Below are 116,031 nucleotides of genomic sequence, written 5' to 3'. Positions count from 1 at the left end.
TACAGCGGCTGGGTCACGGCCCGCACCCCCGGCATGTGCCCCGCAGGTCCCCGCCGCGGAGTCATCAGGAGTGCGGGAAGGAAAGGGTGTCCTGGGCTTGGAGAGAGGCTGGGGGGATGGGGGTGTCTCTGCCTTCCTGTTTCCTTCTAGATCTAAGCCTAAAGCGTGAACCTGCAGCTGCTTTGGTATTTAAAAGCCGATGCTTGAAACCTCGTATTGCACGGGAAAAGTCAGAATCTTAATTTTACAGTTTGGGTTTTTTCTCATTTTAAGAAATAATCTGTCACTGCTTGTGGCTGAGCTGTTGGCAGGATCGTTTGTGAACCTGCACAAATGGTTACTGCTGCAGCACATTATGTTTGTAAACCTCTGGCACTGTATTTTACATTTTTATTAACACAGATTGTCAGTAATGAGGGTGGTGAGACACTAGTACAGGTTGCCCAGAGAAGCTGCGGATGCCTCATCCCTGCAAGTGTTGAAGGCCACGTTGGATGGAGCTCTGAGTGTGATCTAATAGGTCTCCCTGCCCATGGGAGAGGGGGTTGGAACTAGATCTTTAAGGTCCCTCGCAACACAACCCTTTCTATTATTCTATGATTAAAACATGACCACTGTACTTTCTCTCCTTCACATTCCTTTTCCAGTTAACTGCAAATATTAAAGAATTACTTTACAATAACTGAATTATCAGGCTGCAAAACCTCACTCTTCTAGATTAAAGACCTCAGTCACTGTGGATTAAATCACACCTAAATTTCAGGAAATTTCCCTCTAAGTAGAGAATTTTGATTAGGGATAAAGACCTGAGCTTCACTTTCCCAACCTCTGCTTATTGTTACACACGTTGTGTACCAACTCTTTGAAAGGTACCAATGCTGCAGTGCGCTACTTAGCACAGCCAGCAGCAATTATTAGCTGGGAATTGGAAGGCAGCCATGTGGACTGCTTTCAAGTTGCCAGTGGGATCACTTAATGGTCAAAATTCTGAATTCAGCTGCAGTTAAGTGAACACTGTGTGATCTGTGTTCTTTACAATTTCTGTGTGAAGCAACAATTTCATTTCCATACATAGAATAGCAAGCAAGCACTTTGAGGGTATTACTTGTCTGATACAAAAATAAAACTGTCAAAAGAAGATGGACATCCACATAATAATGTATTAAAAATTAATGAGAACTTAAGGAGAAATTACTTTAAATGCTCTTGCAGGATAAGAATAGCTCAGAGATTTCCCCTGCCCCCAAAACTATCCTGAAGACATGAAAGTATTGAAAGTTTAAATGCTTGGAAGTGAGTGAGTGAAGTGAGATGGTGAATATTTCTTCCCTTTGCAGATACTTGAATAGTAATTTCAATTATTGGTTTTGGGTTGTTTTTTTGGTTTTTTGTTTTTTGCATTTAGTCTTGGGTTTTGGGCAGGCTGATTTGAGACATAATTTAGAAGAGAACCAAGCAAGTTGCTGACCTTTGAGGTCCTTTTGAGCTTGAGAGTTAGCAAAAGAGTAAAGCAGTTGAGGATCCAGTGTCATGCATGCGTGGCTCTGTTACTTACATCCTGAGAAAAGCTTGTCTTGGACCCCACCAACAGTACTTCTTCAGAGCCATGGGCTTTGGAACCACATCCAAGATGGTCCAACACCTGTTCAATCAAAATGGGATCGCTTCTGCTTTTTAAGCAGCTTTTCCAACACACAGAGCTGGTGGCAGATAATTAACAATGAATCTCTGAGAAATGGCTTCAGAGAAGCAAAAGGGGGATGGATGAGATGAGAGATAACTTATTCAGGATGACAGAATAAAACAAAGCACTTTGTAATATATATTGTAATAAATGCATCATCTACTGAAAGCAGGAGCATCCTTCTTTCCCAATATGACATTGGACATGGCAGTCCCTGACATCCTGAGGCACAGCTTCTACCTGAAAACTAGACAGTCTTTGGCAACAGCTAAGAATAAGTTTATTTCATTAAGAAAGTCCTACAGTAATGTACTGGCTATTTTCACAACCAGTATTTGAACAGGATTTGGATGATCTGAGGATCTTCTGAAGTGTCCTGTGAAGCAATAGTTTTAAAATGCTGGTGTCTAGAGAGGTACATAAAACCAGGGAGGATGGGAATCTCTTGATTATGAGACAAAAACCAGAGTGCTGTGAGAAGTTATATACCTTTTTATTTATTCTCTGATAAAGTCCAGAAAAGATAGGACTGTCTTACTCAACTGCTTGAAGGTACTTAAGGTTACTAGACTGAAGAAAAATAGCTTTAAAAAATAAGGATGTATTTGAAAGGAAAGAACAGAAAGAAAATGAGGTTTCTGGCCTTATATCACCCTTAGCACACACTCTGAAATGACTGTGTTTGTGTTATTTATGATGATATGTATCTTTCTTAAATTTCAGTACTAGTAGCACAAGGCAGTCTGCCATTCAGATTATGTTGGAGCATCAGTCATACCCAGAATAAACTGCAGAGATTCTGAGCATCCATGAAATACAGTATAGACAGCATAGGGAACAGTCACAGGGAAAACTCTGCTTTTCCTTCTTGCCTTTGTCACTGACTGCCGTCCCAGCTCTAGTCATGTCCTTTAATTTCACACAACTTCATCTTTTTCATCCATCAAACAGACATACAAGTTTTATTCTGGATGTCACTGAGGTGCTCAAGGAAGGCAATTCCTCCTGTGCATAAAATGAATGATGGCAGGGAAGAGGCAGCTGTGGTGCTCTGGGCCTCCTGCCTGGCTGGCCCTCTGCAGAGGGTACCGAACCCTCATAGGGGACTGGCAACACTTGAACAAACTTGGCAGACTGTGAGTGTGCAATGCTCTAGGATAGGCTCCAGGGCTCGCAGGTGCATGATTGCAGCTGATGCACATATGGGCTGCCACAAAACCAGGCTGTCCATGCTCCCTCCCTGACCCCTGTTGGACTTTCTGTAGTGAATGGCTTTAACTAGCTAAACTAATTGAAAACTTTAATTTATTAATGTATTTTTGACTAAGTTAGTTCCTTAGTCATATTGTGATTGCTGGAATTTGACTATTATTCTACAGGTGCACAGTCCAATCATTTCCATGTTTCCAGTTTTGATTCTTTAACTTGTATGTTTATAAGTGTCTCAAAAACCCTGATCAGTGAGCTGATTCAATTCCCGAGACAGAGTTGCTGAAACTGTCAGATGATCCTGAGTTTGAACATATCAGAGACAGCAGTGGGTGCAGAGAAATAATGTTTAGGGTGCTAGGGAAATAATACACATTAGTGAATATAACACTGGAAATTCAAACTGTTGGCTAATACCTCTAGGAAAAAATAACTAAAACATACTTCTTTCAGGGGACAAAAAAGAAAAAAAAGCACCTCACAGAGATTAATCAACAGCTGCTGTTTTCAACCCTATATTTTCTGCATCTCCAAAAGTATTCCACTGCAGCTTTAGCCTCCTGTAGACCAGATGACAGTAGGCATCAGTACATTTATTTTTCTTTGTGGCATGTCCCCTTGAAGCCATCTGCCAATGCAGAGATCCATAGCCCCTGGGCTGAAGACCACTGAGCACTCTGACAGCAGGGAAGGGATTTTGCTTAGGAAAAGAAGCCACAAGTCTTCAGAGTCACCATATTGAAAAGACTTTATCTCCCACCTACACCGAGCAAAGGAGAGATGTAGTGACACATTGGGTCAGTGCCCAGTGGCAGCCCTAAGCCCTCAGCACGCTGCTCCAGGCACTGGCTCACTCTTGAAAGAGCTCTCAAGATCCAAAATACCCCACTGCTCAGTCTGTCGGGCTTTCCATATAGTGTAGGATTATATTTCCTGCATTGGGTAGACAAATCCCCATCACATATCAATATATCATATTGATTTCAGACTACTTCAATATTTGAAAAATGTAGATGTAGTGGAGAAAAGACAAGAACAACGGGAATTATTAAGGGTTTAAAGCTGACTTGTGAGCTCACACTGCAGTGCTGTGATATATGTGTAGCTCGGCTGAAAGGAACAACTGAAGTGAAGCACAAAATAGCTGCCTACAAGAAGCTGTGTGTTAAATACAAAGAAGATGATGTATTTATTGCATTAAAAAGGTGACTCACTAAACACAGCATGAGAGGTTTGGTTTTTTGCTTTCTTAAAAAAGGGAAGGTTAGATTAAGTACTAAGCTTACTAAGCAAATCAGATTGATCTGAAAGTTTTTTTACTGTGAATAGCACACCAAGGACCAAACTAGAGGCATTTTAGAAATAGTATAAGAGAAATAATTTAATATGTGATGGAGTTACTTTGTGATGTTAACTTCCACAGATGATGGAGTAATTCTGTGATGATGGAGTTACTTTGTGATGTTAACTCTTACTCAACAACAAGAAAGATTAGGCAACCAAGTAAGATACCCTCTGCCTTTTAAGCACAGGTAATGACTTTTTTCTCCATAAGAAATCCCCTACAAGAGGGGATTTTTAAAAGATGCTTTGAAAGGCTCTTCTGCAAGGTTTTTTCCTGTCAGACACCCTCCCAGATATTTTGCTGTTGGAATGGAGCCATGTTTGCTTCTCACTCACAGAAAGTCCACTTCAGGTTTGGCAGAGATGAGAGGGCCCAAAGGGAAATCACAGTAGCTCACACGCAGATCGCAAATCCTGGCAGCATGCCTCCATTGAAACAGGACTGCAAAGATCCCTCCTGCCAGACAGATCAGATCCTGGGAATCTGTAAAAACAGTTCTTAAGCTTAGATCTTTTGAATAGATTCAAACACAAGGTGCATTTTGGTTTGAAAGGGTCACAGAAGTGTAGTAGTCAAGGTCTTCCACACCGAGAACTGCTGAGTTTCAGAAACTGCCTGAGCATTCTCAGCTTCATCTCCAAGTAATTTAATCTTCATTGTCTTTCTCCTGTAATGGCTGGATTGCAAAAGCTAGTTAATGTTTATGGGTCCATATGTTTTTGTCTTCCTGCCTGTTCCTAGCAAAGTAACAAAACTATTACAACCTCTAATTAATTCCAGAGCTTTCATTCATTATCTCTGATTAAATTAATGCCTGTGCAATAAAGAAGATATAAGGAGATATAATACACTGTCAGGAGCAAGTGTAATTAATTTATAGTCAACACTGTAAAAACACATTAGAAATCTTGACTCACAGTTTTATGCAATAATATTTCCTGGCTTTTTCCCTGTCAATAGCTTTGTAATGTGCATTTTTATATTTCAAGTACCAGCAATAGAACAGCAATATCCAAAATGATTATGTGGCTGATTCCACTTCTTATTTTACTTCCAGCATCACTTCCTCACTTCCAGTTTTAAAACCCACTTCTGCAATTTAGCCCTGTCAAAGCTCTTCTGGGAACCACACAAATACTGTGACACTGGAAAGGTCATCACATTTCAAGATGTTTAACAAATATTTCCTATGAAAACAGCCTCTCTCAGGACATGTGATTAAAGTAATACATACATGTGGTTTAAGGCAGTAAACTCCAGCTTTTTTTTTGTCTCACTAGAATTCTAGTTCTCCAAAACACTGGATGAGAAAAACAATCCCTTAGCCCTTTACTCACAGATAGCAGATCCCTGCAGAGCACACAGGTGATAGAGAGGAAACCAAGGCAGGGGCTTCAATGGCCACTGTTTCTCCAGGGGACAGCAGGGGAGTGAGGCCTTGTCTTGCCCTGCCCACTACTTGACACCCTCTCCCACCAGTGCTTAATGATGTGTCTGGCCAGAGCCCAGTCACACCAGCTTTCCTCCCCTGCTTCAGAAGGTGCAGAAAACCCTCTGTTCAGCACAGTGATGGTGACCCCAGGAAGCTGGGAGGAGATGATGTAGATTACTTCATATATGATGGAAAGAAGAAGGTATTTATCAGGTTACTGCCCAGGATACCCTCCCTGCATATCCTCATTTTCATTCTCAAGATATAGTTATGGGTAGACCCAATCCTCTCAGGATTTTTATATACTACCCAGTTTGACATTGAGATAAGACACTAGAATTATTCTGGTACAAAAGAAGAGTAATGGCCAGCCCTATATAAGAAACTGCATTCCAAGAATACAATTCATTTCTGGCTTGGCATAAGTCGCTGCAGTGTAGTGGGAATGGAAATGTTGGCCTCCTAAAATGCATTTCTGCTCTTTAGGGAGAATGAATCAAGCAGCCAGTGATTTTTCGACCTTTTGGTAGATAATAGAGCAAATTAGCAGAGCCAGGAACAAAGGAGGCAGAATCAAAAGCAAAGGTGCAAAGGCTCCATAACTTCTGACAAGGTGAAAAGCCCAGGGCAGAGAGGACAACACTTCCTGAATGGAGGTTGCAACATGCCCCTTTTCTAATTGCACTTTTCTGTAGAGAAGTGGTGTTTCAACAGCAATAGCAAATTTCCTTGATAGGAAAAAGGTATTGCTGCCCTAACATGCTACCAAAAATGCGGCTGCTGGCATCCACTTGTGCCAAGCAGTCTCAAAGAAAGCCTGAAGTGGAATGGCCAGTGTTAGCTTCTGTTAGCAATAGCTTTCTTGGGCACTGTTTCCTGATCCAAAATTCCCATACTAATTCATCTTCTAAGATCAAAAGTCTTCAGGAGTTCAGCAGTACTTCAGTGATTTGGAGAATAAAAAAATCCCAAACCTAAACCACCTCCAAAAGTATTGTTTATAGTGCCCCATCTTGCTTCTGCATGGAGGTGGGCAGTGGTTTTTCTACCATAGCTGTCTTTTGCTGGATCTGGGTACAATTTGCCTTAGTTAAAAGTATGGCCAAGGAAACTGGAAGAATTTCCATTTTTCTTGGCTGCACTTGGAACCAGAGGTTCTTGTTGTTTTAACAATTTCCTTTAGGTGCTTACCCTGATCTTCCTTTGATCCCCTGGAATATCAACTTGTGTGGACAGTAAGGCCTTTTAAAATCATGAATTTATGGTGCCTTTTTCTCAGTCAGAGATGCCTCACGAGAGCTGCATAACAAAAACACATGAAAGCATATTATGTCCCTTGAAGTCATAATGGTCTCTGTCCTGCCTGTATGCCACAAGGTCTGACACCGTACTCCATGGGATTTGTCGTAACCCTGTGCACAACTGGGACCCTACAACTAGTTTGAAGCTACATAAAGCTCTACTGTTTTCCATTTTTTGTGAATCCTGTCTGCCTGTCTGGCAGCTGCAGACAGTTGGCACCTTCCACCAAGGGTGGAAGCACCACATTATCACCCAAGTGGCGTCAGGGTGAGCATGCTGGGACTGCTGGTGCTGCCTGTGCTGGGCATGGTGGCACAGCAGAAGGTGTAGGGAGGAACCACCACTTCTGCTCACCTTCTGAGGATTTCAAAATACCTGTGGGGAGCTTCAGCTGCAGAAGTGGCAAAACTGTGTCGCAGCACAGGCCTGGTTGTGGCAGAAGTGTCACAGATTTGCTACAAGTTTTAAAATGTCTATGCAAGTGCCTTTGAGGCACCCTTTAACATATTTTTCTGGCAACCTTTTCCTCTTTTTTATGCACTGGGGATCCCTAAAGAAGCATTTCTGTTGTGATTCTTACATTTTCCCACATTGACACTCAAAGCTATGCTGAGCTGAGCTTGGTATATCACTGATATTGCTGGGTAGGAATTGTACTGCACATGCCTAGGACTGGGTTTGAACTTACTGTCTTCCATCAGCACTGCATTTCTGCTTCTACCTGACTGCTATATTCTGTGTGAAAGCTCCGTGATCTCCTTTTGTTTTGCCTGCTGGCTAATTTAAATGTGACATCTGCCATTCTAACAGAATTTGGAGGCTTTTTCACTACCTATATTTTTGCAGGTAGGCTAACAAGATGTTAGTCTTTGCATGGCCACAGAACAATTCTAATTTGGAATGCATGATTCCAAAGAAAATAACTACAACTCTCTTTCCCCTTATTATTATACTACTAGGTTTTTTTCTTCTCTAGACTACCAAATCACATGGTTTCTGATGAAGTCCTGTTGTTTCTTCACTCAGTGAAGCTGGTGACTACATACACATTCATGCTTTCTATTCCTTTCAGGGATAAAATATTCATCACACACTTACAGAAATGCACCCAAACCATCTGCCTAGTCTTTATGGGAGATGTAGAAAGATTTGAAAACATGCTCTGCTTCCTTTCCCATTTGCACAGAGGAATGGATCTTCTTGAACTCATTTTTTTTTTAAACCTTTGTTTACTTTGCTCTTTCTCTAAGTGTCTTAGGCCAGCAAAGTCTTTGTTCCCATTCTTGTTATGGTGCAATTAAAAAAAAAAGTTTTTGCATATCTCTTTCTCTCATAAGCCAGTTTCTCTTTACATACCTTGGGAGAACCCAAAAGGCCTACAGAGCCTGAATTTTCAAAAGTTATTGCTGCTTTTGAGTGTGCATGTTTAGACCTAGCTTTGCAGAAGTAAATTGCATATAATCGACATTGATGGCAACTGTGAAATCAATCCCTTCAGAGGTTTGGTGCTGAGCATCAAGAAGGGCTCTTAAAAGGAGTCTCTGCTTTTGAAAACTTTGGACTTGAGCCAGAGCTTTCATCTCCTTATCTGTGAAAATGGAATATGGCTTAAATACCTGTCCAACAGCTCATGAAGGTTCATTAATGTTTATAAACCCCTTGGAATTGAAAAGCACTGATAACTACTGTTTATTAATTCCTGTTGTCTTGCGCCTTCACATTCCTTTCACATGTCAAAGAAGAGGATTTAGCAGCCAGCAAAATCAACAAAACCTGTAACAGCCTCTGCTCTCCTGCCCCTCCCTTACTATAATAGTCTCCCTGTACCCTCTCTCCGTGTCCCCATGGTTGCCTTTACATCTTCAGTCCCCTCTTCCTGCAATGCTTCCTGTTTCCCCTCCTTCCAGCGTGGTTCAGATTCTCTCCCAAAGCCTCCCTGCTGGGGCCAGCTGGTCTGACACAGCTGCAAAACGTCCAAGAAGTGAGAGCAGGAAAATTGGTTAGAGTTGAGAGACTGGGCAGCAAAAATGAGGGCAGACTCCATGGCAGAGCCCTTCCCCCCTGCCAGGTCTCCAGCTGATGGAGATTTTACAGCTCCATCTCTTCCAGGCTTCTATCCCTCTCTCTCCTTTGGTTGAAAATAGCCACAGGTTTGAGAGTTACTGGGGAAGGGGAGATTGGTACAAGACTGTGCAAATACAGAGTGGTTTCTTATTTTGTTGATCAAGTAGACGTTTGAAATGCTCTCAATATTCAGATCATAAATAAACCACACTGAGCAAACTCAATTTTTCCAGTTGTAACCATTTATGTAAGCACACTATTGACATTTCTCCATGCTTGTTTTTACAAGGTTATACTCACCTTGGTAGGTGTATGAGAGTTGCTCCATTCATGGTACAGATTAACTCTTCTGAAGGACACAGTGGCTTGTCTCCAAAGTGTCTATGTTGTCCAGCAACAAGACTCAGGATCTCAACAAAACAGCATTTTCTGAAGTATTGCCCTGCTACCAGACTATCTTAAAGTAGCTCTCAGTCCATCTGCCTTGTGCCAATGGGACATAGAGTTTGCTCTGACCTGGCACAGCCTGTGGAAGCTGCAGCAACTGCTTCTGGCCAGATGAAGGATGTTGTAAACTGAGGAGCATGCTCTAGGGCATGTCATCTTCTAAAGACAAAAACCATACCTACAAAAATGCAGAATGTGTACATCCATACAGGTACTTTGTATACCTACAAGGCAAAACCAGTGAGCTAGTGGAGAAACTGAAATCAAGGTAGTAGTGTTATTGCTTTGTCCTTTTCTCACTGCAAAGCAGCCCTGGGACCTGGGAAACGATGCTTTGCTTTCAGTTCTGCTACACATTTACAGCTCTGTTAAGTTATACTTCTACCCATTTCTTGCTGTAAGATTTACCCTGGCTTACATATGTGGGTGTGGATATCCAGAATAACCAAACATGCCCAAAGGCACACATTTAATTCACAGTTCCAGATGCAAGGAGGAGTTCTGAGAGGGTGGCTAGAAGTTCAAATTATCACCAGCATGAAGTACCTAAGGAAATGTTTTACCATGTGCTGTAGAAAGACGTGTTTGTTTTTCCTCAACTCCAGCTCACAGACATTCCTAGTCCATTATTAAACTACTAAAAATAAAATACTTCTGATTCAGCTTTTTCTCTCCTGTCCTCTCCAGCTGCTGCCCAGGCATGGATCCTGCACCATTGAAAGAGCTGTTCCTGTTTTGGACTGTGATGTTATTTCAGAAGGATGCACACAGGAGGCTCTGACCATGAAGGGCATTTCAGCAGTGGTCTTTTTTAACCCTTACTTGACAGTGATGGGTTCTGGCAAAGAAATGATGCTGCTTATGTTGCTGAATGTTGACAGCTGTTGTTTACCTCAGGCCTTGCCAGTTGAGGTTTCTAGTGCTGCAGGGTTGTGAAACTGCATCAAGATCTAGAGTAGGGGTGATAAGCAGCAGCTACAGAGTTATTGCATAGGGATCTCTGCCCCCATGAAGCCCTCTGAAGACCTTGCTTTGACCCAAAACTGCTGTAATAAACCAGAGACAGGACCTGGTGCACCAACAGGTCACCACTGCTAACCAGGAGGTGGCTGTGACAGGCTTAGGTAACCATTTTTTTGTTGATTAGACAACTTCTAATGCTGTGATAGGAAGAAGTTTGTGCTGATGCCAAACCACAGGCTCCAGTAGCTAATACATTTGAAATAGTAGCTGGCTGAGGGAGAGTGCACTTTTCCAACTACACTGACTGCTTGTGTCTGTCCTTGGTGTGATCTCTACAAGAAATGCAGGAACAACTGGCATTCAGGGACACAGATCTGCAGATGGTGGCTGATCACAGGCAAACATTTATGACACAAGCATGGGATGCATAGAGCATGAAACAAGGATCCTGAAGAAATCTAGGGTTTCCCCTTTGGAGAAAGGACTCAGGTTATTTCTGACAGTATTATTTACAAATAGAAAGACTCTACCCATTATTACTTTATTTGACCACCTCATCATCTTCTTCTATCCTGGCACATAAAGTTATATGCTGAAGACGGATCACCAGACAGGAAAAGAAGGTTTAATGATATATTAAATATTTGCAAAATTATTTCAGTTGCTGAAGGCAAAATTGCTCAGCCTTCAAACTTGTTTGGACGTCTGTGTATTCTAGGCCATTTGTGTTAACAGCACTCTGCACCTTCACACCTTCTGTGAGGGCATCAATTAAGAATATCAATTTTTCAAGATAGGCAGGGACAGCAAGAGAAATCAAGGATGCCACAAGGATGTCACACCTGTGTCTTCCCACCTCTGAAATACTGCTAAGTACCTCTACCTCTGCACTACAGGTGGCAGGTTTGTGTGCACCACACACTTCGTGAGTGTGACAGGAAGATCTTCATGCTGTAAGTAGTTCTTGACTCTTCTTTCTTTCCCATGAACTCTAAGTCCAACTGCATGTTAAAAAATTTGGACTTGTGGCCAAAATCAGTAAACACCTGCAGGAGAACAGAAACCTTTATCTCCTCTCTTCCCCACCACCCCCCCACCCACCCACTCTAACAGATTCTTGCTTTGTCATCTTATCTAAGAAGACTGTAATTTTTTTTTTTTGGTGAAGTGGAAACAGGAGAATGTTCTTATTTACTTTGCTCAACAGAATACAGTCACTGTTTTTTTTAACTTTATCTCATCTTTATCCATTAACCTGTTCTGAATCCCTTGCAGACTCCAGACTCAGGTACTTCAGATTTAAGCTTGAAAGAATTTGGCAAACAAGTAGCTGGGGTTTTGTGAGGAAGGGTAGGACAAATGAAGTAAAGGCATGTCACCAATAGTGTTTTAAATGTATTTTTACAGGATTGACTTGCTGGAATTCCCTAACAGAAGAAGTTACTTCCCAGACCTATAACAAGAGACCTTATCCCTGTTTAAATGTTATCTGCTGACCAGCATATTAGTGAATAGGGAGGAACTTAAGGAAGCTTGGTCTCTTAAATGATCTTACGAATTTCTCCATTAAAATAAATCTCAAGCATCACAGTAAAGATGTTAGGAAGGCATTAGTAGATGTCAGACTAAGTTGGAGAAGCTGTCTGAAAACCAAAACTGCTTTTTGTGTCCCCTTCTCTAGCAAAGGCTTTGCATTTCTTTTTCACCATGTTCCTTGAGCCACCACTGAGAAGCTCCCCAGAATATGACCTTAACATTCAGCCCCTTTGGAGTATAAAGAAGATCCTAAAGTGCGCTCTGCCCTCTGCATCCCACAAGTCCCACAACCCCATTCCTTCCCTTCCTTTCCCCTTTGCCACCATATCTCTTTCCCCACCCCTGAAATATTGCCAAGTACCAAGGAGAGCCTCTCCAGAAGTACCTCTGAACTCCCACCCCAGTGACTCCTGTTCTTCTACCTTCAGGGGACAATGGGCATCATGTGGTGTTACAGCTATGCCTAAGGTGACAGCCCTTTGCTGCCCACCACTGAATTCAGCCAGAACTGACTTCGCCCATGATGGAACTGATAAGATCTCTCTCTCCTCTGGCCCACCCACTGATTTTCATAAAACTCGTGTGCATTTAACACTTTTGAAAGAATTTTGCATTTCTTTCAGATCTGGCTGGAAGAAATTAATGGTCAGAAGTTGATGGGGGGAGGGAAGGGGGGAAGGGGGCCAATTTGATAGACAGACAAATAGACAATGTGATTGCATCAGTCTCATTTCCTTAGGAAACTGGGCTAAAAATAAAAGGGTTTATTTCCCCCTGAGAATAAAGAAGAATGTCTCTTACATCTTTACAAAACATTTGTTTCTATGTATACTTATAAATAGTCAGGATGAGAAAGGAAGTTTGCACTGGATTTTGAGCAAAGAATTAAAAGGAAGAGCAGGAGGTGTGTGAGTTGCACAATCTGGGATTCTTTTAGGCAAATGAGAGAAAAGCAATGAATGCAGGACCTTGTACACCAATGCCACATTACCCAAGAGTACACATCTCTGCCCTGCAAACCAACTGCCCATTGGGCAATTTTTCAGAGCCCCACAGAATGCATGCAGTTTTACTGCATCAGTGATGGATGATGTGCTTTAGGTCAAACCCTTGGTGCACTTTATGGTCAGCAGACTCTCTCAGGTTTAAGTGAACAACAAGAAAATTGGTATATTTGTTCAGATTTATGGTCTAGAAATTCCTGTCTGATGGTGACCAAGACAAGTTACAACAGAGAAAATAATCCCCAAAAAGGTTTCATCCATCATTAAGAGATTGTGTAAGATGAAGAAGCACTTATGCACCTTCTAAATTTCTCCTTTCCTGAATTTACTCTAGGTATTTTGTTATCTTTGAAAATGTCATAGGCCTCCTTACAACCATGCTCTCTGTGACAGTCTGTAGTAGTAAATTATTTATACACATGCTGTATATGAAATGCTTTTTGTTTGTAAGATTTGAATTTATTACCTTTCAGTTTCACTGAACTGGCAGCACCAGGGACTTGGGCTTTTATAGTCATGCTTAATAGACAGGGAACAAAGTAGTTCCACATCCTCTAGAAACTTCTGATTGTTGCAAGACACAAGTGCCAACAAGCAGGAGCCACAGGAGACTTCCCACAGGGCAGGTGGGCAGAAAGAAGCAGTTGTATTCTACAACCCCTTTGGTTTTGCACTACGCATTAGATTTTGCTATCACTGCCTATGCATGGAAGCCCCTTCTTCCTGAGACATACCAGAATTTCCATTGAAGGGACACTGCACAGTCCCAGAAATTGCTGTACTGAGGACTGTCACTAGAGGCAGTCCTCATCCTGGAGAATTTAAGTTTAAAATATGAAAAATCAGCACATTCTGGGGAAAAGGGATGCAACACACCCTGGAAGATTAGAAAAGGAGCAAGTATCTTGCCTGCAGGTATGACTGGGGCTCTGACCAGGAGTTAAACCTCAGCTTGGTGTCAAACTTGATCTTGCTTCTGCAGGGGATGGCATTGATCTCCTAACTTAGAGGTCAAAAATGAGATGTCTGAGGTCATTCTATAATCCCTCCACCATCAGCCAAGAGAATTTGCTTCTTCTGGAGACTGTTCATGTGACTTATCTTAAATAAAAGGTAAGAGTAATTTCTTCTGTTTTCAACTATATGCATAAGAGATTTCTTCTCTGACTGGTTTAATATCCATGGCCCACTCTACTGCTTTTAGCAGACTTACTAATATCACCACCTATGCAAGGTACACTAAGATGGTTTTCCTGCTCATTTATTTTTCTACTTAGAATAGTCTCTGGTATGGGCACAAATAGAGCTTAACTTACATTTCAACAACAAAACATGTATATGCCTGTCTTAGGTACCTTATTTGATAAACAGTTTTGAATTTTTAGGTAACCTCTGAAAATCGTGTATCATAATTTCAGTCTAAGGTGCATCCTGGGAATTACTAATAATTCAAAAAGCATCTCAGACTTCAAAATCACTTACATATTCTCATAAATTTTGCTCCTGATCTTACTTGCATCATCTTCTTGAAAGAAAACCACAGGACTGAAAAAGCATTTGAACAAAATGATAATGAAAGCAGCTGATTTTTCTTAAGCTTGATAGCAAAACCCCTGTTTAATTATATGCAATTGCAATGAGGTCTGAGTCATGACTTGTCAGATGATCCTCTTATTTGATGTGGCTACAAACTAAAAGATATACATTGGGAAGGCAAGCAAACTGAAGACCTCACAAAAGCATAGGCCTTCCTTGTTTCCCTAGTCCTTTGCTTTTCTCTCTTTCTTTATCTGTTACTTTATGTTCAACCAACCCACAGAGCAGAAGCTGTATTTCCTGAAATTGTGACAGTGTCATGCACATTTATGGTGCTGTGCAGATGATTGACGGGCAAAGAATATGAAGGATGCTATGAAAAGATAAAAGGGTAATGTGTAATGATATAGACTTGACCTGTATTCATTTTTGGTACTCTCTGAAGAAAACATGCCACAGTACTGGAAAATGAAGGTATTTACATATAACACTAGGAAAACATATTGTCAGTAGAGCCTGGCAATATGTTGCTGCTGTTAGTTTTATGTCCAAGTAGCCACACACACAGGCTGGCCAGGACAGTATATGGCTGCTTCACATCTTGCTTGTCAACCTTTCAGAAACCTCTCCTGGAAACAAAACTCTTCATATTATTTAGCTACTGAGTTATTCATCAAAAGGCAGCTGCTATCTTATGCTGATGTGTATGTTTGCTGATGGCATTTTTCTTTTAGTGTTTCTTAGTTCACCAAGTGAGCGTGAAAACTGTCTATAGGGTACCCTTGGGCAGTTCAGTCCAGAGCTAACTCATTGCGTTCTCTGGCAGCACTCACTGGATGTGGATCATTGATATCTTCACTGTGATCAGAACAGATAAGCAAAGCTGTGTCTGGATACTGAAATGTGGTTTTCCCTTTTATTTTCTTGTACCAAGTATTATGGCATGAGAAAATAAAACTATTAGTAGTATTATTACTTTTTTAAAAATACTGAAAATTACCTATTTCCAATGTGGATGATTGCCAAAAAGATTGCAGGAGAGGGAGAAAAGAGGGTCAGGAAATAGAGAATGTGACCTTTTTTTAGTAGAGACATATTGCATTGCATTTGCCTTGTCTTTGAATCACATTAAATATACACACTGTTAAAAGGCTATTGAAATGTTCAAATGTCAGTGTTTCAAATGAAAATCAATAGCATGCTATTAGGCTCATTATATTGCTGTTATGCATCATTAAAACACATTTAAAAGCTTTCAGCATAAACCAGGAGATGGGATGAATAACGAGACACTTTGAGAATGTGCAACATACTTAAAAGGAAATAAAAGGCAAAAGAGAAACTTTGTAGGCACTGGGATAAAAAGCCCTTGAAAGACCGCACTGGGTGTTAGAAACATAGGTGAACATGAGAAAATGAATGACATGGAACTGAGGATACAGGCAAATGTGTGAAGCTGTGCCACTGAAAGTATATTACCATATGAACGTATGTATATGAGACTAAGAGAGATTCCTTACTAAATTTTAAAATTTTCTTTCTAAAGGGAAAGACTGGGAAGAAGTGACTCTCCCAATGGCTGGGAATTTAAGTGGGCAAGAGGGGCAACAGATTTCTAGTCCCTTCACACATGTATTTTTATGCTTTCACACCTGATTGCTATAGTGCACGCTTGCCTTTTTTTCTGGAGAAGGACTACAATACAGACCACCCACCATCCTGGATGTCACACTCCATTAAATCCATCCCTGCTTTTTCTCCCTTCCTCTTGTGGTGAATCTTTAATGCCCGTAAACAAAGCAAAATAACTTCAGCCAAAGGAGATAAACACTCCCCTCTACTCCTAATAGTCATAGTCTGGGCTGGAGTTTAAACCCCTGTAGGGAGATGAAAAAACCTGAATCTCCCACTTCCTGGACAAGAGCTTTCTAATCAGTTCAGAATTATTGAATATTCTTTCAGAAGGTGGATTTCAAATTTGTAGCTTAAACATAAAGCACTTCCTCCTGCAATTTTATCTGCGTAAGTAAAGATTCTACTGAAATTGATTTTGGATGAAAACAGAACCATAAGGCATAAATCAAATCATGGAGTCAGGGAACGGAAATAGTTCCATTTGTATCAGATATGCAATTGCATAGCTCAAATTAAAAATGCTGAGTGCTCAAATTAAAGTTCACAGTGAAGACTTCCCAAGCAATGCTCAAACTGAATGTTTCTACACAAAACATATGTTTATATATTTTCAAATTACAAATAGATTTTTTTAAAAATCCTGTCTGAAAAAAAGAGCAAGAAAAAAAGGACCAATGAGAATATTATTTTGCTTCAAACAGTTTTTGGAGGAAAAAGTGTTTCTCAGTGATCAGGAAAGGGTTTCCTTGTCAGAAGAAGTCTATCCAAAGACACATATGCAAATAGCCATACTGTATGCTGCTTTTATGTGCCCATATGTCCCTGTTGGAGTTTCACCATGAATCTAATTGGGCCAAAGCTCTGTCTCTTCTGGGAGCATCTAACACTCAAAGAATCAAGAGAGTAGACTAACATTAATTTACAGGTGTGATCACGAGTGGCTTAAAATGAAGAGACACCACTAAAACTTGCAGTAGTTAAAGAATTCAGCAATGACCATGTTTATTTCTAAGTCATTCAGTATTCAGCACTTATGAAGCCATTCATGCAATGATATTTTTGGTGTTTCTTAAGTGCTTTTCAAGCTGTATCCAAGATACCTTGGCAGCTTAGAGAGCTGACTAACAAGTGAAGATGTGTTCTCATACAGTTACTCAGGAAGACTTTTAGGCATTGTTAGCATGCCAATATTGTTGATTAGTCCAGGAATAACAAAATCTGTTTCTGTATTGGTGGTCTTGTCTTGTATTTTGAATTTAAAAGATGAACTAGGAAGAAAACATTTAACTGTTGCTAGAAAGATACACATAAAGAGATGTACACAAAATGCATATTCTCCTTCCTTTCTCTGATATGCTGCTATTTAAAATACACTGCAGACAGGATGGGTCACTTTAACTACTATGGAAAGGAATTTGTGTACAAGAGACAATTCTCATGAGAATAAACAGAACAATCTGGAAGCGCTTTAATTCACCCTTTGACTTTTAAGGTGTGATTTAATTCCTTCCTACTGTGTCTTTCCCAAATGAACTGTGGGGATAAAAGATAGGCTGTTGGGAGTTGTTTCCTGAGTATTCAGCCTCTTTGCTAGAAGAAACTAAAATACTGACTGGATAGTTCTTTAATACTTTTATTGCTCCTTCCAAATGTTGTCTTTTTCTATCTATCCTTGATTAGGATTTTTTATAGTACCTGCAATGTGGTCTGTGTTTCTTATGTGTCATCTAAAATACAATAGTAAACAATATAAAATACAATAGTAAATAATATCATAAATTTTAAGAAGGAAAGAAAACTCCTACAGTTAAATTGCATAGCCTTGCCCTTAGCTCATGAAATCAAATCTGACTGTTCTCCTTTGGTTGTGAATCTAATTTTCCAGTAACAATTACAATTCATCAAAAGCTGATGTTCTTTTAAATACTATATCAATTGCATTCTAACAGCCAACTCATTTTGTAAAGGTTTATTTGTATTTGTAAAGGGTAACCTGCCAAACTAGATTGCCAGTGTCACTTTGAGTCTGGGACCTCTGTGTCTGGGCTAATATGTATTAGCATGTTTGAGCCAACAGAACAGGGCTACACAAGGGGGCTGAGAATCAGACATTTAAGTGCAGCCCCAATCTCTTTATTCCTCTTTAGGAACTCAAAGCATGATTTTTATTGAGGTTCTTCCTTAAAGTCAAACATGAAAAATGACAGGTGTATTTTATGCTTGTATTGACCATTTAATAGCTATTCCATAGACCATCTAAAAGAAATGGAATATGCTCAGCCTGCACCCAGAGGCGTTGTTCTGCAAAGGAAGAAAACTGAAGTCTTCCTTTTATACCATGAGACTGTGCTGCACTGAGGCATCTTCTGCAGAATTGACCCCCCTGGCCCACCAAGGCAGCTGGGATCCCAACCTTCCTCCCTGAGTGTAATGCAATCCATTTCAGATCTGGCCAAAAATTCCTTTTATTTGAGTCTGCACTAGTACCACACACTCTCGCTTCTTCATTACACAAGTTTTGAGACCAAGAATGTCCAACACACCCATGTGTACACACAAAATACAGTGCCCTGTGCAGTCACAGAAACAGTATTTTGCTTACTACACTTCCTGTCCCAAGAGCATTTTACCCTCATCTGTTTTTTTTTGGTTTTTTTTGTTTTTTTGGATTAAGGTTTTCCCTACCCTGAAATGGTAATCTGTTTTAAAATCTTTGTGACTTCAAAATTCCCTTTGTAAACTGATGCTTGTGCCTATCGCATTTCCTATTAAGTATTCCATCTTCTGAATTGTTAGCTTTCCTGTTCTGACGAAACCTTTTCTTTTGCATTGAATGCTTCCATATGGCTGCATTAGTGAGCACATATGAGTAATACAATTTTTTTGCTATCTCAGTCATCAGGGAAACTTTTTATTTCTCTGAACTCCATTTCTGCAGTTGTGCATCCATTATTCCAGTAAGCACAATATCAAAGAGTGAATTATGATTCTGAAGTCTATAGGAAAAGAAGAAGCAGCTTTCTCTTTCTAAACATGTTTCTTCTTTTAGCTCTGCTGTCTTCAGCAGAGTTTGTTATTAGGAACAGGCTGTACAAAAAAGACCACCTGGACAAAAGCATCAAAGGTTTGTTTGGGTGCTAGTCCACCCAGCAAGCCATCCCTCAATATAAGGCACAATTTTAGATGTGATCATTTCTATCCATAAACTTCATGCCAAAAATGAACAAATGCAACTTTTGTCAGAACACCAGAAACAGAAAACCTGCTGGTTGGTCTGAGGCCTGTGCTTTCCCAAGTTTTCCATCTAGCTCTACCACACACATACATAGTTTACTTCCTCAGCTATTTGCAATGCTTTCATCTTATTCCTAAATCTTACAATCAAAGTAATTGTTCCAGTTGTTAGTAAACTCTAAATTGGCCTAAACTTCCAAATAATGCTTTGTTTTCTTGAATACCCTGGCCAGGTCAGGGAGGTCACTGGCATCCTCTTTCATCTGCTTTACTCTTCTAGCAGCATATGCTGCAAGCAGACTTCTCGCTGTGATCCAGTCCGCTGCTAACTGCTCTATCAGCAAGGCTTTCAGATCTTGCCTTGCCTGGCTGTAGACCTTGTTTTCCTCACAGACCCATCCTTTTTTAACAGCTCTGTATGTACATGAATCCTTTACACCTCTGGGATCTGGGTTTCTTTCCCATCAGAAATGTGAAACAGAGAACACCTCCATTACTTGGTCTATATGCAGAACACAAGTCTTCAGTTTATATTACTTTAGAAAATGAATCCCATCTCTTACACATGTATTGCTGTCTGGAAAGCCAAGATCCTTAGGGCTGGGTGACTTGGGAGGAGTACTATACTAGAAGAATCAGTGCCTGCTCTCAGGACTTCCTAAGGTCTTCTCCTCTCAGCACATTCCACAGAAAGCCCTTCCTCCAGGCCATGACCTCAGCACTTCTTCTGGTTAAGCCAGTGACTTGCTGTCCCATGAGATGTACTTCTACAGGATAAGTCAATGAAACAGAAAATCATATTTCATAGGGATGTGCTTCAATCCCCGACTCCCAGACACACATTACTGCAGCTCACCACCCTCCAGCTCTGCTGAGAGCCCCACCAGCAAAGTGGATATTCTCAACTGCACTGGACCATGGAAGATATGGATGAACATAAGTCCTGCAGAATTAATTAGATAGAAAGGATTTCTGAGATCATTGAATCCAACCTGTGACTGCACGCCACCTTGTCAATTACACTGTGGCACCAAGGGCCATATCCAGTCTATCCTTAAATACTTCCAAGGATAGTGACTCTGCCACCTCCCTGGGCAGCCCATTCCAATGTCTAATCACCCTTATTGTGAAGAAATACCTAATGTCCAACCTAAACCTCCCCTGGTGCATCCTGAGGCTGCGTCCTCGCGTCCTGTCGCTCGTTACCTGAGAACAGTCTGGCCCCCACTGGGATACAACCTCCTTTCAGGCGGTTGTAGAGAGTGTTAAAATCCCCGCTGAGCCTCCTTTTCTCCAGGTTCAACAACCCCAGCAGCCTCAGATGTTCCTCATAGAACCTGAGCTCCAGGCGCTTCCGCGGTGTATGCAATGGGCCCAATCCGCGGTGCAACTGCTGCGCCGTTAAACGGCACGGCCACGAGGTGTTCCTCGGCCACGAGAACACCCCCGGCCCCACAGCCGGGAGGCGGCGCGGGAGGCGGCACGGGGGCCCCGCCACGGCCCCGCCGCGGCCGGGAGCAGCCTCGGCCCGGGAGGCGCAGGCTCCCGGCGCGGCGCCGCCGCCATCGCGCTGCCCCCGCCGCCATCGCGCTCCCCCCGCCGCCATCGCGCTGCCCCCGCCGCCATCGCGCTCCCCCCGCCGCCATCGCGCTCCCCCCGCCGCCATCGCGCTGCCCCCGCCGCCATCGCGCTGCCCCCGCCGCCATCGCGCTGCCCCCGCCCGGCACGGGGGCGGCGCAGCGAGCGCCGCGCGCCGCCGGGCGCCCCCTGCCGGCCCCCGCGGGCGCGCGCGCGCGCAGCCGCTGCCCGGACCAATGGCGCGCCCCCGTCGCGCGGCCCGGACCAATCCCGGCCCTCCCGGCCGCGCGCGCGCCGCCCCGCAGGCCGGGCCGGAAGGCCGCCGGCGCCTTTCGCGGCAGCGCCGTAAAGCGCGGCCGGCGGGGAGCGCCGGGGCCGGAGCGGCGGCGGTCGCGGTCGGATGCCCGGGGGCGGGGGCAGCCCGGCGCCCGGCACGCAGGGGGCAGCGGAGGCGGGCGAGGCGGCGGCGGGCGGCAGGATGAGCCTGTCGCCGAAGGAGCTGTCGAGCCTGCTGAGCATCGTGTCGGAGGAGGCGGGCGGCAGCACCTTCGAGGGGCTCTCCAGCGCCTTCCACCACTACTTCGGGAAGGCCGAGCACTTCCGGCTGGGCTCCGTGCTCGTCCTGCTGCTGCAGCAGCCCGACCTGCTGCCCAGCCCCGCGCAGCGCCTCACCGCGCTCTACCTCCTCTGGGAGATGTACCGCACCGAGCCCCTCGCCGCCAACCCCTTCGCCGCCGTCTTCGCCCACCTCCTCAACCCCGCGCCCGAGCGCGGCGGCGACGAGGCGGAGCGCACCCCGCTCTCAGGTGCGTCCCGGCGCGGCGGGGAGCGGGGCAGGCGGGCGGCGCTGGAGCCCTCCTGGAGAAAGCGGTGCGAATTCCGTACGGCCAGCGTGTCTGGGATTGGTGTCAGCCAGGCCGCTTGCTTGGACCTCATAGCGCTCTACAACTGCCTGAGGGGGCTGGGGCTGTTACGCGTGGAGAGCAGGAGGCTCGGTCACTTCTCGCTCTCTGCAACCGCCTGAAAGGAGGCTGTAGCCAGGTGGGGCTCGGCCTCTTCTCCCGAGCAACCAGCGACAGGACAAGAGGACATGGTGTAAAGCTGAGCCACGGCAGGTTTAGGTTGGATATGGGAGTTCTTCACAGAAAGGGTGATTAGACATTGGAATGATCTGTCCAGGGAGGTGGTGCAGTCACCGTCCTTGGAGGTCTTTAAGGAAAGACTGGACGTGGCACTCAGTGCCCCGGTGTAATTGACATGGCAGTGTTCAGTCATAGGTCAGACTCGATGATCTCGGAGGTCTTCTCCAACCTAATTGATTCTGTGTTAACGTGGAATTTTGGGGAGAAAGCAGTCACAAAAAGCTGGTGGTGACAGGAGGCTTCTGACAGCCTTAAAGCTGTGAAACAAAACTATTAGAGAGAAATACATGAGACTGAAACACTTTTTTCCTCTTCAATAAACATGACACTACCAGTGTCGAGTAAATCAGTTTCTAAAAAAAATAACCTGTTGGAGAGACTACAGAGAGGACCACCAAGTTGCTTAGAGGGCTGGAACACCTGAACAGGCTACCAGAGGAGCTGTGGATGCCCCATCCCTGCAAGTGTTCAAGGCCAGGCTGGATGGAGCTTGGAGCAACCTGGCCTAGGGATGGGTGTCCCTGCCCATGGCAGAGGGTGGGAACTAGATAGTCCTTAAGGGCCTTTCCAACCCAGGCCATTCTCTGATTCTGTGAATTGCAATGTCAGGTCATACTAAATAGCTCAATTTTTGTCTGCATTGGAAATTGTGTGAATGAACTAGCACGAGTGACTTAGCATCAGCTGTGGCTGTCATGATGTGTAATACTGATCACGTAGTGCTGTATTTTGCATTAAAACAGTTCTCTGTGTGTCACACCGACTCTCCAGCTGCACCTACCTTGCCATAAATAACAGATCCGTTTGTCTTAGTTTTGCTTGTTATACAGGAAGAGCATGGAAACTTAATGCTCCTACATTAAAAACCATGGATTATTTTTCACTGTGTCTCCACAGGCTTCTTACCTCCCATAACTCCTCCAGAAAAATTCTTTCTTTCACAACTGATGTTGGCCCCTCCTAGAGAGCTGTTCAAGAAGACTCCTCGGCAGATTGCTGCGATGGATGTGGGGAACATGGCCCAGTCAGTGGACATCAGTGGGCTGCAGCTGGCATTAGCAGGTAAGGAAGGTTTGTGCCTGCGGTGCTCTTAGGAATGGAAGCTCTCATTGGAACATGACTGTGGGCTACCTGAGAAACACCTGTTTGTCCTGAATATGAAAAAGTTTGAACTGTGCTTTAGGGTCTTCAAGCCTGTGTTGAAGCACTTAGAGAAACTTCAGGCAGAGATTACATCCTAACACTTTTATCCTCCTTAACAAGTAGTTTTTTTAAGCATATATGTAATTGCCTTAAATACAAGAATATTTTGCAAGTATAGCAAGATTTTAATCTAAAGCTATGAGGAGGTTTCTTTAGGGATGAGTTTTTTGGGTTGGGGGGGATGTTTCTGGTGGTTTTTTTTCATTTGTTTGCTTTGTTTTAGTTATTTTTGTGGGTTTTTTTTTTTCATCCCTTTTCACCCTCTGCAGTATTGCTTTTATGAGAGAACAAGCATAACTGTCATGCTACTATTACATACCAGTACTTCAGCTGTACCTGGAAAATTGACTATTAGAATTATATCTTTGGTTTATTGCAAAGTTAGACCTTGCAGTGTTAGCTCAAGAGTTGGAATCCAGTTTTACTAGATTGAAAAGAAAAGCAATGTGATGCTTATCCTTTGACAGGAGAACAGGAGGAGGGACATGACTGTTCATGTCACATCTGGAGTGAAGATGAAATATTATATATTGTTGGGAACAAGGAACCAGTTTAAACACACAAAAAAAAATCCTTTTTTCCTCGGTATGTTGCAGTAGACCTGCTTGCTTGAAAACTGACCATTCCAGTTCTGTATCTGTACAATGTGATTTATTGCTCTGGATGGGCACCATTTATATCCATTTATATTTTCTGTGTCCTGCACTTTTATCTTGGTGTTGTCACTCTTTTTCTGTGGACTCTGATACTGGCTGGTAAAGTTGTGGTATTATTCACAGTCTACAAATGTCTTATGAGGTTCTTCTTAACTGCTATTTCCAGACTGGGATAATTTGAGAACGCAAATTGAACACCTTAACAAGCCATTGTGAGACAAAGTTTTCTGGTCCTTCTTGTGTTCATCCTGTCTGTATTTTGTAGAATACAAATTAGCAAATTAAAATTTTACTCAGGTAACTTGTCATTTTTAGTGCAAGGCATATGTGATGCCTTAAGAAACCTCAAGGTGCTTTTATTTGTTTTCCCCTTGATACTGTATTTGCCTTCTGAATAGTTTGTTCTCATTAAAGGTGAAATAATAGAATCAAAGAATGGGTTGGGTTGGAAAAGACCATAAAAATCATCCACTTCCTCCTTCACCCACTGTGAGCATGAACACCTTCCAATAGACCAGGTTGCTCAAAGCCCCATCCAGCCTGGACTTGGATATTTCCATGGATGGGGATCCACAGCTTCTCTGGGCAACCTCAAAACTGTGGTTTGGTGAATGTGTGCTCTAGGCCACATACTTTACTTTAAAATAGAAGATAATGATGGCTGAAAGTAGAATACAAAGTCATTAATGGCTTGTATAAAATTTATATCATTGTTTACATAATCCAGTAAATGTGCACAGTTGCTTACAAGCAGTTGTAGAAGTTATGTAACAAAACCAGCTGCATCTGAAAAAGCTCTGTGCTGTCTTTCTCAGACTTCTTGCTGTAGGTCCCCAGAATAACTATCTGCTTTCTAAACACTTTCTTAGAAGATAAATCTTTTACTTGTTTTAAAATGATGATGCTTCTTCTGTTGGTTGTGTTTTGGAAAGTCTATGATTTTTTCCAGTGGTCTTCATTTACACATTTTCCAAGTGATAATACAATATATGTTTAATATATTATAATATAAAATATAATATAAATATAAAATATATTTCCTAATATACATTTCTCCAAATGATTCAATATATAGGATGAAGCTGGTGCAGGATGATGACACCAAGATGCAAAGTTTGAGGTGTTTTGTTTACACCCTTTCCCCAGGATGTACAGAATGTCACAGCTATAACACTTGGTAGCTTTTCAGAAGTATGGTCCTTGAGATGAGTTCAGGGCTGTTCAGAGCAGGATGATTTTGACTTGCTTTAGCACATAACTGCAAAATCAAATGAAATAATTTAGAAAGCATTTCATTTTTTTTCTATCAGTTTATCTTTCCCAATCGTTTTTTTTATAAAGAAAATGAAAACACCCTCTGAATCTGAGCTCACTGTGGCAGTTTATTTAGTTTATTTGCAACTCTAAGGTGTATTTTCTATTTTTGATTTTCTTTTTTGGTTTTAAGGTTTTCCACCACCACCCCTCAAAAAAAAAAAAATAGAATGCTGGAATCGAGCATCTTGGGCATGTATTAACACTTGTTCTGTTTTCTCTTCCCTTTGGTCTGCAGAGAGCCAATTCAAACTTTGGTTCTGCCCTACAATATGTTTTTGTTCATCTGGTGTGCTACCCTATAAAAAAAAAAAAATTGTCCTAGCTGCAGGGATGGGTTTCCTGGCAAAGTGTTCCTCAGTGTTTGTCTGCTAACCTTTATTTGATGGGGGAGTAACTGACCTGATGAAAGTAAAGCTTTTAATACATGGTCAAGCTCTCTCTAATAATCAAAGAAAGTTTGTTTTTCCCTGTAAAAATAAAATAATAAGCTCTATAAAGGAACCTAAGGATTTGTTTTCAGTATAGTTTTGTAAAATTTAAATGTCTTAGTTGAAGATGCTGTATTAGTTTCTGTTTAATCACCGTGTTATAATTCTTCTGCTTACCTGAAGCTGTTGATGCAGCCCTTTTTCTTGAAGCAGTGAGGTTGAACTTCTGAGCTTCAGTGCATATAACTGAGGGCTCGGGCAGGCTTCTCAAATCAGTGAAGTGAAATATCACTAATTATCTTATCTTACATCACTAGTAATTTCAGATTATGAAGCTGCAAACAAACCCATGACTTACTGACTGATGGATTTAAGTTCTAGACTATAAATGAAAAGATAGAAAAAGGACACCCAATGCCTCTCCCCTACTCTTATATTTCTTCTGTTAAATCAACCCTTCTGTTCAGGGGCTAAATGAAAATACTCATGAGATGAAGTTTGAAATAGTTGCTTAAGTAGAAAATACGTTTCATAAACCAGCTCATTTGGACTTTGCCTTTAAAATATTTTTTTTTAAGTAGCTGAAAAGTATTGTAGTTGTTACCTTTAATAGAAAAATATTCCCTGCTGTGGTGCTTCAGTGAGCATATATGCACATGTTTGCATTATCTGAAATAGTTGGATAAAGTTGGACAGAAAGCCAAAAAAATTAACGACTTTGTTCACATGATGCTCTTACCACTCACAGTTTTGGGCATCTCTTGCCGATTTTTTTGGAATAATATGAAATAGTTTGTGTGTGTGGGCAGCTGGGAAGGGTCAACACGATTGCACAAAAAGGAGAAAGCACACTTTGCTTAGAAGTGTTAGGGTACACAAAATATGACAGCACTCACTCAATTAGCCAGGAAATGGAGTGGTGTTTAGTTTCATCTGGAACTTTTTCAAAGGATTTCTTGTGTGGTACCAGCAATTTTGGACTTCAGATAGCTTAAGGCATAATCTGCTGCTTAGTGTTCTCAGTTAACAGGGTGGGGAGAGGAATGTTAAGTGGTATTCTGTAGAGGGGATTTTTCTGCTTTTTGTCCTTTGGAGTTTTCTTTGCCAAAGCAATGGAAAACAGGATTTCTGAAAATCGTGTGGAGAACACAGAAGATCAGCCATGAAGTCTCCAGATACAGAAGAGCAATAGATTATTGACAGAAGGGCACATAAAAATCTGATAAAGAAAGCAATGTGTCCCACATTTTCCTTTTTGGCCAATTTGTTCAAAGTCTTCAGCTGTATATACACTAACCTCAATGTTATTTTTCTGTAACTTGTTTATGTTCTGTAATTTGGCCTCTAAAGGGATGATTTTAGCTCCTTTCAGGTTTGCTTTAATGATGATGTCTGTAGAATCAGGTAACTATTAAAGCTTCATTGTTTACCACTAAAGCACTGATTCTGGCTTGACAGTGAAGGTACAGGGAGCTCAAGCAATGCCACAGAAATGTGTAGGGTAAATTTGAATAGCTGACTTTAGGTCTAGTATGACCATTATCGTCTGTAAATGGATCAGCGTAGATCTTTCACTTTTCTTCTCTTAGAAATGATTACAAAACTAGATACAGCATAGGAACTCTTTGAGTAGCAGCATGGGAACCTACTAATGTGCTGCTTTTAGATGTAGATTACATCAGTTACGTGCCTTTTCTAAGGCCAAGACTACGTTTCAGATTAACATCTATTTCTTCTTTATTCTTGCTGCATACCCTCTGTCCTTGCCTGTCAGCTGGCACTCAGACTGCTGACTGCCTGATCTACTAAATTTCATCTTGATATTATCTATTGGGGTTTTTTTAAAGCCAGTTCTTTTCTAAAGCTTCTTGTTTCTCACTACTTTTAGTATTCCAGGCATCTCTGTTCCAATTTTATGGTTTAATATTCTTCTTTCAGAACGTCAGTCCGAGTTGCCAACACAGAGCAAGGCCAGCTTCCCCAGCATTCTCAGCGATCCTGACCCAGATTCTTCCAACTCTGGTTTTGACAGCTCTGTTGCTTCCCAGATCACAGAAGCATTAGTGAGTGGACTAAAGCCTCCTATAGAAAGTATGTGCATTTTCACATCTTTGTTTCTGTAACTCCCTACATACTGTGTTATTTTACTTCAGATAAAATGTAATGGAATTCAGAAATATTTTCAAGGCATGAAATGGAAATTAAGGTGAATGGAAGTGCAAAACTGCATCAGGCTGTTTCTAGATCAGATTCTAGTGTTCACATTTACAGACTTCTAGAAATCTGGAGTCTATGTTCAAGCCATTCCCCATGTCATCTGTTGAACAACAGATACTAGTCCCTGCACTGAGATCTGCATTGGCTGGTAACACCTCCCAGGGAAGCAGTTACTGTGGAGGGGAAAAAGACCACAGGATCAGTAACTCCGTGATCTGAATCAAGAGGACAAACAGGCGGATGTAACGGTATCACTAAAAATCAGAAGTAGATGTTTCTCTGGGAGGCAAATACGATTGTAATGCTGTTCTCAGTGTTATAATAGCTTAAAGAAATAGGGGCTTTTGGGGTGTCTTCTGTTTTTTACTGATATAGAACTGAATACCCAAAGCTTAAGAAAACATTTCCAATTGTTGTCTTTTTAGGTCACTTTCGACCAGAGTTTATTCGACCACCGCCTCCACTCCATATATGTGAGGATGAATTGGCATGGCTAAATCCAATCGAGCCAGATCACACAATTCAGTGGGATAAGTCAATGTGTGTTAAGAACAGTACTGGAGTTGAGATAAAAAGAATAATGGCAAAGGCTTTTAAAAGTCCTTTGACATCACCACAGCAAACACAGGTAAGGATGATGCACTTTCCTGTCTAAAATGATTCTCTAAGAAGCTATTAACTGCTGTGTTTTAGAAAAGTTTGAGCGCTTTAATTGATCTGTGTTTGGATTCAGGAAACTTTTAAATTGTAAAAATCCAAAAATTTTGACTTGGGTTTTTCTGAATAAGGAAGATAATGTACGTACCATTGACTTGATGTAATTACAGTTGATCAGGAGTAGCACCGACATTTTTCTGCGTGGAAAAATCATTGTATAACTAAATTGCTTATGTTTCTGTGAAAGTTTTTGATAAATAATTACTGCAGAAATATCAACAACATTTTCCCCACCTCAATTTGATAGTATTACCCCTGATTTCAGTGGGCTTTTTTCATCATTATTATACTGGTACTATAAAATAAACTTTATTTGCACTACTCTTTCTGCCAAGTGAACTTGAAATTGAGATTTCCTTCTACTGGACAAGAAACTAAAGGAGGCTGAAACTTTTTTTCTTTTTTTTAATAAAAAAATTCATAATGGAATTTTTTTAACTCCCTTCTTTGTCAGCCACTGATGAGACTCCTAAATGCATTAGTAAAGGTTTTATGGACACAGTTGCCTGTACATAAAAAAATTTAAAGAAGCCCTCCAGTGCTTTTCTCAATAGAAAAGCCTAAATCTAAAGAGCTGTCATTCTCCTGGATCTTAGATGTATTATAACAGTTTTTTCAAGCAGTAACATGAATAGCTGAGGAAAAATCAACTGAGGATTTTTTTTTTTCTTCTTCACAGCTCCTTGGAGAACTGGAAAAGGACCCCAAGCTTGTTTACCATATTGGTCTCACTCCTGCCAAATTGCCAGACCTGGTTGAAAACAATCCTTTAGTAGCTATAGAAATGTTGCTGAAACTAATGCAGTCTAGTCAAATAACAGAGTATTTTTCTGTCTTGGTCAACATGGACATGTCCTTACATTCAATGGAAGTTGTAAATCGGTGAGTACCATCTCAAATCAAATAAGGTTTCACTGAGTATGTAAAATGAGCAGTTGTGTTTTATTAGGATATCTGGAAATGTTCATTTTGATCCTTCTTGAGGCATGTCTCTATGGGAGATAGAAGACTACAGTGGGACAAAGGGCAGTTATTGTGAGAATCCAGTTAATGCCACATGGCTAATCTGCTTAATTGCAACTTGTATTCTTGATGCAGCTTAAGTGAACAAAAGGTGCTGTTGTTAAACAGTTGCCCTGCTGTATGTTCATGTTCTGTTTTCATTGAGAATAATTTCTGCAGATAGGTACAACTCATTTTCTTAACAGAATGCTAGCCCCTTAAATGGGAATACTTTTCAGACAGCTAATTCCCACAAATTTGCAGAAATACATCTCTCCCGCTTAGTTTCTTCAATTTCTTGGCAATTACTGAACGTGAACTACCAAATAAGCCTCAATCAGCAGTCCCTTTGAAGCAGGGTTGAATTGCATCTTAAATATCTTCTGATTAAAGAAACAGTTTTGAAATAAATGCCTCCCTACTGGTGCAGACTGACAGCAGTTACTGCCCTGAAGTGGGGCTAATGATTGCAACATGGAGAAAGAGTGGTGAGAGAAGAGCTTTTACCTGTGTCCAGGAGAGCTACACCACCAGTCAGGCATGCAATGTGACTGTCAGTATGAACAGGGAGACACTGATCATTAAGGGAAGTAAGATAAAAAATTGAAACTCCACTTGAAACTAAAACCTTCACCTTTTTCCCTATTGTCCCCCTTTCACTATTTGAGATAGGACTGATTTGAGTTACTTTGGTCAGATTCTGTTGTAACCTTGTGGCAGTTCTCCATTTAGTGCATGTTGTTACTTTAAGACAGCTGTGTTGCTCTTTTGGTTAAGAAGCAGTGGCAACTCAAATGTCAGGTCTAGTAGAAATCAGTCTAACTTAGCTTCTGTACTTTCAGAGTTTTAAAAAGTTTTACTCTTATTTAGAAATTTAAATTACTAGAAATACATCTGGAAGCTGTCAAAAACCAGTTCTGTATGACAGAACTGGGAATAAACTCATATAACAGGTCTAATTGATATGATTTGTTTTGCTACAGAAACACTGGATTTATGGCTTCATAAACCACTGAATATATTTTATTTGAACAGGCTTACTACTGCAGTTGATCTCCCACCTGAATTTATTCATCTTTATATCTCCAATTGTATCTCCACCTGTGAACAGATTAAAGACAAATATATGCAGGTGAGTCCTTCAGTAAATTGGTTAAGAAAAAGTATCCCGTATATTGCTCTGCAAAATATGTGCTATGATTTTAATAAGGCTGATAGCATTAAGTAACTCTGTTTTACTGCTTTTTTATTTCAAAGGCACTTTTTTTTCCTAACACTCTCTGCTTCCCAAGCCTGTCATATTTGCACGCTGGTACTGAGGAAGTTGTAGCCACTCCAAGGATCCCTGACTAGGGAGGGTCAGAGAAAACCTGAGGTTTACACACTTATGGGATTCAGAGTTGTCTACATGCTGTGTGAGGTACTTCCTTCTCTCCTAAACTGATCTGTTGGTTTCACCAGGTACCCAGTAGAACTTTTCTTGGGTATGTCATTGGTGAAAAACAGTTCTGTATTCAGTTTCTCCAAGGCATTTTGAATCCTAAGTCCTACCTTAGCTTTTTCCTCTTCATACTGAAGGATTGAAGTGTCCTGAGTCTCTTGCAGCAAGACAACTGTTTCTTTCCCATTAAGCTTTTCTGGTGTCCTCTAGTGCCTTCTCCAGCACTACTGTATCCTTCAGCTACAGAAATGAAAGTTGTGTGCAGTGCACAGGATATGGCTACAATGTGTTTTTAGACAGGAGCAGTCCCCCCCGCATCTTGTTTTCAATCCCATTCTGATGATGACTGACCATGTGTTTTCTTTTGATGGCTGCTGATGCTTCTCTACTTTGTGGCTCTGCCAGACACACATGGATGACTTCATCTGTGACCTGCTGAGTAGCTCTGTCTATTACATTTGGTCGTGGAGTAGGAAAATACCAGCAGACCTGGGCTGCAGCTGAGAATATGCCCAGAATGGGACACGGTGCTCAGAGGGGCTGCTGGGAGCACATAGCAGCTGTGCTTCAGGCACACAGGGGACAAAAAAGAGCTCTGAGGGTCAAGGAACATACACTGATTACTAAGCAGCATGCAGAGCTTGAGATCTAACATTTTTTAATGTGTATGGGGCTTCACAGCAGCTGAGACACAAGATGTTTTGTTTAAAAAGCATGGTACAAAATTATTGTTGGAAATGATCCTCAGAGGCTGGGAGTCAGCCAGTAATCTTGCATTTGTTCTTTTGCCGAGTTTCATGTTCCTGGATCATTAAAGTTATTTGCGTAACTAATTTGTGTTGCAGAGAAAGCATGTGATGCCTTTTGAACACAATGAAGGAAATAAGTTGTTCAGTCTCTGAATTCTCTCATTATAAGTAGCAAATTTTGCAGTAGTAAGATCAGTTCCTGGTAAAATAGCTGATATCTGATTTTCGGTCTCAAATAATCTGAAATGCTTTGGACACTTAATCTGTCACATCCTTCAGTTCTGTCTGATAAATATCATTCACATACTTACCTTTAGAGAAAGGTATGGGTTCACCTCTTTCTCACAATGTGAAGTATGAGAGCACTTTAATGATAAAGACTTGGTTTTGTCCTTGGGGAAAAATGTGCTCTGTGTTAAACAGATGGTTGGTGACTGGACCTATGTATGACAGTTTTAAGTGCCAGTTCCTAAGCTTTCACTTCCGATTCTCGTTGTGCTCTTCAAGGTGTTGCCTAAGTAGCTCTTAAGAAAGACGAACACTTTTAAGATCCTGTCTTTTCTCCGGATCAGGCAGGAAATGAGCCATGAGTTCTTGGATTAGGTGTCCCTGGAATTGTTTTTCCGTCTAATATAGAGCAAAAGGGTTACCTGCTGTTTCAGCAACAGAGAACATTCCATGAAGGAAGTTTGGAATCAGTTTGGTTGATGTCACTTCCTATCTAGAGTTCCTTGATGATGTGGTCATAAGAAATTTTAAGATGTGAAATTTGTTCAATTTTTTTTATGGGGCTATTGTAGAAAATAACACTAACCAAGACTCAAATGTTGACATCATCTTCAGCTATTATCTCTTCTTTGCCTTTATTCAGAGATTACATAATAAATTAAGTACAGGTAGATGTGGTGCTTCATTTGTGCATGGGATTAATCCTGAGAAGGCTCCTGCATCTAGAAGTACAAGAACTATAGAGCAGTTAATTTTCAAAAGACAGTGGTAGTATGGGAAATGGAAGAGAAGGGGCAGCATGTACAAAGCTTGGGAACACGATAACTGCTAGAACACCTCATTTGTACTGCTGAGGGCCAACAGTCCTTTAACTGACTTGGTTGCAAACATTTATTTGGATTATTAAACCATCTCTCTTATGTTTCAGAACCGCCTGGTCCGCCTTGTTTGTGTCTTTCTTCAGTCTTTAATCAGAAACAAAATTATTAATGTACAGGACTTGTTTATAGAAGTGCAAGCATTCTGCATTGAGTTCAGTCGAATACGAGAAGCAGCTGGCCTTTTCAGATTGCTGAAGACACTGGACACTGGGGAAAATCCATCAGAAACAAAAACATCAAAATAAAGTGACTGTCAGTGGCAAAAAAATCCCTCTTGCTAGTGTTCTATACCAATTAATTGTACATTTTAAACTTAAATCCCTGGATTAATTATGTATTATATTAATTACATTATAAATAGCATTTTATGCATTTGAACAATAAATAAGGGTTTTTCTGATACACATGTTTGAGTTTGTGAAATATGTTAGGCCTTACGCTATTTTTCACTATGGTTAAAATTCGTATGTCATATACATATCTTGAAATTCAGGCTCTAGTTCCAGAGAGAAAAAATGATACTTAGCATTCACAGCAACTTGAAGCATTAATCTGGCACTCACTGTCTTTGAGTCCAAAATTGTTTGTATATAACTAAAGTCAACTTGTATTAAGCTGAGTAAGTTCCTTGTTTTAACTTTTGTTCACTGTGTAAGACCTTCTAGGAGCTGATAGAACTCCTAACAGTGTGTTCTGGTGAGTAAGGGAAAATCTGTCTTGATATCTAGAAACAGCTAAAGGCTTATCTTCACAAGGCAGAGATGAAGTTGGGTGCTGCAGGCTCACAGCAATATTCTCTCCTATCTCTCCACTGAGTTTTTTCAGAATCATGCCAGCAGCAGTTGAAATACCATACCTTACATGCTTGTAAAAATCCTTCACTTAGGAAAGAGTCACATTTCTTCCATAAAAATCAAAAGAATTCCAGTCTCTTCTCACTTCCGAATTTGCACAGGCAGTTGCTGTGTATCTTCCAAAGTTAAATAGCTTCTTCCTTCTAGAGCACAGAGGCAGAGTAGTTTTCATGTTAGATGCCAGGTATTGGGGAAACTGGGGATGGAGTCTGCTAAACTATAATTTTAAGCAGATAATAGAGTAGCTGCTGTTATATTTAAGCCCTGAGACTGAAAAGGAGAGTAACTTGGAAAGTTAACAAGTTCTATTTTAAAGCTGCTTGCTAAATGAAAGTTGTTTTAAATCTGCATCTGCTTCTCAAATTTTTAGGAACTACAAGATCAATAATGCAAAGAAAAGATGGTCTTTTGGCTCTTTCTTTCCAAGTAATTTAAGATGTGAAAGTGCTTGGATCGATAGGATTTTCAGTCTCTTGTCTCATTTAGTGTAATTTTTCATTAAAAAGTCCTGTGAGAAATGTTCTGTCGTCATTAGGGCTTAGACTGGAGCAGCTTTCCAGTTAAAATGTATCAGGTCAACTAAAGTAACACTTATTTAAGATCTGTTGCAATTCTAGACATTGCTTCCAACCCCAATACATTTGCTGTCAGGCATTTTTAGTGGCAACACTTAGGACACAAGCGGGTTTAAAATCATACCTTAATGTTTTCTATCTACTAAAGCTGAAGCCTAATTTGACTATATTCTGTGTAGCAGTACCCCTCTTCAAAAACATACATACATAGTCATAGACTAATATCATTGTGCTACTATGATATTACAGCCAAAGTCTAGCTGTTCTGCATCTTCACTGTATTTTCCTGAGTTGTAGTGATACATGCAATTTTTACAGTTTTGTGACAAATCCAAGGATTAAGGACTTATCAAAAAATTTTATTATTTTATCATAGATATGTCTGAGACATTAATTTCAGAGCCCTGTCGTACTGGGGAAGTGTAGGGTGGCCTTTGTGAGAAGGTGGTTGCCCTGTTCCAGGCCCAGCCAGGACAAGGTGGCACAGCAGAGCCCCTCAGCCAGGCTGATGGCAGCTCAATGATAGCCCTGGAGTGATCGATACCTGATGGAGAGGATCCACACTGAAGCAGTTCTTAAAGAACTGCAGCTCCTTGGAAGGAGCTCAGGATGGAGCAGGGTAAAAGGGTGAGGAGGGAACAGCAGAGACCACCTGTTACAGGCTCACCCCCCCATCATCCTGCTACCATGGAAGGGAGAAGTGTCAGCTTACCGAAGGGTAGTTTTAGTCCTCTACTACCCTACTCTCAAACTAATTTATTGCCATTTCAAAGTAATCTTCATGTAGTCACATCTCTTGTGCCTGTGATGGCAATTGGTAACTGTTTCTTATCTTGGCCCACAAGTTCTTCCATCAATTTTCCCCTCCTCACAAAGCAGCCAGCCAAGATTAACCCAGCCCTCCCAGCTATTGGTGACACAGGGGAAGCACCACATGCTTGAAGGGGCTCCCCCATAGCTACTCAGCATCAAGTTAAGCTTGTTTTGTGCTGTGCTAGTGCTGAGTGTCTCAGATCCATTTCCTAAGTGTACCAAAGAAAACAAAACCCTCCACCTTCTCAGGCATTGCTTTTTACAAGGTCTGTATAATTTATTATGGAATTTGAGCTTTTAGCCATTAAGTTACAACAACAATGCATAACTTGACATTCTTACAACTGTACATACACAATGGAAGAGACAAGTGCTTAATCCAAACAATGCAACCAAATTAGTTCAAGGTTATAATAAAAGACTGTTGTGAATAGTTTTTGACAGACTAGCAAATTCAAATAGTTCTCTGCAGGTATATGTTTATAGTAGAAGTAAGTGGCTTCAAAGTTTTGGAGTTAAGCTTCAGACTAACAAAATGATGGAAATTTACTCTGCTCTTCTGAATTAAGGATATGCTCATTTAAAAATGCAGTAACATTACCATGTTTCAGATGGTGAAAAGGAGCTTCAGGTCAAATGGAAGTATAAGGGACAGTCTCAGGCAATGCACTCTTCACACACAAATACATGCAATTATAAAGGCATTCTATTTTAAAAACTTCCTTAAATCAAGTTTTGCAATACAGTAGGATATCTGAGGAGAAATCAGGACCCATACTGAACAAAACCAAAAGCCTTCAGCTTGATTTGTGCACTTTTAAATCAATTCCAATTCTCAAATCTTCACATATCACCTGTGAGGGAAAAGAACACATCCAGTAAAGATCAGTCTCAAGGACATGTTACAATTTTTTACAGGCATTCAGTTAAAAAAAATTAAGCTGACATATTCCATTTCAGGAACTGTAATTCATGATGGCCCTATTATAAAATTGCATCCTTTCAACTTACCCAAGGGGACAGTCTTGTTGAACTCTACCCAACTACAACTGTCTGGTTGTAGAGGAACCTTGCAGGATGGGCAAAAAACCTGAATGACCATTCCCAAATCAAAATTAAAAAATTAAAATCAGGTAACTAAAAGACAGCTTTGCACACTTGACAAAGGTGTTGCAATGGTGTTTTTCTGTGCCAGTTACAACCTAAACAGGAACAGAATTCCCAACAGGCCAGCTTTGGCAGGAATATACTGGTATGCACTTTATCAAGTCAGCATGGATTAAAGGCACTTCCACTGTAGGTAAATTATCCTACAACTCCTCTAGTAGACCTCCAAAATCTAGCCCTAATTACTGGCTACTGGACTACATTCACATGCAATGTGGGGGGTACGGGGCAGGGGAAAGGAATTATTGCTACCCTATCAATCTTCTCTAGTACATGCCAAGAATCTCCTCCAAGCATTGCTTAGAGCCAAAGAAGAACCCAGTCTAGCAGTCATTAGTAAAAGAAAATTCAGACTTTCCTATTAAATTGGTACTGCAAGTAATTAAACCATGAACATGCTTTTAGATCTGAAATGTCTATGGTTCATTTTTGCTTGCTATCAAGTCTGAAAGACAGTTTAGACATTTACTACCAAGTTTTTTCCAGTTTGTCATATGTAAACTATTATTAATAAACTAAAATTTCTGAAGAGGGGCCTCAGTTTTTCCTTTAAGACAGCAATTCATTTTGACTTGTTCATACCACCTTTAAAAAAAAATCATTTAACTTCACTAAATTTCTCCCTAACAGAAACAGCAGCAGTAGCAAAGCCATACCAATTAACACAACACTAATAAAACTTATCCCACAAAAACCAGCATCCCCTAGTCCTGCTCGGGATCTTCCCAAGTGATTTATTCAGCATCACCATTGAGGGGCTTTAGATTTCATGTGGGCTCTGCAATTTAGTTTTTTGTATAATGATACCACAGGAATGTCTCCACTAAGCAGCACTCTGCCTGATTACAGCAAAATCTAACAAAGGGACAGAGGTGTCCAAGACAAGTTCGTGCATGTTTTACATAAACTGTGCAGCTAGGAATAGAAAAGTGATGAGGGCAGGGGGAGGCAGCAGGAGCCCACAACACACACAGCTGCAGCTCCCACACTAGGCAGGACATGGCTGAAGCAGCAGAGGTAGATTATAGCTTCCCCAAATGAAAGAGAAGGGAGTCAGGAAGCATGTACCCTACAAAAAGGGGTGAGGAGGTGAAAAAATCCCTCATTAGTTCTGACCGTCATACAAGTTTTTGGTAGGTAAAATGTTAGAAACTAGCAATACCAGTTTGATCCAATTTAGTGGGGATCCAGATCAGCAAAGTCTGTGCACCTGTATTTACCTACAGCAGCCTACACCTGTTTACTCAGTGTAATAGATGAGCTTATTCGTCCTATCCTTCTGGTTTCTAAGCTTCTCTTGCTACTGTTTTAAGCTCCCTAGATTGTCTTTTTCCTGTCCTGTACTTTTCATCCTACCTCTCCTTTTACTAATGCATGTCAGCTTTCTGACTGAGGTCAGACTAGTGATTCGCTTCAGATGATTTTTGTCATTGTGCTTCCAAGGAGAGCAAACTGCTTGCAGGAAGCACTGCAATTCGGCCTTTTGTCATCACTCCTCAGCAGCACAGCTGGCCTCACAAGACTTAACTACATCAAACATCAACTATGTGCAAACCTATTTGACTGAAACAACTGTAACTATTTTTGTGAATGACTGAAATGAAACAGGTGCAGTGCCAGCATGTGAAACAGACCTCAGGAGTCTTCACACATGGATATTTTTTTAAGTCAGCACATACCAGATTTTATAAGCACACTTTTCAGTTTGCAGGTTCCTTAGCTTTTCTTCCATCTTTCTGCCAGATCTCAGATTTAATTCTTAAGAAAAGCTTTTGGTTTTATAGGTATTACATAAAAGCTCAAGTACTTACCACAATTCTCCTCTCCAGAATGAATACTGTGCTGTAGGTATCAGCAAGACACAATCCACAGACTGACAACACTTCTCTTGATAACTTCTCTTTTGGTTCCTCCTTGAGCTAGAATTTAAACCCTCTCAATATCTACTACATCAATGTTCAGTTTTGTGTTAAAGAAGAGGGAGAAGACTTAGTTTTTAATATTGAAGAGATAGTTAAAAAGGCAGTTCTAGAAATGTTGATAAGCTTCTTTTGGAGACGTAAGTGTCCCTACACATTGTCTGCTTTAGTTGTGGGTTGTTTAATTATTTGTTCAGTTTTGGAGATGGCTGGTCAGTCATATTCCATTCTCATGTGCTTCTTGTAAGATAAAGGCATCACAAAAACTTGCACCTGCTGGTGACATCAGAACTACAACCTGACAGTTTTCCAGTAAACCTAAAAGTTATACTCCTACAGGGAAGAGGCAGATTTTTTTAAAGTAGGCATTAACAGGAATTTTTTGAAGGAAATTTAGGGTGAAACATCTGCTCTGCAAAGCAGAAGTTCAGATTATATTTCCCCCTCTATCATGTCTGGAACATTCATTTTAAAATTAAAAAAAAGTTATTGCTTCTATTGAAGCTCAATGTAAGTTAGAAAAAGAATTGCATATTTTCTTAAAAACATTCCAAATATACATTTTAAAAACAAAATGCACTCTAAAACAAATGTCTAGTGAAAGACACTGTTTTAAGCAATCTGTAGCAACAGCTTTACAAAAGAAAATTGAGGAATGTAGCATATTATTTATAACATGACAATGCTAAAATCCTAAACAATTCACTTAACACTCTTAAGTAGTGTTTTAAATATACATATTTCTTTACAAAACAGTTTAGCAATTCCTTATACCACTTACAGTATATAAATATTTGAATAAGAGGTCATAATGGGAGATGACAGGGTTTATATTTACTCTCAGATGCTTCAGATTTCTTAAGTGTTTTACTATAAGGCACAGTACTGCTAATCTAAAAGAAAGGAATAAAAGCTAATGGCAAACCCAGTCAAAACTCCTAATGTGGAATATCCAAGAGAATTCCAGCATCTCTATGCAATGGAAAAAAAAGCTAAACAAACCCAAACTTTGTATTTCTTAAGAAACGGTTTCAATTTGTACATAAAGTGGGTCAGGATGGGATCAGGAGCAAGAAGAAATGACATAAATTCTTATAAATAGACTAATAAATATATTTTAGCCATAATTAGCCCTTTACCTCTGTTTTAAGATTGAAAGAGGTAACCAGTGTGCATATACTAAATGTCTACATGCTCAGCACGTGAAGACCACCTAGCACAACCTATTACTGCCAAAATTCAGTACAGAAAGCTAGCAAGATGGAGAAGGTTTCCTTTTCTCAACATCCACTCTGAGTAGAACACATTACAAGATAGAATAAGTTTTTGTTACATGTTGCAACCAGTAATTTTTCCATCACAAGAAAAGGGTATGCAACATATCCATTAAGTTATTTGATTCCTTCAAGGTTAATGTCTTTTCTGAGAATATTCATCTCCAATTACAACAGTTCAGAACTTTCAGAACATTTTAATAGTTAGAGCTTGTAAGTGTTCTCCATGTGTACATACTGAATGTAAATAGTGCATCCAAAATATTTAACCATTACACATTCTACATTATTTTCACTGCCTAGTCTTCATCTTTGTTACAGCCCTCTGGAACACAATGACATTGCAACAATGCTTACAGAAAAAGGGTTATTGCATTTTTTTTTAGGATGAGACATCCAGAGGAGATTTTATAAAATCCTCCTGTGTACAAAATTCTTAGTTATTAGCCCTTTTGGAACACCAGCTAGAAAAGTTTGAAAGGTAAAATAATTTACATTGTTATTTTTTTCTGTTTTCACTAGACAAAAGTCCATACTAATTAAATAAAAAATAATAGTTCTTCAACAGTCTATTCAAGAAATCTTCCATGAAGCAGTTCAGTGGGAATTTCCATTAGATAGATGTTCTCCATGACGGTTATTACTGGCATCCACATCTAAAAATTAGGAATTAAAAGAAACATTTTTTGTTGCTTTACCATTTTAATATGCTTTATCTGTTACATTAATCCATACTCTGGCAACAAACTTCATACTCATAGATACCTCAGGTTCTCGAGATTCTCTGGGTAATCCTCTTAAGACACTGCTTAAATCTTTCTTTCCCCCCAAGTCCAGTTATTTCCAGCTTGACAGTGTTCCTGGAAAATCTGCTTGTATTTTTTGAAGAGCAGTAGTAAGTGTCACCACTCAGTCTACTCTGCACTGCAGTACTAACTGCTCACACCAGCTAGAGAATAGCTTCTAATGCAATGTCTAGTGCTAAGATTTGTCCAGTGAAACACTGAATTACTTACCAAGCAATGCTGTGGTTTCCCCTGCATCCTCTTTTAAGCTGGTACACTGCAATACAGACTCATTAGTGGAGGAAGCTGACAATTCGCTTACTTCGTTTCTGTCATCATCTTGCAAAGCAATACTCAGACTTCCAACTGAAACACTGCCACTTATGGATTCAGGTATTGGAACTTCAAGTACATCCTCAGGGTCCCCCTTCAAAATTAAACATATTTAACTGTCACTTTTGTCTACAATCAGACATCAACATTCCTCCATGTCACCTTTTGTAACCTCACTTTATTGGAAAAAAGAACAGTTTTTAGCTATTACGTGTGCACTCCTGGGAACAGTGTTGATATTGTCCACTTTCAAGGTTATTGTCTGACTGCAAGAAAGAAAGCCAACCAAAAGAAAAGCCATTTCTCCAAAGCCACCACAAAGCCAAGAGCAGAAACAGGAAGAGTCCACCCAGTCAGCCTTTTGGATAGATTACTTCAACACTGTAGCAACAGTATTGCTGAAGGTTAGGAGCAGGCTCAGCATATTATAAAGTCCCCACTGAGGAAACCTATTGATTCTTTGACTTTGTGGAAGTCTCCAAGTCCTGTTTTTTCACTATAGTAGTTGGCCATGTTTTTTTGGGTTTTTTTTTGTTTAACTAGGGTGAACAAACATTTACATCAGAACCAAATTCTCTCCTCTATCTCCAACCTAACTTTAAGACTGTTCCAAAAACACAAACACACTGGCTTGTCACTTTGCAGGAATGTAACATCTGCATCACAGGCAAAGGGATCTATTTCACCTATTGTACAGCACAAGCTATACAACTCTGAATTAATTTTCAGAATGGATCAAAGTCCTATACACACAGTTCTGTTTCTACAATTAAACAGACTACCTTCATTGCCATAGATATATTGATGTTATTTATACATAAGCAAATATATTGCAGTTTAAGTAGCTATTCTTTTTGCTTACTAGCAAGTCTTCCTTCCTTCCTCGAACAACTAGCAAAAGCACATTTTAAAATTTAAGAAATTCTAGGCTGATTCTTTATTTAGCATCAAATCAGCATAATTTAAAACATACTGAATTATAATGAGCTATAGACATGATACAATTGAACACAATCTTTACATTTGCAGACAGGAGGAGACTTTAATGATTTTGGTTTCCAAAACTTAAACAGTTAAATAAGCACTGAAAATTCAGTAATGCTCTACAAAATCAGTGAGACATGCCGAGCTGCAGTTCTTTCTCTCATAAAAAATAGCATAATGAAGAACAAGACCACTGAAGTCTGCTCTTTATAAAAGCCATGTCATAGTACTTAGTGCCTTTTTTCTACTTCAAGCCTTTAAAAATGTAAAAGCATCTGAAGTATTTGTTGTCCATAACTGAACTGAGCCTTGAGCAGAAGGCTTAGTATATTTCTGTAATGCTGCACATTATTTTCTGCAGGTTTAGTGTGCAGTGCTGAGAGAAGCTGCCTTGCTCTTTGCACGTCTTTTCTTCACATCAGTAAAAAAAATAATCAGGAAATCACTCCACAGACTAGATTGGGCAACCTGGAACAAACTGAAAACTAAGCTAGAAAAAAATTCCTCAATGGTTTACCACATTAGCTTCAGTGAGACTTGAACAACTGATGTAAATACAGGACCCATTTGCTTCATTTCATTACAAAAATGAACTAGGTTTCTCTATTTAACATAATCCCACTCAATCTGCTTTCCAAAATCATTTTAGCCAAAAAAGTGGAGGAGCTATTACTCTTCCTGGTTGGGTTTAGTACCAGTATCCTCTGCAACAGCACAAATTCAGGGAATGTAATTATTCTGAAGGTTCCAGTACTTCAGTTTCCAGTCTGTATTCAAAAAGATAAGTCCTTTTGCATGTAACAAAAGATATATCAACCCCCAGAATCGAATGTGAGCAGAAACCAAGCTGCTAATATAACAATATTAAAGTAGCAGTAGCTATTCCACATGACGACGACATTGCAACTCCCAGGTAAAGTCTGACTTAATACACAGAAGCACCAAAATCTGGTATATACATATTACAGAGCAAGAGTATTGTCCCCTTTAACAAAACAAAAGAGTAATTCCTAACACTCTTCCACAGATCTGGTAAGTCTCTGCAATGAAGTAAGAGAAAAGGTAGTCAAAACACAGACCTAGTGCATGAAAGGAAAGTCCCTAAAACCAAAAAACTGCCTCTGTTTTCCAGAGATCTCTGTAGATCAGTAGAAGATAAGAGAGGTACATTCTTGCCTATAGCATTTTAGTGAAACTCAAGACTATTTATCAACAGTGACTGAGTAACCTACCGCATGTGTCTTCATCTCTCTTTTCTGGTGCTGTCAGAAAGAAATGAGAGCACATCATTTTCTCTACTTAACCAATTTCTGGTGAATATTAGGAAGGTTTTAGGTACCAGCTCATTTACAGGGATAAATCATGGGGCATATGTGGAAGTACATAAACATTCTTGTAGAAAAATTATAATTTCTTCATCTGAATCACAGTTCTCAACAACATCAAATGTATGTTCTAGATTTATTTAATTAAGTTATATTTTTGCATCCTGAGCAAACAGTCTCAACTCTGCTTCAAATTCCATAATATTATCAGCTGGAGATAGAAAAAAATTCGTTATCAAAGAAGATTGATAAGCTGCTCAATACATTTAAGTTCTTACCCATAAAATTCCCTTATTTTTCTGGTTCTCATTCAATTACTCTTTGCATCTTTGCCCAACTTCTCAAGTCTTGTCAAATAACAGCTGCTCTCATTCTAAACAGTTACACAAAGTCTTGCCTCCTAGACTGTACTTCTACTTTGAAGATTAAAGTAGTGTGCAACATACCCAGTATCCCAGAGCTTTGATAACATCTAGTTTACACATTGGACAAGTTCGGTGGTCCAAAAGCCAAGGATCGATGCATGTTCTATGGAAGATGTGCCTAAAGAAAAGAAATGCTCTTTAGAACTTATCATGAAAGCCACAGATCCCTTCTTCAAACAGTGTACAAGTTAACACACTAAAAAGAAACCTTTCCTATACAATCTTGACGATTAGTTGCTGCTCAATTTACTAGTAGAGACATGGTTCTGGAAACCTTTTGGTTCATGCCAGCTTTCTGAAGAGGACATGCTAATAACCAAAAAGACACCATGCAGTTATCAGTTCAACAGTGTATAGTTTTAATTTAAGTAAGCTCTAATTCACCCCTACAGTTCTCCCAATTGCTCCCTTGCCTCCACATACATATGAAGTGCTACATAGTCTCACGGTGCCCTTCAACATTTAACAAACCATACAAATTGCAGCTTCAGCTCTGCCACCAGAGGTTCAGAAGAATTTACAGGAAATTCACCCCATTTCTAAAGAGTAAAGAATAACTACAACACTTACTTGCATGGCAGAATTCGGACAGTGTCCTTCAGTTTGTAGTTCTCAATGCACACAGCACAGTTTTCCACATCAACATCTAAACCCTAAATATGACAACACATTCAAGTGCATTACATTGACACTTCATTACAGAACAAGCTTTGTGTAATAGCTAGCTTCAAAGAATGCAAAATATATCAAATGGCATAGCAAATAAAAAAATCTACCTCATTTAATTTGAGATTCTATCAAGAGGTGATTTGATGAAGTTAGCAAATACTAAAAGCAGCCAAACCCAGATTTTCTAATTTAAATAACTATACATGGCATCCTAAGTAATTTATTACATCTCACACATTGGCTTTGTTCATGGGAGCACAGGAATGTTTCAGTTGAAGGTAGCTATAAGATGAAAACATTTTAAGAGATCAGCACAAATTAAAGTGTGCAATGCAATCTACTTCTGAACAAATGGTCCCAAAGATTTCCAAGAGCAGGGAGAGATTTTTGGGGTTGAATATTGCAAACCTCTTCTTCACTTTTTTCTTTCTTCTACCACATCCTAGCAGATATTCCTTCATAGTCAGAAGAGAACACAAGTATGCAATTTGGGTTTAAAACCTTTCTCCGAGTTCACACTAGACAGAACATAATTTCCCCACTTCTACTTTTATCTAAGGGTTAAATATCTAACAGGTCTTACTGTCTTCTTGAAGCCATACTTAGAGTTGCAGTGCAAATATGATGGATAGCTCCAAATACAAGAAAAAAAAATCCAACTTTAATTTGGCTGCATAAATTCTAAGCATTAGAAGAACAGACAGTGGAAAAATTCCTGCTTCTATCCCCAAAAAATTAGTATTTTTGATTTACAACTTACTAAAGCACTTCAGTTTCAATGCAAGCATTTAAACTAATTAGTTCTGCAAGGAAACCTTCAAGTTCAAGGCCAATATTTCCCTCCTTTGCATGCTATGAATTTACACAATTAATGCCTTAAATTGCTAAGTAAATCACATTAAGACTGTTTTTTTTTTAGGTAAGCAAAGTTAAGACAAGTGCTTATTCTATAACAAGTTATTTTTTATTCTGTACAAGAGGCAGAATCCAAGCACACCATATGTAGCACATACTCAAATGAGTGTCCATTTTACAATAATCCTGTAAGCTTCTCAGGAAAAATCTACATGATAGTAAATACACTTTTAATATATGACCTATTTTTAGTTAAATATCTCAACCTGAAGCGGAGATAATGAAAGACTGTACTGCATCAAAACAAAAGAAATAGACTCTTTAAATGGCTCAAAGGAAATATTTAAAGAAAAAATGTATATTCACAGAAAATGTCCAGACAAATTTTTATTAGTTCATGAAAATACCTCTGCATCAGTAAGTTACATTAATTTGCTGATAGCAGGTCAATTCAAATCACATTAGTGAGATCTACCACACATAAAAGCTATACTTTAACAGAGAGATTCTAAACTTATCTCATTCTACTCTTGCTAATAAACATGGCACTCATAGGAATAATAAGCATACTGTATAACAACACATTCCCCCATTTTATTTATTTTAGCCAAGGGTCTGTTAACTGGAAGGAACTCCCTGTATACTGCAAAAATCATGCAATACAAATCCTATTTGGAGGATTTTAGTGAACATCAATTTTAAAAGCTGTTAACATCTTCTGTGTGGTTTTTAATATAGATTTTTTCATGACCCTTCTAGGTCTCTTTCTTCCTACACTGACATGATGCTCTGATAGTACTTTACACAAGTTTGGGTTCAATTCTGTCTTTCTTGATCTCTAAAGTCACCATTGTATGAACTGAAGTATGAATATCCCTCTGTTCACAGCTTGAAATATATGCTAAACTCCATCTAAAATAATCTAATTAAAAGTAAGAAATATTTGTAAAACACTATTTAAACATGTTGAAAGCATAAAAAGAAAAGGCAAGAAAGTTCAAAGACACTTCTGGGATTTTTTTTAAGTTTCAAAACTGATTTACTAAATGAAGGACACATTCTCTGTAGCACATGACCTGAGTGGAACAGCTTCTGCTGGACTACTGCTTTTAAAGTTTTTACATATCAATGTCATTTCTCACTTTAATTTTATTCACAGACTTAAAAATAACCTAATCCTTGTTTTTAATCTCCAAGTAAAGCAGTCCTTAAATAAAAACTCATCAAGTAAGACAAGGGTTGAGGGGAAAAAATTCCTATGTAGCAGCAGAAATCTAGTCAGAAGCTAATTTTGCATCTAGGATCAGCACTCTCGAAACTCCAACTAAAATATTTTCTTTCAAAATTTTGGCTTTTTTACTTCAGTTATTCTAATACAGCTGAGTTTAGGCCGTATGCCATCTAAGCCAACTTCCTGAAAGCTGCTTTAACTTTTAGATTAGCTTTATTTCATTATACAGAAATGTTCTTTAAAAAATTTATGCTTCAGGTTAAGCCTACACAGCTCTTAACATATTGTATGTCAAAAGATGAAAAAGTGTTTTATTTTTCAAAGCTTTTTATATTTTTAAGGCCTTCTGATCAATAAGAAGATGAATGTTCTTTTAAGAAAACAGAACATTACATCAGCTCTAAGAACTGTACGGAAGTATTTTGCAATCCACTTGTTGATGTTTTCAAGTGCTAAAGATAACAAAGATAACAATGTTTCCTCACCTCTATAGTAGCAGTCCCCTATACATTCTGTATAAACAGATATTATTTGCAACAAAATAGCCTTAATTTCACAAGTAGCTCAAGTTTTACTGCTTTATTTTAAATTCTGCCTTTTAAACATAGGCCCTAACATAAGCCTAGAATTGTATGTCACACTGCAATTATGTTGTGGTAATTTTAGTTTAAATTCTTTGAAGACTTTACAACCATTTTTAAAACTTACAGCAATAACCAGAGACACTGAATTACCTTTTCTCCACGTTTCACTGTATGCAGCTGAAGCTGGCTGATGGCTCTCTTGGTTTCTTTCCTATGTCCCTTGAAATAAGATTTTAAGTGTTAGTATAGACAGTAGTTTCAGGAATTACATTTCAAAGTTTTTAAATACTTTCCACGTGGATTGCTGAGTCTTCTAAACGTGTCTAAAATAATTAAATTGATCTCTATGCAGAGAATTTGTTTATAAAATACTTCCAGGCAGCAGATGTTCAGTAAGCTGTGTGCTCCTGAGGCTCCGCAGGCGCAGCCGTGCGGGGTTAGCCGAGCTCACGGCAGCCGCAGTCCCGCATCCTGACTGCCGCCATTAAGGCCCTTCCCACACAGGGAAGCTGAAACCCGTGTAGGCTTTAGAGGCAAGCAGAGCTGTAACAACAGCCATCTAACCAGACCTTCCAGTTAGGCAAGCCCATGAGCAAGCACAGCGTACGTTTTGCACCAGCCTGGGAGAAGGTGGAATCCGGCACGCAGCCTACAGCTGGCCACCAGGTCAAAAGGCTGCTTGTAGCTATTAATACTTCCCCTCAGTTAAACACTGTCTCCTGCGCTGGACAAAGCTTTGCACTGAAAGGACACATTATGCAAAGGAGATGGCAAGAAAGGCTTTACAGACGTGATGCACCATACTGGACTTCTAGGCAGTCTGATTATGCTTTGAGGGGAAGTGAGAAAAGAAAGCAGTACTATAGACCAAGACAAAGTGCTAGCTACTGCAAGAAACTGAGAAACTAAACACTCCCAGCTGACAGATGCTGACCTGTCTAGCAGCAACCCTCAGTAAAGAAATATCATAAAGGAATAAAAGACCCCAAACCCATAATGGCAGCTTTTCTCTGTAAGAATTATGATGACATATATAATTTTACAAATGTATAGTACTGAAAATTGTGATTTGTTTTCATTTTTATGGAGTTTAAGATAAGTTGTCTGAAAGGTCTCCCAGAAATGGACAAAACCAGCAGAAGCCTATTCCACCTTCTCAGGGTTTTCTGCACAGTCCTGCTTTCATCTTCAATAGCAAGGTGATCTATTATTTTACTGTTAAACTGATATTAGAATAAATTTTAAGATATCCATCTTCATCTTAATTTAGCAGTTACACTGCCGCTTGCTTTAAAGCATAACATATTTAACTCACAAGTTTTAGTTTTAATTGAGTCTGTGAGCCAAGGAAAACAAGATTTGGGTTAGAAAGCGGCTTTTTGTTTCCAAAATTCCTTTAAGACTCTTAATAATACATCTCGACTAATATCATCAAAACATTTTCCAACTTTGCATCATTTTTATTTTCAATGGCTATTTTAGAAGAGAAAGAATTGAGAAACGGGCATAACCTTCTAACGCTAGACAGTTTCATTTATTTAAGAAGCATTCACATGAAAAGCACTGGCAAAATCTACTGGCATTTGGATGACAATAGCAAAATCCTATTAAGAGTCTGTGGCACAAGTTTCTTAGAAACATCATGTTCACATCCTTAAAACTAAAGTATAATGCTTCCTAAAGCATGCGAACTTTCCTCTGTGTGAACTATTTAAAAGGCAACAGGAAGAAGCAACTTTCTTCACCAAACAACTGTTACAACACAGAAACACACCCCTTTTACTATAAATGCTTCTCAAAAATTTTGTTTTCCCAAAAGTATTCTCAGAAAGTAAATGCTAAGATTTAAAGCTTAGTAAAAAAGACTCTAGGAAACCAAAACTTCATGGAGACCACAAGGTTAACCAATACAGAAGTCCTGTGTGTTATCCTCAGTTATTGAAAAGAGAAATTAAGTATTTTCCTAGAAGAGTCCTCTAAATAGAGTTCAGACTTCTGAAAGCAAACAGAAAGCCCTTCCTTTCTCCCCCAAAGCTAGAATCTACATAATCATGGAAAAGGCAGAAGTCCACATACCAAGCACTAATTGAAACAATATTTTTCTTGACCTGAGGATTAAAAAAAAAACAAAAAACAAACAAACAAAGAAAAACTAACAAAAAAAAAACCACCTGCAAACGGTAGAGCTGCTGATGATCATGGAAGAAACCTAACCTATCTACAGTAGCTGAAAAGCAGAGGTAAGTGCCATTCTAAGGTATTTTCAAAACTCAGATGAACTTGCATCCTCAATAACTCCAAATAAGCTGCTCTCTTGACTGCAGGAGTCCAGAGGTCCCTTCCAGCCTAAACTGTTCTATGATGAAGTACTTTCCTCAGGGGAAAAAAGTAAACCTGGGTTTTTTTTCTTGTAAGTACAGAAATGTGAGATGGGCAAATAAGGAGCAAAATTACTCCTTCCAAACCTCCTCACTACTCTCACTGTTCTCAGCACCTTGAGTAGCCCAAGAGAGCTGAATCTCACCACACATGCGCCTTCTAGTCTGCTGTAATTCAGTAACTCTACAGCGGAGTTGTAGAATTACAAGTACCAAAAGTAGTTTTCATAAAGTTCTAGAACTAAAAATTCGATCCTGAAGAATCTGTGGGTTTTATAAGAAAATTAATAAGGAAAAACTTACCATGGTCCCTTTCCATTAAAAAAGTCTGGTTAGTGAAGTTAGTACTTTCAAAATGAAAATTACCAAAGAACAAAAATAACTTTTCATGTCAAAAGGAAGGAAGTTCAGTTAGGTGACAGATCACATAAGAAGCTGTTGTTGACAAGTGGCTAAATGTATTTCTCATTACTTCATATGCGCATCTAATAATTAAAACTAGTCAAACTTGTGATGCCAATTAGCATAGTGCTTATTAGCCTCACTGACTGCTGCTGAGCAGCATTCAGAGTTAGCAAAATAGGAAGAAGGCACAGATCTTCAAGAATGCAATCAAAGTTAGGCAACTGATTTGACACAAGAAAGAGGTAAATACTCTTAAGTGTCATTAGCTCAATTTACCTGGTTTCCAAACTGTGATCCTGTATAGAGGAAACGCTGTATATAGTAAAAGATGAGCCAAGCAAGCGATATAATCATCATGGTGATGAAGGCGATGGCTACAAACACAACTGATTGACCACTAATGTATTCTTGCACATGGCGTGTGCCAACAACAATACTCATTGTTACTGGAATCCCTCTTCGTACTGGCTCCAATATCTCTATTCCTTTTGGATAGCCAACCATTATCACCACTGTATTTCCTGTTCCTGTTGGAGGGAATAAAAAAAAAAAAGTCAGCAGTCATAGTAAAAATTTAGGCATTCTTGCTTGAGGATAATTTGGCCTCTTCAGTTAAGATCAGCAAGAAAAGTTATAGGAAAGCCTCCGGTGCTTTTTTCAGGCATAACAGAATTGATAGAAAGTTTACTGGTAAAGAATCCTTTATTTACTTTCAAAAACTCTCAAACACAGGATAACGTTCAACAGATGCATCTTTACTGTTCAAGGCCTATAGTCATCATTCCACAGTGAGGTAAGATGTGGAACCATGCAAAAAAACAGACAAGTCACACACAGCTCTTCTCAAAGCAGTTTAAGGTCTAGCTTGCAGCTCAGGAACAGCTGGTCTTTCATTTGTCAGCGTGGGAATTTTAGTTGCAGATGGAGACAGTATGTGAACATCACAGAAAGACATTTCAATTTAGTTTGAATCTGAATCTATAGTCCAATTATATGGGATATATAAACATAAGAGAAAAATATTAATATATTTAATAATAAATTAAATAATAAATTATTTTAAACATTGAAATACTTACAGATTCTTTAATACTAAATATTCAAAATGTAATGAGACTTCACGACAAAGACTTGTCAAGAAATACTTTGTGACTTTTTTGGGAGCAGTGAACAAAAGGATTTTTCTAATGTATTAGAAGTTTAGAGCTCTCATTTCATATAAAAGAAACCTAATTAAATAAAAAAAAAAAACCAAAACCTTTGGGCAACATCCTGCCACCAAAACCAGTAAGATACTATCAAGACCAACCAGCAAAATCCAAAGGCCTCTCTGACCAGTGTTTTACTCCATTTTTTTTTTCCCTGGAAGAATACCCAGTATTCTCAGAAATATCTAGCCCAAGTATTACAAAACAAATTACAAACAAATGTACCTATTAAAAATGTCACATTTTCATTGTTCCATGCTATTTCTATTTGAATAGTTCTTACTTTGTGTGTACCAACACTGCTGCCACCTTGGTAAGTCACAGTTTCATAGTTTACTTTGCTCTCCTGCATCTGAGAAAAAGTTAAACAAGTCTTGATTCAGAAAGAAAGGGAAAAAAAGAAAGGGGTTTTCCTAGCTGAAAATCTAAAGCTGTAATGTTACAGCTACCTTTTCTAGATTCACAAAAGACTACCTACCTGCAAGAAGACCTCCCCCTGAAGACTTAAAGCCTTTTTCCCTTCTGGCTGTGTTAGATTCTTTATGGAGAAGCTGTGTCAGAAGAAATGGCTTTCTTATTTATAGCATCACATCAAATGGGGATTTTCAAAATTCACAGCTGCATTCTGGCCTCAGCCACCTCTGCCTACTAAGACAAAGAGTTATTTGCCTGAACTATTTAAACCAGATTCCTTTAGTTGAGACAATTCTGGCTGTGACAGCTTTTCAATCTGGCCACTCTGCTACCAAGAAGTTTGCAGAAGTTTCACTTGTGTATATAGAACTCTTCCATCCATAAGGCATGTATAGTTTGCTCTGGATGAAAACTAAAGGTTCCAGGCATCAGCTGAAAAAAACCTCGCTTCTCAGCTTCACCTTAACACAACTATCCCACCTCTCATCACCCACTCTAAGAACCATTACACCTGTGCCTGCCAGATCCAGACCCAGCAAAAAAGTGGATTTTCCTAATAGGGTTACAGTTACACCAACTTGTGCCTCCCCTCAGGCACCTGTGTTGCCTTGCTTGGTGGGTGTTCTTGAAGACACAAAGCAGTGAGGCTGAAGACAGACAGACAACAAGACACCCAGGCTCCACTAATCAGTTCTGCTCACCAACAATGTGTTGATCTACATGATACCCCAAGTCCAAGCATACTACAACTTGGTTAATTAATATTGTTCTTCTCTCTGAAACAACACAAAAGCACTACCAGAGAGCCTCATGAAACTCAGATTAGAGTGTGAAACACTCTCTGCTCTCTGACCCTGCACAACTCCACAGGGGTTAGCAAGAAAAAAACATACAAAAGTGGGAATTTATCTTACACTGCTAAGAACTGCTATCCCCATATGTAAATCAGGAAATTAGGTCCTGTATCCTTCAACAATTTTAAGAGCTACAAATAACAGGAGGGGTGCCTAAGGATGGCCAGGGAATGGTACAAATGTGTTGGAAAGATTTATGTTGTTTCATCCAAGCTTAAGGAAAAAAGGATGTTTCAATATTAGAGGCAGCCTGGATTTTTAATCAGCAAATTTCCACCTCAGTCCTGAAATCTTAAGTCAGTTTAATTCTGCAATCTGATTCTCTGCACTATTTCTAATGATGAAGTATTTAGAAACCCCCACAACAATAAGTACTGTCCTCCTCTGCTTTGTCACCAGAATGCCCAACTATCAGACAGTTATTTCCTTGAAATGAAAGTCAGGCTACTTTTGCACAATGGCTGCTAGACAGTGTGACATCTTCCACTTTTAGAATTAACATAAGCATATGACACATTTTTAAATAAATACCCATTAAAAGCATTTTAACAGTTTTAAAGATTTGCTGATGAACCTGCCGTAAAAAATACATGCAACTAAACACAGTGGCCTTGAAGGTCATGAGACAGAAGGGGAAGAAGAGAAGAATAATTGCAATCCATGATTACAAAAGGAACAAGAACAGTCTCAGAGTAGCAGTTGCCCTGAGCAGCCTGTAACACTAAAGGTTTTAACTCATTCTTTGCTAATTTTAGCCTGCTGCTCTGAAACTCATTATTCAAAGACTGAAATGATGGTGAGTCATTCCATCAACTTCTTCAACTGCCACACAACTCAGACACCTCAAATCACATTTATAAAGAAAACTCCAAGTGTCACATATATGCATCTACTGAAAGCATGTTGTATTGGCTTTGCCTTTCTATAACCTTCTAGTTTTACAATAAATAATCACATTTTTACTCTGCTAGAGTAAACAATTTCTTTTCTAGGTTTGATTGATGCCTCAGTGAAATTGGGTCCACTTAAAATTTGGTCTGTGCTTTTTAACGTTATCAGGGATGGCAGAGCCTTAGGATACTTGCAAAAAAGGGCAAATCTGGAACTCTGAATATGAAGGTATGTTTCCTGCCAGTGCAGACAGTTTTACTGCTACCACTCCCAGTATTTTCTTGCAAAAGGAAACCAGCATTCTACTGATGAGAAAAAAGTAGGACAGCTACAGATCTTGATTGCAGGCACACCAAATTACATTTATTCCCATTCATGCTTAGAGATGAAGAAGATATTTTTCTGTCATGCGGAAACTGATCACAGACACACCCTACTTTCTGTCCTCCTGAGAAATGTCAGAAAGCTCCCAGAGTTCCACCATCTTAGTAAAAATGTTTAAGGTCAGTCCATTGGTTTATTTAAGCAGAGACACCCTACTAATATTGCCACAACTAGCACCACATATTCTTTTTAGCTCCTGTTCCAAACAAATGCTAACAGTACACTAACAATCCCATAACAAGCTTTGTCTTAACCATCTACCCCAACCTCATCTCACCTAATCCCTGGTGCATGTTGTATTTTCACCTGCCTCAAAGAGGATATATAACCACTAGTACACACACTCTCCACCTGAGTGCCAATACAGATGCACTTTTATCTATAAGACAGATATAAGCAGATACTCCTGCTTCTTCAGAACAGCATTAGCAGCTCAACATCATACAGACAGGTCTCACTAAGCTAGCCACAGTCCTTTCAGCTGTTACAGTACCAGAAACTATCAGTAGAAAATTTATACAGCATTTGAGAATCCTGAGTAGTCCTAAAAGCAGTGTAGCAAAGAGTTGAACTACATGCCAAAATAACTCTAACTCTGCTTCTTTGGAGATGCCAAGAACTTATAGAATCATGAGCACAAAATAATTTACATCTGTTTTGTTCAATACATGTACATTAAAAAAACATGACAATGGAGGAAAGAACTAGTTGGATGTATGTTGGCAAATCAAAGATAATTTTCATTATGTAGCCAGTCATATACTCAAATTAAGTCCCAAGCTTCCCTTAAATCCACAAACCATGAATTAAAACCCTAATCCAGACCTACCTCACACTATTACAGCCAGTGCCTCCATCCCTGCATGTCAAGCACAACCGTACTTCATTCCATAGTCTATGGTAAGGTAACTTATGTTCTGATCAGGATCACCAAATCCTAGCTTGGGGGGGATACAGAGATGGCTGGGTGCTCAGCACGAAGTATAACAGGAAAACTATAGAATCAGAAGACCCTGTTTTCTTTCCATTGCAATATACCTCTGCCTCTCCCTAACTTCTGAACCAGAACTGAGCCTCTGACTCTATAACACTCCACACTTTCCCTCTCCAGATTCCTCTCCAACCCACTGCCAGCTAATATTATCGTGCAATATTTATTTTGGTTTTGGAAAGCAATTTGAAACTTCTGTTTTGTATTAAGTTCACCATCATCACCAAAAACGAACAGTTAGGACTGCCTGCCAAGTCTGTAAAACTGAAGTCTGAATTTATGTCGTTCAGATTCAGTAAATGAAGTACAAGTCCCCAAGTCATTTGGGTAAAATGAGAGGTTTTCAATGGAAAAATCTTCTCAGCCACACATGAAATTGTGCCACTATTACTTTCCTCGAGGAGAGAAGTCATCCAGCATTTTGAAAAATGTAATTTGGACAGAGAGCAAAGGCTTGAAATGAGACATATCAGTAGAGTCACATTCGCAGAACCTTCTTTTGGAAAAAGGGACAGGATTTCAAGGCTACACATTGAAATTCTCGACTCTCTTGTTCCGAAACTTTAGTTATAATCCCTACTCACTGCAGTCATGATGATTACAACGTGGAAAAATACAGATTATTTGGAACATTTGTCCTTTTTTAAATGCTTTGACACCAGCTATAACAAATAATTTCTTCACCCAATCAAGATATTTTCTTTTTCCTCAGGGTGAAACATGCCTAAAAACACCAAAAGACAACCAAAAAAAATAGCACACGTGTATCACATACATCCCAGAAAATTCAAAGGCTAGGTTTTCCAGGAGGAGAATGAAAAGATGGCACTGAAATCACAAAAGCTGTCTATCACCTTCACATAATTTGGGCTGCATAAGGCTCTACCAGACATAACCACTGTTCCATCTCACATCATTTTCAGTGCCACTAATTGCAAATGCATTAAGCGGATTTTACTTATGCATGTAACTCCACTCCTTAGTAACTGCACTGCAGATTTCCCAGAGTATTTATCCTCAGCACTCCTCCCAGAAGGAAAGCTTGCTTCCTTTTGTGCCAGTTCACAAATCCCTTCACAGAAATGAAAACGCAGGTTCCGTAAACTATAGCTTTACCTTGCACGTTCTTCCCTGTCAGTCTTTCAGAGACCTTTCCATCATCTCCCTTCAAATAGCCCAAGATTTAAAGCACTAACAGTATCTCTTCCCTTTATTCCCAAAGTGCACTGAAAATGTTTAAGCATTTACATGTCTGAAAGTGTCAACCATGAAACAAACATTTATGACTACATCAGAGCTCATAATTACATTGCGATATATTATAATCCTAGTCATACAATCGTAAGGTCAAACCCACATTTATGAAGCCAGGATAAATACAAATGTATTATTGTATATATGCACTATACTAAATCACATGCTCTACATAGGTGAAACTTTCATCAGCAACATTCTGCCAGTTCAAGGAAAAAAAACCCCAACAAGCAGTCAGAGAGCACTTCTCTTTATACCACTGGCAGATATAACTGTACTAGTGAAGTCCAAAACTGAGTATTAAGCCCAAGAAAGTCTTCTGTAGCACAAAGATGACAGAATTTTTTTTTAAATTATAAAATAAGCAAAATCGGAGAAGGAGAAAAAGATTCAACAAAAGAGTAAATAATACTTATGAGATGTTACAATGGGGAATAGAGAAGAATGAGGGAAAAAAAATTTGTACTGAATGGCCAATACAGGGTGAAAGCAAAAAAAAAAAAAACTGTTTCAGATGAAAGCAGTTTTACACAACAAAGTATCTTAATCACCACTTAGGATCAAAACCCAAGGTTCATTTTATCTAGCATCTCACCTCCACTTTCACGGTGAAGTAAGCATATGAAATGGGCCAGGCTGATCTCAAGCAAGAGGCAGCCTAAGAACAATAATCATGATTCCAATCCCCCAATTGGTGCCACTGGATATTCCAAGAGGAAAGACGCATTTTTCCAATAGATAATAACACATGCAATAGAACAACAGCTCCCTAGCTAAGATTTTCAGCTCACTACACTAAGGAAATAAGTTTGTTTACTTAAGAGACACATTATGGCTTTACTTCATCCAAGTCCCTGGTCCTTCCCTTCCTCACAACCAGGAATGAGAGCCCAGGTACTAATAGACTCATTGTAGCAAAACTATGTGAAGCACACATCTACACAATTTTTTACTTAGTTTGCTTTGTCTTTGCATCCTCCTCTGAAGACCTTTCCGTTTCTCAAAAATCTACAAAAGCAAACAGATTTTACTGCCAAGTTTTGAGACTTTTTTACCTCTTTGATTTAAGCATTTAATATTTTCATAACCATAAATATTCAGCAAGTCTTTTGTGTCATCGTCCAAGCGGGGACTGTGGTGACAGAACATCCATCTGGATTCCTATCTCGGCAAAAATCACAGAACCTTTCTGCAGGCTACACGGCAGCAGTACGCTGAGACAAGCCAACATCCTTCTCCAGGATTCAGTTTTCCTAATGCGTTTGCGAGCGTTTAAGGATTACCTGATGCTTACACCTTTCTCTCACTCGCAACAGACCTGCGCAGGAGAGGACGAGGAAGCTATTACAACAAAGCCTGTTCTAAAGATATCTTCAAATAGCTACGGCTGTACCCTCAAAAGCACCTGAAGGCATCTTCGGGATATCTGGTGCGTTTCCAGACGGCCTGCAGAAAGCGGCCTACCTGTGACCGCTGTAGCCATTGCCATTCTGCCAGAGGGTATCAGACAAAAGGGTATCCTTAAAGGAAATCCAAGCCTCCCACCCCAGTCTGCCACACGACCGCCGGTCCCGATGGTTGTGCCGCATTTTCTCCCTGACGCCCGGCCCGTAACTTGGGAGACAGAAGACGGTCCCGGCTTTTTCCCTAGCGTGGCTTACAGGAAAAGAAAACAAAATCCCGGGTTTCTGTACCATTTATACAGGGATTTCTGCCTCCCCACATCCCCATTCCTCACTGCGCAGAGCCGCATCACCGATGCGGGCCGGCGATAGACAAAGCGATCCCCCCGACCCCTCGGCGAGCGCGGGGAGCTCACCCAGGTGGGACATCGAGACGGTGCTGTTGCCGAAGCGGGCCTCGTTGTAGATGACCACGGCGGCCGCCCGCTTCCGCGCCGCGTTAGTGACCTTGTCCTTGAAGGTGCAGCCGCCGCGGGCCACCAGGGCGATCCAGGTCGGTGGGTCGCCCTCGGGGGACCCGCGGCCACCGGGAGGCAGGGGCACGTCGTAGTCGGTGTCGGCGGCGCAGCCCTCCATGTGGCGGGGCGAGGCGCCGCGGGGAATGCCCACATGGCCCCGAGCGCTCTCCTTGGGCGAGCTGTCCCCGTAGCGGCCGCTCTCCGTGCTGCCGTGCACCGTACGGTTGCTGAGCGGCTCCACGTAGACCGTGCTCACCCACGCCGTGTACCACTCCAGCGCCCGGGCGGCCGCGCATGGCGGCGGCGGCGCCCCCAGCGCCACCAGCGCCGCCGCCACCAGCGCCAGCCGGGCGCGACGCACCATGGCCCGGCCGCCCCCGCCGCGGACAGGAGAAGCGTACGCGGGTCGCTCCGCCACCACCACCGCCGCCGGCGCGCTCTGCCCCGCGGCCGCCCCGCGCCGCGCAGGTACCCGCGGTGCCGCCCGGGGCGGAGCCCGCCCGCCGCGGCTGAGGGCGAGCAGGAGGCCGGGCCGGGCCGCCCCGCCCCGCGGCATGCCGGGAGAGGGGGGGCCGGCACACAAGGTAGGCGGGCGGGGCCAATGGCGGTGAGGGGCTTGAGACACACCCGGCGTCAGCAAAGGGTCTAAAAATCATTTAGGTTGGAAAAGACCTCTGCGATCATCGAATTCAACCTGTGATCGAGCACCGCCATGTCAGCTAGACCATGGCACTCAGTCCCACGTCTAGTCTTTCCTTAAACACTCCAAGACCAGATGACTCCACCGCCTCCCTGGGCAGCTCACTTCAATGTCTTACACCCTTTCTTCCTGTGAAGAATTCCTCCTAGCATCCAACCTAAACGCACCCTGGCGCAGCTTGAGGCTGTGTCTTCCTGTACGGTCGCTGGTTGCCTGGGAGAAGAGGCCGACCCCCACCTGGCTACAGCCTCCTTTCATGTGGTTGTGGAGTGGCAAAGTCTCCCCTGAGCCTTCTTTTCTCCAGGCTAAACTAACTCCCTTAGCTGCTTCTCATAGGACGAGTGCTCTTGCCCCTTCACCAGCTCCACTGCCCTTCTCTGGACCAATTCCAGCACCTCCATATCTTTGAACTGGGGGGCCCAGAACGGGACACAGCACTCGAGGTGCTAAGTACAAGAGGAGAATTACTTCCCTAGCCCTGTTGGCCACTCTCTTCTAATACAGGCCAGGATGCCATTTCCCCGGGTCTACCGGGGCTGTTTAAGGCGCACAGATCAGCCCCGGCCTCCTGCACGCAACTGGTGCCCACGGGATCAACCTGAAGCGCCTCCTGCACGGAGTGCCCCTGCCCCTGCCCCTGCTGGCACCCGCCTTCCCCGGCCGACGAGCCCTCGGGGGCTGCTCGGCCTTGGACCCGGCCCTGGGCGGCGGTCCCGAGTGCTGTACACCAGCCCTGGCAGTGACACACGCGTCCAGTTAAATGAGTCAGCCCCGCGCCCTCATTCGAGGGTGCAGCATGGCTTCCTGAGGAGTGGAGCGAGGCTGGAGCACCAGGAGCAAGGACACAAGGGAACAAGAGGCGGCTGGAAGCCAGCAAAGAACGGAACGGTGCACAGACACGCCGGGGAAAGGGAACGGAGCTACACGCGGTCAGATACACACGGTGCCCGTGCTGCTGTGCTGAAGGGAGCTCATTCCAGAGCAATGAAAAATGGTGACAGGGCCTGTACCGTGTCTGGAGGAAAAAGTATATGTTATGTGTAACGGGTATAATTCGCGCCATTTTTAGCATGATATATATAATATTAAATATTTGTTAGAATGTACCCGTGTGTATTAGAAGCCCCTCCCACCCTCTCAGGCAAAACCAGGTGTGTGTTGAAACCAGATTTACAAGTAAAAGGATGTAGCTCGCCAGGAGATGGGCCTTATCTGAAGCACACAGGCGCTGATCATCGCGTGAACGACCCGAGATGGATATCAGGAAAATCCCCCGGGCTGATACATGTGAATACCTTGTTCCCATAAATTTCATCGAGGGTTTCAACGACTCCGGACTTCGACTTGTTCTACCTTGTCTCCAAGAAGGAAATCTCATCAATTTATGGGACTCTGAATGAAACAAAAGACTGAATGCCAATATCCTGGCTTCAGGTAAAATTGTCCCTATAAAAATCGCTTGTACCAGGATGGTGGTGTGTGGGCATAGAGGAAGACCTCTGCTGAGGCTGACTTCTGTGTCTCGCACCCAGCGCCGATCCCGGGCTCGGCACTGCCCTTTTCCTTGTGGCTGGCTAATTAGACCTCTATTGCTAAAATAAACTTTTATTTTTATTTTTGATTTGTCTGGATCATTTTTCATTTAGCACAGTATATAAGTACAAGATTAAGGTACCGAATAGACATGATCATTCTATGGAGTTGTTTTTCTTTAAATAGAAGTATTTGCCATACATCTCTTCTTGAATAAACACCGAGTCTTCCCTGTTCTTTTCATGGAACACATCTCTATCTTTTCCCAGCTTTTAAAATGAATCACTTGTTTTCACCAGGTACCAGCCTTTTTTGAATGGTTGTTTTCCTTTAGAAGACAACAGCTGTGTGTTCTGCACTGTTACCTATGTTGTCGAACAACATTTTCAAACTTTGTTGATGTCCTTCCTAATCGTGATTATATGTTGTGGGTGCTGACACAGGCAGGGCCTAATAGAACCTGGAATAGTTTGTGCAGAAGATGCCATTGGAAAAAGTCATAAGCTCGATAAACTGCCCTATTCTGTGTCAGCATCAAGGCCAATATGTTCCCATTTCTGTTCCAGAGACAGTGTTTCAACAAACAAACAAACAAACAAATACCTTCAAATCCAAAGTATTCCTTAAAGCTACTCTCTAGCATTCTCCCAAAATAAGACTTGGCCGTGTTAAGACTCTCTCCAAAGGCACTGAGCATAGTGACAAGAAGATTAAAGTAGCAAAATCAAGAAGACAGAAACACTTAGCAGACAAAGTAATGTGGAAGGGGCTGTGGAGAACCTGGAAGCTGAGGAAATAACATAGAAAAATTAGAGTTAATGAAAAAGAAATAGGGAAAAGAGAAGGAAACAGGACCATCTAGCAAAATGTTAGATGGGAGAGGGCATATGGCGGTGGTGGCAGAGAAAAGGCAGGTAGAAGGTGAGCTTTATTGAAGGATGACAAGCAACACAATTTGGAAGAAGTGCAAATTCAGTATTTAACAAAAAGAAAATTAAAAAATGAAAGTACCTCAGTGATTCCAAAAATGTTCAAATTAGGGTGGGTTTTTTTTTAATTTTGTTTTTATTTTTGTTTGGTTTTGTTTGTTTGTTTTTGTAAATAAATGAAAGATACTTGGTGTAGTCAGAATAGACATCACTCCAGAAATGGGATAAATGTAAAAACAGTAAGTAAAAAGCAAGAAATCAGCTGCAGGAAGTGATCTTTTAAAAATACAGATTACTGGAAATAAGAAGTTGGTGTTGACTGAGATTTGTGCAGGTTAGGGAACTGTGGTCACAGTTCTTATGAATGCAGTCCAACCAGTGGCAAGAGAAAGATTTAACGTATAAATAGGAAACACAGGCTGTTATTTGATCCTAACACAGACTGTTTATTCTATTCCATTCCATTCTATTCTATTCTATCCTATTCTCATATTTATTGGATATGAAGTGGGAACTTTAGTATGAGAACTTGAATTTTGTTGAAAGGAGATGGTGTGGGAAAAAAGATGAAAAGGTAAATTGTCAGACTTGGCTTAAGAAAGTGGAGAGAAGAGAACAAGCTGTAACAAGAACTTGTAAGAGCAAGGCTGGCAAGGGAAGAAATAGCACTGAGGAAACTTCCAAAACACTATTAATGCACACCCAAGAGATGAGTCCTCACTTCCTATGTGCAGAAAAGAAGAGTGAACTTTAAGAGTGACATTTAACTGCTACAGTGAAAGCAAAGAACACAATGAGAAGATGAAGGAACGATAAAAGGTGCTTGGCTAGACTTTTCTCCCCAGAGAAGAGGCAGATTGGAGTCGCAATTCCCACAAATATTTTGAGAGAAATTAACTTGTTCCAGGAAAACTCAGGGAGAAAAAACCAAAACAGATTATCAGACAGAAATCATAATGATTGTTAGCACAGTGTGGGTTACTTTGGTAAATGCTATACTGAAGAATATCCTTATACAGTTTCAGCTTTGAAATTTGTTTTATTTACATTTCTTCTTGGCCATTTTGTCAACAACTTACAATATTTTTAGAAATCAAAGTACATTGCAAATTGCAATACAAATCCAGAAATGAGACAGGTTGCATTTCAACCACTGAAGTGATGAGAATTTCATCAGAAACAGAGCATTCTTTGGTTAAATAAGAACAGCAGTTCAAAATAGCTGTGCCTAAATCCTGTACATTCATTTCTTTTACCCAAATTAGCAAGAAATGAGAACCCAACTTTTCAACTTCATTTTTCTTTTTTCAAGTATACAGAAATTACTAAATGCATCTTTTAAATATTCCAAGAACACAGGTAAAATTTTAACCATATTGCACAAACTTTTTTTTGGGAAGCTACAGAAATAATGAAAATGCAGAACACATGGAAATTACACATCAGCTGGTTGAAATGCTTAATGAATACTTGAAAGCTTATCAAGACTTACGAAAATGCTTGTTTGATCCAATAATTAAAGCTCAATAAATAAATGGGATTTTTGATATTGACTTGAACTGAAGCAAGATCATACTCTACAGTCTTAAGGAAGTATGGTTTTATTGTGGTATTTCAGATAAAACTCTGGGTTAAAAGCTTCAATAAAAATCACTTTCCATGTGATGACCAATATTACTTGAGACATTTGTCTGTTTAAAGAAAAATTAGAACTATCCTATAAATAATAATATAAAGCCCAAATGAGAAAATTACTATCACCTCCCTTTTTTTTTTTGGTCTGGAAAATTCCACTCAAAATCTGCAGGTTGTATTTTTGATGAATTTCTATAGACTTTCAAGGACTCACATGGTAGTTACTCCTTGGGTGAAGGAAGCATGAAATGAGAACAGGTGATACAAGACATAATTTCTTCATGAAGCCCCTTTTGTCACTTTACATGTCACTAGCATTTCATTTTTTGAGGTTCTGTCAAGAGCCTCACGGCAGGTCCATACAGAAAACCATCTTGATGAATATGTCATTTTACAATACAGAAGCTACTCCAATTAATCTGTGTGTGCAGGGAGGCAGCCTATAACAAGTAGGGTGTTGTAAATTCAAAACCTTTCTTGGTACACACTGACTTCTTAAACCATTAAAACTCTTCTGAACCTTCTTGAAACAATCCCTTACTGCTTCAAGGCTTGTTAATAAGGTAATGGATTGGACATAGGACCATGTCACTGTTGCCAGGGGATGTGAATGAAATTGAGACTATAGTAACAGTAGCACTTCTAAAATTCTTTCTGTCTTCTTCAGTTTGTTTAAACACTAAGATTGTACTCTGGATTTGCTTAATCTGTGTGTATTTAGCAGTGGGGGACAGAATGGGGATTTCAGGTTTCTCTGGGAATAATAGTGAACTGGGATAAGGAAATATATAATTATACTTTCACAGAAATGTTACACCTGTGAAATTCTCTTCCAAGGATTGGTATTCTTCCTGTGAAACTCAGATTTGAAAGTCACATTAATCCTAATGGACAAAGTCATCCCATAGTGGACAAAGATCCCCATGGCAAAATTATAGGAATCGAGGAGGATTTCACTTGATGGTATTCTATAAATCTGTATAAGACAGGCCATCTTGCTTCAGTATTACACAATGCAAGATTCAGGGGCAAACTCAAAGGTGAAAAAGCAGCTCATCTGCCAAGAAAATAAAAAGGAAATAGATTCAGGCAGGACATTTCCTCCTTTTGTGTAATTACCTCTGCGAAAGATCTGCACAGCTAACAAAGTCTCTGGCAATGAGACAAGAATAAAAAAAGCTTAGTGAGTGTCTAAACAGTTTCCCCCCCTCATTTGCCTTGGCTTCTTACAGAATATCAGGAACAGTACTGATGCCCGGGGGCTGGGACTCACCCTAGGGCTAGGTTGGGCACCCTGGGGCCCCTTGTAGTTAAACCAGCATGGTGCCCAGCTGTTCTGGGAATGACTCTCCCTCTCCATGCCTGAGCCAAAATAAGCTCAGCTACATTTAATTGGCTTCCAGCTGATCATAGCTCATGCAGCTGCCGCTGAGCTCTGCCCAGGGATTAACCTGTAAAAACTCAGGGCACTCACCCAGGCACCCAGGCTCCTCCCCAGCCCAGATGTGGTGCAGGCTGATGACCAGAGCTCAAGTGCACTCCCAGGGATGCTGGAAGGTCTATCCCACAGGCACATAAACCCCATCTCAATGTATCTCCTTAATGTAGCAGGCAGAGCAGCCATATAATTTTCAAACTGTGTGGTGACTTGGCTGGTTTGCCATGGGAATTTTCTTTCTGTGATACCCTTCAGAGCTGCAGAATAAGTTTACCAGGAGGACATCTAGAGAAAGACCTGACAGTGATTAAAGTACCTTTGAACTTTTTTGGTATTACCACATGAGAAGCTTATACGTAACATGTTTACAACGAAGTTTGCACTTTCCACACCGGGAAAAGCAGTTTATCATGGCCTGAAATACCTGTAATCTTTAGGCTTCTTTAAAAAAATAAATGCATGAACAAGCCCTTGAAATCTTGGTGAGGAAACAAGAGTTAAGGAACAGGATCCACTCCTCAATGAGTTAGTGAGGGCTTACAAAAAATCAGTTGCAGAAGCCAGTTAAAAATAAAGCAGTGGCTGGAGCAGGGAGGCAAAAAAAATTGGGAGTACAGGCTATTAAAAATACTTTTCCGGTCTCAACAGGAACAGGCTAGCTGAGAACATTTACTTAAATTCTTCTTAGGAGAATGTTTATACTTGTATTGAGATAATCCTTGTAAGGCTGATTTGATTTTGGCCTTTAATGTGTTTAACCAGCTTTGTGTCAGAGACAAGTTATATTGGAGCTGTGTTGTTTGAACTGATTGCATTTTTTCTGCTCAAGAGAGAAGTTTTACTCAATTTCCAAGTGAAACATCAAATTATCTAATTAGGGAAAAAGCACACATAGAAAAGAGAAGTTAGCAAATGAGGACAGCTTTAGCAAATAATTTGTTTTTAAATTTAAATACCTAAATTTGCAGCTATTAAATTTCTCTTAAAGTACTTAGAAATCAAGGGAGACCAAGCAGCAGTAATACCTTCACATTGGGTATTGAGTAGTTCTGAGTAGGCAATTTGCATTTTCTGCAATTCAGAACATTATATTTAGCACATAGTATAGTTTCCCTGTGGGTGCACAGCATTAGAAGTGAAAACAAACAGATACAAAGCATTTTAAAAACAGCATTTCAGATGACGCATTGCCTCCTTGAAACGACAAGTCTGTACATTGTAGGGTAGAGCTAATATCCACCTCTCCTTTATAATTTGAAAGTCTATGTTGATTTATTTTCATTCTGCTCCATGTGAGACAGGGCTATTTTGAAGCCTTTTGGGAGAAGAAGAAAAATATCACTGTAAAGAAACCATCTACTATGAAAATTTAAAAGTGTTTGGAAAGGGAACTCAGGAGATTTCTATCTCAAAGCCCATTCAATCATCCTTTATTCGGAACTGCTTTTAAATACTCTTCTACTGCAATGGGAGAAACTTCTCCATACCAGCTTTGAAGCCAGATGTGTTCAATGTTCATTTTCATGAAGAACCACTCATAGCTACGAGGCCACTTTCTTACCACTGGGTGCCTGGAAGGACAAAGAAAAGCAAAAAAAAAAAATGTTAGATATGCCAAAGCATATGCATAGTCTGCTTTTTTCTTCAGCCTGAGTGCTGAGCCAGAGTGAAACCTGAGATATGAGAACACCATCATTCATCTTTTTGGCCCTTCCTTGGTGTAAGGTTTATGATCTTCCTCACCCCTGTCTGGAGAGAACTGCAACACAGGCCAGCAATCACCACCTTCCCCCACTGCAGAACCCTATCTCTAAAGACAGGTGTTATTTAGTCTCTGAGTAAGTGAAAAATAGTTAGAGAAGACTCCTTGAATGTATGTCAGGGTTGTGCTTGTATCTGTTTAAAGGAAACAGTGTCTTGAAAATACCACATCTTTGGTAGCAATTGGTGGTAGGGAGGGAGGGCTAATAAAACTGGGTAGCAGGCAGAACATTGCTTCTGCAAACTGTCACCTCCAACAGCCTTCTCATCCTGTATTTTTGTCCCATTTCTCTGATCTCCCTTACAGCTAGGTCAGGCAGATTCTCCCTGACTGGGTGCAGATGTCTGCTCCCCAAGCCCCAGCAGGCATAGCTGTAGGAAGCTCAGCAGTGATGCACAGAGTGGATACCACAGTTCAGGTCAGTGTTCACAGGAATATGGGTGGGAAGTGGTGCAAGTCTGGGCAGGGTTGGCTCACTGCCCTCTGCTCCTGCAGAGGACCCTGCAGCAGAGGTGCTTGGTTTGGCAACCTCTTGGTCTCCCTCTCATTGGGAAAATGGTGTTTCCTACCATTTTCTGAGTTGTCTCTTTGAGCACCTATGATTCTGGGGTTGGTAAGTGGCATCAACTTACGATGAGATGCTTGAGATGCTGCTGGCACTGGATGTACCCCAGCAGCCCTCACTTTATCATTCTGACTCTTGCACCCTGACAGCAGAGCATCCTCTGCTGAGGCGCTGGTGGACTCTGGATCACATGGGAATCTAATTCCTGTGACGTTTGTAAAGAAGGCTTGTTTGTCAATATGGCTCCATCTGTTCATGGTCCCATTTTTGCTATTGGTGGCACACACTGACAGAGTCCCTCCCTGACCCCATCCTGTAGCTCAGAAGGAATACCATCTCTGGGCTGTTTTGGAACAAGCTCATGCCAGTTTCCCAGCAGTATTTGATTGACCAGGCAAGGTGCACCTGGAGGACAATCCCTGGCAGCTCGTTTGGGTGGTGTGTGCCCCAGCTAAGGTTTAGGCTTTTCATGCCTGTCATTCTGGAAACCCACTGAAGGGCATGGGGGCACACCCTGTGTGCGTGCTACACATCTGGGTTGTGCTTGCATCTGTTCAAAGGAGACTGTTCAGTCAGTACCATGGCTTTGAAGCAGCTGGGACGTTAGGAGATGGAATTAAACTTGTAAACTCCACCCTGAAAATGTTTATAAGCCCAAAGGCAGCAGACCTCTGCTCTGTCTCTGAGTCCACTATCTGTCATAAGGTGGGGTAGAATCATTAAAGATAACAAATACACCATGGAATTATGGAATCTCTCCTTGGAACCAGGTGACATATCTTCATAATCCCCAGATTATAAACTGTGTGCCGTACCAGAATACAATACTAACTGCATTTCCATATTTCATTTCCTCAAAAGTTAAAAGGTCTGTCATTCCAAGCCACACAGAAGCCAACATGCTTCATGGCCCCAAGGCAAAGGTCAGGTTTCTTATTTCTCAGATTTTTTTGTACCAAACGGCCACATTTGTGCATTTGTCTCAAACCCGTGGGTTGCACTCTATTACATGCCTGTTAGATACAGACCTGGAAAACATCGCTTGCTTGGCAAATTCTACTTCCTCTGGAGGCACCGTGACCATCTGTCCTGTGAGAGTCAGCCTGGAGCACCTTGGATCTTCTGGATCAATTACGTTTTTTCTGTGCACAGAGAAAATTGCTCATGAGTAATAGCTTGCTTTCTTTCTTAAGGGTTTTTGGAGAAGTGTGGACTCCTGCTCACATATAAAAAGCTTTGTCAAGCCTTGTGGGTCTTCTCTAGTCCCAGCTATACTGTTTGCTGGAGGGGGGGAAGTCTGGAAGGAACACTTGACTGACACATAGCTCTGCTGCAGACAGTTGTTTAATCTTAATGTATGCTCACAAAAATTGGATTAGTATATATTGGATTGTAAAAAAAAGTGAAAATATCGGTATTCCCAGGCAGATGTACAGACCTGTATTCAGGATTCTGAGAAGAAGTAGTGAGATGGTTAGTCTGTGCCTATGCCTACAGAAAAGAGTATGAATATGTGTATCTGTATCTGTATGTAACTGTATGTAAAACATAAGGTCTTTTCATTGTGCTTATCCTAGAAAATCAATCCTTGTTCATTTTTTACCCATTTTTCAACTGCTTTACACCAAATCTTGTTACTTTATGGCTCTCTGTATATAGTAATAATAAATAACTCCTATTAGTAACTGCAGGGCAATTGCTGACTCTGACATATACAATACAAGGATATAAATCATAACTAAATCTATGAACTGCAGAACAAAAAATTGTGTATGAAATGAGTGCAAAGGCTTGATCCTGGCAAATACTGTGCAGTTTCAAGTTCTGTTGCCAGTAGTTTGAGACTGCTTAGTGTCTCAGGAAACCACGTTCCCATGCCAGCCCGAGAAACTACATTAGGAAATGAAAGCTGCATTTTTTCTTTTCTGTGTTTTAATCACAGTAAATTACATCTCATCTGTGTACAATTTTACTTAAAGACCTTGGCTTGAGCCCTTTAGCCTTAACTGCGTGCAATCTGCAATGGCTTAATTTTTGGTTATGTTTCTCAATGTGTGTCTAGTGTATGCAGGAAACATATGGGCATCCTCCTGCAGCTAATTTAACACCTGCAGATTCTCCACAGATGGTTATGAGAGACTGTGTAGCTCACTAGATAAAATAGCTGCTTTTCTAAAGAGGGTCATGAACAGAGATATGTAAGGAAGTACAGGAGGCTGATTGATACTTGACTATGTCCGGTAAACACTTGCCACTGTCTGCAGCCTGACCTCCAAAGTGCCATTTGCAATCACATCATCTCAGGGACACTATTTCAGTGTCCTGCTCAGTCTGGAGCAGCAGTTGAAGGGGATGTTCAGTTTAACAACTTTTGGAAAAATTCCACTTGTATTTGTTTTCCTCTCCCATGCTTACTTATGAGAGGAAGGGTCAAGGCCAAAGATCGGGCTCAGACTTTCTGTCCACATCAACTGATAATGGTCTAATTTTCTCTAATACAATTTTTAAAGTTATAAAAGTGGTGTTCTGAGTACCCAAAAATCTGCATTCCCTGCCCAGGCACATGGGTTTATTTCTATCAGTGTGTATGCAGAGTACAAACTTGTCTACATGATTACCTTGGTACACCATAGATCCTCAGCACTGACTCCTACTGCCTGCTGAAGATGTCACTTCACGTCTGGGTTCCAGTGGCCTGAAAGTGCTCTGTCCCTAGGAAACACAGCTTCATGCCGCAGGCACAACTATAGCTCCTGGAATTCCCTAAGGAACACAGCTCCATGCCCCAGGGACACCCCGTAGCTCCTGGGATTTCTTTTGTGTAGGCTTTGGGTGTTGTGTGGCTGCCCGGCACCCACGGCCCAGTAAGATGCTCACCCACCAAAACACAAATAAATAAAGGCAAATACAGTGAATACAGCTGAAGAGAAAGGAGCCAATCCCACATGCAGAGGGTGTCATCTGAGGGTCTGTATGTCCAACAGCTAGGGTAGTGCACATTCACACTCTGGCAGCTGTTGGCCCTGGATGGTGAAGTGTTCAAGTGCATTTGAAGCAATGATCTGTTGTTATCTTTTATGCTTAATCTTAATACTGTATCCAAAGCCCTCTGCATATGTTTATATATTCAGTATATATTTAACATTTATATTGATGAAGGAAAGGGACTTCTTCCATGCAGAAATTCAGTTCAGAAAATTGCTTTAAAACAACTGTGCATCTGAATATATGATACAATTTCCTCCACAGCCAAACAGTATCATAAAACAACTGAAGAGCCAGGAAAAGCAGGAATATTTGCAAGTGTCTTTCTCGCACACAGCTCCTAGGTAATATGTGGTTAATTACTTTAAGAGAGGATTTTGAAAGACATTGTTATTAAAAGATGTCTGTGTTTCACAGAGCAGATTGAGGTGATAGATTTTGGATGTGATCAGGAGCAATGCGAAGTTTTGGTCTGACCTTCTCAGATTACAATTATTTGGTGTTTTTGTGCAAGTCCATGTTTATTCTGAAAGCATAGTATTTGATTTTGAGTAGGCAATAGAGCTCATGTAGCTGTGGTTAAGCAGTGAACCCTGCCTCCCTTTGCTGAGAAAGTTTTGCCTAATAGGACTGGTGTCTGATGTGACTCTTTCACAATTGACATGAAAAGCTGCCCTACACATATTTGGCTGACAACAAAGCCCACACACTGTGCATCCACAGCTTGAATAGGTTCTTTTATATTTTGGTTTTTTCCCCCTGGTTTTTCCTATTTACAGTTTTCTGTACATTCTCATGAAGCAGGGTGCTACACTGATTGACACATATAATACTATCTTCCCAGTAGAAATTATTCAGACTGAATTTTGCATATTGGAATAATATTCTGGAGGGTCAGTTTGTTTTTCTGGGAAAAGACTCAAACAAATTATTTGTTGAGATTATGTTAGGTGAAGTTTTGGAAGAGCTGAACAGGGCAATGATACATTTGAGTTCAGCACACTGTTGTTACATTCTTGGGTTTTGCTTTCAGGCCTGGCTCTTATCATAGGTTTTTTGTTTCAGATTAGGAACCTTGTATTCTAATCTGACATTAGCAGTAGTATTTTCTTTTTCAAATTCATATTCTGAAGTGAATCAGTTTCTGCATTTTTTTTTTTTGGCATAGTATTTCCCTAATGATGTTTGATTACTTTTATACTTCTTAAACCATCAAAACCCACTAAACTTACAGCTACCATTTCTAAATGTTATGAATGGGTCTTGAGTTTTCAGTGTTGTTGCCAGTGCAACTAATAAAAATGCGGGATTTGCTTCCTTGGAGCAAGGTGATATAGTTAGGGATATATGTCATATTTTTACTAAAGAGAAGAAAGGGATATTTACTAAAACATTCCTCACTTGCATCTGTAGAGATCTAGTCATGCATTCACCAGGCATTTCTCGCCTCTGTATAAATACATATTCAGCTCTCAATCCCTGAGTTCCTCTCATTTTTGCTGGCACATGAACAAGTAGATGCAGAGGAGCGGCTTTATGTAACATTTGTGTGCTGCTGACTGGGTGTGAGGGAGAGGCAGAGTCAGGGGTAGAGGTGACACTGTTGTTCTGTTGAAGAAACCCAAGGTGGTTTCTCAGGTGGTTTGTCTTTACCAGAATCAAGCCCTCTGTCTCCATGGAGAGGACTTCATGAATGCCATAATAAAATATAGACTGAGGGGAAGAGAAAGCAGGTAAATGTGAAAGAAAATCAAGCAACAGGGAACACATTTTTTTTCATGCTTATTTCAAATACATATGCTTTGTTGCAGAAAATTAGGAAGGTCAGATTAAAATGGAGGAAGATTCAGTTTATGCATTTTATAAGAAAACAATGCATTAAGAGATTTCATCTTAATTATTCATCTGATCTGTGAAGACAGAAGAATTGATTGTTCCAGTTCCTCTGCTTACAGTGAGCAAAGTTGGTATGCAGAGTTTGACCCAGTCCAGGCAGTTTTCTTCCAAGTATGTGAGATGATATCACCTACAAAGGTGCCAGCTTTACTGAGCTTAAGGAGAGGCCTGCATCCAAGTGAAAAGTATTTCCCAACAGAAATGCAATGCTGCAAAGCATGCTGCTAATGACCATGTCCCACTTATTTTACTGTGTAACACTTCTGCGATTTCTGGGTCCTGGTTCAAGAGTGGTTCAGAGTAAAGAGTGACACCTACTCATTAAATTATTTACTACACTAGCCATCTCTTGGAGTTTAATTAAAAGGGTTTTATACAGCAACTATCCAAGTCCAGGTGTTATGAACCTATACTTCAAGCTGCTGTGGTTATATTGGCATATAAGATGATGATGTTTGAACTTGGTTAGGATTCCCTTTCACAGTTGAGATCTCTGCTTTGACTCCTGGTGCTGATGGTCTGTCTCCTGGTTTCTGACCAAAGTATCCCTGAGTATTATCTTAATTCTCAGCCTCTGCAATCCATTAGTGAGGTGACACTGATCTGCCACAGATCAACAAGAAAAACAAATTAAGAGTTTGGAAGGCACTTGGGAAGGAAAGCCAGGTACTCCCAAGAAGGAACTGGTAGGAGAAAGGCAGGAAGGTTCAGTACTGTTCCAGTCTGGGTGTGGAAGCAGAGGTCTATGCAGAGGAATCCCTCTCTTCTTCCCCAGACTCCCTTTCCCACAAAGGAGCTGACATCCTTCTCCTCCACTCCCTGAGGAAACAAGACCTTCCATCCTCCTTGGGAGGATACACATATGTCCACTGAACACATTTCTCACTGCCGTGTGAGAAAGCACTGCTCTTATCCCTCTACTTCTTGAGAGTTGAAGAGAAAAGAAGCTGGGAAAGAGCTTTCTCCTACTGCAGAAAAGAAGAGACAGAGAGCCAAGAAGAAAGCCCCAGAAAACAATTTCCCTACATTTATTTTTTCTACTTTAAAGCACACAGCTCATGAGTGGCATAAGGGCAATGAATGCTTCCACATATTCTAAGCTCTCCTATAATGGTAGCAGTCATGAAAACCCATGTAATTAGGAGGTGGGATTGGCTGCTGATACAGCTCATCCCTGTCACCTCCCAGGGATGCAAGGTAGGCGACTCTGTCACACCCTGCACAGGGCTCCTCTTCACATAGCCTCAAACTGGGCACAAGGTGAAAAGGCAGAGTTATTTTCTACTATATAAAATGCATTACAGGATTTTTGTCCCCTAAAATCTACAGAAAGGAAGGGAGGGAATGCTCAAATTACTGTAAAGTGCATATAATTTTGATTCATAAATGTGATTAATTTTGAAAAGTAAGTTACTCTCCTCATTCATTTCATTTGTTCACCACTAACTACCAGAGTCTCTGAAGCAGAACGAATGTATTGGTGCTGCTAATCTGCATGGCATGAACGTCAAACAAAATCTCCACTGAAAGCAATTTCATAATCTGAAAAGCTGTTGCTGGCCTTCAACCGGATATGGCTAGGCAGATCTGACCTGCTCTGATTTTGACAAGAATTTCTTTATCAGACATGTTTGGGAGCCAGCAAAGTTAGTTAGAACATCTTTGCTTTTGGAAGAGAACAGATTCTTCTGTTCGAATCTGAAGTCAAGTCAGAGAGCTAAAGTGTATTGGTGCAGTGGCTATTCTATTCATCTAAGTGAGCCTGTACTCTTAGAATGTGTTTTAATATGTTAATGTGTTTAATATGTTAATAATAGTTAATGTGTTTTAAATAATTTCATTCTTTCTAGAAGATAATCCTTCCTAAAATGTTTTAATTGCAAAGTGTTACGTGAAGCCAGTCTGTTTGCCTGTCTCCATTGACAATAACAATGCTTTTCTTCAGCTGAACTGTGTTTCAGACAGGAAGCTTTTATATAGTTTAAGTATAGACAATTCATGGAGAAAAAAAAGAATCACAGCATCAACTATTTCTGTAAACAGAGTCAGAGAAACACTATTTCACAATAAAAGGGATTTTAGGAAGTTGGTTATTTAAGAATACAGGAAAAATAGTAATTTAGAGCTGTATTGTGTGCATTGAGTCATGATGATAGTAGGTTTCATGTTTAACTTTCTAATTTGGTACCTTCATTTAATTTTTTTTTAAATACAGATTTTTTCAGGAACAACTACTGACATAATTATTTGCATATGACTAAAAAGGGCCAATATAAATACCAGAACTAGAAATATGTCTGTGCCACAGAATCGGGAGGTGGATCTCAAAAAATTATGGATGTCTGAATTCAGCCTTTGTCTCCTGCATGTGTAATTTCTCATTGTGTGAAGGTACAGTACCAGATTTTTTTGTTATATTAATCCTCATATTAACAGCAGTGACTCCACAAACCCAGCAATAGTAATATGTTGCACGGCCATATAACATCTCAAAGGTTGTGCCTTCCACCCATGGCAGCCTTATTGTTCCTCAGGATTGCCGAGGGAATGAAGTTGGATGTTTGTGCATGCTGCCGATCCACCACACAGCAGGACCCCAGACCCACAAAATTCCTCTTCTCTTCCCATGGCTTGGTGGCTCAGCACTTCCTGTCAACATTTTCCATGCAGCATTTAGGAAACCTACAGAGTCAGCTTATGTCCACTGAAGACGTCTGCCTGATCATGCCAATCTGCTACCTCAAGCACCAGATAAGTGTGGTGGGTAAAATGGCTCTGATGGAGATCATAAATCAGGAGTGAAATCCAAATTCATTAAAATCACTCATGGTCTGCAGTGTAGATTTGAAATGCCATCCACAACTAATAGCAGGAAAAAACCAAAGACGGACTGGCTCCAAAGCTCACTGCTTTTCCCTTGTATGAAAACCAGTACATGGCAGTCATGTAACCGCTCCTTCTCTAAGAAAGCTGCAGTGTGTCCCTGTGAATGTGCTGGACCTGATGTCAGGGAGGTGACACACGTTTAAAATTAATTGCCTGTTTTCCCGGCTGCAGTTGTAATGAGGCAGACTCAGGAGCCTACTTAGAAAGAGGAATCCTCTGAGCAGCCTGTGTGTTGTGAAATGTGTTTAGAACAATAGCTGCTCTATTCTTTAATGTCGGGCTTGGTCTTGCTCCCTCTGAAAGCTGCAAGAGTGGAACTCAATCTTTTCAGCTTGTCAGTGGCATAGACATACCAGTCTATTTATAGCCCTGAACCATTTAATTTTTCTTGCCTCTATTACCCATTTATCAGCCTTCAGATAAAATGCTGTGTAGTTACTAACAAATGCTGTCTCTATCCTGGCCATCAGAGCCTTCTCAGAGAGGGGCAGCCCATCTCCCTCTGGGAAATGGTAATCTCTAGGTCAGAGATGAGGAATCCAAACTGTAGCTGCAATACTAAAATGTCTTGCAGTTAGTGCCTAGTCAGATGCATTGCAGCCCTCTTTCTTTCAATATTAAATGTTATTTTTCTTATTAGTTTAGGTTTTCAAATTTTCTCTCCAGCTGATTAAATATTGAGGCTGGAGCACCATAAAGGCCAGTCTGTATTCCTCACATACTTGAAAGGGAAAATATTCATTGTCAAGGTTTGGAACTTGAGTCTGTTCTGAAACAAAACAAATGAAATTCGCTACTAAATAAATTTAATATCAAATTGGTGTGCACAAGTCACTTGAAACTCATTAGGTACATGAAGACATTGAAATGTCAGCTATGTTTTCTTTCTAAAGGCCAGAGATTTCTTTTGCATGCAATAGGTCAGAAGCATTTTTCAGGAGAGTGCCAAATACTCCCAGGAGCATTGGCTACAGGAACTGATCAGCTTTCTCATTTATTTTGATTCTTGCAACTCAGAGTAGATTAATAATGGAATTCTAATGAAGTTCTACATGAAAACAAGCTACAAATGCATTGCTAGCATACAAGGACATGAACTTTCTCACATAGAATATTACTCATTTAGCAATTTTACATAATTATTTTGAAATCAAAACAATTAATGATGCACTTGAAGAGAATGTCTGACAAGAATGACACTTTCCTTTGCAAAGAAAACCTCACAGATACTATTTTAATGCTAGCAGGACCTGAGGTCTCACAGAGCGAAAGGTCTCTCATATAGTGCTAGTTAAGAAGACTTTTGCTATACCAAACTTGAGCCATCACATAAAGCTCTGCACTGAGGACGCTGTGTGCTGTTTGCATGGCACAGCCTGTCTATCTCAGCTGGTCAAGCGCACCCTGGAGCTGGGGACAGGCCACCCCAAGCACTGGCAGCAGGGCCTGGACACCTTTTAGTTTTCTTCAGTGTCACACCACCCAGAAAGGCCCTTTCAGTGGGGTTGGCAGTGGGGTGGTGTGCTGGGCTGCAATTGTAGATGGTGCTGCTTTTAAATGTAAAAATCGCTCATGGATTCCTAGTTTGAAACATACATTAATTTCTGACCCTGGTTATAGGGGAAGGGAAGAGAAGAAAGGTAAAGTCCATTGCCTATACCCTTCCTTGCTGAGAGACAGCCTCAAAGCTTGCTCACATTTTTATATAATCAAAATCAAAAATTGTAGCTCAAGTAAAGGCCCAGCTTTTCATTGTCTGTATTGCTTGTCCTTTGCACTAATGCCAACCAACATGTGTTCTAGATGAGAACTTCAGAAATAATGAAAAAGAAACTGAAGGCAAAAACAAAATAATGCACAGAGCACTTATCAAACTCTGAACCTTTGTACTCAATTTGGTACTAAGCTCAAATATTTGGAGTATGGCTACCTGCTAAAATGAGAATATTTTATTTTCCACCACCTTCTCTTTGCCTTTCCCCTCTCCTTTGCTCTTCTCTGGCTCCTGAGGAGCTGATTCAAGTTCCTAAGACAGTAGAAATCTCATCCAGAAAAAAAAACCCCAAGAGGTTTCTGCTGGGTTACTGAGCAAAAATAGGCCCACCATATGGTCAGCTGGAGGGTGGGGGTGGGATTGCATGGCCAGGAGCAGTAAAAGCCACAGGATGAAAAGAAGAAGGATCAGCAGAAAAACTTATTCTTGCTGTCAGGATAATTTTCTTCACATTTATGTTTTAGCTCAGGCTGAGGGAAAGCCCAGAAGTGATGGGGGGCAGGGTAGCACATGACTGGTGGTAGGGAGGGAGAGTATGGATGTGGCAAATGGTAATTAGTTTGGACTAAGCTGTTTTGGAAATCCAGGTTTAGCTTCTTGGCCCAGAGAGTTCTTCTCACCAGAGAGCACAGTCTCAGGCTGCAGAGGGGACTGGAGAGTCAGGTGACAGAATCCAGGTTTCCCTGGCTGCAAAACAAGCAGCAGCAAATATCTGGCATAGTGATCAAAAGAGTAGGGATTTGAAAATTAATAATGTGATGTAATAAAAAGACACTGAATAAATATCCTCAAAGGTTTGTTGTGTATATGAATTTCCTATTTCTATAAATCAGGCAGCATTTCTCTTTTGTTGGTGAATGAGCACTTCCCAAAGAGGTAAATAGGGCAGTGATGTTGCTAAGACCTAAGAGGCAAAGACTTTCAAGAGTGGCTGTTTAAAGTTAGGGATCAAAGGCCACACTTAAGTGCCTAAGTTGGTGTGTGGTTTTCAGAAGTGCTCAACACTACCACATCATCAGTGGAAGCTGCTCTGAGTCTTGGGCCTTGGAAAATAAGACATTGGGACTTAGGACATAGGATGTAAAATACATTTTTAAGCACTTGGTCTGAATAGTAAATTTACTATAAGACTGAATTAAAAAGCTCATAAAGCAGCAATAAATGCCATTAAGCCTGCAATGAAAGAACAGATATATTTATTTTCTAAATTATTAATCCAAAATGTTTAATTGAAAATATTTAAGCAATAAGCAGAACCATTCCAGTGTTAACTTCACTACTTCACAGACCTCCTCAAGCATTCAAGACTGAATTACCTTAACAAATGTTGGTGGTAGAAGTTTCCTATTAGGTGTTTGACATTGTAAGAGGAAGCCATGATTTCCATTCCTTGTGACTAGAATGTCAGCCTGAAATTACTTGTATTGCTTCGGACTAAGAAACATTTCATTTTTCCACCATATAACTCTCTAGAAAACAATATATTGTGAAGACAAATATAGACAAGTGTTACAGTAATGTTTTATATTTGCCATTCCCTGCTTTTCCCAGGGCTCTGCTCAGCTAGCAGGCTTGAGAGGTGGGATGATACTCAAGGCAACCTTCAGCTGGGGAAATCTAGTCTTAAGATAAAACCTCTCCTTCCCCAAAGAGGACCTTAAGTTGGAATAAAAACTGTTAATGTCATTTCTTTCTGAAGGAATCTGTTCTTACCAGCTCTCTCTCTCTCTCCTCCGAACGACAGCTAAGACCTGCTTTGGTAACAGAGTTCTGTCTGACACAACCTCGGTGTCATGTACCTCCTCACTTAAAGAGGCTTTTGTAAATAACACTTCACACAAGGCTGACCCAGCCAAGTTGACTGTAAACAAACATATGGTAGAGATATCTCTTTTTCAAGGAGACAAGAATGGAGGGGGAAATTGAATCATCTTTGAGGTGAGATACATACATTTTACACATGTAAAGCTTTGGGGATCTGAAGTTATTCATTATATGCAAAGAATGAAATGGAGCTGTTGGAGCAAGTCCAATGGAGGCCATGAAGATGATCATAGGGTTGGAGCACCTCTCCTACAAAGACAAGCTGAGCAGTTGGGGTTGTTCAGCCTGGAGAAGGCTCCAGGGAGACCTTATAAGCAGATTTCCAGTACCTAAAGGGAGCCTGCAAGGAAGCTGGGGAGGCACTTCTCACAAGGGCATGTAGTGACAGGACAATGGGATAATGGATTTGAACTAAAAGAGAATATGTTTTGATTAGATACTAGGAAGAAATTCTTTGCTGTGAGGGTGGTGAGACCCTGGAACAAGTTGTCCAGAGAAGCTGCGGATGCTCCATCCTGGGAAATGCTCAAGGCCAGGCTGGATGCAGCGTTCAGCAACTTGGTATAGTGGAAAGTGTCCCTGTTTTTGGCAGGGGGTTGGACTTAAACTACAGAATGGTTTGTGTTGGAAGAAACCATAAGGGCCATCTACGATTCTATGACATGATTAAGAAGAAGTCAACTCACTGCTGTCGCTGGAGAGAAGCACCAGGGATTGGATGTAGATTGGTAAACCTCAGACATGGATTTCTCTATTTGGGGGGGGTCATTTATTGACTGTTTGTGATATACAAGGTGTAAAAATTTTGCAAAGATATCACATTCCATCATATTCTCTGAAGAGGTGGAAATCAGATGGAGTGTCACAGGCCTGAGCATATAACTTGTGAACTGAGTGCCTGAGATCCTCTTGCAGAACCCAGAGAGCTGGAGCCCTGTCAAGGCATTTAGCAGGGCCTTCAGAGTTTTTAGCAGAGCAAAGATGTGAATTGGATATCCTCTAAAACTCTATGGATTTTATTGGCTAGATAACTGTAGACTATTATAGGGGCTTGAACACCTAAATTTTATGTAGGCATGTCCAAGAAGAGATTAAAATTTAGGTATGTAACTCTTCAAGCAGAAAGCCACTCCAGCTGTTGATGGAGTGTAGATACTTCAGTGACACCTCTGCTTTTCTCTACTATGCTTTACCAGGGGAATTTACTGGAAAATAAATCAACCAAACAAACAAACAAAAAAAAAAACAATGTAGGAAGGAGCATGTAGCTGATTGTGAGAGTCAAAAATAAATGCAGGACGTTGAAAGTGGGGACCCAACATTCTGCTCTGACGTCTCTGTTCTCACTGAAGGTGGTATGAGGCAGATAAAACTGTTACCTGCAGAAATTTCCATCTGCCTCTGGAAGGGTCAGAGAAGCCATGGGATTCTTCAGAAGATCTGTCACAGTGTTATCCTTTGGTGTCACATAAAAGAAAGGGATTCCAGTGCTGTTATTGATGGGACCATCGCTGAGAAGTAGACAGTTCCCGTAGGGCATACCTTGGATCTGCAAAATCCAAATAAGCAACTGGTTACATCTTTGTACATTGATGGTTTTCAAGGTGGGGGATTCCCTCAAGGGCTCTAGGAGAGAGGACAGCCAGCCCCATTGCTCCCACTTTCTGTTATCATTATGAGACAGCATTTCTTCTAAATTAGATCTACCTCCTCTAAATTAGATCTATCATGCTTCTATGAAAAGAGATCTCTCTTCTATTTCTTCTCTCTAGTCCTGTCCATGATACTATAGAGAACATTTTCTCTTACATTAAGCTTAAAGGAACTACCAAATTAAAAATGTTTAAGTGCATGAGTATCTTTTTTTGCTGCCATTGATGGCAGGAAATGTTTACTCTAAACCACTGCTGGTACCTTTCCTTAAACCCAAAAAGCTCTAGAGCCTAATTTAGCCTTGATTCAGCCTGCTTTTTACTCTGATAGTGCCTCCTCTTTCAGTTTTGACTTGAAATGTGATTGCATCAGTTTGCAAAAACAAGAAAGCACTTGAGTTAGAATTGTGTTTGAAGTCAAACTGGACATCAGCTCAGCTTCCTGGGCAGGAACATCAGAGACAGGGGGGAGGGGGGTGAGTGTTTCAACTACCAAGCCAGCCAAAGTAAAACCTCCTCTCATGGCAGAGAAGGGACACTAAGGAGCCAAGTTTTCAAAAATATTTTCTCCCATACACTGCCCTGTGTACACACAGTGGTTATAATGCATGCAAAAATGTCCTTGCCCAGTATTGACACTCCTTAATATGGTTCAGAATGACATATATTCCTACTATGCTTTGCATCCCATTATAAATAGCAATGAGAGATATTCAATTTATTACTCCTTTTTTCATGTCTTCAGATATTTTTTCCTCATGGTCTATTAAATGTTAAACAGTAAAATTATCTGTCAATACATTAAATCTTTTTCAACAAAATCAAATTAAATATGAATAGTTAAAAAGAAAACCCTGGATGATGTTGTTACCTGGGTAGCATGCATTCTGATTTTTAATGTTTATATACCTTTAAAATTTTAATGCTTATAGTGCTTATAAATGTTCTTTGTTGGCTTTCCTTAGAAGTAATGCTTTAATGATATTACATAACTTAGAAAATACAAATCCTTGTTTATTGTTAAGAGTTACTATTAAAAAAATGCTCTCAGTAATATTGCAGGATGTGTTCCCATTGCTTAAAATACTCAGTCTGTCATGCAAGATTAATATTACTCTGGATTCAAAAATAATTGTGATCACAGGCAGCATAGTTCAGCATTCAAAGCAGCAAACACTACCTCCCGAATTTCAAATTTTATTATGAATCAGATTTTTCTGTATTACTTCTGTCTTCTGTCTGGAGGCAGATAACTGCAGACTATATTATGGCTGTAATTCCACTGAGGGTTTCTGGTGAGAGCATAAACCAAAAGAGTTACGATCATACGGTTTAATAGGATTTCCAAAAGCTGATGTAGAATTACAGGCCTGTCTGTCTACATACAGATTCATTTAATAGCATCTTTTTTTTTTTTTCAAGCTGTTACTTTGTATTTCACAATAACATTAATTGCCACTAACTCAGCCAAGCTTTCTGAAGACTTATGTGCTTTTAAATTTAATTCAAAATCAGAAGGTAATTAATCTGTGAATACTTTCAACAGAAAGTTAAGAATGTCTTTTTAATTTTTTTTTTCTCTTTTCTTCCCCTTTTGTCTGAGTGGTATTGGATGCTGTGTCTCATCCGAACGTTTCACTTTAAAAAGGAAATGGTTTAAAGCAGGAAAAAAGAATGACTCCAATAGCAGACCAGCTATTTTGTTTATTGTTCCTGACAGAGAAATCGTCCTTTAAACTGGTATAGCTGGACGGACGGGCAGATTTTGTGGTAGCCCAGCAGGCTCTCCTCCTCCTTATCCTCCTGAAACAGCCCCTTTCCAAACCCTGCGATGCAGCTCTGCCTTCTGGCCTTGAGATTTTGCTTTTTTTGATGTCTCTCTGGTGCGGCTTTTAGCGTGCATCCTCCCTCCCTGTGCTCCGAGCTCGATTTCTCCTCCAGAGTTTGCGCTGCTCCCTGCGCGGCGCGGGCGCTCGTCCGGCGGCTAACGCGTGGCGCGGGCGCCGCGGGCACCGTACCTTTCCTCGGGCGGCCCGCGTCGCCACGAAGCCCCAGGTGTTGTGTTGGGCGAGGAAGCGGGCGGTCCCGGCGCGTCCCGGCGCCCCGCCGCCCTCCCGCCGGTAGGAGAACATCCTGGAGGGGGCGGCCCCCTGCCCCGGCCGCCGCGCCGCCGGCCCGGAGCCCGGCGCCGCATCCTCGCGGTACGCCGAGGCCGGGTAGCTCTGCTTCCAGAGGCCGCCCGCTTCCTCCAGCAGCGCGGGCAGCGCCTCCTCGGTGGAGGAGCTGTGCAGCTCGTCCGCCGCCGCCCCCGCCTCGGGCAGCGGCCACGACACGGAGCTGACCACCACGTACCCCCCCGCGCCGCCGCACAGCAGCGCCGGCAGCAGCCAGCACGGCCACGGCCGCCGCGCCGGCATCTTCTGCGGCAGCGCCCGCGCCGCTCCCGCCGCGCCCTCCCGCGGCCGCCGCCCGCCCCGCGCCGCCTCCTCCCCAGCGCACGGCGGCCGCGGCGGCTCCGCATCGCCCCGCAGTCGCGTCACGCCTCGGTGTCCTGCCCCCCGGCCCGGGGCCGTGCCGGCCGCGCCGCTCTGCGGCCCCTCGCGGTTCCCAGCCCACGCGGAGCTCACTGCGGGGTAACCCTGCCTTTGTCGCTTGCGGGGGACCTGGGAGACTGCTGGGGCCCCTGGTACAGGTGCACGGTCCAGCAGGTATCTCACTTATTGCGTTCTCTACACGCACCACAAAACCAAGAAGATGGAGCTGTCCGGGCAGAGGTGGTGCGACCTCTCCGTTTATTAAAAAAGAGACGATCCACGAGGGAGAGTCTCCATGTGAACACTCCCGTTGCACGGAAAGCTTCGTTTGGGCACTGGGGTCAAGTCACAGCAAGACCCCAAGTCCGAGGTGGCAGGCAGCATTAGTTTGGTGGTAGCAAGGATGCATTCTTGATATGCAAATTCATGGAGCTGTTATTAAACGTTTTCCAGGCAAGGTTTTATTTAGGCAAAGATTTGCATGTATGTGAGTTTATATCAATAGTCCAATTTAATAAAGGCACATGTGCATACAGTTCCTTTCCTGGCAGTAGACCTCTTCAATATGGCAATGCAAAGCTGCAATTCTTTAAAAGATACGCTTGTAAACGTCCATTGCATTCATGCAAATTATTTAAGGAACAGAGGTTCCTTAAAGCGGCTCCTCCTCAAAGTAGGAGACAGGGAAGAATGAATCTCTCAGAAGCCTTTGCCTGTCAGAAGATTGTCAGGTACATCTAAAAGATGTTCTCAGGTACATCTTACTTTTTCCTACCTGTGAAGAACAGATTCCAAGATCAGTCTACTGATACAACTTCTGCTTAATTGTGCCATGAGAACAGGTATATCTAATCTAGAATCGAAACTCTTATGAATAAAAGTGGACTGGAGAACACTGAGTATTTTTAGCGTATATTTTTCCTCCAGTCCCTGTTCCATTTTTTCCTTCACCATATAAACCTAAGGAATAGTGGAAATGGGTATAATGACCCATTATCCTTAAGACCCTAAGAGTTTTTTCTGATTGTAAAGATACTTTCCAAGAAAATGTAATTTTGGCACCAAACTCTTAATTTTATCTGCAGAATTGAATACATGAGTACCTTTTCCTTTAGCACGTGGCCCTGTCTACATCTGCGGCAGTACCACACTTCTGAAAATTGATTCTCACTTGAGAGCTTGAGCTGAGACAGAAGAATGGAGATGCTAGCAGAAAATCAATGTAGATTTCCAAACCCAAAATGAGTGAAAGCTCCTGACAAGTGCTTTTCTCTGATTCAAGATATGTCCCTTCTTAAAATACTGAAGTTGTCCCTTCTTGAAATAGCAGCCAGGCACAGACAACTCACTGCAGGCATGCTCTTCAAAAATAGCTAAACCCCCCATTTCCATGGTGTTTCAGGGAATTTCCTCACACAATCTGATGCATGCAAGATATAAATCTCATCATTAGTATTTACTATTTTCTATGAATTTATGCCAGGGTTTCTCTTTATAAATGTCTTTGCTTGTACTTTACTTACAAAACAAGCCCAAACAACCTAGTTTTGAACATAATAAAATAGTAACATTATATACAGCCTATTTTATTTCGGTTAATAGAATTACATGTGAGATACTGACTCTTGTATCCTGCAGAAATGGTAAACAAAGCAGGAATTTCTAAAGACAGGAATTAGTACTAGGTTTTATATACAATATATATAAATTTTAAATTCAACACCATAGACACAAAGCAGCATTAACACAGAGTCATTCATTTATGCTGTAGCTTCCAGATAATTTACCATGATTACCTCAGGTAGGTCTTCAGCTTTACTGACAACAGAAATGTACAAAAAATACATAAAACCAAGCCACAAGCCTTTATCTTCTGAATGTTTATTAAAATAATATAAATCAAATCACATGACAAAATAATTGCATTGCTAGCCCAGTTTTGCATTTCATATTTTCAAAAAAAATCTTAAGTTTAAGAGAATGAAAACAGTATTTCTTAAACTTTTATCAAAAAGTAAGAATGGCTTATCATATATAGAATGCTGCAGCCAGGATGCTTTTCTCTGAAGATTTGCTGTTCATTGGAGGCAAAGAAATATAATTTCATCTTTTTGAGTAAGAAATGTTTCCTTTCCAACTTGAAGATCCAACTTAGTACATGATATAATAATTTTCTCTTCCGAAATTACCTGGATATGCTGAAAATTAGAAAAAAACATGGAAACGTTTTGATTGTAGGAATTTTAAATTATTTGTTTCTCTCTTCGTGTTTCTCCCTCCTTTCAAAAAAGTCTTCTCTATTCTTACTTGCTGAACCTGAGGTATTTTATAGATATCTAGCCTTATTTTACATCAAATAAACCCAACAAGAGGAAGCACACAGTGGGGCTCATCATAGGACAGTAAAGGTCTGACAGAAGGGCATATCCCCTTTGAATATGTCATTCACACTTCTCACACTTTTGTTTTGAAAATGAATAGAAGGGCTTACAGCTGACACACAGTCTCAGCCTCTCTCCTGATAGGAGCTGCTTTTTCATGCTGAAATTCTGGCTTTCTTAAAGTCAGCAGAAGTTTTGACACTGAATTCAATCAGGTTCATGATTTTGCTCTCATTTTTTGATCATTTTAGTTAATGATTTCACTTGATCTCTGTATCCTGGTTTATAGAGACCACACAGATGAACACTTACCATTCCTAGAAGTCAAGTAGTTAACTATGTCCTATTTTTTCTCCCTTTTTAACAAATCAAAGTGTTTGACTTGCTCTCTGCCAACAGAGCTAGGAATAGCATACCCTCAGTCTCTTCATGCCCTGATTTGCAGTATATTGTATGTTATGAAGGTGTAGAATTGGATTAAAAGCTACAGCACAGTGCTCTACAGATGAACCCACTGCAGGTGTGCTGCTTAATAGGATTTTAATTTGGCAACATGTGAAAAAAAGGCAGAAACCTAGAATGAGATTTTCTAGATGAAAAAAAAATGCTATTCATGCTGAGAGAAAGCAACTGCAAGCTCTGTGATAAAGAATAAAGATCTGGCCAATTTTCTCTGAGCTGCACTTTTAGAGATTATGGCTTGTTCAGAGTATCTCCATTACTGCCACTGGTTTCATCAATTTTCAGTTCATACTATGTGTGTTTGTCTCTATAGCATTTAATCTGCCACACTTCCCTGCTAAGCCAGTGTGTACGAATCTTCTACTATCTTGCCCCCTGCCCTCTACAGTTTTTTTTCGTATAAAACCAGTGTTTTCCTCGGGAGATGCCACCAACCTGGAATGTATTGTGTTTTCCAGAGTATTAACTCTATTTATTAATTCTATGTATTAATTATTTAAACTGTATTTAAACATAAGATTCAAAAATGTACTGTGCTGTTCAAAATAAATGGGAAAAGATGGTCTCCCTGCTGAGGAGTCTAATTTATATTCAGCTTCAACTAGGAATGGAAGACTAGAAACAGATGGAGAAGAAAGAGGAAGAATAAAGGTGATAACTAAAAGATCAGGAAGAGATCTGCTAAGCCACACATATTGGTGCTGCTGCTATCAGGGTAAGGTTGGGAGATTCTTTTCTTTTTTGTGCTACCAGTCTTCCCTCATATTTTTCCAGGGTTTTGTAGCAAGACCGAGTGGTTAGCACTGATTTCAATGAGCTGAGTGGGGAGGTGCAATGAACAGATTTTTTTTTTTTTCCCACAGCATAACAGGCTGTAGAGAAGGAATAGCAATGCCTTGTGGAACAAGATTAAAAATTATGGAGGTTGTGTGATGCTGGCAATGCATGGAGTGGAGGATGGGAACTGATGAAAAGCACTGGGTTGCAGAAAGCTGCCAAGCCTGCCTAAGGTGAAGGAATTAAAAGCAAAAATTATGAAATAAACCTGAGAAATATGTCAGGCAGCAGAAATGTGGTCCAGGAAACAGCAGTGGGGCTGGTGGATGCTGCTATGGCTGCTGAGGGTTTAGATACCCAACAGAATAGCATGTGGCCAAAGGGGGAACAGACAAGAGCAGGGACAGATGGTTCCTTGGAAGCATGATGATGATTTTTGGTGGTCAAAAGTCACAGAACAAAAATCCTCATGCAATGGAAATCTTGTCAGAGGATCTACAGAGATGACAATACAAAGCAATGGGTGATAGAGATGCTTTTGGCAACTGTGTTTTTCAGCAACCTGTGGCATCAGTGTTGATATACAAAAGAAAGAATCTGCAATGGTCAAGGCATGAGCACCACCCCTCTGAAGAACATGAGTGGACAGAAGTGCTCACTCTCTCACAGCTCCTGAAACCCTTTTGAGCTGCAGGTTCAAGTTTTGTGACTCCATTACAAATTGTGCTCCACAACATAACAAGTGCTTAGTAGAATATCTTTTTCATCCCAGTTATTAGCATCTTCCACATGGACTGGTAGAATCCATCATCTGTTGGGTTATTTGATGTCTAAACTTCTACACTTTCTCAGTCATTCACTGTGTCTTTCCCTCATCCACGCCTTCTCCCAAGTCCTCATACTCCTCATTTCACATTTTACTCTTCCCCTCTTATTCTGAAAGGGATGATTCCTCATGCCTCATTCTAATCAGCCTTGCTCTGTTCTTGTGATCAGGTCCAAAAAATTCAAAACTGGTACATATTTATAAGCACATCACTTACACAGACCAAACCTGGGCCAAGCCCTTGTCTGATGACTCGTGCAAAAAGCATTGCAATGGGCATAGGACATACAAAAGGCAGCACAGTGCAGAACACAGGAAATGGGCAGATATTGAATAAAATTTCTAGTGGTTAATTTCCTCATTTCTGACCATCACTGATTTAGAGCTCTCTTGCAAATTGTCAGTACCCAGCACAGTTTATGTTTTGACATAAAGGTAGTATGGCAGGATGGGTCTTTATTTTACATTTGAAAAATAACAAAAGCTGTCAAACACGCCCATCACATGTATAAATCATCCTTGGTTTGTCCTCTGTGTACCTGCTTTCTCCCCTCCAGTGAGCTAGTCTTAGCATACTTTAAAAAAAATTAGGGTCCCTTACAGGGCCTTATAATTTATAAAGATATTTATAAAACAGTCAATTTCCACTCCTGTGCTAGTGTATGGAAACTGAATACCTCTTGGGAATAAAGTAACTATAACAGTGTCACCCCAAAAATGTAGTTTTCTTTGTGAGTCTTGGTGCCATTAACATTTTTCTTTCAAAGTTTTATGGAAAACATAATGTTATCTGAGACATAATACAAGTACTCTTACTGCATGGAAGAGAAATATGAAAACAGCTGAATGTCTAATTCATCACTTGCATTAACCACAGAGGTTTGATCCACATTCCCCTGTGTTCTTGTATTTTAGCCTTGTATTCTAGAAGACTTAGAGTCTATCTTGTTTTCTACCTGTATGTCACACTTTATGCTAGTAAATATGGAGCAGTGGGCTGACCGCAAGAAAATCTGGAAGAGTAGAAGGGTCTCAAGTATTTCACATTTCTGAAGATATTTAATATATTTTGATAAAAGTAACAGATAATTGGAGGGAGGAGAGACTCTCAGTGCTCTCAAAAGGGAGGAAAGACCACTCTGTGCCCTGTCTTTTTTGATCAATACGTACAAGCAGTCTGTGAGCTAGCCCATGGCCTGCTCCCAGCCCACCAGAACAGCACTGCTCTTCCTTAGACAACACTTGGGGAATCAGAATCAGCTCCAGAGGTCTGCTGGAAACCTAAGGAAAGAATCAGGAACCTGTAGGGCTGGGGAGGTGGGTGATGTTGAGATTATAATCCCTTGATATCATTGTGGGGTGGGGACAGGATGTGGAGGATGCTTTGTGAGTTGAGGTGTCAGTGACATTGGACACAGCTCCATGCAAACCTAGATTTCGTTAGTTCTACTTTACATGCAGAAAATACCCCAATCAGCCACACACCTCCCAATCTGTCCTAATTTGCCCAATTTTAAAAAAATTTCCCATCATTTTCTTTTAAGTTAATGTTAATTTCACCTTGCTGACAGTGGCTGTGTTCACCAAACAACTCAGAACTCTGGAAAGCATCGCTTAATCCGAAGTTACTCTGGTTCTGCATCACAAGAGCTGTCTGTGGAGCATTGGCTTGAGGCTCCTCCTCAGCAAAACAGGCTGAGAGATGGCTGGGCTCGTAAACACACAGAACAGGGACCTCATTTTGTTTTACAACCAAGGCATTTCCTTCTTCCTTCTCCTCTTCTATATAGGACTGGAAAGTGTGAGCCGCAAAATCAACAAGTAGCATATTCAACAAAAGCCAGGACCCTAGGTTTAAAGAAAAACAAAGATAATTATGACAACCTCTTCATTTGCATATCTTTATTATGTGCTCTTTTTTGAAGGGCTTCATTATAGTAATAGGCTAGACAAAGTAATGGACTAGCACTCATCAAACAGTACTTACAAAATTATGTACTTCCAAATATCCCAGAAAAATAAGTACTACTGCTAATTTTAAACATATGCAATTTTTCCCTTATTTAACTAGAGAGGAAAGTTGTGTTCATTCACTTTCCTGTTCAAGTTCCTTCTCCACTTTCACTTCTACTACAAGACTTATCAATAACCATGTATTACCCCCATTCTCCCCTTAGACAAATAAATCATTCCACCTCTTCCCAAGCAAAACCTCCAACAGTCATCTCTGTGTGTTGTATCTATGACATTAAATGGCCCACCTTGCAGCTTGGACCATAAGTGATAAAAGCCAAGAGAGACTCACAGAGGCAATTGACTTTTGAATCATACCTTGGTTGAAAGCCCTTACTGTAAAAAGTAGATCTTCCATGCCATAAATCTGCATAGGAATTCATCAAGTAATTCATAACCTCTGCATCCCACAAACTAGTTTATATGGACATCAACAAGGAGATATCACAATTTATATTAATGCCCACCACAGTTTACAGAGCTTTAAAAATGAAAAATACTCTTTTTTGATGTTATATGTGTCTAAGAAGCTGCTGCTTCTGCTGTTTATCCTTTTGAGGATCCTTAAACTAGGAAAGTAGGAGGAACTACTTGTTTACCTATGGAACAAAGAAAGGGATTTTTATAGTTGGAGTTGAAACTATATTGATTTATTAATAGTAGTTCAAGAGTGTTTCTAACAGTCTTACAGGTGTTTTCAATATATTCTCTAAGAGTAAGCATGAAACCAAAGCTACCACTCCATTTGTCTTTTGGGATAATACAAAGAAACACAGTTCTCAAGAGGAACCAGGTTGAAGCAACTTGCTTGCAGAAGAAGAATGCACAGCTCACTACTCGGTCCCCATGGCTTGGCAGTGCATCCTTGAATGCCTTGGAAGGCAACAGAGGTATATGAGCTGACATGAAACTCTATGAGGGAGGTGTGTAGAGGCACATTTTCTGGAAAGGAGATGGAGCTGAAGGAGCTGTAAGGTCCCATTAGCCCTGAATGCTCTAGCACGCTTGCTCCCTGCTGCCTTACAGCAGGGGTAACTGCAGGGCTCCTTTGATCTCACGTGGGCATCACCCATGTGGGGGCTGGGCTGGAAAAGGTTGAAAGTCAATCCTAAACTGAGAGTTGTGAGTGTGCCAGTATATTATGTCTACTGGATGCGGCCACATAGAAGGCAAGAGGTCAAGTCAGAAGTAAGATTTGTTTTGGTTACTGGATTAACATGACACACATTTCCCCAGGTAATTGTGTTTCCTCAGTGTGGATGGTACATAGCTCACATTTTGAAGAAATGCTGAGATTTAAGACATTTCTGGAAAGCAATGTTCCCAAGTACAGAACTTTTACACCAGATGGCTTGTTAACAGAACTGCTTCAGCCTGTCTGCTAAAACGCAGTGTCCTAAAGGAATAGAAACATGCAAAAAATAAAGGGACATTGGTAGATCGAATACAACATCTCAAGGAGTAAAGAAAGATAATTATTGAAGCATCATGGCAAAATATTAAAAAATAATTTTAACTCTCTCATATTTGAAATAACTTCAATTTTAGTGTTATTGAAGTAGAGTAGGAAAACTGTCATAAAATGGGCGAAAATGTAATTTGCAATTAGTTTAACAAACTAATTACAGCAGACCAAGAGATGTGCTTCATCCATTATATCCTATCCATCCACACAACTTCAGAACAGGGAGGCAATTCATTAAACTCTTCTTGTGGTGAAAGAGGGAAGAGGATTTCATCATCATGGGAGATTTCAATAAACATTATACTTTCAATGCAGTTCTTGGAATGCATTTTCAATTTATTCATTGCCAAAAATATTGCATGTAACATTGGAGACTTTTGTGCAGAACTCCTCTGGAGAGAGAGAAAGGACTGATTATCTTACTGTAATGCAGCAGCTGATGGACGAGGGACCCTACTGTGTTATGTTCCCTGCAGACACAGAACAAATCTCTGATCCTGCTCCAGACAGTTTACAAGTAAACAGAAGGCAAAAGGCAGCAGCTTGATGCAGAAGAAGAGTGTGTTCATACATGCACAAGCACAGGCATTAATGGGGTAAGAATACTGAAGAACACAAAAGGCAACAACCTTGACATACCCGTTTACTATGTATTTATAGCAAACACATGAAAGCGTGGTTTTGAAGGGGCATTTCAAAGAAAATAATGAGGTTTTCTTTGGCTATTTTTATGGAGTTGCATCCAACAGAAGAGTTAAAAATATGAAGGTGCTCCTTTGGAAATCTAAAAGGCATTTCATACAGTTTGGGATTAGATGCAACTCACAGGAGACAGTACATTTCTGCAGAAATGGCAGCTTTGCAAGGTGTTACAAGTGAAGAGAAAGGCAATTGGGGTAGAGATTGGACTGATTTAAGACATGTTTGTATCACTTCAAGCTTCTTTGAGTGAACACAACTGCACAGTTCCTTCCCTTCTCCCACCTTGCACTGCTGTATGATGGATTTGATGTTTGACAGCTCAGAGGCCTAAGATGGAGAGAAAAATAACCCAGGCCCTGTTCCCTGTTTCCCCACAAACTACAACTTCTGCCAAAAGAGGGAGTCCTGGATTTCCTGCCATCTACAGCTGCATGCTCATACTCTCCTCTCTTATGCTCATCTTAGAGTTTTGCTCAGAGAACTGGTTTGCTCAAAATGCAATCATTTCATTTCCCTGACCTGGCTAGCCACATCACCAGGAGAATGGTGATAAAAGGAAAGGAGCAGGAGAAGAGATGCCTCTATTAAATGTTGCATACATTTATGTCAGTTGAAATCATAGAATCACAGAAACGCTGAGTGGTTTGGATTGGAAGGTTGGCACATCTAGTGCCAGCCCCCTGCCATGCACTTTCCAGAGGTTGCTCCAAGCCCCATCCAACCTGGCTTTGAACACTTCCAGTGATGGGGCATCCACAGCTTCTCTGGGCAAACTGTTCTGATGCCTCATCACCCTCACAGTAAAGAATTTCTTCCTAATATCCAGTCTATACCTGCTCTCTTTCAGTTTAAAGCCATTCCCTATTGTCCTGTCACTACATCACCAGCTCTCTTTGGCCCCTTTTAGGTACTTTTGGATCTGTTGCCTCTGCCATCTCAGGTCAAAATGGGGCATATCAAATTAGAGTCACAAAGATCCTATTTACCAAAACTGTCTGTCCTGTTGATGGTCAGAATCTTGCCTACATTGCTCAGTAGGAGGCTCCATTTCAACATGAAATCTGATGCCTGCTCTTTAAATGCCTCTTTACTCTTGCTTGGCTGCAGATAAAGAAAAAGAAATGGTTTATGATAAAGTTGGTTAAAAGAATTCCTTTCTGTGTGACAGACCATTTTCCCTGTACAAACTGCATACAAAGGTGAAAAAAGCAACAAGAATTTTTTCTTTTTCTATTAAAATCCTAAAATGTCTTAGGTTGAAAGACATCTTTGGATATTACCTCTTCTGATCTCTTGTCCAAAGCATGGCCAGCAGAGTTCAGGCCTTGTCCAGCCAAGTTCTGAATATTCCTGGATAAAAATTCTACAGCCTTTCTAGGTAACCTTTTCCTATGCTTAATTATTCTAATGGTATTTCTTTTTCTTTGTATCTATTGTAAGTTTTCTTTGCTGCAACTTGTGTCTATTGCCTTATGGTCTATAACTGTGAACCCCCAGGAAAAGTCCCACTCCATCTTCTCTATGCCATCCCATGATGTAGCTAAGGGTTATGTAATATGGAGGCACTACAGAATTGCAAAGTACTATCTTTCATTTAAAAATAAAAAAATAAGAGTAAATAATTAAGCCAAGTAAACACAGTTTACTCTGCTTCTTCAGAAAGTAGAAAAAATCCCAAACACGAAGTACCACCCAAACCCAAGTTAATTGTTATGGTAACCAACCAAATGCAGCAGTAGTACCAACATGGTGACACAAATTGTGAGTCAGTGAACATAGAGGGGTGGTAGAATTGGTAATCTATTGAAAGGTGCATATGTGAGGATGGTCATACTTGAATCTTTCTCAAGAGCTAGAAACTTTCTACTAGAAATTCTTAGTACTTGCTATAAGTCAATAGTTTGGTGAAACAAGGATGTAAGGAACCATGAAGTGTTCTCTTCCTTTATACCAACATATTACTTCTGAATTTTGGTTTATTAGGGGCTATGATAATATGTGTCTATGAAATGAGAGCAGATACTGAAACCACTAGAGTGGATATGTGCACAGAAATATGCTTGTAGTTGTTTGCACAGATGGAATTTTTGTATGTCAATTAATTCTCCCTTTTTCCACAGCATGCATAAATTGTATTTATGCAAATCTGCAGTCTGGTCAGGTTGCTAGTGTACAATGTAGCTCCTGCAGACTAGTGACAGTCAGCATGTAGCAGGATAAATGATGTGATCACTCCTTCTATTCTGAAATTATTAATTTTATACCTTAATAACAAAAGTCTGGAGATCTGAAGACAAACAGCTCAGGAGATCCTGAATATCTGTGGAAGATGCCAGTGAAGAAATGAAGTTTTTCAAACCTGTGAAATACAGAAGGGAGATCATTATTTGAAGCGATTGGCCTGCCTTTTGGTTTGTTTCTGCAGTTTTAAGCTTTTTTTTTTCTTTTATCTTTACCTTAAAATAGATTAAGACATCTGTTCCTAGCATTTTGATTAATATACCACTTGTTTAGTGAGGAATAGTACCCTACTTTGAAATCAGTCAGAATTCATGTTTATGTCCATTTCCAGCATAACTGCATTGACCTAGTCATGGTGGCAAAAGTGGCAAGAAAAAACAGTCCCAATGAGAAAGCTGAAATTTGGTTAGAGGCAATGCTAACTTATTTATCTGAGATTTTAGGTGGTTGAGAAAAAATATCTGGCTATTGAAGGGAGAAAAAAAAGATCTGGCTGTTGAAGGGAGAAAAAAATTTTAAAACAATAACAGAAAATTAAGAATATTCTGTAGACCAATAGAAATATGGATAATGTTGCCACATATCAGTGCAATTGTTCCCCCAAAAGTCTGGCACCTACCACCCAATGCCAAAATGTAAATTGCACCTCCCTGAAAATTGCACTTCCCTGAATTTATACTCTTCTTACTGAGACTACTTCCTTCAAGAAAGCATATGGATAAGTTCAGTGAAAACTTGCTTATTACAAATGACAGTTTGAAAAAGCAATGAAAACAGAGAATCCAATAAAACCACCTTGGGAAAACTAAGACTATCAATAATATAATGGAAAAATGTAATAATTGTTCTATGCAGTGGTTTTGGGTTTAGTATGTATATGTATATTATTGAAATGGTTCTCCTGATGGTTCTGTGAAGCAGGCAAGTTGTTATTCCTACTGAAAGCAGTCACAGAAAGTCTGTGACAAATCCCTTGTCAGTGCAGGAGTTGGTGATGGACCAGGAGCAAACAGCTGGGGTTCCACCAGTTAGCTCTGTGCACAGCCTAGTCCAACTTGCCTGTCTCTTCCTAATATTTTAAATGGCAGACCATTAATTTAAAAATTAAATTGCCATTCAATTCCTTTTCATGAATCTGTCAAGTCATTATGTCACAGCTGCACACAAATTGTGTATTTTATTGTTTACAGCACAACATTGATCCCACAGGCCACAATACAGCAAAAGGACACCAAAGCTAAAAGGCCTAGTCCAATTCAGCATATAGTATTTTAAAATCTGGCCACAAGAACTGATTTTGTGTGCTTCAACTAATAACACAGGAAAATGCAATGATTGAAAACATCTTTCCTGTTAAAAGAAACCATGAAAAAATATCCCTGCTTGTCAACCTTCTTCTAGAAAATACATAATTCAGTAACACAAAGCCCACTCTTGCTGTCACAAAAAGCTTTGAGAGTCAGAACCAAAAGCCTTTAATTCTTAACCTTTAAATTTAGGAGGATATTACCTCATGCTTGATTCTCAATTTTATTGGCTCTTTTCTAGCCCTTCAGGTTACAGGAAGACTGTAATTCCCAGTAAGGCAGATGTCAGGAATAAACAAGAGGAAATGCTGGACCTTTAACAATGACAAGCTAGCACTTAAGAGGAAAGACAATAAATACAAAAAATTAATTACATTTTAGTTGTATGTTTTTCTGCCGCTTCTTTGGATTTCTAAACTTGTCTTGAAAGAGGTTTTTAGTCACATCCAGTGATTTCTCATTGAAGATGGCATGCAAGCCTGATCGCAGAACAGTGACTGTGCTGTTGTTGTTCAAGAGTGCTCTTACTGTCTGCAGAGAATAAAAAAACAGTTAATGCCTTTCATTTTCTCAAGCCTTTAACTCAGCCAAATAAGGGAATTGAAAAAGGAAAGCTTCCCTTATTCAATACTAGACTTCATATGACCAGTCTCCTAATTGGGGGTGGGGGGGGGGGGGGGGATATAGGATCAAAGGAGATAAATCTGAAGCTGTCTTCAAGAAAGTTTTGTTCTGGGAGATGTTCTTTTCAATGATGCTCTGTGTTGTCTGTGATGGAGCAGACAAGGCTAATATGCTTGAATTATTTGGGCAATTGCCTGGGCAATTGGCTTTGCCTAGAGTTATTATAATTACACTAAATAATGATATTTAGTCTAAAGCATGGAATGGTATATCAGGGATGACTTTCCTTCAGTGTTATCTGTCCTTAATTCATGTTGCAATTTAATGGTTGCAAGTTTTCTCAAGTTGGTCAATCCTTTGAGAGAGTAAAAATAACATCAGAAATACGGTATTAGTTAAAACAGTATCAGATGATATTTTATCCCATTTATCTGCTTATGTGTCATTTGTGAATGAATCTGTCTTCATATTTGTCTCAAAAAGTGTTATTCACAGAGATATTGCAAACAATTTTCAGATTAACATTTATCATAATCTCTTCACTTTTTAAAATTAGTGGCTAATATCACACAATATTCCTTAAGATTCTTGATGAAACAATGAAAACAGTCAAGGAAACTAAATCTGAGTCCATTACATTTTGTTAACAGATACTTTTAATCTCTCAGACTGAAATCAGTAAGATCCTAAAGCATTTTTTGGACTTCAGGCTTTTCTGTGAATAACCCTTGTCCAGTAGGACTTTTCAGTGGAAAAATATGGTTTGTAAAATTCCAGAAAACTTCAGGATTCATACGTGTTTTAACAAATTCAATTCACCAGGTGCTTAACATGACCCCACAAGTAGCAATGAATAAAGCTGACCATTTCTTTTCAAAAATTATCAATACAGCTATTTTTCATCACTCTGCTAACTTTTTTGAAATATCAAACCCAATCTGATTCTCATTTAGCAATCTCCTTCATATAAGTTAAAGACAAAGGCATTCTTCTTATTTGACTTGGAGTTTCCAGTGACAGAAAAAGAGCCTGCAAAAAGAATACATGACCCAAAGGCTGGGAACTACTGGGGCAGCATCTTCAGCAGACTGTTAATACCTCACTCCATGCCCCAACACTTTAGACTGACCCCTTTAGCCATTGGATTTCACTATACTAAACATGATTCTCCAAAATTACTCAGAGACAGCCCTCCCAACACTCAAATACAACTTAGCAGAGACAACCCAGAAAATGACAAGGATCATATTCACATTCTTTTCTCACAGGGAATTTGCACCTTTTTATGCTCTAATTATTTCTACATGTCCAGGTAGTAGCAGCTGTCAGCCTGCTTTATCTACACAGGGTGGGAAAGTTACCTTTTTTCTTTTGAATGGTGACCCTGCCAAAATTGTTCTTACTTTCTCACCAGATGGCTGAATTATTGTGAAGTACTCCACAAGGGATGGTGTGTTTACAGTGCTCAGAGGTTGCAGCTGCATAGTGCCTCTGTAGCACTTCTCATCAGGAGCACTCTTGCCTGCTCTGACCATCAGTCTTTAGTTGAAATTCCAGATGCGTTTTAGACAGAAAACTAAGAAGGCTGATTAGAAATATCAAATTACTCCTGTATGAGAAGATGAGATAAACTTTACCTTCAGAGAGAAATAACTGAGGCAGGATGTGATGCAGGTTTGCAGGAAGAATTGCTTGAAGCAGAGTAGAAATTTTAAAATAATGAAAGAAAGTATTTTTTCATACAACAAATAATTAAACCTTGGAACTCACTACCCCAAAATATCAAGCACGGTAAAATTCTTTTACTTTTCCCTTGTGTTTTGAAGAGGCTCTAGAGAAGGTACAAACATTTACTTGTAAGAGTTAGAAGTGTAAATTTGACCCTGATTCTCAGGTCTGCTGTGTTCAATTTGTGTGGGTTAAACAGTGTAAAAGAGATGTAGAGCACCCAGAGGCTTCTTCTAGAGAACTTCCTCCAATTGCTGCAATTCTCTTGCCCTAAATCTTGAGGGTGTAAATCCAGTTTTGACTCTGCAGCTTTTCCACACATTAAGAATAGGCAAGGAAGACTGAAAGAGCTACAACCAGACCTTCGATGTCATGGCTTGAAAACAAGAAGGATGATTTGAAGTCTGAGTATGCAAATCAAATACAAATGTCTGGGAGTAGGTGACACTCATGATCTTGCTGGATCATGCTCTTCAATGCATAAGAAGATCTGTTTAGAAGCACATAAAGTTGAGATTTTCAGGTACTAGTATCTCCAAGGGCTGCTGCAGTTAGTGGAAATGTGAGTGCTCAGTACTTCATGGAAGTCAACTTTTTGTGTGGGTAGGCACCCTTATGCATGTCCGTGCTTTTTTTTTTTTTTCCTTTTTCTTTTTTTTTAAAGCAAGAGGAGGGAGTATTTTGTTTGCTGCAGGTGATGAAGTTTTTCCAAAAAGAAAAACTACATTTAGTGGTCCAAGAAGCTGCAGTTCCTCCCATCCCTCCCTCACTTGTTTTCGCCCTGCTTCCCTTCCATTTGAGTAATGATTCAAATCAGATGGCATGTTGGGAAAATCTTGTACTTGTTTGAAGGAGATAATATATCCCCTGTTCTCTTTTGCTTTCTTCCCTATTTGTGACCTTCCTTTTTCTGCTACAGCACAGACCACCTCAAAAGCCAAGGATTTGGAATGATCCAAGGACACCAATGGAAGGAATGCTCCAGCATGTGCTCTCGACTGAATTTGGCATGGATGGCCAAAGATATTAGAAGCTGTCACCTGACCCTTCCAAGTACTGTGTTCTCCTCTCCATGGCCTACCATCAACTATATCTCAGAGGATTTCAGAAGAATGCAGAGGGAGGAAAATGTTCCCTCAGCATGCTTAACAGTGAGGGAAGAGATGGGTAGGAGAGTGAGCATGACATGGTCAGTGTACAGTTAAGAACATCCATGCTGCTGCAGATGTTCTGCAATGGAGTATTTCAAAAATAGTGCAGACAGCTCACAGGAATGAGATGCCCAGCAGGTTTTTTCTCATGAATTCTGGAACATACCTTGACCATGCTGCAAAGGTCTGTCTGTCTCCTGAGCCTTTTTACAAACTCTTTAGCTTCTGTTAAAGAAGAGGCAGGTGTTTCACATCATTAATATTTTACAGTCTAAAATACATAAATGAAGACATCTTTTAAGTTAGAAAGTAGTTCCCTAGGGGAGATTTGGAGGGTAATGGAGGGCACAGCAGGGGCACTGAGCCAGCATTATGGGATGGGCTGGGGACCCTTGCAGTCGAAGCTTGCAAGGAGAAGCTGCCCAGCTCACCACTCTTCCTTCACTGTGAATCTATTAATCCATGATGTGCAGGAAAAAGTCTTTTAATATTTTCTTACATTTAATACTTTCAAATTAAGACTAATGCTCTTTTACTTGTACAGTTTCAGGTGAATGAAAGTAATGTTAAATGTAAACTTGCTGTATTTTGTTTATATAGTCTACATTTCTACCTTTATGCATCTATAATTCTGCAGCACTGTTGATACAAGTTGGTTTATTTTGTTCTACTTTTATCCTGTTTATAATGTGTTGTATGTAATTATGAAAAGTATGGTCCAAGAACACACTTCCTCAGAGTAAAATAAATAACTGTTTTTCAGTTGCAGGGAAATCAAGTACAAAGCAACTTCTGCAGACAGACAATGATTTTCAAGTGAAAATGTGTTTCTATGATATTTGTACAAACAGAAAAAATGGGATGTATATACATAGGGCCACAGCTGATTAATTACATACACTTCTATGCACACACGTTACATTCAAATGTAGGTAATGCCAAAATTAAGCCTGTCTGCAATATTGAGCATATGAATAGTAACACAAACTTTTGCCTACACAGGACTCCTGCTTTATCACTGTGGAGTTGGTCTTCACTCAATGATCCACTGAGCAACATGATGTTTTAGTCAGAATCTTCAGCTTAATAGGTATAAATATATATGTGTGTGTGTGTACATATTTACAAACACACACATAAACCACAGCTTTGTAGAGAACAGATTTTTTCCAATCATCTTCTAGTATCAGTCATATTTTCCCTATGGGACTATGGCTTTTTTCCTTTTATATTGGACTGCTACAGCCATTAATTAATTTATCAGCATAAAGCCACTTGTAAGAGGAAGAGACACAATAATATCTGAGTTTCAGAGGGCATGCTGCATATTATTGGTCATCTACATGGCCAAAACAATCATGGCAAGAGACAGATCTGTAAAACGATTTAAGTACATTTCAATTTCAATGAATTGGAAATTCTTTTGGCTTAAGTTTGTTCTCACACATTATGCAAGACCATTATTTTTAACTGTATCCCAGCTAACTCTAATTGTTGCTACTATCACTGTTACATCAGCTAATTTTTTAAAAAAATAATTTAAGAGTTTTGTAATACAATCTTCTCTGCAGTTTAACCAAAGATTATTTTTGAAAATATCTCTCCTACTCAAACCTACCATTAGACTTGGATGTTTGGAGCAGTAATGGAAAACCTCCCAAAGGATTAAGCATCCAACATTTAACATTTTCACTGAATAATCTGATTGAGTCTATGTGTTGTGCAGGCACCTCCTCCAGGAAATCAGGAAGTAGGATGTTCTCCAATTCCTAGAATACAAATTCATGTTGCTGAACTTGACTGGTGTACCACAGATATTTACAGCAGCATGAAATAAAATTATATTGATAATTTAAATGTAAGTGTAAAGAAACACTTTTTTTTGCTTCCAATTAAGCAAGAGCTAAGCTAACTTTTTTAGCAGAAGGACAAAGATCCTAAGAGTAAATGTTGCTACCTGAATTAATTTCTAAACAATACTTAATGATCTGCTGGAAATAAGAAGCAAATTATTTTTATCAGAAAACTGTATATTTCTATTTGGAAGGTCACTGAGAAATGCAGTAGTGTTCTCAAAGGAAGAGAAACTCTCATAATCTGGAAAATCATCGTCAGTTGAAATTTCAGTTGCATAACCTCATGCCAGAACCACAGACCACATTTCTAACAGCACACTCCACTGATATTAGGAACTTTCAAATTAATAAATAGGAGAAAAATGGAAGCTATCCCAAATTCCACTGTCTTCTTTCAAAACCAAAACTCATACCGGGCTGTCCCAGAAGAAGCAAAAAGATAGAGTTGAGGAATAAACAGAAATCTCATTGTACAGCACAAAAGAAAGAGAAGGATCTTCTCCTTAGAGCTACCAAAAAGACACAAACACGTACAAGCATAACTACAACAAGCAAATGTGTGTGCAGTACCTTGAATAGATACCTATCATAGCTTTTTAACAGCTGGCACACATCTGGCAGGCACATCAGTTCTATTTTTTCAGGATGCAGAGATGTCCAGAATGACATGATACAGTCTTCCACCTGTCATACAAAGCCCTTTATGAATTTTTCACTGATTTTACACTTGTGGAATGTAAAGTATAATTCAGTAAGACAACACACAAACACAGAAGCAAAGGAATGACCATGGAGATGGGCTTTTTGCCTGGGCCCATTCTGGCTGGGCTCCAGTGTAAGTGGAAGTGTGCTGGGGAAGCCACAACAAGCTGAACCTCACCAGGCAGTGTACAAAAGAGGAAAGAAACAAAGAATTGTGCCATGGATATGAGGATGTAATTAAAGATATGTATCCATGGCTATGTGTTATATGCTCAGCTCAGACTCATTGATGTGCCAGGAGGGCTCAGGATATGTGTACAAACTCATATTCTTTGAGTTACCTTGTGTTAATTGAGAATTTAAAAATAACTTGACTGAATGCTCCTTTTGTCCCTAAATCATCATCTACCTTAGCTCAAACCATCAAGTAAATAAGCTACACAGACACAATCTTGTCCTTACAGTTGTTTGCTGTGTCAGAGCAAATGGTATTAAAGAAAAGGCATACCTTGTCAAGCTTCGTCTCTCTCACCATTTGTAAAATAACTTGACAATAGTTGTAGTAGTCATTGGCAAGCAGTGCAATCTGTTACCAAAAAGAGGGTACAAAATGATCTCACAGGAAAAGAGCTAACTTATTTTATGGCCACGTACTTTCAACGTACCAGTTCATAGGGGTATATTTCACTCTGTGCTTGTTCTCCAAAGAAGAACTGGTTGGAATCAGGAGAAAGGTAATGAAATGTCTCTTGTTCAGTCTTCAGATAAATGACAGATGGATAATACTGCAAATTCTTACTCTTGATGCATCAGAATTTATTTTGGATAATTAAAAAAAAAAAAGATCACAATTACTTTGTCAGTTTGGTTAAAGGTGTTAAGTATTTTCTTGAAAGTGTAGGACATGATTTTATAATAAGAAGTATTTCTTTAGAGAAATGCTTGTCTTTTTTTAGAAAATAGGGGTGGGTGAAAAAAACAAGAAGGGCTGCCTAAATGTTTAAATCCTAAACTGTACACTAGGATTATTTTCAAAACCAGTAAATATTTAATGCTATATCGATCTTCCACATATATTTTCTATAGCACTCGTGTCACACTTGTAATCCTCTGCATAAGGCTGCAGATAGCTGGCTGTGCTGTGGGGATGACAGGACATTTCCCATTGGCTGTCATTGTCACAGCACTCACTACTGCACCCAAGCACTTGGTAGAAGTAAGTCACACATCCAGCCTCTCATTTTTTCCTCACTTTGGTCCACATAAGTTTGTTGCTCATGCTCTGCTGGCTGACATCCAACAAGCCTGGTGTCAGGTCATCCCATGACAGCTTGCTGAGGGGAGAACTGCCACAGGTTAGTTTTGCATCTGCCCTTTTCTGTGGGCAGGGATTGTGCTCTTTTTTCTTAATCATTTCCTAGTATTTAAATACTTCTCATGACAATAAACTTCGAGCATGCTGATGTTGTCGTTGAGGAAGAAATGACATGTTGAAAAGACACTGGCTCAGCAGCATGAGGGTCTGTTACTGTGAGCCTCAGGCAAGGAAGGCTGTGCCCCACTAACTCCCCTAATATTCAAAACCTGATCTGTCAGCCACAATTCCTGCTCCCAGTACAGAAAAAATTATTTGAGCTGACGTTGAGGCAACAAAAATATTTAGCTAATGGATGAAATAGGAGTGGGGGAACTAAGCATGTAGTGAAATTACACAGATCAAGATTATTTTGAGGAAGATGGGCTAGCTGTATTTCATCAGAACATATTAGATGGAAGTTGTAATTAAACACACAGATAGACATTTTGTTATGTCTAATGTATCTGAAACTCACTGTTCCTGTCTTTTGTCTATTCTTCTTGTAATCAGCTGCATTTTCAGAACTCCAGGAACCTCTACTGTGATACAATAAATAACAGAAAAAACCAAACAAACATTCAAAAAGCTCACTGTTTCCTTCTGCATTTAGTAAGAAAATGAGCTGAAACTTGATAGAGTACACTAGGTTGGAGAATTGTATTTGGGAAACAAACCCCGCTCCCTTTCCTGTCATTTGGTAATCCCATGATTTTCTAATAAATCTGGGACCAATTTATGAATTTTAAGATTACACTTAAACATTCATTTTAATGACAATTGACCATTTAACAGTGCAATGTCTTTGAACTTCTTGCACCAGAACTGTGGGTTCGTATTTCTGGTTGCAGTTTGTTTGGAATAACTATTACAAATATGAAAATAACAAAAACACTATAATCCTTTTGCTTAGGTTTCACAGTCATTGCATTTTCTGCATCACACATAAGTTTAGATGGCATTTTGTTTCTGACTGCTTCCCACTGACTTTGCAAGCTGGCCATGCTAGACCTAGAATTTACCTAGACCTGCAAAGGCTTGACCACTGGCTTGTTGCTGAAATCAGGCACAACAGGCTGCTTTCTTGTTGTACTTTCTGGTAGGTCTCTCCCTGCCTGTTTTGTTGAGGCTGATGGTAGCAGAGGGAGAGGCAATGTTGCTAGTAAAAGGGACATGCTGCAAAAATTGGATGTCTCCAGTCAAGCCTCCATCTGCTGCTGACACCTGCTCACTGTCTATGAAGGCATTTCAAACTCAAGGGTCCTGCTGGACTTGGCTGTTTGGAAAGGTGGCAGGCTATCTAATCAGAACCTGGCTACTGGGTTTCACTGCTGGGATATATTACAAACCAGGGTACCACCATATGCCCTCAAGGGACAGAGGCCAAAATGTAGCAACTTGTCTGCCTGTAAACTCCAGCCACTGAAAATGCTTCCTCTCCACTCTCTGCCATCCACAGGACTGGCCCTTGCCACCTTTCCCTCTGCTCTGCTCTGTGCCATGAAGGCTGTGCTCCAGCAAAACAACCAATTTGGCTGCCCAAGACAGGGCACAACATTCATGCTGAGTATGTTTGGTAGCGCTGGTGACTCTTTTGCCCGAACATTTTAGAAGTGGTGACTGGCCAAAGCAAACACATGTAAGTAAAGATGTTTCATAACACTTCTTTCAAATAGGTCCTTCTGCAGATTTCTAAAGCCTGTGAAATAAAATTAATTAGTATTTTCCAGCTCCTGCTCTCCCTGAGAAGGCGGCCAGCTGTATCTTCTGCTGCTGCTGCTATGGCAACACGTATCAGCATGGCACGCCTCCAGTGCCTTGGTTCCCTCGGCAGCCTGGCTCCCCACTCCCCTGACACAGGGATGTGGAGAACAGACAAGGAGTCCTCTGTGCCCCAGCAGCCAGCCAGGAGCTTGGTGCTGGTTAAGTGCAAACACCTACGGAACACTAACAAACAGTTCTGTGTGCTCCCACTGTTACCAAAGGGGGCTGGGACTCACCTGGTGCTTGGCTGCACATCAGAGATGCTCACTTCCCCTGGAAAGCAGTGCCTGGGTAAAGACAGAAGACACAAAAGAGGAGGTGGGTGGAAGAAGGGGAAAATGGGAGACAAAAAAATCACAAGGAGTTTCACCATCTCTCTTGCAGAGTTTGGGCGATGCCATGGGGTGGGAATTAAAGCTAAAATGGGAAATACAACAATGGGGATGAAATAAAGAATAACAGAGATGCAAATGGGAAAGACAAAAGAAAAATGAAAGTAGGGAAGGCGGTGAATGTGCATGCTGTTGACTGTCAGATTACACAGAGATTAGAAAAGTTAATTTGGTAGAAGCAAAATAATTTTTTTTTTAATGAAAAAATAGTACATTTGCTTCACTAGCCAGTCAGGAGCCTAAACCTTGCCTATTACTAGAATCAAAAAAGCAACTCTTACAGAACCCAAATTCAATGACATTTTTTAAACACTGCTGTACTCTGAGCCAGACCAGGTACCATTTTAGGGAGAACTTGTCCTCAAAGCTCCCATTCTGAGAGGGAACACATTCTATTGTAATACAAATCAGTAAATACTGTATTCCCTCATGTCTGTAATACATTTGCAGACCTCATTGACTACAGTTGCTTATATTTGCACTATTTTCATAGGACCATCATCAGAGCAGTGGTACAAATATCTTCAAAGAATTGAAGATTTCTAAATGAACCAATTCACAGGCGCTGTGTAAGACCATCCTCATCATCCACTGTGTGAAAATATTCCAACCCCCGACACATCCGAGGTCCAACCGACTACCAAAATGCAAACACCTTCTTTGTATTTAAAGGCAAACCATCATCGTCTTACTGCCAGTTCTGTGACACCCACAAGCATAGCTCCCAAGCTGCCAGATCCTTCAGAAGCCTAGTTCCTCACTACCAGCACCATGTCAGTTGCTGGCTATCATGGTCAAGAAATATCCTTTTCAGTAATTAGAAAGAGTCCATAATTTTGAAACCATTCTTTTCCTTGCCAACCCACAGGCTGATGGATGCTGTGGTCCCTCAGCTGGACTCAGGGATCCACTTTCCTCTCTGGTAAGTGTGACAGAAAAAGCATCTGCATGCTGGATTTTATTCAAGCATGGGAGGGCGCAGTAGCTATTTAGGACACCACTACTGAAACAGATCTCCCCGGCCCCTGCCTGAGGGAAATGGCAACAAGCCAGAGAACTTATCCCATTAGAGGGGTCTGGACAACAGACTGGCACTGGACTGCACTGAAATGGTACATTAAAAATCACCTTCACTCTGATTTGGAAATTTCCACACAAATACACTCTCAAAAATTGAGACTATAGGCCAGATACCCTGCTGCTTTTATACATATGATTACTTATATAAGAACACAATTTCTTCTTGCAGGTAAAGAAGTCATCAGGTTTTAATTACTTTTTCAAAATTTCAATTTTTTAAAGTAAAAAACAATCTAGACATTTCCATTGCTGGTTTTATCAGTTTGATTGGATAATGAAAAATCCTTGGTGATTTCAAAAAGTACTGAACTGTAATGATAGGACAGTAAAGATGAGTTATTTCCTTCATTACTTAATTGCAAAAAAATTACAAAACTCCACACATATGGAAACTAGCTCACTTATTTGGTTGAAGCAGATGCTTTTTTAGTATATGACCTAATTATTTCTTTCAGAGCTGTGCTACTCATCTTTCTCTGGCTGTGTCTTGTGCTTTTCTACTGCTTTCTCTCTGTTTTCTCCTGCTGTGCTATATGAGACACTAAGAAGTAATTGTGACACCCATCTGCCCAGCTGTTGTGGGCCTGCATGTTGGCTTGGGACAGGGACATGAAGCTGAATTTAGAGTGGAAGCTGTTCTAATTTCAGCTGTCTGGCTTGCCTCAACATTTTAGTATCTTCTTTAAATTGTCTTTAATGAAGGAAGCATCAGACAAGATAATTTTGTAGTTAAGGGACTTTTCTACTGCAGCTAGAAATATGATCTTTGTCTGAATATGATCTTTATATTTTGATTTTTTTAATCTGAGAAGTTATAGAATCATAGAATCATAGAATAGTTTGGTTTCTAAGGAACCATTAAGGATTATCAGTCCAACTCCACTGCCAAGGGCAGGGACACCTTCCACTAGAGCAGGTTGCTCAAAGCCCCATCTTACCTGGCCTTGAACAATTCCAAGGATGGGGACCCACAGCTTCTCTGGGTAACCTCTTCCAGTGTCTCACCACCCTCACTGCAAAGAATTTCTTCCCAATATCCAATCAAAGCCTACCCTCTTTCAGTACAAAAATCTTTTCCCAGCTCTTCTGTTGGCTCCCTTTAGGTACTGGAAGGTGCTTTTAAAGTCTCCCTGGAGCCTTCTCTTCTCCAGGCTGAAGAATGACAACTCCCCTCAGCCTTTTCTCAATAGGACAGGTGTTTCTCTTAAGAACCAATATCAAGATCAGTAGGTGGCTGGTTGATGTCAGTCCTTTCCCTGGAAAGCACATCCTATTCCATGCCTTGGCCAAATTAAACACAGTTTTTTAGGAGTAGGTGTCTGGGCAGGCAGCTCTGCAGCTGGTGGAGAAGGAGGAGGAGGCCTGGAGCAGCCAGGGCAGCAGCTCCCCTATGGTTAAGCATGACCTACAGGGTGTTCTCCAGCCCATAGAGGAGATGGCTCATTTCCATGAGGAGGGCCAAAGACAGAAGCTATGCTGGCATATGTGTTGTGTCTCTCTCCCAGCTAAAGTCCTTCTTTCTGCACCTACCCCAAACTCAGCTAACATTGGTTCTTTAGTTCCTCCTACTTTACACACTTTTTCCTCATGTTTCTACACTGGAAGGAAAAAAAGAGCATGAATTCAAATCATTCTGTTCTCTCTCAGCTCTCATATGACCAGAACCATCACCTTTCCTTTTATGCCCACCAAGATTGCTATTTTTAAATGATGCTGCAGGGAAACACCTTTCTTTCCCTGAAAAGGAAAGACCAGCAGAAACTTAGCAGAGACCTGCAATATCCTTTAAACAGTGGACAAGACCTTTCCTCATTGTGGATGTCAAACCTTAGGCCTGTTCTGGGTATACTGGGTACAGAGGAAGTGAAGCATATCCCTTCAGTAAGCATGACATGGGAAACCAGCCTCAAATTTCCTATGAATAATTTGTTTAGTCTCACAACAACAGACTGCCAGTCGATCATCTACAGAACGTGATCCTCTGTCCTGTCTCAACATTTACCCTTGTCCCTCTATGGACTTCTGCAACATTACCTGCCATAAAACCTGTGAAGAAAGGCAACAAACCTATGGCTGTAATTTTTCCGTGTTCTTCCAAAGCGTGCACTCAATTAAGTAAATATTATATAAAATATCACTGAAACAGTTTCAGCATCACCAGATATCTGGGTCCTTATAGACTGTAATATTCATGCCATAGAATAATGCTGTATCTCCATATTAAAGAATGGAAACCTAATTACAGAATTTACCTATATACACACTAAAGTAATGTACAAGACTGTAAGAGAATGAGGATACAAACCTGGTCTTCAAAGTCCGAGGCATAGACTGCACCTAAATTTTTTCTTCAGTGTAAAGGAGTGTAAAACTGCTGCAGAATGTCAGCATTTTTTTTTTTTTTTTTTTTTTTTCTGGGAAGAAATTCAAGATTGTGGTTTGTTTATCTGAATCATGACCTCAACCATGAGAATTCTTCCTCTCCTGCCCACAACATGCTTCTGTCTACCCTTTAACCTACCATAGTATCTTACATTCATTTTAGGATTTTAGGCTTTTAAGTTTTGCAATCAATGTGTCTTACACATTTTCTTATTGTTGTTATCTTACAAGAGGTAAATTTAAAATCTGATATTTTGAAACCAAGTGAATAAGGTATTTTTGAAGTGCTGTTTCAAGCAGTAAAAACCCCAGATAACAAGATTGTGTGTACGACTCTTCAAAACAGCACAGTCATTTGTACTGTAATACATTTTTCCAGCCTAGTGTTTAATGAGGAAGGTGACAGAATGTCAAGAAGCCATTTCAATATTATTTTTTTGAGCTCCCATTTAGAGTCTCAACATATTAAGCTCTTCTTTTAGGTTCAGCATGAGTTCCTCCTCTTAAGATCTACATGGCTAAAACATCCAATTTTAGGAAGTCTAATTAGGTAGTGTCTGTTTCCAAAATGCAGCTTGTCTATTAGGGCACAGCAATTAATGACACAGCACTTTCATAGTGTTTATAATGAGAAGAAAAATATAATGCTACTGTCAGTGTTCAACAGAAGACTTACAAATTTTCATAGACAGAAAACATATAGACATGGGACATATTCTGATTAAAACATTTTTAAAAACACACCTGAGATAATTTTGTTCATACAGAAGACAGCAAAAACGTGCATAAAAGGAAGACTCCTTCTTGATAGCTATTCCATCATAATGATATCTAGAAAATTAAAAAAAATTAACTGCATGATTTTCAACAAGTCAGCAAATAATTCATAATCCTCTTTTGAAAGCAGATGATCATTCTATTTAACTCCATCTGAATGGAGTGCCTCAGATTTGTACAGGACAGTTAGTGAAGTCAGGAAACAGACTCTTAGCAGACAGAGGTCCCCATATCCCCGTGGAAGTTGAAGGACTTAGTGCAGGTGTTCCTTGGCCATTTACAGTAGCTCAGTGACTGGATGGCCCATCAGTGTCATGGCAAGCTAAAACTCAAGAAAACTGCCACACCTTCTGTAAGATTTATCTGAGAGCTCAGTGACAAACAGAGCCACTGTCTCTGCTACCAAGGTGCTGCCAGCTGGCTCCTCCCAGGCCGGGTCACCAGGAGCCAGGGGAGTAGTGCTGTGCTTCAGAGCCACGTGCAGCCAGAAGCAGGTAACCTTCTGCTGATGGGGAGAGCATGGAGGCCACCAAACACCATCCCAAATCCTGTATGCTGTGAGCAGGAGCCTAGGAGTGTCTGAGGTGAGGTACTCCCAAAATAAAGGATCTCCTAGCTCAAGCTGATAGCAAGTCCAGACTAGTGGAGACAAGTCAGGGCATGTTGTTCTCAAAGCCCATACTTGACAGCTACACAAAATGCTTGTAAAATTTTTCAGTCTCAATGACCTTAAAACTTCCCTTTTCCTAGTCTGGATGTTCAGCGTGTGATTATAACTTTGGATACGAAAAAGCATCAAACTCTAAAAGAGAGGGAAGATAAAAGAAAGGACGTTTAGGAGGTGGACCTGAAGTTGTCCGATTTAAATGGTTTGAAACTGTACAGCATTTCCATTGACCATCAGTATGTGCTGGGTCACTCAATGGATGTGTGCAAGGACAAAAAGCACAATATAGACATTGATCATTAATCACCACCCCTTTGCATCCCAGAGCCTTTCCTGGCCTAGAGATGCAGTGTTTGAAGAGCTCTCAGTAAGGCTGTGATGTCTGGCAGATGCTTCATGCAAACCATGCTGTTAATAGCCAATACAAATTGGAGGACTAAGGTCTTTTAAAAAGCAGTGCAGTCTGGAATTCATGCCTTACCAAAACAGATCTGACATGGTGGTTTTCATAGAATTAACTCTATTTTAATGTCCTTGGTTACACCATGACGTACTCTGGATCTTGTGTTGTGTTACAGACTTGCAACCAACAATTCAGCTGCCATATTACAGTACTGGGGCTGAAAAGTCAGCCACTTTAAAATTTTATTAGAATAGTTATAAATAACATTTTCAAAGAAAGGACACAAACCCATTACCTGATACTCCCTGCTGTGGTCCGCTTTCTTGTCACCAGGCCTGGGAAAACTAACTGAATAAGCTGTATAAACAAACAGAAAATTAGAGATACTTGGTAAATTCATTTGAAGATGCAAAAATGTATCTGGCACACACTTTTTTGTCTTTAATAACTTTGTTTGCTTTTCATAATTTCCAGGCTAATACCTGTTCTTACATACCTCTTAAATGGTAACTGTTGAACTAAACTCAATCAGGCATTTGTGGATCCAAGGCTAAATAATTTAAAGTATTACCTCTCTCAGGTAGGAATTTTTTATAGCTTGCACTAGAAAACAGTGCTCACACCAAGAGACCCCTTGCAGCCAGGGCAAGATCAATCAGCTGAGGGAACTTGAAGGTGCCCTGATGGTCCCATACTCTGCCATACTTTCAAACCTTATTCATTTAAGAAGGACTTACACAAGGGGCTTCACCTAACCACATACTCTTGGAAGGTGTACTGACTGGATAGGGCCAGATTTACTGTCTTAAAAGGACCTGAATCATCAAGCTGCAAAGCAACCTTTTGACCACTGTGGTGGTGTGAACTGAGGTGGTGCAGTATCTGTCAAGGCTGGGCTCTACGGAGTAATTAGATACTGTCAGGGTTTTATAATCCACTTCACTATGATTATTCTGCATGAGCTGTCTTGAGACTAACAGAGACTAACTCAGGACACCTGGGTCCAGGACTAACCCAGGACACTCTAATATTCCCAGTGTAGCAGGAACAGAGGATTTACTCCCTGTTAGCAAGGAGTGAAGGAGAATCTCCACTGAGGCTTGGTGAGCAGCACAAAGCTTGGACTCTGAACAGTGTGTTGTTGGTCTAAAAAAGGACTCGTCAATGCACACTTCTAGTTTTTATGATAGACCTGTTCATTGCATGTTTCTGCATGCATCCACCCCAGCTGCTCCCTTTCTCAAATTGATAGCTTAGCATAATCCCATTTTTCTAAAAGGACAGCCTATGAAACTGGGGCTTTTGTGGCACAACACATAACCTTCCTCCTGCTGCCATTCCTTACAGGGACAGTGATGTATTTTTGGGCAGAGGGATAGGGCAGATGAGATTAGTAATGTCTTCAACCACCATAGTTTGATCCACATGGGGCTGGACTGCAAAAGCCCTTGCAGTCCACACATATGGAGCCCAGTCAGGTTACTACAGCTTGGTAAATTATTAATAGCTGTGGTGATTACACGTGCACTCAGGTTAAAGCAGGATTGCTGCAGTTCCTGTTCTCCTCGGTTTCTTGCTACAAGATCCATTCTCTTGCTGCAGAAGGCCAGACCATTTCAAGCCACTGGGGAGCTGCACCCCAGCTTGCTGCTTTGGAATGTGTCAACTTGCACTGCAACGCACTGGGTTGATTGAGGCTGCGAGCAAATACTTGCAAGCAGCAGCCCACAGCAGCTCTGGCACGTCAGCTCTTCCATGTGACCAGACTCACGCTTCGTCTGTGCCTGTCCCAGCTTAAAAGTCAAACACATTAAGGTAAACCACATGAAGGCTTAGCTTACAGGTGGCAACTCAGCCGTGCTGGAGCACTGGAAGGGTACAAGCAGGATAGGATTAATCTCATCTACATGGCTACAAGGCAGAGAAGTCTAAGATAGTCACTGCAGACTATGTAGTCAATGGGAAAAAAACAAGTGGGAGTTCTGAGGCCCCTTTCATCTGAGCTGTCTGAGGTGACTCATTTAGTGTGAGGTAACATGTGTAGCTACTTATTTCTCTCCAGTGGCTACCTAGAGATTTTTAAGGTGACAATCTTCATGACCAATATCCATGCTGAGCCAGCCAAATTCTACCCAGGGTCTTAGCTGATGGCTGATGATCCATTAAGCTGTGGTAATAAATTACACCGGATCACTCACTCAAATATTAATTTTCAGCAAAAGTGATTTAACTTATCCAGTAAAAAAAATAGATTCAACAGAACTGAGATAAATTATTCATAGAATGGGGTTAGCCATACAAATGAAATTGACTTCAGGTACAACTTGTACTTAAATTATTTTGGGCTTGTGTTAAAACAATGCTTAGTAGCTCTTACTATGGGAATTAATAGAAAGTTAGCCATATAAAATAGGAAGTTTGGAAGTCTGAATAAGAAGTCTTGAACAAGAAATAATCACAGTATCTTCCTTAATTTGTTAAAAAAAGGTTGAATAGCTATGGGTGTTGATTGCAGTTTGGATTTCTAAGTGTCAGTTGTTCCATGGGTTGTATCAACCTCTATGTAATAGAAAAGTGGAACTGTTAGAAGGAGAGTCAGTTCTACATCTGCATTTGTTTTGCTTGGATGATTATGTAGCAACTTTTTAGGGTATGTTTGAAGCAAAAGCTCTTCAAGTATACAGAAAAGGGAAAGCATAAAATTATGTAATAACCGAAGGTGTCTTTTAAAGACAGAAGAATCATTTCATTGGAATGAGTTGTGTAACTTTCTGCTGTTAAAAAAAGAAAACTGTGAAACTTTCTAAAATATATTGGCAAAAGAAATCTTTGCTAATTATCATGCACCAGTTCCTTGAAGAAAATAAACTCCATCGCAAACAATACTCTTTCTCTGGTACAAATGCATCTACATGAAGTCTTAGCAAAAATACATTAGAAAATGCACAAGCATCATTCATTACATATTCATTCTTCTCTGTTATTTAATGTCTTTTGATATGCAGTGTGTATAGTTGATGATCAGGCTTTCTCTTTAGACATCCCTACTTCTTATCTTGTATCTACTTATCCTGTATCTTGTATCTACTCTGTACCTTTCCAAAGGTGGATGGATGTACTTGAATCTTGAAATCAGGATTGCAGGTTTCAATATACAGCTCATACAGTAGCCGACAGGGTACAGTGCATCCTCCACACAAATAGAAATTATCAGCTAGCCTTTAAAACAAAAATCTTCAATTGGTTTATGTCAGATTTAGAAGAAAGAATTGTTAGATTTTTATAGTTGATCAGATTTACAGTGAACTCTGTAATAGTAATTCTGATTTTATTGAAGCACAGAATCAAAAAGAGCTACTTCCTTTGTGTTAATCTGTATCCTGGGAAACAATATACTTTTTAATATAAATATATATATACATACATACATATACTCTCTGTTTATTTTTAACTTTTAAAGCCCTATTTTCCTTGTTTTCAACATGTAAGAGAGCTCATGTGAGATTCTGCTAAGAAATTAACTAGTTCTCATAATTTTTAAATTAAAATAATACAATTTAGCAATACCATTATAACATTAACATCAATACAGACAGTATTAGAATCTTCTCATATGCAAAATGTTGTTATATCAAAAAATCTAACTTCAGTTTTCTAAATAGAAAGGTATCCACTATACCAAAAATAATAATATGAGCATTTTTCCACCTAAAATGTGCAATATGGTGTTTTAGGATACAGTGCACAAAATATAAAGGACCACATTCTGTTTTCATATAAGCTCACTGATTTTAGGATAAGTTTAATAGGAGAATAGAGTTTTAATTTACAGTTACTATATAACAGAACTGCCAGGACTAAAACAGGCTTAGGTGTTTAAATATCCATCCTTTTGCCAAATCCCTATTCATCCTACTAAGCAGAATGGTCATAGTCAAGTAAATGCAACTACTTGTGTGAATAAGGAGAGGAAACTGTAAACTGGGTTACTTATTAGCCTAAGATATTACCTTCACCAGGAAAAAAAATATCTTTAATTATAAAATAATGCCAATGGTTTTGATGTCAGAATATAACAGGCTACAGTATAAATATGGGAGCAAAGCTGAATCAAAGGAGCAGAGGGATTAATTTTCAAAGCATGACTCACTGCTTGTATCACGGCGCTTTCTTGCTCTGACCCTGTTTCCGTTCTACCAAATTATTTATGCATATTTAATTAATTTATCAGCTGAATGCCGGTGGAGCACAGTGCCAGTTACTCACTGTGTCTTTACTGACAATCGAGTTGGTTGGGAAAGCAGACTTTCCAATTCACCGGGTGTGATAAGTCAGTTGGATTTTAAATCAGCATCCTCTGCTTTAGTACCCTGACTTCAGGCAACCCAGTTGTTTATCCTTCTTGCTTTGTCAGTAGACAGTGGATAAGGTCTACAGCAAACTGGCTTGCTAGAACAGACTGAGCAAGAATATGGTCTCTGTGCAGTTGATGATGTTTATCTCACTTGTTATTTGTGCCTCCTCCCCTCTTTCCATTGAAGAATGCTATCTGCTTCCCCCAGCTTTCCTTCTCCCTAGCAAAAGACCCCCAAATGCCTCACCTATACCTCCTTGAAGACCATCTCCTCACCCAACAACCCAAGAGGCTGTGCTGGGCTCCCTGCCAGCTCCTCACCACCTCCAGCCCCACCATCCAACAGCAAAGGCTTCATGGCTAGACCTGAGCAGGAACCTGCACCCAAAGACAGGGGATCTGCTGCTCTAATGGGGTATTTCCCATCCAAGCTAAAAGGTAAATGAAATTCATTCTACATAAGAGTCCTGATGAGCTCTGCCTCCCAGCAGGCAGAAGTGCTTTTTCTTCTAGAGCATCTCAAAACTCTTCACAATTGAGCAGTCTCAGAGGAGAATAATCTTAAGTTCAAATTCATCCTTAATATAACATCACAAGAGTCATTGGAAGTGCATCAGAAATTAATTCATGCTCCAGTAGTTGGTTTCTGCCAATAGTTTTTCCTCAGCATTTAAATACTTAGCAACAAAGTATTTGGGAATTCCATTTCGTGAATTTTTTGTCTATTAAACTGCCAGTCTTTTTCAAATAGTAAGTCAAACACCTTCTTAATGCTGACACATAATACAAAAATATTTCTATCAGGAAAGCAATCTACACAGAAAAGAGCACAGCACTCGTCTTCTTACTTATTAGCCCCAAGGTTTTCAAAACCTGAGTTTTTATGGCATGCATCAAAACAAAACTGTGAATAAAGACAAAAAAATCTAAAGGAAAGTGTGGCAAGGGAGAAAGGTAGAGGTTAAAGAAAAAGCACTGTGTCTCCACATACTGTGTAGGGTTTTTTATCCTATTGATTTTAGTACATTTAGGGTTTGCCACCTATTCTATGTGAACCCTTAGCAGCCAGGCCATTATACAGGTTGGCAAGTCCGCTGTTAAACCATTTCTGGACCAAAATCTGGTTTGCTACTGGAAATCCACCAACTGTAAAATGAAGCTGAACATTCAAAATTTTTAAAACATGAAAAGAAGGTTGTGATGAAAATAATCATTAGTTCATGCTTTCAAGGATTGCTTATGATTCAGTTTTATGCTGTGTCTCAGACCTATTGGGTGAATGACCTGGTATGAATCTCTTCCTTTAGTCCTTTCAGAATGGGAGCAGTGGTATCTATATTACAGTGAAAAAACAGACTAACTCCCACTGCTCAAGTATGACTGATGGGGGGACTAAAATTACTTAAGATCACTTGCTGATGAGTTAAAAGTTGGTATGTGTTGTTACTGTTTCACAAAAGCTTCAACATTATTTACGAGCAGGACTCATTTGTGCTTGGGGAGAGAAGTAAAGTAACGCTGGTTTCTCTTTGGCTGTCACATGACAGATGATGCTTTTCTCAAAGTCCAAGAAAACAATGGTGACAGCCTTCCTCCACTACACAAAGTGTCTCATTAAGGAGTTCAACCTTCAGCTCAAGAAAAAATAACCTTGGAGGATCTCAAACATCCAGCATCACCCTGAGTGCCAGTGTGCCACCCCCTCGCAGCCACCTCTGTGCTGCAAGAGCCCACCAGGCACGAGTGGTAGAGCCAGGGAGATCCTCGACAGCTGCCCTGCAGCACCACAGCAAGCGGATGGCTGCCAGGGGCCAGATCCCAGCCAGTGGGTAGGCTGAGACAAAATCCCGTTTCCCCCATGTCAAACCACCTCCATATCACTAAGGCTTGTGGCAGGAGATGGTCTTTCAGGGGAATTTCCCTGCTTGCTTAGCATCGTTTATACATCACCACGATGATGGGGCCTTTGCAGTAAACCACACTCTTGCCCTACGAAACCGCGAGAAGAGTTAAAAGCGGGGCTCCTACACTCCCTGTGGCAAGGCAGATCCTGCGAGCTCCACAGGAAAGCAGAGACAGCCGCGCCACCTCCCCGCTCCATCCTCAGCCCCGGCCCGTCCCCGGCAGCGGGCAAGGGGACAGCACCCACCACTGCAGGACGGGGAGGTAGGTGAGGGAGGTGGGGCCGAAATAAGCCATGTCGGCCGGCTCCGGGACGGGCTGCGGCTCCGCGTCGTCCATTGGCACCGGGATGGTGGGGCCGGGGCCGGTGGGGGCCGGGGCCGGGGCCGGTGGGGGCCGGGGCCGGTGGGGGCCGGGGCCGGTGGGGGCCGGGGCCGTCGGGTAACGGACGGCGGGTAACGCCCGCCCCGCGCCCGCCCCGCGCCCGCCCCGCGCCCGCCCCGCGCCCGCCCCGCGCCCGCCCCGCGCCCGCCCCGCGCCCGCTCCGCGCCGCTTCCCGCAGCGGTGTCCGCGCCCTGCGGAGAATTCGGGCGAGCCGCGGCATTCCTGGCACCCATCCACTGCTCTGCCGCCCGATGGGTTTGGTTTTTGTAGGAGCTGCAGGCGAGGAAAGGAATGCTGTCCAAATCGGAAAGCGGTGTAAATGGCCGATCGTGCGGCGGTACTTCTGAATATCACGTAGTGGCAGGAGAAGAGGGAATAGCTTCAAACTAAGCGTACGTTTAGATTACGTGTTAGGAAAAAATTCTTTACTGTGAGTGTGCGAGGCACTGGCCCAGGCTGCCCAGAGAAGCTGTGGATTCTCTGTTCCTGGAAGTGTTCAAGGCCAGGCTGGATGGGGCTTTGAGCAGCATGGTCTGCTGGAAGGTGTCCCCGCCCACGGCAGGGGAGGTTGGGACTCGGTGATCTTTATGGTCCCTTCCAACCAGGCCATTCTATGATTCTGTGATCACAAGTGCCATCTAGAAGGTTTTGCACATCTTTAATGCCTTACTTTCAGAGTTTTCAACAGGGATGCTGCAAACTCCCATAACTGTTTAATTTCTCTTTGATACAGATAGATGAAAGGTCTGTCTGCTCTGCTGAAACCCTGTAAGCACTTTTC

General features: G+C 40.5%; 4 protein-coding genes, 1 long non-coding RNA gene and 1 other non-coding gene across 12 annotated transcripts; 1 reads left to right on the top strand and 5 right to left on the bottom strand.

Moving 5' to 3' along the window:
• The first annotated feature begins 21,294 nt into the window (after nucleotides 1-21,294).
• CNOT11 (CCR4-NOT transcription complex subunit 11) lies at nucleotides 21,295-33,352 on the top strand. Its single transcript, XM_068180345.1, has 7 exons — nucleotides 21,295-21,775; nucleotides 23,009-23,173; nucleotides 27,654-27,806; nucleotides 28,358-28,560; nucleotides 29,329-29,531; nucleotides 30,687-30,783; nucleotides 32,998-33,352. Exons 1-7 carry the CDS (start codon nucleotides 21,370-21,372, stop codon nucleotides 33,193-33,195), a joined length of 1,425 nt encoding a protein of 474 aa, XP_068036446.1. The 5' UTR covers nucleotides 21,295-21,369; the 3' UTR covers nucleotides 33,196-33,352.
• Nucleotides 33,353-35,444: 2,092 nt separating this feature from the next.
• On the bottom strand, nucleotides 35,445-38,462 carry LOC137468550 (uncharacterized). Its single transcript, XR_010996030.1, has 2 exons — nucleotides 38,171-38,462; nucleotides 35,445-36,046 (listed from the first exon to the last, which is right to left on the bottom strand). It is a non-coding gene; the product is annotated as an uncharacterized lncRNA (long non-coding RNA).
• LOC137469834 (small nucleolar RNA SNORD89) lies at nucleotides 37,748-37,860 on the bottom strand. The gene has a single exon (XR_010996713.1). It is a non-coding gene; the product is annotated as a small nucleolar RNA SNORD89 (small nucleolar RNA).
• Nucleotides 38,463-39,729: 1,267 nt separating the features above from the next.
• On the bottom strand, nucleotides 39,730-58,014 carry RNF149 (ring finger protein 149). Its single transcript, XM_068180346.1, has 7 exons — nucleotides 57,342-58,014; nucleotides 49,803-50,053; nucleotides 46,894-46,962; nucleotides 43,975-44,057; nucleotides 43,426-43,522; nucleotides 40,569-40,764; nucleotides 39,730-40,208 (listed from the first exon to the last, which is right to left on the bottom strand). Exons 1-7 carry the CDS (start codon nucleotides 57,997-57,999, stop codon nucleotides 40,150-40,152), a joined length of 1,413 nt encoding a protein of 470 aa, XP_068036447.1. The 5' UTR covers nucleotides 58,000-58,014; the 3' UTR covers nucleotides 39,730-40,149.
• Nucleotides 58,015-64,966: 6,952 nt separating this feature from the next.
• On the bottom strand, nucleotides 64,967-81,486 carry CREG2 (cellular repressor of E1A stimulated genes 2). Its single transcript, XM_068180344.1, has 4 exons — nucleotides 81,041-81,486; nucleotides 78,750-78,919; nucleotides 67,034-67,147; nucleotides 64,967-65,249 (listed from the first exon to the last, which is right to left on the bottom strand). The coding sequence occupies exons 1-4, from the start codon at nucleotides 81,437-81,439 to the stop codon at nucleotides 65,102-65,104; spliced, it is 831 nt and encodes a 276-aa protein (XP_068036445.1). The 5' UTR covers nucleotides 81,440-81,486; the 3' UTR covers nucleotides 64,967-65,101.
• A 1,933-nt stretch (nucleotides 81,487-83,419) lies between these two features.
• Nucleotides 83,420-115,243, bottom strand: RFX8 (regulatory factor X8). Of its 7 annotated transcripts, none has more exons than XM_068180368.1 (16): nucleotides 115,114-115,243; nucleotides 111,706-111,829; nucleotides 108,906-108,967; nucleotides 107,508-107,594; nucleotides 103,146-103,196; nucleotides 101,624-101,687; nucleotides 100,457-100,591; nucleotides 100,300-100,377; nucleotides 99,660-99,773; nucleotides 98,852-99,002; nucleotides 97,400-97,458; nucleotides 94,105-94,261; nucleotides 92,447-92,541; nucleotides 91,169-91,283; nucleotides 87,563-87,850; nucleotides 83,420-83,754 (listed from the first exon to the last, which is right to left on the bottom strand). In XM_068180368.1, exons 1-16 carry the CDS (start codon nucleotides 115,203-115,205, stop codon nucleotides 83,708-83,710), a joined length of 1,719 nt encoding a protein of 572 aa, XP_068036469.1. In that variant the 5' UTR covers nucleotides 115,206-115,243; the 3' UTR covers nucleotides 83,420-83,707. The 7 variants fall into 7 exon arrangements, with proteins under 7 accessions (XP_068036469.1, XP_068036470.1, XP_068036471.1 ...); XM_068180369.1 differs by having other exon boundaries at nucleotides 101,624-101,684; XM_068180370.1 differs by lacking the exon at nucleotides 100,300-100,377.
• Between the last annotated feature and the right edge of the window lie 788 nt (nucleotides 115,244-116,031).

The sequence above is a fragment of the Anomalospiza imberbis genome, chromosome 2, assembly GCF_031753505.1.
Source record: "Anomalospiza imberbis isolate Cuckoo-Finch-1a 21T00152 chromosome 2, ASM3175350v1, whole genome shotgun sequence".
In the NCBI taxonomy this organism is placed as follows: domain Eukaryota; kingdom Metazoa; phylum Chordata; class Aves; order Passeriformes; family Viduidae; genus Anomalospiza; species Anomalospiza imberbis.
Note: the sequence above shows the minus strand (reverse complement) of the source record. Positions and strands in the feature narration are given on the sequence as shown.

Coding starts and splice junctions, on each gene's coding strand:
- CNOT11 (XM_068180345.1), top strand. CDS start 21,370: ATGCCCGGGGGCGGGGGCAGCCCGGCGCCCGGCACGCAGGGGGCAGCG. Junction 23,174..27,653: donor GCTGCAGCTGGCATTAGCAG/GTAAGGAAGGTT, acceptor TTCTTCTTTCAG/AACGTCAGTCCGAGTTGCCA. Junction 30,784..32,997: donor TTAAAGACAAATATATGCAG/GTGAGTCCTTCA, acceptor CTTATGTTTCAG/AACCGCCTGGTCCGCCTTGT.
- RNF149 (XM_068180346.1), bottom strand. CDS start 57,999: ATGCCGCGGGGCGGGGCGGCCCGGCCCGGCCTCCTGCTCGCCCTCAGC. Junction 50,054..57,341: donor CGTCTCGATGTCCCACCTGG/GTGAGCTCCCCG, acceptor TCCCTCCAACAG/GAACAGGAAATACAGTGGTG. Junction 44,058..46,893: donor CAGTGAAACGTGGAGAAAAG/GTAATTCAGTGT, acceptor TGTCATATTTAG/GGTTTAGATGTTGATGTGGA.
- CREG2 (XM_068180344.1), bottom strand. CDS start 81,439: ATGCCGGCGCGGCGGCCGTGGCCGTGCTGGCTGCTGCCGGCGCTGCTG. Junction 67,148..78,749: donor GCAGATGGAAATTTCTGCAG/GTAACAGTTTTA, acceptor CTCTGTGCACAG/AAAAAACGTAATTGATCCAG. Junction 65,250..67,033: donor AAGCAAGCGATGTTTTCCAG/GTCTGTATCTAA, acceptor TTGTCCTTCCAG/GCACCCAGTGGTAAGAAAGT.
- RFX8 (XM_068180368.1), bottom strand. CDS start 115,205: ATGGACGACGCGGAGCCGCAGCCCGTCCCGGAGCCGGCCGACATGGCT. Junction 108,968..111,705: donor ATCCATCCACCTTTGGAAAG/GTACAGAGTAGA, acceptor TTGTTTATACAG/CTTATTCAGTTAGTTTTCCC. Junction 92,542..94,104: donor GAAAAACATACAACTAAAAT/GTAATTAATTTT, acceptor TGTATTTCACAG/GTTTGAAAAACTTCATTTCT.